Consider the following 144,179-nt stretch of genomic DNA (forward strand, 5'->3'; position numbering starts at 1 on the left):
TGCTGCTCTTGTGAGTTTCTGGCCGAGAGGTAGAGGATTCCTTAAAAAAGTGAGGGTTCTTTTTCCTTTCTCTTTCAGTCCTCCAAGTGTCCTCTTCCCATTCTTCCAGTTCCCTAAAAGAAGGAGGCTTTCCCCCCTCTCGGTCAACCTTCCTCCGCTGATGCCTGGTATGCGGAGGAGTTCGGTCACGAGGTGGGGGCATATTTTGTGCCCTCATCGCCTCCATGAGCACCGCGAGCGCTCTTGCCACTTCTTCCGAGCTGGGCCCCGTTAAAGGGGTCCTCGGCTGAGTGCGAGAGTGAGAGCGGATGGTCAAAGGTTGGCTTTGAGGCACTGATTGAGTCCTATGATCGGACTGACTTCTGTTAGACCGAGGGGGACTCGGTCTATGGTGAGAGTTATGAATTACGGGAGAAAGGGAATCCTCCCGGTACGATCCTCCCCCCGAACTAGCACCCTTCGAAGAGTTCCGGTCCGGCGAAGGTGATGGTGTAGGAGTTTTAGGCCCTTCGCCCGCTCCTTGACTTAGTCTTCTGTTCTTGCGGTTCTTAGCCATTGCTACTAAGATTTTTGCAAGATGTTTTGGATTGGCTTAAAGATTTTCTGAAAGTCTTCCCCACAGACGGCGCCAAATTGTTTCGGGTGAAAACAATGGGACCTTGCCGAAGGTCCAATGAAGTGGATGAAGACTTGTCCGGTCCAAATGATGTTGGGCCGAAGGTTTCCTGCACATCAAACACACGTAAACTGGCCTCGGGGGTGGATCCGAGGAAGACCCCTCCGATGCCGAAGTCAAACAGTGTTTAGAGAGAGAAAGCTATGCAGGAGATTTAATGCTTGAGGCTTTTGTGTGTGTCCTATAAATGATGTAATTGAAGGCTTTTATACCTTAGCATACAAAGAGAGGAGAATAATTGGGCCCCAAATAATCACGGGTTGACCATAACCATTTGGACCAATTGACTTGTTGCCGACTTGGCTTGATTGGAGGCTTGGGCCTTGACCTTGGAATATTGGATCATTTAATGACTAGGCCCAATTGGCTTAATTGGACCCAAACAATTATGATCCAGTAAAATATCTATTATCGCTTTCTTATCATCATCCCTCCCAATAATATCCTAATAGGTTTGTAATCAACATCAAACCCGAACTTTTTATGGTCACCAGCAATAGCATCTAACCTTTTCTTAATCTCCTTAACCTGGCGAGACATCTTATAGGCCTGACCCACTTGGTTCTTAGACGAAAAGAACGAACGTACCTTGTTAGAAAACTTTGCACCCTTGCTTTCTGGCCTAAGCAACTTGAGCTCCGCAAGAGTGCGAAACTCATCAAATAGATCATCAACATTGTAAACAGCAGCCTTGAGGTCCTCAATATAAGCTTGTGACACCTTAGATAGCTCGCGCGCTCTTGGACTCTGCATCAAAGAACACATTCTTAATGGTGGAGACAGTTCGATGGAGGTCTTCGAGTTGAGATTTGTAGCCCCAAATGTCACATATTTCATGGATGATTTCACTCCCGATCACTTGAATGAGCTTCTCAACTGTTGAAATTCCTAGATCAGCCATTAGGTTTTTAGTTTTCAGAAAAGTGAATTATTTGACTTAACTAACAACCAAGTGTACGTTTGGCCAACTCTGATTAATTGTTGTACGATTAAGTTGCTCTAATTATGATAACCAACTACTATTATTAGTTTAATACTACATCCGTTTCTTATTATTTGTAACAAATTCTATCGTTACAATTAAATAAATAGTAATTCATATGGTGGACGACTATATTGCTTGCGTTCTCGTTGATGAGTTAAGGTTACGGTGGAAAGTTCCTAACAGAGAATATACCTTGCCTAACAGAAAACAAATAATGGAGTAAAGTTGACAAGGTCAAAGTCATCGTATAACTATGTTTTTCTAGGAATCTGTCAACGTCATTGAAAAAAAAAATGTCAGCCAAACAAAACAATGGAACATGTTCACATCTCACATGAGTAATCCTTTGTTTATATTTATAAGATTAGTTGTCAATGTCTTATTTGTTTTGATTAATGTAAGCTGTCAGAATTATCATTAGTCATGGTAGTTAGCGACTTAGCGTGCAATAATGCGTTCATTTTTACCATTTTACAATCACTTTTTTTTTTTTTTTTTTTTTTTTTTTTTTTTTTTTTTTTTTTTTTTAAAATTTCATTAATAAAAAAATTATACAACATCTACAAAATACATTTGACTTTAAAAAAACATTAGATATTGAATCAAATAAAAATTTCCTTATAAGAGTACGATCATCGAGTAACTCTTGTATTATGAAACATCTCCCGCTCATATCGCTGGAAAATACAGCCTTGTTGGAGAGACAATGTAACGATCTTTTGTAGTCCTGAGGAACGTTTTCCTTCTGAGACATTCGACTTTATTCAAAAGCTTGATAACCCTTGCGATCTCGTATGATTTTTCGCTAATGAATTAATTTCACAACAACCCAATAGATCTAATATTATGGATTCAAACCTAAGAATATTCTCTCCGAAAAGAGGAGATAAACCTTGTATTTCGAAGGAGTTGAAAAACCTTTGTCTTTCCGAGGCGATCGAAAACCCTTTTTTTCGAAGAAGAAAATTAAGTTTCTCCCAAAAGGAGGAAGCATTGTTATAAACCTAAGGATATGACAACCAATTGTTTAACAAAGACTACTTATTAACTGTGTTAAGCCATGTTCATTTCAATTTTTTTTTTTTTTTGGCTAAACAAAAAAAATTATTTTTATTGATTCTCAGTTATATTTCTTGTTTAAATTTGATATTTACTAAATTGAAATTACTTCTTATTATTTTTATTTACTGAAATGAAATTATTTTATTATTTTCACAGATTATTTTTTTTTAAAGGTGAAGTGAACAGGTTTTGTTATGAAAACATAATTTAATAAAAATATTTGAAAAGCCAAGTTGTTTTAAGAGTAAGTAATGGAGATAATAGACAAATATCAAACAAAAATAAGGATAGCAAAAACTAAAAAATCCTAACCCTTCTCTCATCTCCCCAAAACCCTAGTTTCTATTGTTGAAATTTAGAGGGGTTTCCATCGATTTTTACCAATGAAAAATCCCAATCTTTGTTTTTATTGTGCGATTATATATATCTTTGTTTTTGTTTGTTTTTTAGGTTTATCATAACTCTTTCTTAGGAGAACATTTTTCTCTCCAAATATAAAGTTTTGTTTTTTTTCGAAAGATCGGGTTTGTCTTCTCTCTTTTGAGAGAGATGATTTTTTTTTTCTTTAATTTGCTTGATGGATTGTCGTAAAATTGTTTCATGAGAAAAGATTTATAATACATCAAAAAATTGGTTCATCTTCGGACCCCCGGTTGAAAAAGGTTATAAATCATATTGATATGAAAGAGGGTGGGAAGAATGTACAACTTGAAACAACAATCGAAGTGTTGAAATGATGTTTTTATTTGATTCAATTGTCAGGTATATATTTATTACATGAAAATCTCTTGTAAATTAATTACTGTATGACTTTTTATTTATGAATGAATCTTTACTTAAAAAAGTAATATAAATAATGTAAAAATGTATATTTGTATTAAAAAGTATCCTTCCTTACCTTATAAAAAATTTAAGAAAACTGTTATGAATAGTGCAAGACATTTATATCCATAAAAATGTTCTTTTACATATTTACCCCGAGTTTTTAGAGAGCCATGTAGGATTTACTTTAATTTTCTTAACGCGCTACGTAGGATTATAAATTTTAATTCTAACCAATAAAATAAGAGATTATTAATTTCTTTTAAAATTAAATAATTCAAATGCCATGTAAGCGAAATTGGCGAATGAGATTTTTAAGTTTAAATTAATAAAATATAAAATATTATCTTTTGATATTATGAATTTTATATAAATAAATAACAAATTTTAGTGCATACATAAAAAAAATTTAAAAATTCAAACAAATTGTGCATCGAACGGGCTTCATCTAGTATCTTATAATTGTCTCTTATATCCTTGATTTGATTTAAAAAGTTATGTTTATTTCAATATTTAAATCCATCTTTTACTCTCTCTATTTCTTTTTTATATTAATTTTCCTATTTATACCTTATTAGACATTTATATTTCTACATTGAACTTGATATATTTTTACCTGTTAATCACTAAATCAAAGTAGTTCAACTAATGTTTAGAAAATTGCACAAATACACAACATCTATCCAACACATTATTTATCGTCAATATATGCAAATAATCTTAATAAAATATTATATAAACATGCATAATCCATAAAGAATATTTGTAATAATTCTTCTCAAAGGGCTAGTTATACCTTGCGCATCGCGCGTCTTGGAATCCCTAGTATTGAGAAAACTAAGGTTGAAAGGTTACACGATATAAAGGGTAAATTAAAAATAAAATAAAATAAAGTGAAAATATATATAAATAAAAATGAGTAAATTTGTTGAAAGACCAATGATATACCAAGTGAAAAAAATCGGTTTTTAATCAGTTCGGTTCTCATTTTGGTTAGTTGGCTTCGGACAGTTAAACAGTTTTGGTTTGAAATTTGACAGTGCTCTATGCAATATATCTTTTAATAATTTTATTTTAGAATAAATTGTGAATTTTCTCTCATTCGTTTTGTATTTAGATAAAATCTCTAATATCAAAAGATAATACTTTGTAAAATCTCATCACCAACTTTGGTAATCTAAGAATATAACATTTTCTTTTTAATTAATTTAAACTGTAAAGTTTCATTCACCAATTTTGGTTGTGTGGCCATTATTTAATTCTAAAAGAATTTATAATCTTTTATTTAATTGGCTATAAATAAAATTTACTCCCTCCATCCCATAATATAAATCCTGTTATTCTATTTTGGAGATCCAAAATATTGTTCTTGTTTTTAGATAGTGTGTTTGTAGGTGATTCCCCCACCAATAGCCGTAATGGTGTACCAACACTGATGGTCGGCGACCATTGTTGGCTCCGACAGTGGTCAAGAAACGCCGACAACCACTAAAATTGTAGGTGATTCTTCCACCAACAACCAAAAGCGTTGGTAAAACGGATGTCGTTGATAAAACATACATTGATAACAGTGGCGAACCCAGGGATTTGCTCTTAAGGGTTCGGAATTTCAAAATATATAGTAAAATCAAGTATCATAATTCAAAATAAGTTGAGTGTACACAATACATGTCAATTTGAGATGATGGAGGTTCATTTTAAGGTGGCTCATCAATTAGAATTGAATTTGAGGAGGAATAAGATGATTTTTGTATGTTTTTGACACGCAATTTTAATTTCCAAAAATACTACAAAAATAAAAAAGCCAAAATATATCCATATTAACATATACTATTTCACATCGATCATTTACCCAATGCCCATTAAGTAATTTACAATTTAACAATTTTACAACTTCAATGAACAATTTCACAACTTAAATCAACCAATTTACTACCTATTTCACAACTTCAATCAACAATTTCACAACTTTCTATCAACAATAATTGGTATATAGTATATTACCAACTTCACTCAACAATTTTACAATCTATGGTCAACAATTTTCCAACTTTAATTATTAAATAGTTTGTGTTCCGAGAAATGTCCCGGGTTTTGTGCAAATACAAAATGACAAAATTACTTTAATTTAAATAGCAATTTGAAAATTTTAAATAGCAATTGAAAAAATATTAATTTTAAAAAGAAAAAATATATATATGTGTTGGAATAGAAAGAGAGATGCGGTAATATACTTGTAATTGTACTGTCTAATTGCTAAGCTGGAATTAAATCTAGAAAATTAACATCTAAGGAATCAACAACCATTAGTATGTGATTAATTTCTTATAAATTATATTGTAGTTTTTTGTGCATTATTTACTTAGAGGTTATATTATTCTAGGGAAAAATTAATTAGGAAGGTTAAATGGGGTTTTCTTTAAGTGTAACCCCTATAACCATAACAAGGTAACCTTTCTAACCCTAACCGAGCAATCCCATGCTAGTTGACCACACCGCGTGGCTAGCACATATCAAAGTTAGTGTTTGCCTTTAATTAGTATAACAATTGTGAAAAAACAAAAAAAAAAAAAATAGAAAAAAAAGGTCAGAGAGAGTATAATTGTATTAAACCAAACAGTTAAAAATTGATATGAAGTTTAGATTCCATTCTAACTAGACATTGAAATCTGACGGGGTTATAGTTTGCTTTTTTCCCAATGATATACTTCGTAATATGTTAATGTTAATCATTTAGCTTGTATAAATCTTACCTGCATATACATTTGAAAATATACATATAGTTTCTTGTCTATTAAATTCTTGTTATCAGCCTTACGAGTAAAGAGTGTACGACGAGCTGTATTTCGTCGATCTAGTAATAAGGTTCTTTAAGATGCAAGCAATTGAGAAGCACGGGTCATTTGGCTCCAATAGTCCACCAAATTGGAATGTAATACTTGAAGAAAGGGCGCGTATCAAAGAAATTATTATTCACTACGGTTTCATTGTTGATTCAATTGGGTTCTTACTTGAAGATAGTAATGGAAGAACCACTGCTAAATTGTTTGGCGGCCGAGGCGGAGCCTGTTCCAAGGTAAGTACTAAGTACAGCTACAATAATATACGCATGATTCAGAAGAATGATATACTTGGTCTTAGTCTATTGAGTTATTTTAACATATATTGAGAAAGAATATTTCCTTCAATTAGTCTCAAGTTTTCATCCTTATCATCAATCAACTTAATTAGCTTATATAAATCCATTCATTATGGTTATATGATGTGCAGATTACTCTGAAGCCTGATGAATATATAACACGAATAAGCGGCAGATGTGGGATTTATGCGCACAGCTATGATCTTGTAATCGCGTCGTTAAGAATACACACCAACTTATGTGAGGGTGGATACGGACCATACGGACTAGAAAGAGATGTTAGACATAGTTGCAGTTTTTCAACTCCAGATTCCGGAGGGGATGATGGCACTATCGTTGAAATTTATGGAAGACATGATGGCAACTATCTTCAATCAATTGGTGTTTGTTTTAATAAGGTTAGACCATTTTCCAAGTTTAATTTGCATATTTCAACTTTTTAAAGTAATCTTAGTTTGTATTTTTTTTTTATTTGTATCACTTTTGTTATCATGGACTCCTACACAATTTTTGGAGTAAAGAAAAGAGAAAAAATAAACAGAGCAATCAATTTGGTAGGAGAGATATAGAGATATATGATTTATTAGTTTAAAAGGAAAGTGATGCATCTAATTTAAGTAACTAAAAAAACGGACAAAGTAATAATCATGTATGGCTCTTATCTTAGTGGTAAGGTTTTGGTCTCATGTTTTAAAGGTCATGTGATAAAATCTCATAGCTATTTGACGGCAAAGATCCCTTTTATCTTTTCCCCTCTTTTGTAATATACTCCCTCTGTTCTCTTATAATATGGAACGCTTTGACTTATATACTATTCATGAACTCCACTTTGATCAGCTTTGATGACTTATAACTAAGAAAAAATATAGTCAGGTAGAATGTTACATTTGTCTCGATTTTTTTTATTAATATATAAAATTTATTTTGAAAAATTAAAAAATAACACATTAAATTTCACAAAAAAAATGGATTGTAACACCATAAAATCTCAAACTTTTATTATAACACCACAAAAAAATCAAAAAATTTGATTTCACCACCACCTAACGGATTCTTAAATGGAATTGCTAGCGGGGCTCACTGTCAAAACGTGTCATTCAGTGATTTGTTTAATAAAGAAAAGTTAAAAAAAAAAGAAAAAAAACCCTAAACCCTAACCCATCCCAGCCCACCACTGGAACCACCAAAGCTAGCCTCCGATAGCCCAAAGCTAGCTGCCGACATCCTAAACCCAACTGCCGCAACCCCCAGCCCAGACCCCATCAAAACTGCCGACTCCACCACTTCCTCCCTTCTCCTTCTCTGAAAACCACCTTATTCCTAGGGGTGGGCAAAAAATTCGATCTGATTGACCTGTTCCGCGATCCGACTGATCCGATCCGAAAATTCGGATACCCGATCCGATTTTTTACATTTCGGATAATTCGAATCGGATATCAGAAAATTTTTGGATCGGATTCGGATCACGAAATTTGAAAAATCGGATATCCGATCCGATCCGAAAATTACTTTTAAAAAAAACTTAAAAACAATTACAGTTAGATTCCTACGCCTATAAATAGGGGTCTTCATTCAGCTCTAAATGGAAAGAAAAATCAGAATTCTAAACCCCTAATTTTGAAAACCCTAATCTCTCTCAAACCCTCTTATTATCATACTACTTTTTCCTCTTTCAATTCTTCCCAACTACTCTTCAACCCTAATTGAATCCATTGAAGCCCTTGGAGGTACAAAGAAGGAAGAAGGTCCATAAACATCCAAGACGGAGATCTAAGTATATAAATAAGAATGGTTAGTTTCCTGAGCACTTAGATAAATCACTTTTCTTTTATTGTTTAAATAACTTTAATTGAATAAATAGTGTTGATTGATCACTTTAAACAAACTTTTAATTAATTAATTCACATAATATTGTTTTGTTAATCAAGAATAGAATTTGATAATTAAATGTTGTTTTATCACTTAAGACAAGGCGAATATTGTTTATTTTGTTCTTTTCACGAATATTGATTAAATAAGAATAACGACTTTTGCAATGTAATTCCTACGTGATTGACGCTTGTAAATAAAATCAACTAACTTAGTTTTTAGGTATCACGTTGCATATATTGTTTGGTAATGAAATTGTGAAAAAGGAAGAGCTAGTAGAGGTCGTACCAGGGCTTAGATAGCGATTCCCCTCTAAAGGGAATGTTATCTTAGTACCCTCGCTCCCGAACTCATTTCTAGTTTATGTAGAACAATTTGGGCATGGGTAAACTTACAATTTGTGCTAATTATCCCATGAACTCCACATGGGAGAAAGACATGAACGAGGTTTATGAGTTTTCCCAAAACTCATTGGCGACTCCTACTTGTTTCTTACAAAAAAGCGTGATGAGAGTATCATTTCTAATTCAAGGTCTCCCAAACAGTCAGGAATCAAATCCTAATACACCCTAACAAGTGTAAAGTCCTAGGCTTTTAAAGGGCCATGGGCATCTAAGGAAGGATCCCCTACGATGGGAACACCCTCCTTACAGTGGCAACTCCACTTGGGACTTAGAGGTTACAAGATTAGTTCTTAGTTATGATCCAAGGTTTCCAACACTAGGTTGCCTATGGGTTGTAACGAGAACTAACTTGGATAATCTCTAGTTAGAGAGCGAGACTCGAATGCATAATATCTTCCTTTTTTACAAAAGTAAAAATCAAACAAGCAACATTGCATCATGCATAATCATAGCACACTTTAACAATTGGGGATTGGCTCATTGACTAGGGGTTGCCAACACTAGGCTTCTGTTGTTACAATGAATACTACAAGAAGGGGGGGGTGAATTTTAGTATAAGAGTTTAGCCAAACTTTTTGCGGAATTAAAACTAAGTAAGCTAAAGGAATAGAAAGATAAACTGAAGGAACTAAAAGATGCAAGAGAGATTTTTACGTGGAAAACTCCTTGGCCCTAACAAGGAGAAAAACCACGACCACTTGGGATTTTGGGAAAAGAATCTTCACTAGAATAGGGAAAATGGTCCTATTAAAAACTAAAGACTCAAACTTCAAGTTTCTCAACGAACTTAAAACCCCGAGAAACAAGTCACCCAACTTGTTACTCTTCTCTTCTCTTTCTCTCTTCTCACTTCTCTCTTCTCTCTACTCTTTCTCTATTCTTTCTCTTCTCTTTCTCACTTCTCTTTCTCATACACAGAAGTTCACTCAAACTTTCCCATTCCCCAAATTACAACTCGAAAGAAAAATAAAACTCTAGTATAAGAACATAAGAACACTCTATATTACTTATGTGGAATTGACACTTGACTCGAATTAAAAGCTAGAAAACTTATGTGAGCAAGGGTGAGATTTTCCAACAGAAATTATGAGCTATTTATAGAGTAATAAACGCATTGTAAAATCATCTTTGTGCGGCAACACCATTACACCACTACTCCAACCCACTAAGAAGATCATGTCCCTTAATTTAAGGAAGCATGAACTCCTCAATGTGCAAGACCATGTCTCGAAGAAGAACATGGGAAGTAGGCCGCAAGTTTTGGAAAACATGGAGATTTTATTTTTCAAAAGATATTTTCGAAAATTAGAAATAAAAAAAAAAATCTTTTTGGTTAAGAAAAAGATAAACGTTAAAGACTTAACCACTTTCCTAAAAACTAGTATGCACAATTTTATCTTTTTAGACCAATTCCACAGAGCTTTTTCGAGTGCAATTTAATATCTTATACTTACATAAATCCTAGAATATAAAAATATATTTTAGTCTTCATGTCTCCGATGAAGCTTCTACTCTGAGGCTCCTGTTCCTTGGAAAGAACTTCTCTTCTCTGGTGAGGCTTCTTCTCTGAAGCTTCTATTCCCTGAGGGGAACCTTCTCTTCTCAAGTCTTCATTTCTGAAGCATCAGTTCCTTCACAGGAACTCTTCTTTATTAATAACTCTGTTTGTGGCTTTCCTGTTCCTCATGATATCTTTGCACGACACTTAATTCTCCTAGTCATTGCATCTGATCACACCCTTAAACAATCAAGCTCTTATTAGTCTGTAAGCAAGTGAGGTTGTGTCATCATCAAAATCATTAAGTCCAACAATATTCCCCCTTTTTGATGATGACAAACAAACCAAACTTACTTACAAGGAAACAGAGATAATCCAACTTATTTTAAAAGAAAGAAAATGCAAAAACAAATTACAATGTAGAAAGGGAACTAATGCTAAGAAAATGAAAACAATGCTGAAATAAACAACTTAAGGAAAAACTTGAAAAACTTGTTTATACATTATACCTGCTTGTAGAGATTAGGCAGCTTGTGAAGATTTCGAACAGAGACCATAGAATGATTAAGTTTTCTTGATAGTTTGCATCTTTTCCCCCTTTTGGAATTATCAAAAACCAACATACAAGCATATAGTATACCATAACACAGCACCATCAAGTGGTCTAGTGTTAAGACAAGAAGGATGCATAGAGAGAAAACATTCACAAAGCATATAGGCAGAATATACATAGACATTAATCATCCAAAATCGATTTAAAACATCGGCCAAATGTACCAAATTTGCAAGTTTACCAAAAGGAATTTTAAAAAGTGCCCAAAATATTACAGACCAAAATAAAAAATTGTTCCCAAAAGCAAATAAAATAAGAGTTTCATCAACATATAAAGGTTGCAAGGTAAAACAGGTTAGGAAGCAATGCTCTGGCCATCATCAACAACAAGATCCTCCAGCTTCTTGCTAATTTGAGACACTATGTCCTTGACAATAGACTGTCTCCCTTGTTCAGTGCTCGTGACCAGCTTCTTGACATCAACATCGATCCAGAGTGAGCACACTCTTCTTCAATTCCTCCATCTTCAACTTTGACTGCTCTTGTTCCTTCAGCACCTTAAGGAGCGTATCCTTCAACTCCTTCACATCTTCGCTGGGAACCTTTGGAGGGGAACTGAACGCTGCAAAACCTGTTCCTGCAGATGCATACTTGCCCGAAATAGGAGAGATGGTGATTTTCTACAAATCATCCTGCACCCAGTGATATCAATGCAGATAGGTGCAGGGGTCTCCTTTTTATTCATCAACCTCAAACTTTTCCTCTTCTTCCTTCCCTCTGTTTCAGTGACCTCTTCCACCTGCTTTTCCTCTTCCACTTCATTTTCCTGAATATCTTGCACCACTCCCTCAACTATCCTCGTAGCCCTCTCTTCTTCCCCCTCAAATGGTGCTCCTACTTCCTTTGGCCTTCTCTCCTTTTCCTCCTGCACAACTTCAAAACATCCATCCACAACCTTCATCTTATGGTTTTCAAGAAAAATAGGCTGCATGTATTCACTGTTTTTGATGGGCAGGGGTTCTTTATTAGTAAAGGAGTTACCAAAAATTTCAAACACATAGGTAAGTAGGTGATGAGTGGCATTTATGCCACTCTTTTATCCTTTTTCTCTAAGGATTCTCCCCTCATTTGCACTTGTTTGGCCCTTTTTCTAAGCATTTTTACTTAGTTTTGCTTCCTCTTTTCTTTCTCCTTTATCCTCCCTTTTCTTAGTCTTCCCGCTTTGTTCTTATTGTGATTTTCATGCTTATGCTTTGTAGGAACCATCGGGATTTTTAAGAGGAGGAAGCTAAGCTCAAGAGAAGCTAGAGGAAGCATGATTCAGAAGAGGTTCGGCCGAACCTCCTGAAGGTGTGGCCGAACCTGCTCAATGGTTCGGCCGAACGTTGAGGCAGGGGCAAGATGAAAATTGGCAGTTTTGCAGGAGTGGCCGAACCTACCCATGGTCCGGCCGAACCTACCCTGTAGTCCGGCCGAACCTACCCTGTAGTCCGGCCGAACCTTCCCATTTGTTCGGTCGGACCTCTCCTTTTATCAGCTGGCTCTGTACGGACTATATAAGTCCCATCTTAGAACGTTTTGAGGATTGGATTAACTTAGTTTTAATTTTTCTACATTTTAGCTTAATCTAGAGAGGGAAACACTATTAGTCTTCATTGGTAGAGAGAGAGAGTGTGGTTTTCTTCATTGATGAACTTGGATTTTGAAGAAGGAGTTTTGTTCAATCCTTTGTAGACCTTCATCTTCAATTAATGAGCAATCTCTTACTCTTTCTCTTTACCTTTGTTTTTGATTTTGCTTATTTGCTTTGATTTTTCTTCTTTGCTTATTAGTCATGTTGATGCTTATTGATTTTGTTTTGGGTGTTTTTGTCCCTTGGGAGAGTTACGTCACGAAGTCTGATCCGGCTGAGCTGTACCTGCAAAACAACGGAGACTCCGGGTGGTTGGAGCTCCGCCTCCGACGATCAAGTCAGTAACTTGAAACGGAATAAAGAGAACGGAAATTTAGGTGGGTATCTGCTCGGATTCCAAGCTCAGGTCTTTCTCTGATGTAAGAGAATAAGGGTATAATAAATGATTCAATGTGTGTCCCCAAAATGGGGAAATATCTCCCTATTTATAGGGTCGTTGGAAAATGTGCCCCTACCTAGGTCACTTGACCTAGATTCTAGTGGGCTGCGCCGTTTTACGGTGCTCCTAGGGGTTTGGGCCTTTGAAAGCCGCCATTTCAGAAACATATCTGAGGGCGCTAAGTGTCAAGAGGATGTTGAGCCACATGGACCATCCTGAGCTTGACACGTGGCAACCTCTCATTAGCCCACGTGTCAAGAGGATGTTGAGCCACATGGGCCATCCTGAGCTTGACACGTGGCAACCTCTCATTGGTCCACGTGTCTAGGGTAAAAATACCCTAAACATTTGCCCCTCACAGGTCGCACGTGCATGTCACGTGGGGCCTGTGACACGTGTCCACCTTTCATAGGTGAACAGTAACGGGTAAAATTTTGAATTTCAAATCAAAATTTTCCCCCCGCTTTTACTTTCTATAAATAGAAAGTTACCCCCCCTCCTTTTCACACCTTACGTTCATATTGACTTTTTAGAGAGAGAAAGAGAGAGATTTCTAGAGAGAGTTTCCTCTGCTCCCGCCTGCATAACAGCAAGTTTCAAGCTTCCGAGTGCTAGTAGTACATCACCCGGTTCACCGGCTGAAGCAGTTTTCAGATTTTCCAAAGTCAAAGCAAGGTAACTGCCTGTACCATTTTAGCTTTTCTCCCCTTCAATTTACATACCATTTTTTCCGCCTGTATGCCCGGCTTCTTTTAGAAAATAGAAAATATAAATGAGTTCCCAATCCACCCACTCGGCACTGCCTAGGACACTCAGCCGAACGACTGAGTCTAGAACAGGGGGTGCCTCTTCTGGACTGTCAGAACCAATATGCTCATCTCCAAATTCCTCCCTCTCTGTGTCTGTGCAGGACACAATGGCCAGAACGAAACAAACGGCCAAGCGGTCTAAAAACCGGCGCACCATGAGAGTGCTAGCCGATGAGGTTTTCCCGGAAGGGGATCCGAGGAATTGGGAGGAGAGTGGATCTGAGAGAAGAGGCTCCCTCTACCTCCGGGAGCTCTGGAGTAAGAGAAGTGGACGGCGAAGGAGCCGCCTCCTCAAATGAAGCCGGCGACGCTGAAGCCGGCCAGGGATCAAGAGCGGAATCCTCCGGCTCTGTCCAGGGAGATTTTGCGGCTGACTATCAGTAGCCGCCCAAAGTTGCTGACCATCCCAACCCCAAAAGAACCCGGATGCTGCCGAGTAACATTGCCCTTCTTAATAGCGGGTTCAGGGCTTTTAAAGAGAAACATCCATTTGGAAGGGGTTGGGAAGTTATTGTCCCTCCGGCTAATGCTGTGATGGCCTGGGGGGACGACATTGACCATGCAGATGACTACTTCATCTGCTATGAGGCGGTTATAGAAGCCGGCCTCCGGTTCCCCCTCCACCCCGGGATTAGGAAAATCCTCAAGGGGTATGATCTGGGGGTTTGGCAGCTCACCCCTAACTCGTGGGTGAACATATTAAGTTACATCGCCGCCTGCGAATTCCAAAACTTGAACCCCAGTTTCTCCGCCTTCGCTCACATGCACTACTTGAGCAAGGCTCCAGGCGGCCATGGGGCATGGTATACACTGACTACCTTGCCCCAATACTTCATGACTTTGGACAAAGTGTCCAAATGGTCCGGGTGGAAGGACAAGTTCTATTTGATTTCCTCTCCAACCCTAAGACACAACCGGACACTGCGCCGGTACAATACTGAGTCGGCTCTTCTTGGACGTAAATGCCCTCTCCCGACACTATCTACTAAAGCCCGGGAGCAAATCATGGAGCCGGGATTTTTTGAGACAACAACTGAGCCCATGGGGGATGGGACTCACATCATAGTTCCCAAGAACTGGATCCCCCATCCGGACTTCTTCAAAGATGAGTGCTTCTTGTCCGCCTGCGGACTGAGTACGATGTTTCCCAGGGGTAGAATACTTCTCATCCGGAATGATTGTCATTTTATTCTTATTGCAAACTTGCCTTGATTCTTTCTAACTTTAAAATTCTTGTTTTTGCAGAAGAAGCCCTGAGGATGGTTGACCAGGATAAGACTCCTGCTAAATCTGCGGCGCAACTGCGCAAGGAGGCGGCCCTTGTCAAAAAGGCAGCCGTCGAGGCTAAAGATACGAAGAAAGGCGGGGTAAGACCGCCTGACTTTTTGTTTGCATTTTTTTTTATATATACCGGTTGGGTATACTTATATTTTGCTTCTTTCTCAGGAGTCCGCCAAGAGAATCCCTCGATCATTCTCCAAGCTTCTCAAAGGGCAGGGAGATGATCTGAAGAAGGCTCCGGCTGCCAAAGCCGCAAGGAAGGATCCCCCCCAGAAGCAAAGTTCTGCCTAATCCGGTCGTCCAACGACTGGGGGAAAATCCCCTGCTGTTCTGAAGAAACTGAGTGAAAGCTCAGAACAGCAGAAAGCACCGGAAGCCTCTACGGCATCGATGGGTGGCGAGCCACCTAAGGTTGCAGGCGGTGCGGCAACCACTGGGGAGGAGAACAAGCCGGAGACCCATCCGGAAGTTCACGGTAAGGAACTGATAGGCTGTCGTACACCTGTCAAAAATAAATTCCTAACAAAACCAACTAACAATGTAGTAGGGTAAGTAGGGTCGAATCCACAGAGAGATGACTATTCAATCTAGCTTTCAAGGTATGGAGAAACTAAACTATGTCGCGAAATTGGGATGAAAATATAGTCTAAATTAAAAGAGGGAAAAAAAATAATTAATAAAAAAACCTAGGGCTATGGTTCACCATGTTTATAGTTCTAAATATATCAAATATCAATCACAATTCAATCAATCAATTATCTAGAGCAATTGCTAAGCCTACAGTCGGGTCTTAACGCTCTCAATTCAACATATGTAGTTCGGTCGCTAACATAATCAGAATTGCTAATTGTAGGTAAGCCTCTAAAAGTAAGATCTTTCAATTCAAACTCTTATTAACATGAATTAATCATACAATTGATCAGGTTGCAAGATTAACAATAAAACACTATCAATTAGAGAAATCAATAATCAAAATATTAAAATTATCAATCAAGATTCATAATATAAACATGGATTCCCAAACCCTAGAAATTTAACTACCCAAACATGAAATAAATAATTAAAGCTAAATCTAATAAAGAAAGCATAATTAAAATAAAGAAATAAAATTACCTCAATGAATTGAAATAATAAACCCAAGAATCATCCATGGAAGAATCCATGGAGATGCCATGAGAAACTAGGGTTCAAGAGAAAAACTAAAACAAACGTAAAAATAAAAAGTATAAAAAGGCCTAAGGGAAAAATAATATCCCTTGAGTATTTATATTATCCTAAAACTAATCTAAAAATAATTAAAGAAAAGAAGTAAGAAAATATAAATTACATAAGTTGAATTATTAGTGGACGATAGAAGATGACGTGGCCCGAAGACTTGTGACGATGTGAATGAGAAAGCTACTCGAGGCTTCAAGGCTGCTCGACCAGACCTGCGGGCGCAGGCTGGTGGCCGCGGCCTGGCAGCAGCACCTGCTGGTGTCGAGTGGTCGCGGGACAGGGGCGCAGCAATTATCCCGCGGGTGGCTGACAACATCACTTGGATTCAAACGCCTATAACTTCTGTTCTAGAAGGCTTCTTGGGGCGTGTGACCTATCATTGGAAATCTCTTTAAGTCTAGTTTCCAACGCAATTTGAATCGCATCAATCCGATTTGTAGAACTCAAGTTATGATCAAAAGAGTGGACAAAGGTTAGTTTTGCCACTTTATAAAACATCGTTTAACTTCGTTTCTAACTCAAATTCATTTCCGAAAGATGCATAGCGACCCTTGTGAATGCTATATTCATTCCTCATGCATATAAATCTCAAAATCAACATCCACAAACATGGTATCTCCAATTAATAAACTCAATTCATCGGCTTCCATCCAAATATCATCCGAATCAACTCCAAACACTACGAAAGCGTCCAAATGTCTATCAAATCACCTGAAACATTAAGAAAAACACAAACGGAGCGTAATAGTGTACAAAACAAACAACTTATGTATTTACGACCTAAAAACGACTAAAAGACCTAAAAAGCAACTATAAACTTAGCATAAACGTGCCTATAAATCCTATATAAATGTGATTTATCAGGAACGAACTGAAATACCTTGGCCACTTGATTTTATGAGAATCAAGACTAAGGTTGATTCTTCAAAAGGGTCAGTCAGCAGCCGGCAACGGATGAATGCCAGCTACGCTGCTTCTATCTCACAAAGAACTACTTTTGATGCAGAACTGACTCCTAACCCGTCGGATCTCGCAGGCTTCGCGAAGCGGATGGTGAGGACCCTCACCCGGTCTGAGAAGGCCTCCATACCTGATCTGCAGGTCGTGGACTTTGACCGGATAATGGGCTCTCTGGCTGAGGTACATGATTCCTCTATCTTGATGTCTTTAATCTTTATTTTGACTAAGTAACTCATAAACCGGCTGTTATTGACTCAGGCTATGGTGAGAGTGGACAATCTCCGGGGTCCCTTCAGGCGGAAGCAAGAAGAGGTAAATGACGCCAAACGGAGGGCCCTAGAAAACCTCAACTTTGCTGAACATTCTGATTATATGTGTAATTTAAAGATTAAAGCAATAGAGTTGAAACAGGAGGAGCTGATTCGGAGTTTGACGGCTGCAAACGATGAAGCTAACAGCCGGGCTGATGACCTTGATAAGCAGCTGAAAGATGCCAAATCTGATCTCAAGGCATTAGAAGATGCTGACAAGGAGAATGCCCAACTCCGGATTGACAATGACCGCCTGAGGCTTGAGCTCATGACCCAGCGCAACAAGCAGTCGGATGAGCTGGCCCGGGAGCAAACCCGTCTGACTGAGGAGAATGAACGGGACAACTTGGCCCGGTTGAAGATCACTTGGGGCCTCCTCTACCCAGAAATAGACTTTGAGGTCTATAAGCTGAGGTATGATTACGCCACTGAGGTGTATGATGCCCAGCAACTGGGTGATGCTCCTCTGCCTCGCTTCCAAGACTGGGCTGCTGAGCAGGGATATGAAGTCTTTGATGATGAGGAGCCGACGGATGATCATCAAGAGGGCCAAGCCAGCCAAACTCAGCCGGAGAAGACTCCGCCTCAGCCTTAGGCGAGCCTCCCACCCTTCTGCGGCAGTATGCCAATTAATGTTATTTACCGGCTTGCATGCCGTGTTTTGTTGTATCTTTTTACCAACCATGGGGTTGGGTTAACATTTTTAATTTCTTTCTTCACCGGACGTGTCCGGTTAACAATTATTCTGGCCTTTGTGCCATTTCAAATATAAATGAAGTATTCCGACTCAGTCGGAATTTATATATGTTTGTTTTGAGTTTTTTCAATTTGAATTTTTCATGTGTATGCAATTCTTTAGTATTTTGCCTAACTTAAAAAAGCATGCGGCAATTTGCAATCCGGGTGCTCTTGCCCTTGGGCGGCTGTGTGGTTGGTTTTATGTCAAGCTGATTGATTGGCTTGAAAACACTTGATACTTGGAGAAGTATGGAGTGTTTTTAGGCCAATCAATCACAATGATGATTGCCCCAAACCAAGTGCACAGCCGGCCATAAAAACGAGTGCTTTGAGCTTCTTACCCAGGCGGTTATATTCCATCTGGGGTTAACGCGTAGCCATTACACAATCCTTTAAGTGAGTGCAACTTTGGAGTAAATAACCCAAGTAAGAATTTCTATCAATGACCGACTGATGCATGTGGGCATCCGGTATCTGGAAACTTATTCGTTCTTCATAGGTTATTTCGGTCAGACGACTATGAGTTGGCCAACTTGGTCGTTCAATTTTTGCCGTCTGCATGGGTACGTAGAACCGACAAATAGTCTGTTCTCTGCGACGATTGCACCCGGAGGGGTGTCGCCGGACGCCTTTGTCCATGCTGGGACAGACGATTTTATAAAATGAGCAACCATCCGGCTATTTTAGCCTCTGGTCTTGTTTGGGACCGGTTGTATAGCCACTAAACATTTTTGTGCTTAGTTTTTAGTCAGTATTGAATTTACACTAAGTATCAAACTTAGTTTTTTAAACAAGCGGGTCAGTCTGGGTATTACCCAGGCAGATAATCAGGCAGTTTAATAAACAAAGTATCAAACTTAAATAAACAAGGGATCCGAGTAGTACCCAGGCGGTCCAACGAATATAACCTTTACTAAGTGTCAAACTCAGTTAGGTAAAGAAGAATCCGCCTGGGTATTACCCGGATGGATAATTAAACAATAACTCGATTTTGCAAACAAAGTCTGAATCTTCATTAATTGACTCACTGTTTACAAAAAGTTTACAATCTCAGAGTAGTACTTTTTTAGGTTGTCTACATTCCAAGTTCTAGGCAGACGCCTGCCGTCTGGGGTTTCCAGGCGGTAGGTGCCATCCCTTACTTCTTCATAGATCCGGTAGGGGCCTTCCCAATTTGGAGTTAGCTTTCCCAGCTCATTGGCCCTACCGGTTGCGTCCATTTTTCGTAACACTAAGTCGTCTACTTTCAAAGGACGCTTGTGTACTTTTTTGTTGTAGGCTCTAGTCATTCTCAGACGGTAAATCTCATGACGCAAGGCGGCATTGCCCCTGCGTTCTGGGAGTGAATCCAATGCCAGGCGCATTACTTCCCAGTTTGCCTCTTCATCATACAGCATGACTCTGAGAGTCGGCTCGTAATGTTCGATGGGCAAGACGGCTTCAGCACCGTAAACCATGAGAAATGGGGTTTCACCGGTTGCCCCTTTCGCGGTTGTCCGGATGGCCCATAGGACATGGATTAATTCTTCTGCCCATAAGCCACCGGCTCTTTCTATTTTCTTTTTAATGCCGTCTGAGATGAGTTTGTTGAAGGCTTCAACTTGGCCGTTTGCTTGGGGCCGGCCAACAAATGCAAAATAGCTTGAGATCCCCTGATCTCCCAACCAAGTTTTTAGCTGAGGCGTCTCAAACTGAGGACCATTATCAAACACCATAGACATAGGTACCCCATACCGGGTGATGATGTTCTTCCAAATGAAGGAAATTACGTCTGATGTCTTGATGTTTTTAACCGCCTCAGCCTCCACCCACTTGGTGAAATAATCCACAGCCACCAAGATGTAACGCTTTCCGCCTGGAGCAGGTGTGTAAGGACCTAGAATGTCCATGCCCCATTTTGCAAACGGGATTGGGCTGTGGATGGCAGTCAGATCAGTAGCCGGACGGTGAATGAGTTTACCAAACTTTTGGCACTTGTCACATTTCTTCACCAATTCCTTGGCGTCTGCCTCAAGAGTGGGCCAAAAGTAATGTCGTCTGGCTCTGACGGCTAGGGACCTGCCGCCTATATGAGAGGCGCAGAATCCCGAGTGCAAATCTTCGAGAACTTCCTTCCCCTTTTCTGGGGTGACACACTTCAACAGGGGCTTAAGAAATCCTGCCTTGAAGAGTTCTCCATTTTTCAACTCGAAGCTTGCAGCTCGCTTCTTCAGGACGGCTGCTTCCTGTGGTGAATCAGGAAGTGTGCCGTTTGAAAGATAGGCCCGGATGGCATCCATCCAGGTGGAGCTTCGGTCTAAGGTTCCAATGGGCTGTTCATGTATGCTTCTCTTTTCAAGAACTTCCCAAAAGACCGACCGAGGGGTATCACAGCAGGCGGATGAAGCCAATTTGGACAAGGCATCCGCCTGGTTGTTATCTGACCTGGGAACTTAATTCAGACGGAATTCCTCAAGTGCCCAGTCTCTTCTTTGACTGCCTGAAGATATTTGATCATAGCCGGATGAGTTACTGGCTAACGACCAACTGTGAATCAGAATAGGCGTCAATCTTTGTTGCCCCTGCTGCCTTACACATGCGGATACCGGCTAGCAGGGCTTCATATTCCGCCTCATTATTTGAGGCTTGAAACTTAAACCGCAGTGCATATTCAAATTTGTCCCCCTCTGGGGACTCATATATAATTCCTGCACCACAGCCGTTCTTTGTTGAGCTTCTTTCTACATACACTTTCCAAACCTGGTCAAAATTTTCCGGTTGCACCGGTCGGGTCATTTCAACAATGAAGTCGGCAAACGCCTAACCTTTCACTGCTTTTCTAGGTTCAAAAGTGATTTCAAGACTTTGCATTTCAATAGCCCATTTCAACATTCTTCCGGATGACTCCAAAGTAGACATTTGCCGCTTGAGGGGCTGGTCGGTGTAGATTACCACCGGATCAGCCAGGAAGTATGGCTTCAATTTCTTGAAAGCCATATACAAAGCAAGGCCAAATTTTTCTACCATGGGGTACCGGAGCTCAGCATTTTTTAAGACATGGCTAATGAAATAGACCGAAAGCTGAACACCGTCTCTCTCAGCAAGGAGAACGACACTGAGAGCATGATCTGAGACGGCTAAGTATATGTATAACACCTCCCTAGGAAATGGACTAACAAGTCTTGGCAAAGAGTGGAGGTGTTCTTTCAGCCGTTGAAAGGCCGCCTCAGCCTCATCTCCCCATTCGAACCTGGTCTTCTTCCTGATTGCTTGGAAGAAATAAAGGCATTTGTCGCCTGACCGGCTGAGGAATCTCCCCAGAGCAGCCAGGCAACCGGTTAGTCTCTGTGCTTCCTTGACAGTGCGGGGTGACTTCATGTCAATCACCGCCTGTATCTTCTCAGGGTTAGCCTCTATCCCCCTTTGATCAATCAGGAATCCGAGAAACTTCCCAGACTCAACACCAAAGACGCATTTCTTAGGATTTAACATGACCTTATGCCGCTTGAGTGTGGTGAAGGTTTCTCGGAGATCAGCAAGGTGATCCGCCTGCTGTTTGGATTTGACTATCATGTCATCAATGTATGCCTCTACATTCCTCCCAATTTGATTAACAAAGACAGTATTAATCATTCGTTGGAACGTAGCCGGCGCATTTTTTAAGCCAAACGGCATCACCGTGTCACAGAATAGCCCCTGATCAGTGACGAAGGCCGTCTTTTCTTGATCTTTCTTCCACAGGGGTATCTGATGGAAGCCGGAGTAGGCATCAATAAAACTCATCAAGGCGTGACCGGCTGTAGAGTCGACCAGACTGTCGATCTTCGGAAGCGGATAACTGTCCTTAGGACACGCCTTGTTGAGGTCTGTGTAATCAACACACATGCGCCAGGTCCCATTCGGTTTCTTAACAAGGACCACATTGGCCACCCAGTCGGGAAAATTACAAGGCCGAATGAACCTGGCATCTAGCAGCTTTTTGACTTCGGCAGCTGCCGCCTGAATTCTTTCCTCGCCGTGGTTTCTTTTCTTTTGCCGGATGGGCTTCTTTTTGGGGTCCACGGCGAGTTTGTGGACAGCGAGATCCGGGCTGACGCCTGGCATCTCTTCCACTTCAAAGGCAAAAATGTCTTTGAATTCCTTCAGCAGAAGGTGCAAGCTTGCACCCAAGGTAGCATGAGCAACCGTCCCAACCTTAACAGTACGTTCTGGACGGCTGTCATCCAGAACGATATCAATGCTTTCGCCAGCCGGTTGGGGGCGGAGCTCATCTGACCGTTCAACGGCCAGTGATTGCTATTTTTTCTCTTTTTTCACCTCCACCAGCAGAGGTGCTTTTCTTTTCTTTCTGGCTGCTGGTGGGGCAGGAGCTGGGTCAGCATCATTGACATTGTCAAGGTCTATGGGTTCCTGACCGCCTGGGGCCACGGTATCTCGGACGGCTGAGAGATAACACTCTCGGGCCGTCTTCTGATCCCCATTCAGGGAACCCACAGTGTCGTCATCCCTCTCATACTTGATGAGCATGAGAGATGGGATGATTACTGCCTTGGCTACGTTGAGAGTTGGCCGGCCAAGGATGATGTTGTAGGCAGTCAACTCCTCAACGACCAAGAATCTGACGACAATATGTCGTCCCTGGCCTTTCTCCCCCAGCCGGATGGGTAAGTCAATTCTACCGGCTGGGTAGACCATCCCACCCCCAAAACCAACCAAGGGGTGGGTGACCGGGTGCATGATGCTGACATTGTATTTCAGCTTTTGCAGGCACCGGAGGCTGATGATGTCTGATGAGCTGCCGGTGTCTATAAGGATCCGTCCAACCAGCTGGTTGGCAACCTTACATTCAATGACCACCGGGTCATCATGAGGGCGGCGGACGCTGCCCCTATCCTTCTCAGTGATCAAGACGTCTGGGAAGGAAGAGCTGGCAGACGCCTGCTCATCATCATCTTTGTCCATCTTTTGAAGATGGCTCTTGGTGCCCCGGATGGTAGAGCCACCACATGAGAACCCGCCTGCTATAGTGTAGACCGGCTCCTTGTCGGTATCCGAGCTACTAGCAGGCTGGGGGGTAGTCTTGGAGGACTGACCCTTGTTTTTCTTTTTTGCCCCGGCTGGGGACTTAGAAATGTAGGACTTCAACAACCCTTTGTCAGCCAGACGGTCCAATGCCCGCTGAAGACTGAAGCAGTCGTTGGTGTCATGGCCAACCTCCTCATGGAACTGACAAAATTTATTTTTGTTCCGTGACTGGACAGAACTCTTCATAGTATTCGGCTTCTCAATGGACAGCCGGTCCTTTACCTCCATGAGGATGGAGTTGCAGTCTTTGTTAAACTCGTACTTGGGGACGTACGGTTTAAACTCTTTCTTTTTCTTCTGGGACGGCTGGTCAGAGTCAGTAACCGCCCAGACTTCTTTTCTCTTCTTTCCCTCCTCTTTCTTTTTAGCCGGCTGAGCAGGCCGGTTGTCTTTCTGCTTGTCAAACTTCTTAGAGTCCGACTGGCCTCCAGGCGAGCAGAGGTCGGTAGCTTGAATGTAGCTTTCCGCCTCCCTCAGGGCCGCCTGCAGGGTGAAAGCCCCTTTTCTGACTAGGTCGAACTTAAAGGTCGACCCGTCTCTCAGACCTTTGAAAAAGTCTGTAAAAGCTACCTCATCATACAGCCCCTGAATCTGAATTCTGATCAGGTTGAACCGCTTGACATATGAGCACAGCCCTTCTCTCTCTCCCTGCTTAACAGTGCTCAAATCAAGGCTTGTTTTCTTAGCAAGAATGTTCATTGAGAAGTTGGAAGCAAACAGGAAGGCAAGCTTCCTGAAACTATCGATGGACCCGGCTGGCAGATTGCCAAACCATTGTTGGGAAATGCCCTTCAATGTAGCCGAGAAGCATCGACACCAAGTGACATCATCCAACCCCTGCAGATACATGAGGTTGGTGTAAGCTATGAGGTGGTCTTCCGGATTGGTGGTACCATCATAGGTACCAACCAATACATTCTTAACCTTGGCCGGCTGGGCCGCCTCGGTTATCTCCCGGGTGAACGCAGAAGGCTGTTCACCCAGGCGTAGCAGACGAAGCTGCCAGTCCAATGGCTGGACATTTGGATATGTCGCCTGACCCCCAAAGAAGGCCGGCTGCATGAAGTGAGGGGAGTACTGCCCGTAAGCCTGAGTAGGCACATACGGGACAGCTCTAATCATATGAGGGCCAGAATGGACGGTATTACCGCCTGTCTGACTCTCATGCAGGGAGGGTGCACTCCCTGCAGAAATGTTGTTGAAGCTGTATGGAAAGTTCGATGTTGAAGCCGACTCAGACAACGATTGGTTTCTCTTCCGGTTGATGATCTCCCGGGCATCAAGAGTTGATTTTTTACTTCTCACCGGCTGCTGAGTCCGGCGAGTGTTATTGGTATTCTTCCCAGGAAGGAGAATCCTTGACCAATCAATGGTCCCGGCTGCCTTCTCCTTTGGATGAGGAGTGGGCTGCCGGTTTCTGACTGACTTCCCCTTCTCTGGAGGAGTCTTCTTCGCCGACTGACCTTTACTTGGGCCATCCCGGCTTTTGGTGATCAGCTCTTTAATTTCACCCTTGAAACTTGTCATAAATCTCATGAGTTCGTCTCGAGTGACAGGGGCTGATCCAGCTGCCGTTTGGGTTTCCCCTTCCGGCTGCCTAGTGGGTCTGCTTGGACCCGCCTGGGAGGCACCCCGCTCCAGAGTCTCTCTGGGCCGGATGCGCTTGATTCTGAGAGAGCCGTCTTCGGCTGTAAAGGTTTCGACCTGAGGATCTTCATCCTCATGGTCTGTAAAGACTTCTAGGTCTTCGCCCAGACGGTTAGGGGGTGGTACAGACTCTTGAACCATCTTGGAGGTACTCTCCCCACAGACGGCGCCAAATGTTTTGGGTGTTTTTGTCCCTTGGGAGAGTTACGTCACGAAGTCTGATCCGGCTGAGCTGTACCTGCAAAACAACGGAGACTCCGGGTGGTTGGAGCTCCGCCTCCGACGATCAAGTCAGTAACTTGAAACGAAATAAAGAGAACGGAAATTTAGGTGGGTATCTGCTCGGATTCCAAGCTCAGGTCTTTCTCTGATGTAAGAGAATAAGGGTGTAATAAATGATTCAATGTGTGTCCCCAAAATGGGGAAATATCTCCCTATTTATAGGGTCGTTGGAAAATGTGCCCCTACCTAGGTCACTTGACCTAGATTCTAGTGGGCTGCGCCGTTTTACGGCGCTCCTAGGGGTTTGGGCCTTTGAAAGCCGCCATTTCAGAAACATATCTGAGGGCGCTAAGTGTCAAGAGGATGTTGAGCCACATGGACCATCCTGAGCTTGACACGTGGCAACCTCTCATTGGCCCACGTGTCAAGAGGATGTTGAGCCACATGGGCCATCCTGAGCTTGACACGTGGCAACCTCTCATTGGTCCACGTGTCTAGGGTAAAAATACCCTAAACAGATTTGATGATTGATATTGTTTTCAATATGATTTGTGAGTAGTCACCTAGCCAAGGGTGTGGGGATGGTGTAGTTGCTAATTGTTCATGCTTATAATGTTGGGTTATGTTAATGGTGATTAAAGTCTTTGCATGCTTGATATTCTTTGGTCTTTCTTGCAAGTGCACATTGTTAGTTGATCAAAGATGAGTCTTTACTAACATGTAACGGAAGTTGACTTAGTTGAGATTCATTACTATTGATAATTCTTTGTTTGCACCTTCTAATATATGGTTCTAATGTGGAAACGTAGAGGCTATGTTAGGAGAAACCAATTAACCCCGGAAGACGGTTAGATTGGACCCCTTTACTTCGGTATTCATGCACGTTTAGTTTACCATTGATATGCTACTTTATTATTGCATGATCAAGCGTCAACTTCACCTACTCATTTCCCTTGGTGCCTAGCTTTATTAATTTTAATCCATTTCGTTCTTAGTTTAACCTTCTAGTTATTCACACTTCTTGTTCCGAGATAGCTTAGACCCTAGGTAATGAATGCAGTGCTTAAGCATTTCTCCCTGTGGTTCGACCCCTCTATTTACCCTATACACGTATTAGGTCGGTAGAGCGTTATAAATTCATTTGATTTAGGTGTAGTCGCTCAACGACACGATTATTGCCTTGTCAAATTGGCGCCGTTGCCGGGGAGACGGTTTCCATTGCTATTTCATTGCTTGTTTGAGACTATCTCACCTTTATTTGCTAGTGTTTGCTACTTTTGTTACTTGTCAGTGCTTACGTTCTTCTTAGCTTTGTTGTATGAACAGAGGACGAACCCGCTCAAGATCTTTGATTCCCATCGATCCAGAGCAAGAGAGGTCTTTGTCCCTACTTCGAAGAGAAGCAAGAGCAAGGAGTAGAAATTCCCTCACTCCAACGAGAGGAGTAAGAGAATTAGAAGATACTCCACCCTCTTCACCCTCAAGTGAAGAATTAGATAGCCCTAAATCATCTTCGAGTTCAGAAATCAACCCTTTCTCAACCTATAAGTTTGAGAGTAAAGAAGGTTCTAAAATGGGAGAGAATACGCCTTTAAGTCGTCTTGGGCCCCCCGAAGATTTTAGAGCGCAAAGTGGGATTCTAACTCCTACTACTCAAGCCAACAATTTCGAGATCAAGCCTAATTTGATTGCCTTGATTGAGAGGAAACAATTCTCGGGTGGAAAGTTTGAGAGTCCTCATGAGCACCTAAAAGAGTTTGAGAAATATTGTGACACAATAAAGGCCAATGGAGTGACTCAAGAATATATTCGCCTCAAAATGTTTCCATTTTCGCTAATTGGGAGAGGTCTAGAATGGCTAGAGAAGGAGGTGCCCCCTAATTCTCTCACGACATAGGACCAAGTGACTACGGCTTTCTTGAGGAGGTTTTATAACCATAGGAAGACCGCCGAGGCTCGGTCTTTGATTCAAGGTTTTCGCCAAAAGAGTGGTGAGTCTCTAAGTGCAGCATGGGAACGATACAAAGAGCTTCAACGTCAATGCCCACACCATGGGATACCCAAGTATCAACTCATTCACACTTTCTATGGAGGTCTCACACCTCAAGGAAGAACAAGCCTAGACGCCGCGGCTGGTGGTCCAATCATGAACAAAGGAGAGCATGAAGTGGAGTGTATTATAGAGGAAGCCGCAAAGCACTATGATGATTGGTACGAAGGAGAAAGGGATGCTACTTCTAGCAAGGGTGTTTATGCATTGGAGCAAGCCAACGCAATCAACAACCTTTCTACCCAAATCTCCAAAATGACCAAGAAAATGGATGAATTGATGAAAGAAAGGTCCAACCCTCATGGTAATACCTCCCCTTCAACCAAGGGAGGCAATGGTATGGATACTTCCTCCCCCTCTTCTTACAATACAAAGCCCCAAGGATGCATGTTTTGTTCTAATTGTGAAACCTATGATCATGATACCTCTCATTGTGTCTATGCTTGTGAAGTTCAACCCCCTTCCCATGAACATGATGGTAATATGGAAAATGTCAATGCTATGAATTTTGCTCCTAGAATGGGAAATGTAGGAAACTTGAGGCCAAACTCCAATCAAATGGGGAATTGGAATCAAGGTGGAAACCATGGTTGGAACCAAAGTGGTGGTGGTTATGACAACCAATACCATGGTGGGGGAGGCCCTTCCAATTTCAATGGAAGAGGCTACTCTAACCAAAGAGGGTATGGTAATCAAAACCAACAACCTAATTCCCGATACCATGATCATCAAAATCAAAATTTTGGTGACCAAGGTAACATGGGAAATAATCAACAAAGCAATGTTCCTAACCAAGGCACCGGAGGCAATAGGGGCCAATTTGTTTCTAACTATGCCCAAACTAATAGGGCTCCGGGTTTCCATCAACCCCAACTTCCTCCACCTCAACAACCTCTTCAACTTGAAGCCCCTCCAATGGATCCCGTGATGGCTAAATTAGATGCTCTTTTAAAAATGCGTGAGGAGGATCAAAAGAAACATGAAGAGGCCCAAAAACGAACCAATGCTCATATGAAAATGCTTGAGACCCAAATTGCTCAACTTGCATCTAATTCATCCCCTTCTTCTTCTTCTTCTTCTTCTTCTCACATCCCAAGTCAAGGAGTCAACCCAAAACCTTTGTATGTCGTGACAACAAGGAGTGGGAAGGTAGTAGGGAGTGACCCTTTAATTGAGGAAGAACCCCAAGAAGAGGTGGAGTTAGAGAATGAGGGTGAAAAACCCAATGATCCATTGAGTGTTGCAAAGGAAAAACATGTTGAGGTGCCCAAGGAAAAAGAAGTCACCCCCTTGACCCTAAATCGCCAACCTAGAGAGGAGAAGCTACCCTTTCCACAACGATTTGTGAGAGCTAAACTTGATGCCCAATTTGGGAAGTTTTTGAAAGTCATTAAGAATTTGCATATCTCCGTCCCTTTTGTTGATGCTATGAAGCAAATGCCCCACTATTCCAAATTTTTGAAAGATCTTTTGAGTGGGAGAAGGGAGTGTGAGACGGTAAGTTTGACCGCCAATTGTAGTGCAATTCTTTCCAACAAACTACCTACCAAATTGAAAGATCCGGGTAACTTTTCCATCCCTTGTTCTATCAATGGCATTGAATTTGATAAAGCCTTGTGTGATTTAGGAGCAAGTGTGAGTCTCATGCCCTATTCCGTCTACCAAAAGCTTAGTGTAGGAACCCTCTCTCCCACTAACATTACTCTCCAACTAGCGGACCGTTCCGTTAAGTTCCCCATGGGCAAAGTTGAGGACATTCCCCTTAAGGTAGGAAAATTCACATTCCCCGTGGATTTCTATGTGCTAGAGATGGATGAGGATGAGAGGATTCCTATAATTTTGGGTAGGCCATTTCTAGCCACTTCTAGAGCTATCATCGATGTGAAGGAGGGGAAGATATCCTTGAAAATTGACAATGATTCTATTGACTTTGATTTGAACAATGTCATGCAACAACCCTCCTCAAGTGGTGAATGCTTTAGGGTAGATGTTCTTGATACGGTTCTTGATGAATTTTCTCGCTCCCATTTGCATGCTACTAATGATCCTCTTGAAAGTGTGTTGTTGAATGAATCAAAGATAGGTACTCACAAAGAAGACATACAATTCTATGAGGATTTGCTTGAGGAAAGCAAGAAAGAGTGCAAGGGCGCGAGCATGGAAGAAGAGGATCCTTACATTCATGACCTCTTTCAAGTTGAAGAAAGAGAAGAGAGCTCCAATGGTAAGGGAGCACCAAAGGTAGACTTGAAAGCTCTACCTTTGGGCTTGAGGTATGCATTTCTTGGTCCCGATGAGTCTTTCCCCGTGATTGTAAATTCTAACCTAACGGAGGAGCAAACCTCCCTCTTGATCAATGTTTTGAGAAAACACAAGAAAGCTTTGGGTTATACCATTGATGATATCAAAGGTATTAGTCCATCTTTATGTATGCACAAAATTGATCTAGAGGGAGATGCCAAACCCGTTAGGCAAAGGCAAAGAAAGCTTAACCCTTCCATGCAAGAGGTTGTGCGGAAGGAAGTGGCTAAGCTTCTTGATGCGGGAATTATTTACCCAATTGCTCATAGTGATTGGGTATATCCCGTGCAAGTTGTGCCTAAGAAAGGGGGCACGACGGTAGTGAAAAATGATCATGATCAACTAGTACCCACTAGACTTGTTACCGGTTGGCGCATGTGTATTGACTATCGCCAACTTAACACAAGTACATGCAAAGATCATTTTCCACTACCGTTCATTGATCAAATGTTGGAAAGGCTTACAAAGCATTCCTTCTATTGTTTCCTTGATGGTTACTCGGGATTTTTCCAAATCCCGATTGACCCTAAGGATCAAGAGAAGCCGACTTTCACATGCCCCTACGGTACTTATGCGTATCGTAGGATGCCTTTCGGGCTTTGTAATGCCCCCGCAACATTCCAACGTTGCATGATGTCCATTTTTAGTGATATGATTGAGGATGAGATAGAAGTCTTCATGGATGACTTCTCCGTTGGAGGAGCCACCTATGAAGATTGTCTATCTAATTTATCTCGTTGCTTAGAAAGGTGTGAGAGGGCTAACCTCGTGTTGAATTGGGAAAAGTGCCACTTTATGGTTGAAAGTGGGATTGTTCTTGGGCACAAAATTTCCCATGCCGGCATTGAGGTTGATAGAGCCAAGGTTGAGGTCATCGAAAAACTTCCTCCCCCCACCAACGTGAGGGAAGTGAGGTCTTTTCTTGGCCATGGCGGGTTCTATCAGCGCTTTATTAAAGATTTTTCAATGATCGCTAAGCCTCTCACATCCCTATTGCAACAAGATAAGGAGTTTTTGTTTGATGATGCTTGTCATAAGTCCTTTTGTAGGTTGAAAGAAGCCCTTTGCACCGCTCCTATTGTCCAAGGTCCGGATTGGTCTCTTTCATTTGAGCTCATGTGCGATGCAAGCGACGAGGCCATTGGATCGGTTCTTGGACAACGAAAGAATGGGAAACTTCATGTCATACATTATTTATCTAAAACTCTCAATGATTCCCAACGAAACTACACAACTACCGAGAAGGAGTTCCTAGCGGTTATCCATTCATTCGAGAAGTTTAGAACCTACCTCATTGGTTCTAAGACAATTGTGTATACCGACCACTCGGCTCTCAAATATTTGATAGGGAAGAAGGAAGCTAAACCAAGGTTGTTGAGATGGGTTTTAGTCCTCCAAGACTTCGATTATGAGATGAGAGACAAGAAGGGAGCCGAGAATGTGGTGGCGGATCACCTCTCAAGGTTGGGCGGTGCAAGGTTTGAAGATGATGGCTTGCCAATAGAGGACGCTCTAAGAGATGATGTGCTTTATGTACTTGAAGTGAAATCAGAGCCTTGGTATGCGGATATTGTGAATTACTTAGCTTGTAGTGCCATACCGCCGGATTTCACTTCGCAACAACGTCGAAAACTCAAGCACGAGGCCAAGAGATACATTTGGGATGATCCCATTCTATTGAAAAGAGGGGTCGATGGTTTGTTGAGGAGATGCGTCCCCAACGACGAGGTTCAAAGTGTTATCCATATGTGCCACTCTTCTCCTTGTGGTGGGCATATGAGTGCTCAAAAGACCGCCTCAAAGGTCCTTCAATCTATGCTCTTTTGGCCTTCTCTATTCAAGGATGCGTGGATATTTGTCAAAACTTGTGATAGATGTCAACGGATGGGGAATATTTCTAGAAGGGATGAAATGCCGCAAAACCCCATCCTTGAGCTTGAAGTTTTTGATGTGTGGGCTATAGACTTCATGGGCCCTTTCATTTCTTCAAGTGGGAACAAGTAAATTAGTGATGGGGGATCGCATTTCAAGCACCACACCTTCGTTCGACTACTTGATAAATATGGGGTGTCTCACAAGCGAGGGCTTGCGTACCACCCTCAAACGAGTGGTCAAGCGGAGGTCACCAATAGAGAGCTCAAGGTGATTTTGGAGAAGACGGTTGCTAGGACAAGGAAGGATTGGTCTTCCAAACTTATTGATTCACTATGGGCTTATAGGACCGCCTTCAAAACTCCAATAGGGACCACTCCCTACAAGCTTGTCTATGGGAAAAATTGTCATTTGCCCGTGGAGATGGAGCATCGAACGCATTGGGCAATCAAGCAAATCAACTTTGATCTCCATAGTGCGGGTGAGCAAAGGCTTCTAGAGCTACATGAGTTAGAGGAGTTGAGGATGAATGCCTACGATAGCGCAAGCATGTATAAGGCGCGAACTAAGGCTTGGCACGATGCTCAAATTGTCAAGAAGGAATTCGTCAAAGGCCAAAAAGTCCTCCTATTCAACTCTCGCTTGAAGCTTTTCCCGGGCAAACTTAGGTCAAGATGGAGTGGGCCGTACATTGTCACGAAAGTGTTTCCATATGGAGCCTACGAAATTTCCCAAGACGGCCACTCTCCTTTCAAAGTCAACGGTCACCGTCTCAAGCCCTATTATGAAGGATTCCCAAGTGATGAACCGATTTCTGTGACACTTCTTGATGTGCATTGTCAATTCGACCCTCCTTGATCAACTCAAGGAACGTCGAGCTAACGACGTTAACCAAAAGCGCTTCCGGGAGGCAACCCGAGTTTCTAACCCTTTTATACTTTTTCTTTCCATGTTGCTTCTATTTTTCCATCTACAACTTTGGATTGTTGGGATTTTTTGAGTTTTGATTGTGCTTGGGTTTTTGATATGCTTGGCATCTAGCATGCTTGTAATGTGTTTAGATGTGTGTTAAGGACTATTTTTACTTGCGTGATTCTTTATGGGAGTTTGGCCGAACCACTTCATGTTCGGCCACTGCAGCAATTTCAAGGATTTATGGCAACATTCTGCCAAAAACAAAAATATTGCATTCTGGCAGAAGGTTCGACCGAACCCCTGTGAGGTTCGACCGAACTTATACTGTAGTGCGGCCGAACTTTCCTGGGTTCGGTCACTCCTCTCTTTTTGCGATTTTGCTTGAACTTTCTGCCCGGATTTCATAAAGTTGAGTTTTGGCAATGGTTCGACCGAACCAAAGGGGAGTTCGACCGAACCTACACTGTGGTTCGACCGAACATACCCTTGGTTTGGCCGAACCTCTCTTCAGATTTGAAAAATAAAAACTGCTGCCATAAGTTCTAATTTGCTGCATTTTCGTGACCACAACTCCCATTTTCGTCACCTACCTCTTTCTTCTCCTTCTCACTCTAAACCTCCATTACACCTCCCCTTACAACCTCAAATCTCCATCAAAATCACTCCAATCTTCACCCTTTCTCACTTATTTTTCATCCTTTACTCAATTTCTACAATCTCCACCAAAAATTCCTCACAAAAAAACCCATCTTTCCATTTTCCCCAATTTCAAGGGTTTAAGTGCTTCGGTGTTTTTGGGTTTTTACTTCCTTCCAATCAATTGTGGTATGTTTGTCCTAGCTTTTGCAATTTTATTTCTTTAATTTCTTATAGTTTTACCATGTTTTACATATTTAAGTGTGAATTATGGTATTCTTGAAATTGTTAGTACTAACTTGTTTGATTCATGTGGTTCTTTGGATTGACTTGTTGCAATTGATTGGTTGTTGATAGTAGAACATGTTGTTATGATGATTATGCATGTTTGCCTTGGTTTTATTTTGATCTCAATGTCTTTGAGTGTTGATTTCATACTAGGGTATTCATGTTACCATTTTATGATTGAGAAATGCATGAGTTGGATGTTGTTGGAGATTGTTATTCATTGTTTTGGTTTTATTTTGATGGTTTGATGAATGGATATCATGAAAATTAGGGGACATCATGCCAAATTTCACCTAGACCTTGTTAGGACTAATTTAGGAATGACATAAGAATTCTTATTCAAACCTTGGTTCAAATGTATTCATGCATGCCTTGAATTGTATACTCTCATGCATACACTTTTACCTTGGCTAAGTACTTGGCTTCTTATGTCATTTCTTATCAATTTGTTCTAATGATATGCTCTTGGTGAATTTGTAGAATCAAGATGTTCGGCAAGGGAAAAGGAAAGTCAAAGAGGAAGAGGGTGGGAGAATCCTCAGCACCGCAATTCCCACCTCCTCCCGGCATCAATGATCATGGCATTATTGCTTCGGACGAGCAATTTTGGCCTATATATGCATCACTCGTCAAGCGTCCGATTAGGTCTACAAGGTTCTTTTGCCCTCAAACTTTGAGGAAGCTGGGAATATTGGATGAGGTGACAAGGTTGGCTCAAAACTTTGGATGGGGCGACTTCATTCACCTCCACGCTCACACTTACGAACGTGTGACTTTGGAATTCCTTGCCTCTCTCCGCAAGGAAGTTTTTGAGCCGGAAGATGTCGATGAGGATCCTCAACTCATGATACACTTCAGAATGTTCAACGAGGATCACTCTCTAACGGAAAGTGATCTAAATGAGATCTTCTTTTGGCACGCCACCGGCCTTGATCACCCGTCTGAAATGACCTCCTCCCATCGCATTCCTTACAACGAGCAAGAGTGGTGGAGGAGTATCACAAACAAGGATAGGTTCCAAACCAATACCTCAAAGGTCAACAACATCATTCATATAGCCTTGAGGTATTTTGTACGGCTTCTCCAATATGCCGTGTTCTTCAAAGCCAACCTCGGCTCCATGGTAAAAGACGAGGTTGCTTGCCTATTCTTGGCCGATAATCCTCAATGGCTCAAATTTCAATGCTCCTCCACCTTCATCCAACGGCTCTTGGATACTAGGGACAACCGTCTCGGTGATGAGATATTTATGGGTGGCATGATTACTATCATTACTCTTTCTTTGAAGGATGGAGCATACAAAGACCAAATTGAATTGCTCCCACCCGTGCACCAAACCCGAGAAGAGCTCACCGACAAGTTCCCTCCCTATGCTCTATCCATAAGCGCCCTCCGTCACAGCCGCTTCCTCAACTACACTACTAGCAAGCGCCGTTTCATCCTCTTGGTCGATAGGGAGATCGAATGGTGTGTCCTCCCGGACCCCGACCTCACTACGGTGGACCACTCCGCTCCTCTCAAATGGAAGATCCCTCAGCAAAACATCCCCAATGAGCTGAGGCGAACTAGAGCCCGGGGTGGAGCTCCTCAACCTCCACCGGTCCTCCATCAAGAGCAAATCATTCCCCCCCTTAGCGGGGGAGGTGAGGCATCTTCTTCTTCTTCCATTCCTCCTTTTGATTTCAATGCCCTTCGTAGTACCCTCGATGATATCCGTCGAGACAATCAAGCTTCCATTGAGCAATGGGGGTACTACGCGAGGGCAAATTATGACAATCTTGTGCAAGCGGGCATTCAAGCGCCCTATGTGAACTACCCTTACCACCCTCCTCAAGAGGGTCCGGTCAATCATTGGGGACCCTATGACCCTCAACACCCCACCCCCCCTTGCTACGCCTATTGGGAAGGTCCCATCGACCCTACCCAACGCGTTGGCACCCCCCCATACGACCCCTATCGTCCGGGTGGGTGTGATCCGGCTTATGACCCGGCATCCACATCCACCCCCGCTCCTTTTGATGGTGGTTGGGGTTCCCAAGGGTGGCCCTATGAGCACTTTAACCAACCCTTCCACCCTTTCATGGACACTCCCGGGTTTGATCCTAACAACCCCCCTCAACCTAGGGGGCGAGGAGATGATAACCAGTGATGAGGGATCTTTTCCCTCCCCCCCCCCCCCCGATCTTCTCACTTGTCACTTTTGCTCGGGACGAGCAAAAGAATAGTGTGGGGGAGGATGTCCTTTTGGTTGGTTGAAGTGTACATAGGAAGGTAGAGTGGTAGGGTAGTTGCTTGCACATAAGGAGGATAGTGAGGATAGTGGCCTTGTGGTATTGATGTGGCGTTGTGACGGTGGTGATGATGTTGGTGATGTTGTGATGGTGATGTGATGAGATGGTGATGATGTGATGATGATGATGATGTTTTATGATTATTTTTGCTGATTTCTGATGATTTTCTTTGATGATTCCTGAGTTTTTGTAGGTGGAGATGCTCCCGAGAAAAAAATCCAAATTTCCCGAAACTCCAAATCCCCTTAATCCAAACTTTTCTTTATTTATTTTTTGTAGATAGCTTTTTATTTATTTTTTTCTTCTTTTTGTTTATTTCTTTAGTCTTTTTCTTTGTTTTCTAACCTTTTCTTGTTTTGTTGTAGCTTCTTTTGTTTGGCTCATCTTTATTGAAGCTTGAAGCGGAGATGTAGGACGTTAAGGAGCAACACTAGCTCCCTTGGTAAGATTGGATATATTACCTTGTCTTATATTTCAAGCGGCATTCGGTGAGACCTTTCCTCTCTTTCTTTTTCTTTTTCTTTGAGTGCTTAGTTTAGGTCTAGTTTAGGAAGAGTTGAATGGTTCGAGGTTGATTGATTTTGGTTCCAAGGAACCTGGGATCGTTGATGTTGATATCAACGATCACTTGTATGTCGATTGGGATTTATTTGATTTACATGCCTCGATTATGAACTTTTTTTAATTTCTTCCTCCTTTTTGTGTGTTTTTCTTGTTCTCTTTTGCGTAACGAGCATGACTATGGCAAGTTGAAATATTTTTGATGTGGATTTGCTCATTCATTTGGATTCAAGAATTTGTGTGCCTTTTTGATGACATGGCTTTGAATGCTTACCTTCCTAGTTGATGAGGGTTTACACGGTTTAAGAATGCTTAAGGTTGAATTAGACACATTATAAGCTAAGGTAGCCCGATTTAGAACTCTTGATGACGTTTGAACCCCCTAGTTCACGGGAAAGTGGTAAGATGGTGTTTTTCTCCGTAGTGAATAGGATTCCCTTGGTTGGTATGCTTATTTTTATCCCGTGTGAGCGTCATTTGTTCTAGCCTTCATCACTCTTGTGAGCGGCGCTTTGGATCCTTAACTATGCATGTCTTAATCTTTGTGTTGGTATTTAGCTCCCGAGATCGTGACCAAACAACTTTAAAGGAGGAAGAGGGCATTTCTTCTCATTTTTCTTTGTTTTCTTTGTGTTTTGTTACAAATTTGGTTTTCGTTTTTACATCCACCCACTTGCTAACCAATTTGGGCCTCATTCCCCTTTCTTGATCTAGCCATATTACAAACCTATCGGCTTATGTTCTACCAACCCTTGTAGTTAGTGAAGCATTGGCTTTTGAGGTTCGAATTCGAGAGTGTTGGTTTTAGGGCAAGAAAGTTGTGAATATTGGTTCAAGTGAGATTCTGAAAGTTGTTCATGAAAGAAAATATTTGCAAAAAGTTTGTGAGGAAGGATGCAACGTATGAAGTCCAAAAGAGAAAAAAAAAAAAAAAAAAAAAAAAAAAAAAAAAAAAAAGAGAGAGAGAATATATAAAAAATTAAAAAAAATAAAAAAAAAAAAAGAGAGAAAGAGAAGTTGAAAAAAAAAAAGAAAAGGAAGAGAAAATGATGAGAGAAATGAAGTAATGTTGTGAAATTTTGTATTGAAGGTTGTAATTTGAATTTAGGTTCAATTCTTAGGTTGTTCTTGAGAAATGGCCACTCTTTTGCTTCACTTAGGATTTGCCACCAAAATTTTCAAATTAATTCCAAACCTTAACCCCTAGCCATGACATTACAACCCAAGTTAAGACCCTTGGACTTGGAGAAGTGCGGTCAAAGAACGGTGGAGGGAGATAGATTTCAACCCTATGGAAAGAGTGTGCATAGTTGAGATGTCGGGATAACCTTATGACTCCACAATAAATTTCTTTTTCCGGTTCCCTCGAGGAATCATGAGGAGCTAACTTAGGGATGATTTGAAGCTAGTGGAGAGAACGCGGACCGTCTTGGTTGGAGCTAGGGCATAGGATGAAATCATTAGTTCTCTACGCTTAGCTTAGGTTTGTCTCCTTCAACCATGAGCACCTTAGAACGTGTTCCCCCTCTTTGAGTTGAGAAAAGTAAGCATTCTTGATTCATGTCCCTATGTTAGAGTCCATTTGGAGCATTTCCCATCGTGAAGCTTGATTGATTTTCTTAACCCTTGTCATATTATGCTTGTTGTGTGTGTTGTCTTTTTTGTTTTAGTATTCCTTGCTTGAGGACAAGCAAAAGGCAAGTGTGGGGGATTTTGATGAGTGGCATTTATGCCACTCTTTTATCCTTTTTCTCTAAGGATTCTCCCCTCATTTGCACTTGTTTGGCCCTTTTTCTAAGCATTTTTACTTAGTTTTGCTTCCTCTTTTCTTCTCCTTTATCCTCCCTTTTCTTAGTCTTCCCGCTTTGTTCTTATTGTGATTTTCATGCTTATTCTTTGTAGGAACCATCGGGATTTTCAAGAGGAGGAAGCTAAGCTCAAGAGAAGCTAGAGGAAGCATGATTCAGAAGAGGTTCGACCGAACCTCCTGAAGGTGTGGCCGAACCAAGGTGTGGCCGAACCTGCTCAATGGTTCGGCCGAACGTTGAGGCAGGGGCAAGATGAAAATTGGCAGTTTTGCAGGAGTGGCCGAACCACAGGAGTTCGACCAGACCAGGATCAGGGAGGTTCGACCGAACCTACCCATGGTCCGGCCGAACCTACCCATGGTTCGGCCGAACCTACCCTGTAGTCCGGCCGAACCTACCCTGTAGTCCGGCCGAACCTTCCCATTTGTTCGGTCGGACCTCTCCTTTTATCAGCTGGCTCTGTACGGATTATATAAGTCCCATCTTAGAACGTTTTGAGGATTGGATTAACTTAGTTTTAATTTTTATACATTTTAGCTTAATCTAGAGAGGGAAACACTATTAGTCTTCATTGGTAGAGAGAGAAAGTGTGGTTTTCTTCATTGATGAACTTGGATTTTAAAGAAGGAGTTTTGTTCAATCCTTTGTAGACCTTCATCTTCAATTAATGAGCAATCTCTTACTCTTTCTCTTTACCTTTGTTTTTTATTTTGCTTATTTGCTTTGATTTTTCTTCTTTGCTTATTAGTCATGTTGATGCTTATTGATTTGATGATTGATATTGTTTTCAATATGATTTGTGAGTAGTCACCTAGCCAAGGGTGTGGGGATGGTGTAGTTGCTAATTGTTCATGCTTATAATGTTGGGGTTATGTTAATGGTGATTAAAGTCTTTGCATGCTTGATATTCTTTGGTCTTTCTTGCAAGTGCACATTGTTAGTTGATCAAAGATGAGTCTTTACTAACAAGTAACGGAAGTTGACTTAGTTGAGATTCATTACTATCGATAATTCTTTGTTTGCACCTTCTAATATATGGTTCTAATGTGGAAACATAGAGGCTATGTTAGGGGAAACCAATTAACCCCGGAAGACGGTTAGATTGGACCCCTTTACTTCGGTATTCGTGCACGTTTAGTTTACCATTGATATGCTACTTTATTATTGCATGATCAAGCGTCAACTTCACCTACTCATTTCCCTTGGTGCCTAGCTTTATTAATTTTAATCCATTTCGTTCTTAGTTTAACCTTCTAGTTATTCACACTTCTTGTTCCGAGATAGCTTAGACCCTAGGTAATGAATGCAGTGCTTAAGCATTTCTCCCTGTGGTTCGACCCCTCTATTTACCCTATACACGTATTAGGTCGGTAGAGCGTTATAAATTCATTTGATTTAGGTGTAGTCGCTCAACGACACGATTATTGCCTTGTCAGTAGGTTTCCATATCCCACCTTCCATCCCTTTGGAACACAATGGGAAAGATGTTGGATCATGATGGAAGAAAGGTTGATTTGAATCTTTTTGGCTAGGCAATAGATTAAGACTAAATCAAGCTTGTTGGCACTGTCTCTCTTTTGAGAGCGAAGGATTATGTCCTTGAAGACGAATTTTAACAGGATTTTGTCAAGAGGGGTTAGGTCATTGTGGTTTATAAAGGTTTCCTCAAGGTCACCTCCTAAAAACTCCACTATTTCATCAATATTAGCATCAGGAAGAGGGTTCCTTATCACATTGCTCTTAAAATACAGATCATAACCAGTATTAGGCACATCAAACAATTCAGCTAAATACATCGCATCAAATTCAATTTCCTTCTCATACACACAACAACGAATAGTACCTTTAGAGTACTTAAAGCTTTTGCAAAAATCCTTCATAGCATCAACATACAAGCTTCGATTAAAACACTCACTCAGCATATGCACCCAATTTTGTGACTTAAGCAAATCTAACAATTCATGAAGCTTAATAGATCTACACCAAGGTAAATTAAGTGCCAAACCTGTCACGAAGTGATCACCAATTTTCTCTTGTCTCTTCATAGTTGCTGGCTTGTCCCGGTAATTGACCCCTAGTTCCGGAGCACTTTCTTCTTCGTTTTGCATGTTATCAGACTTCCTTTTGCGAGAAGACTGAGATTCGGTAGTTGATTCGACTTTTGGTGGCTCTTGGACTTCGGTGGGAGTGTTTTCCGGTAGAATTTCCATGGTGATGTCTGGGATAGGGTTTGTGTTTGTATCGGCTTAAATTTGGGTTTTTGGAGAGGTAGACATTGGAGAGTACTTTTGATTGGAGTGATGAGAGAGAAGGTAATTTTTGTGTGGTGTAAATTTTTGTGAGGCTGACATCTTTTATGGTGGAGGTCAATTGGTGAAGTGAGGTGTCGTTTGGAAGGTGAGGTGAATTAAGTTGATTTGACCTTCATATTTATTGCTTAGGGAAACTCAAACCGTGTTTTAAGAGAGTAATGTGAGCGGGATTCTTTTGAACAAAAGATAATGATGAATATTAGATGCATTCATCCGAATTTTGTGTTTAGATAAAAAGAATTTGGAATTTTGAAAAATTAGATAAACACAATAATTTTATCTCCTGAATTTAATCAATTAAAAATCACTTACAAATACAACTTGCTACACAGAACAATTCAACAAGGCTCATGCAACCAATTTTGGACTTTCATATTCTATGCCTTTCAAATTTACATGTCTTTAGCAAATGTTACTCCTGCCCACAACCTGTCTTAACTATGTAATTAAACATATAACACTTGTGCACAGTATACAATAGTTTAAGCACGTCAGTTTGAGTTTCATACCTGAGGGAACTTGATGCATTTTTCTTAGTATAACTTAATCATCCCAAGTTCCATTCTCATCTTCTCATGCCTTTCTCTATTCAAGGGTTTGGTTAAAATATCTGCAATTTGATTGTCAGTTTAGTAGAAATCTAATTTAATCAAACCCTTTTCAACATTATCCTTAAGGAAATGATGCCTTATATGAATATGCTTTACTCTTGAATGATGGACTGGATGTTTAGATATGCAAATTGCACTAGTGTTATCACAATAGATAGTAATGCAATTAAATTTAATACCAAAGTCATGCAACTATTGTTTTATCCAAAGGACTTAAGAGCAACAAGCAGCTGCTGCTACATACTCAGCCTCTGCAGTAGACAATGCAACAGTATTTTGTTTCTTGGAACCCCAAGAGACTAGACAAGAGCCAAGGAACTGAACCATACCTGAGGTGCTTTTCCTGTTGACCAAGTCACTAGCATAGTCAGCATCTGTGAATCCTCTTAGCATAAAGTCATCACTTCTAGGATAGAATAGACACAGGTCATCTGTTCCTTTGAGGTATCTTAAAATTCTCTTAACAGCCGTTAGATGTGATTCTTTAGGATTAGACTGAAATCTAGCACACAATCCAACACTAAAAGAAATGTCAGGCCTACTGGCTGTTAGATATAGCAATGAACCAATCATACCTCTGTAAGTGGTTTGATCCACACTTGTTCCTTGTGGATCCTCATCAAGTCTTGTTGTTGTTCCCATAGGTGTGTGATTTGTCTTGACATTCTCTATGTTTTACTTCTTTAGAAGTTCCTTGACATACTTCTGTTGGTGAATCATTATTCCTTCAGCTGTTTGCTTTATTTGAAGTCCAAGGAAGAAATTTAATTCACCCATCATGCTCATCTCAAATTCACCACCCATTAGCTCAGCAAAGTACTTGCATAAACCATTGTTAGTAGCACCAAATATAATATCATCTACATAGATTTGTACAAGTAACAAATCAGTTCATCGAGATTTAAGAAAAAGAGTTTTATCTAATTTTCCTCTTTTGAAATCATTTTTCAAGAGGAACTTTGAAAGCCTTTCATACCAGGCTCTTGGAGCTTGTTTAAGCCCATAGAGAGCTTTATCAAGCTTAAAAACATGATTTGAAAATTTAGGATTTTCGAAACCTGGAGGTTGTTCAACAAACACCTCCTCATTTAAGAAACCATTAAGAAAAGCACATTTCACATCCATTTGATAGAGTTTGAAACCCATAAAAGAAGCAAAAGCTACTAGGATTCTAATAGCTTCTAATCTAGCTACGGGAGCAAAGTTTTCATCGAAATCAATACCTTCCGGTTGGTTGTAGCCCTTCACAACCAATCTGGCCTTATTCCTTACTATGGTGCCATGTTCATCAAGTTTGTTCCAAAACACCCATTTGAGCCCAATAAGTTTCTTACCCTTAGGCTTTGGCTCAAGGTGCCAGACTTTGTTCCTTTCGAACTCATTGAGTTCCTCTTGCATGGCCACTATCCAATCAGCATCTCCCAAGGCTTCTTGATGATTTCTTAGCTCTAGGATTGACAGAAATGTATGGAACGCACAGAAGTTCCTCATTTGCAATCTTGTTTGAGTTCCTTTTCCTATATCACTGATAATGAGATCAGTTGGATGGGAACCTTGATATTTGAACGGCCTAGGTTGAAATTCCCTTGCTGGAACTCCAATTTGAGGAGCTTCTGGTTCTGTTCCTTCTGATTCTTCTGCTAGTTCCTCATTCACCTGTACATCTGGTTGAGGAACTTCTTCATTCTCTTGATGATCCTCTTCTGGAGCAGGCTGCTTTTCTTTGGTTTGCTTCTGAGTCTCTTCTTCATCCTTGTCTCTTATCAATCCAATTTCAAAATCATTATCATCTTCTTGTTCCTGCACACTCACAAACTGGTTAACTTCATCAAAGATTATGTGAATGCTTTTCTCAACACACATTGAGCTTTTATTGTAAACTCTATAAGCTTTGCTATCAGAGGTATATCCTAGAAATATGGCCTCTTCACTTCTTTCATCAAATTTCCCTAGTTTTTTCTTGCCATTATTATGTACAAAGCACTTACAACCAAAGGCTCAAAGATGAGATATGTTTGGCTTCCTTCCCCTGAATAGTTCATATGGAGTCTTGTTGATGATACTTCTGATTGTTACCCTAAGGATGCAACATGTTGTATTCACGGCTTCAGCCTAGAAGTTCCTTGGCAATCCACTTGCGATCAGCATCGTTCTAGCCATTTCCTCAAGGGTTCGATTCTTCCTTTCTACAACTCCATTCTTTTGGTGAGTCCTTGGAGCTGAGAAGTTATGATTCATGCCATTTTCCCTGCAAAACTCATCGAATCTTGAGTTCTCAAATTCAGTTCCGTGATCTGATCTGAGATGGACTATGGAGTGACCACTAATTTTCTGTATTTTCTTGGCAAAAGCAACAAACTCCTTAAAAGTTTCATCTTTACTAGCAAGAAAAATAACCCAAGTGAATCTAGAATAATCATCAACAATAACCAAAACATATTTCTTGCCACTCCTGCTTTGAATTCTCGTGGGACCACACAAATCCATATGGATTAATTCCAAAGGCTTTGTAGTGCTTACCATTTTCTTCAATTTAAAAGATGAACGAACATGCTTACCTTTCACACATGCATCACAAACTTTGTTTTGTAGGAACTTGATTATAAGAAGTCCCACAACCAAGTTCCTTGACCTCAGCTTGTCTAGTAATGAAAAGCTAGCATGTCCAAAACGTTTATGCCATAGCAGGGAATCATCTTCAACAACACTATGACATGTAAGGTTGTTCCTTGGAATTAAGTTGAGGTCAACTGTATAAGTGTTCCCTCTTCTTGTTCCTTCTAGAACAACCTTTCCTGACTTGTTGTTGATGATGTTGCAAGAGTCAGAAGTAAAACTTACAGAGTTTCCCTTATCACAGAACTGTGATATAACGAGTACATTGTGCATTAAGCCCTCGACCAGGAACACATTATCAATGGAATGAGATTTTGATCTTCCAATTTTGCCTTTTCCAATGATCTCGCCCTTCTTATTATCCCCAAAGGTTATTGTTCCTCCAGGGTAGTCTTCTAGTAAGAGGAATTTAGATTTCTCACCTGCCATATGCTTTGAACAACCGCTGTCGAGATACCACGAGTTGTTCCCCCTCACTAGGACCTGCAAGAAAACTAAGCATTAGGATCAGGAACCCAGGTTTCCTTGGGTTCCTTATATGTGGATGAAATATCAGTTTTCTTGACCCACAGTTGTTTTACATTTCTTTTATCAGCTTCTTCTCTTATCCTACACTGTCCATAGAGATGTCCAGTCTTACCATAAAAAGTACATACCTTCATGCTAGGAAGCTCAACATATTTATTTTGCTTACCTTTCTCTTAGTCATGTAGCCAAGGCCTTCAGTTCGTTTTCCTTTAGCTTCAGCTATCCACTTAGGTATGACTTTTGGGTCAATACTTCTATCCTTTTTAGCATTCAGTTCCGATTCAAGTTGATCCTTTTGGGATTTTAAAGTAGAAAGCTCATTTTTCAAATTTTCAAAATCAACATTGAATTTAAGCAACTGATCGCTTGAGGAACTGCTAGAACTGATATCAGAATTCATGAGCTTATACTGAGTTAATTCAACATTTAGAAGAATACTTTCATTCTTAATTCTATCAGCTATCTCAGTTATGTGTTTGTATTTAAAATCAAGCTCTCTTAATTTGCTTCGAGACTTGGCATAGGCTATTTCCAACCAAGCACCATGTTCTTTGCAAACCTTAAGAGCTTTTTCACACTTGTTCAACTTCACACATGTATTTCTAAAGAATTTTTCTTCTTCTAGACATATATCTATTAAGACATCTTTAAAGAGAGTTTTAAGCTGTTTAGGATCTAGAAATACCTCTTTCAGAAGTTCCTCAAGGTAGGCCTTTTCATCATCTAATTTAGCCATCAGACACAGATTAGCCGTCTCCTTTTCTGGCTAGTCATCCTCTTATTCTTCACTGTCTAAGTCTCCCCAGGCTGCTATCATGGCCTTCCTCATGTCTGACTTTTGATAGTTTTCTTTGCTGAATTTTTCTCTTCCCTGTTCCTTGGCCTTTCCTTTTCCTTTATCATTTTCCCAAAGGGGACAGTCTCTGATAAAGTGATCTGTGGATCCACACTTGTGGCAGCTGAAGTTAGGTTTTGGATTTGAGGTCTTTTTCTCGAAGTTCCTTGAGGTTTGGCCTTTCTTGAACATCTTCTTAAATCTTCTCACAATTAGGGCAACCTCATCCTCTTCCACTTCTTAGTCTTCCTCCTCATCAGCCTTAAGAGCCAATCCCTTGTTCCTTATGGATTCGTTGTTGACTCCAAGGTCCAGCTCATGAGTCATGAAAGAACCTGCTAGTTGTTCAATGTTGAACTTAGTAAAGTCTTTCGTTTCCTAAAGGGCTATCACCTTTTCTCTCCATCTCTCATATTGCGGAAGAATTCTAAGAACCTTCCTAACCTGCTCATCTATAGGAATCTGTCTACCAAAAGAAACCAACTCATTTACGATGTTAGTAAACGGGTTAGCATCTCTTGAATGGTCTCCTTAGGCTGCATTTCAAATCTTTCATACTTAGACATAAGTAGATCGGTTTTTTAGCGTTTAACCTCATTGGTTCCTTCATGAGTAATCTGCAGCAAATCCTAGATTTCCTTAGCGTTCTTCCACCCCATAACACGATTGTGTTCATGAGGTCCAAGTCCGCAGTGGAACAATTTCACAGCCATAGCATTTATTTCCATTTTATCAAAATCCTCTTTCTCATATTCAGACATAGGCTTAGGGATTACCTCATTCTGAGCATTTGTTTTGGTGACTTCGAAATCACCAACCTCGATGACCCTCCAGACTTGGTAGTTCTCCGCCTTGATAAAGATCTCCACGCAGTTCTTCCATTAGGTATAGAACTTTTCATTGAACATAGGAGGCCTCTGAGTTGAGTATCCTTCCTCAAGCTTTTCATGAGTATTCATTTTCTCCAAGACCTTTCTTCTTCAGGGTTTCTTGATTTACCTAGAAGTTAGGCTCTGATACCAATTGTTGTTTTAATGAATACTACAAGAAGGGGGGGTTGAATTGTAGTATGAGAGTTTAGCCAAAATTTTTGCGGAATTAAAACTAAGTAAGCTAAAGGAATAGAAAGATAAACTGAAGGAACTAAAAGATGCAAGAGAGATTTTTACGTGGAAAACTCCTTGGCCCTAACAAGGAGAAAAACCACGACCACTTGGGATTTTGGGAAAAGAATCTTCACTAGAATAGGGCAAATGGTCCTATTACAAACTAAAGACTCAAACTTCAAGTTCCTCAACGAACTTGAAACCCCGAGGAACAAGTCACCCAACTTGTTACTCTTCTCTTCTCTTTCTCTCTTCTCACTTCTTTCTTCTCTCTTCTCTTTCTCTGTTCTTTCTCTTCTCTTTCTCACTTCTCTTTCTCATACATAGAATTTCACTCACACTTCCCCATTCCCCAAATTACAACTCGAGAGAAAAATAAAACTCTAGTATAAGAACATAAGAACACTCTATATTACTTATGTGGAATCGACACTTGAATCGAATTAAAAGCTAGAAAACTTATGTGAGCAAGGGTGAGATTTTCCAACAGAAATTATGAGCTATTTATAAAGTAATAAACGCATTGAAAAATTATCTTTGTGCAGCAACACCATTACGCCACTACTCCAACCCACTAAGAAGATCATGTCCCTTAATTTAAGGAAGCATAAACTCCTCAATGTGCAAGACCATGTCTCGAAGAAGAACATGGGAAGTAGGCCGCAAGTTTTGGAAAACATGGAGATTTTATTTTTCAAAAGATATTTTCGAAAATCAAAAATAAAATAAAATCTTTTTGGTTAAGAAAAAGATAAACGTTAAAGACTTAACCACTTTCCTAAAAACTGGCATGCACAATTTTATCTTTTAAGACCAATTCCACACAGCTTTTTCTAGTGCAATTTAATATCTTATACTTACATAAATCCTAGAATATAAAAATACATTTTAGTCTTCATGTATCTGATGAAGCTTCTACTCCAAGGCTCCTGTTCCTTGGAAGGAACTTTTCTTCTCTGAAGCTTATGTTCCCTGAGGGGAACCTTCTCTTCTCAAGTCTTCATTTCTGAAGCATCAGCTCCTTCACAGGAACTCTTCTTTATTGATAACTCTGTTTCTGGCTTTCTTATAACTCATGGTATCTTTGCACGACACTTAATTCTCCTAGTCATTGCATCTGATCACACACTTAAACAATCAAGCTCTTATTAGTCTGTAAGCAAGTGAGATTGTATCATCATCAAAATCATTAAGTCCAACAGCTTCTATCCCAAAATCAATAACAATCATCCCACCCATATCTCCAACAAAATGTTGAGAGGGCTTTGGCTCATGGGTCAACACGTTGAGTGATTTATTCGTGTATCGTCCTTTAAGATATGGTACCTTTGGACACCCAAGCCTTGACCTTAGAATAACATTGTATGCTTTGACGGTTCCTTTTATGTGCTTATGTGACTACATGAATATGTGCTTGGTTTCTAATCTAACTAATTCCAACTTGTTACCTAGAGATATAAAAAAAAATTCGCAAAAATTATGGTTCGACAAAAAGATTTTCAAAAAAAAAATTAAAAAATTGAAAAATTGTCGAACCTACCAGGTGGCACGCGCAAATGTCTAAGTTGCGCGCGCCCTACAATCGCAAGTTCAGAAGTTGCACGCGGCACCTCCGCGCAACTCTATGTCTTGCACGCGCCCACTGTTCAATGTTGACTTTGACTCGTTACGAGCAATATCATACAGAGAAAACGATATTACCGCTTCAAGGTTAATCGTTAAGTAGGTGCTAAAAAAATCTCTTTGGCTAACAACATTGTCTAACTTGGTTACCTTTACTTTGATCGTCGTTTTCGTTTTTTCAAAAAAAAATAAAATAATAAATAAACGTTCTAAGGAAGGATTCCCTACGATGGGAACACCCTCTTTACAATGTATCGTGATTAGACATCTCCTAATCATAGGTATCTTTAGCTAGTCACTCAAACATACTCCAATTCTCATTAATGGTATAAGACATAAATTGACCTTCGGACATAGATTCAACAACAACTCCCATTTCATCATTTAAACCTTCACAAAGTACTTCACAAATATCTACCTTTAAAAGACTATCACCATAATTATAACCAATATATTCATTAACCCTATGGTAATATCTCCAAAATGTTTCATTCTCATACTCGGGAAGGGAAAAAATTGTCATTTTTTTCAATGGAAGAAACCCCAAAATAAAATTAAAAAATAGTAATAAAAAATAGAGAAGAAATAAAAAAAAATATGTACAAAGACCTAGACTCATCTAATCAATACTTAGCCAATGTCAACCGAAGTCCCCGGCAACGGCGCCAAAATTTGATAGGTCGTCGTCGAACCTACCAAAGATAAAAACCTAACTTGGTCTCTCTAATGGGTAGAAAGGGCAAGTAAGGGGTCGATCCCACAAGGACTAAGAGGAGCACTAGCAAGTATCGATTTGTGATAAGCTAAGTCAAGTCTTTTTGGGTTTTGAGTTATAAAGAAAAACTACAAACAATAATAAAAAGGATCTTGGGAAGGTATCCACCAATTAAGTCATTTACAAACTACAATTTAACATACAAAACATAGCAATTTAGGGATAAATTAGGGGAAGTCATCTAAGGCACCCAACTACTCTCTTAAGTGAAAGGGATTACTTGAGTAATGAATACAACCTACTCTCGTGGTTACAAAGCATAAAAAAAAAGTGTTAAAGCATAATCACGATGACATAAACATTCCCTTGACTGTAAATTCCTATTCTCATGGCATTTCAAGTCAATCAAGCATAATGGAGCTAACTCAAGTTCATCTCTCGATCCTTCGTTGAGAAAGCTTAGATAAATAGTTCTAGCAATGGCCACTTACAAGAACTAACAATGAAACCACTTAAGCTCAACTAATTATCATCCCACATTAGCTAAATTAACACATGCGGACAAGTATTTGTGAATTCATCAATGGTTTCAACCATCCCAAGTAAAAGAACTACTCACAAATCATAATAAATTGTAAAACTAAAGGAATAATTAACAACTAAGAACATGAAATCAAACACTAATTTAACATAAACAAATAATAAAACAAGAAAATATACAAAAATAAGCAATGAAAGCAATAAAATAAGAGAGAGAGTAAGAAATTCTCATTGATATTGCAAGAAATAATCAAATCTTCAAGTCTCTTTCCTTCAATTCTTCGATCATATTCTAAACTTTCAACAAGGTTTCACACTTTCACTCTCTAGAAAATGAGAGTTTCTCTCTCTAAAAATCCTAACCTAAGCTAAAACTACACTAAGAAGATCTTCCTTTCAACAATCAGAGCTAAGGAGGTATTTATATTAGCCCAAATAAAAAGCACGGAGAAAACGAGAAAAATCCCGAAAACAGGCTAGCATGGACGTGCAAGAGAGATAAAAATGAGGCAGAAGCTACTACCAAGGCCTGCACGAACGTGCAGATTTTGGCACGGACGTGCAACAAAATGGCACGTCCGTGCAGAAACCCCTGCATGAATAACTTGACTTCGGGAGGCTGTAACTTCTTCGTTTCTAGTCGAAAATGGTCTTGTGACCAGTCGTTGGAAAGCTCTTAAGACGAAATTTAATCTCTAATATAATTTGAATCACTTCAAAAAGATGAGTAGAAAAAAAGTTATGGTCAGTTGAAATTAACCCTTGTGCAACCAACCCTTCAAGGCTTTCCAAAAGCTTTTCATTTGTCTTTAAGGCACTCATTCTTCTTGCTCCATTGCTCCATTAACTAATCTTTCCCTTCTCCTTGCTCACTCATGCTTGATCACATACATAGTGCTAAAAATAGCTACATTACATAAAAAAAAAACACAAATAACCCGTGAAGCATGAATGGTACCAAATTTGCATAAAAATAGGATAAATAATGAACTTTGATACAGAATAATAACGAAAACAAGGTTCAAAAGTACCCTAAAATCATACCAAATAGCAAGATCTTCATGGATCATAAGAGTCTGAAGTACATCTCACCCAAGATCACTTGAATATGCGGCAACGTAGATGGCTAGAGTTTCTCACAGACTACCATTTCCACAACCAGTATCACAAGGGAAAGGCAAATTTTGCTGCAAATGCCCTTAGCAGAAAGTCAAGTCATAATGTCAATGCTTTGATTCGGCCAATGAATTGTGTGAGGATATGAGGAGATTGAACCTTGAGGTTATTAACCAAGGAGAGGTAGAAGGATTGCTGAGTGCCTTGACCATCCAACCATCCATATTTGAGGAGATTAAAGAAAAGCAGTTGGAAGATGAATCTTTTCAGAAGGTTAGGGATCGAGTGACTAGTGGTGCGGAGACTGAATTCAAGATTCAAGAAGATGGGAGTTTGAGATACAAGGAGATATGGTGCTTTCCACAGAAGTGTGAGGATATAAAAATGACAATCATGGAGGAGTGTCGTAACACACCATATCCGGTTCACCCTAGGGGAGATAAGTTGTATAAGGACTTAAAGGAGTTGTATTGGTGGCCGAATATGAAGAGAGAAGTTGTTGAGTTTGTATTCAAGTGTCTAACGTGCCAGAAGGTGAAGATAGACCATAAAAGACCCATGGGAAAGGTGCAACCATTGGAAATACTAGGATGGAAATGAGATTCTATATCCATGGACTTTGTGACAGGTTTACCAAAGACTCGTAGTGGGAATGACACGATTTGGGTGATTGCATGTGGACAGACTTACTAAGTCAGCGATGTTCATTCCTATTAAGGAGACCTGGAAATAGAAGCAGCTGGCAAGTACGTAGTGTCAGATACTTATGTGAAGAATGTAGTTCGTTTTCATGGAGTCCCCAAGGACATAATGTCAGATAGAGGTTCGAGGTTTCTATCAAAGTTCTGCAAAAAGTGCAAGAAAACCTTGGAACAACCTTGATGATGAGCACTACCTTTCATCCTACAACAGATGGCTAAGCTGAGAGAACAAACCAAACCATAGAGGATATGCTGTGAGCATGTGCTTTAGATTTCCAAGGGAATTGGGAGGATCACCTACCTTTGATCGAATTCTCCTACAATAACAGTTACCATACAAGTATCAAAATGGCATCTTTTGGAGCATTGTATGGAAGGAAGAGCAGAAGCCCAGTGTGTTGGAATGATTATAGTGAACGTGTTACTTTAGGGATAGAATTTATTGAGGATATGGTGAGCAAGGTGAGACTGAGTCAGTCACGAATAAAGGTAGCACAAGATAGGCAAAATAACTATGCCGACTTGAAGAGAAGGGATGATGATTTTAGTGTTGGGGACAAGGTCTTTCTAAAGGTTTCTCCAACAAAAGGCATGATGCGATTCAGCATGAAAGGGAAGCTTAGTGCTAAGTATGTGGGGCCGTATGAAATTCTTCAACATGTGGGGAAAGTGGCTTATCAGTTGGCTTTGCCAATGGAGTTCGAGAAAATGCATGATGTGTTCCACATTTCCCAACTAAAGAAGTATGTGCCTAGTGAAACTCACGTGTTGCAACCAAAGACTATTCAACCAGATGAGTCTCTAACTTATGAAGAAATACTAGTCAAAATCCTAGATCACAAGGTGCGTAGTACTAGAAACAAAGATGTGAAGATAGTGAAGGTCCTTTGGTCTAACCAAGAATACGAAGAGGCAACTTGGGAAGCCGAGGAAGAGATGAGCAAAAAGTATCCTGAGTTATTTGACGAGGTGAGTTACGAGGGCGTAACTCTTTTCTTTTAAGGGGGGTAGAATGTGATGTAATTTCGCGCTTTTTATCTCAATTATGTTATTTATTTCTTAAGTTTGCATGATTTTGCTTATTATTATACATTATTATTGTGTTTACATGCAATAGAAGTACGTAAACTTTGGACAAGTACGAGTTCATTGCGTTTAAAGTCTAGTTTGTTAAGTATAAATGTTGAGGATCAAGCAATTTACAGCAATACAAAACACAAAGTTTGAATGGTTTTGGAAAAATTATGGTTTTTAGGTTAAGTTTCAAGGGTGAAACTTCTTTTAAGAGGGGTATATTGTAATCCCCCATATTTTCAAATTAATTACTACCTCCGGTTCAATTTACTCGCAACAAAGTAAAAGTTTTCGGAAACCAAGGCAAAAGATGAAAGCATGATTATGGAAAAATAAGGGTATATGCTTAACTATTAATCTAAACAAAAAAACAAATTCAACCTTAATTAAATTAAATAACCCGCCACCACTGATACCACCAAGCATCACCCAAACCACCCACCACCACCACCCACCATCACCGAAACCACCCAGCACTGAACCCAACACCGCCGACGCACCACCACTACCCCAAGCACCCAGCAAACACAAACCCAAAACCCACCGAACCCAGCACCCCACAAACACAGCAACCGCCGACCCACCACCATTCCACGCACCTAGCAACCTACGAACCCAGCACCCACAAACTCGGAACCCACCGAACCCATCTCCCCAAGAACCTAGCAACCCGTCAACCACCACCACCACCCCCACGCACCCAGGAAACCACCAAACCCAGTACCAATGAACCAACGAAACCTACCCACGAACCCAGCATTCACGAACCAACGAAACCAACCCACCAAACCAACGAAACCTAGCTACGACCCACGAAACCAACCTACAAAACCCGTCAATCTGTAACCACGAAACCCAACCCACGAATCAAACCCACGACGTCGCCGATCTGCAACCCCCGCTGCTCTTAACACCACGAAGCCACCATGAAAAAGGGGTTGGAGGAGGAGAGAGAAAATTAAAGGGGATTTGGGTTTAATTAATTAAGCTTAGGTTTAATTAATTAAGCTTGGGTTTAATCTAATGAAATCAGATTTGTAGTTTAATAAGGTTTTTTAAAAAAAGTAAGGGCATATTGGTCAATTACCATCCAAAAACGTACTAAAAAAGGAAAGAAACAAGTTTGTTGCGAGTAAATTGAACCACCCAAAAAAAGGAAATTGTTGCGAGTAAATTGAACCGGAGATAGTATAATATATTTATTTGTTATTCATACAAATATTTTATGTCGATTTCATTGAATAAATTATTTTTATGACAAGATTTAAGTAAACAAATATGTTTTGACTAATTTAAAAACGATTTTAACTTAATAGCCCAAAACCTCAAGTTTACTCCTAATCTAATTAGGAAACCCAAGGCCCAAATAAAACCCCAAAAACCCTCACACTTCTTCCTCTCTCACGTAAAAAAAAAAAAAAAAAAAAAAAAAAAAAAAAAAAAAAAAAAGACAAAACTTTCTCACTCATACCTCCTCTTTCACGGCTCACACAAAGGAAAAAAAAAATTGAAACCCTTCGAACTGATCACTGCTCACTACTGCCCTCACCACCCAGCTGTCGCCGCACCACCGTCGCGCCGCTGCCTAGCCGCCGCTGCTGTAGTTTGCCTCCTTCTTCCTCCCTTTTCTTTACTTCTTTTTATATTATTAATTGATTTAAAGTTTCAATCTTTATTTAATTTTGATTCTAAATTATTATTATTATTATGGTTTGATATTATACATAAGTTATACAAGATTATGATTTTTGACATGTTTAATTTATGATACAAAATTTCAGATTTTATATTATGTATAATTTAGGGTTTAAATTTTGATTTTTCGTGTTTTAGGGTTTGTAAACGTGTTAAGCAAGTTAATTATCAATAATGTGACTTCATAATGACAAAACCCACAATTTTATACTTAAAATTAATTTTCAAATTATATATCTTGTGAAATTGGAGTTTATGTTGTTTACTTGAAGGGTTTTAAGGTTTTAATGTGTAATATACTATTCTAACTATTGAATTATGAATGTAGATCTGTAAAAGTTTGAAATTTATAATTAAAATTATTTTCAGATTTAATATAATCTGATTTTTGTTAGTTTTAATGCTTCTATAAGTTTTAAACAACTATTTATGCAATATGATAAGTATAGATTATTTGAATTGCAAAAACTATTAATAAAACAAAATTTCAGCACATGTTAGTAAGTTAAACTTGCTGGAATTTTGCATTATACACTATATTTTCATGATTTTGGCATATAAACTTATAGTTAGAATATTATATTATTAACTTTGACTAATGGGAACAATTTAAAGGTATTATTTTGATGGTTTAAGATGTTTTAAAGTAGTTTGGAATTGTTGTAAATTTATTTGCTTGGGTGTTGATTTAATTCTTGTTGTTGGTTTAGGAGAGGACTTTGTAGAAGGCGACTTCTAGTTCCTAAAGTGGCCAACCGAATCGTTTATACAAGATACGTACGAGTTACAAAACCTTGCCTTTAGATGCATGTTTAGGGAGGTATCGAGAACTTAGTATCATGTATAGAGAAGACTGGGCTAAATTGTTTGGTTATACATTGTGATTTCTGTATGTTGTGCACTATTCTACATTACAAGTATTATTTATGCATTAATTATGCAAGATGCGCTTAGAGGCAAAGGTATGCAATTTGGTGAAATGATTCATTTATTACTCATTCATGATCATGGAGATTGAATGAGTAAAGGAAGAATTTAAGTCTTATAAGACGAGGTTGAGATTGTGGGGTGCTTTGTGCACTCAAGGTGTTTATACACGAGGTATTTAAAGGAATAAATAATAAATGTTGCTTATCACTAATAAATCAAGAATTGAAATTGGAAACTTGCTTTACTTGATTGAATTGATATTGGATTGATTGTATTATTTTGCATATGAGTCATCACCAAGTCTAAACTTGTAAATCACAAAAAGTGCACGATGGATAAGCAATAAAACTCTGGATTTGTGCACATCTGGAGTAGTGACAATCAGGGGTTGGGCCCGTAAGGGTGATAATCGAGTGAGTCGATCACGAGCTAGGGGGTGCTCAACTCATGAACGAAAACTAGAGCTTATGCTCTACTCGTGATCGTTACTCGTTAAGCTCGTTAAGTTAATTCTCAGCTCATGATCGTTTATTTTTTTGGTAGCTCGACTCGAGCTCAAAAATGCTCGTTACTCGTTAAGCTGCAATGGCTCGAATCAGCTCTTTAACTCAAAAACTCAATTGATCGGCTCGTAACTCACTAAGCTCGATAGCTCAACTCATCAGCAGCTCGTCTAATTTCATTTTTCTGTTTTTTTTTATATATATATAATTGTAACTTAACTATTTAATATATTAAACTAATATAAACTACTTATTTTTACATACATAATTTTTTACAAAAATACCAAATTAAATCTAACATAAAAGATGTTTTACAAATTCAAATTCTTACACAACAAACATTTAGAATAACAAACTAAGTACTACAATCATTAACAAGTTTATCACATAACCAAAGAAAATGAATACAGGGAATCATTTTTTTCTTCAATTTTTCTGGTTGCAAATTCTCCCTTCAATCTTCTCCAACATCCCACAAAAAATAATATATTTCAAATCCAAATTAATAAATAATAAACTTATATATAAGATGTAAAACTTATAAATTAAGTCCAGTACCTCAGTATTAGGAAATTGGAATAATGATTTCTTTTGGTTCTTCTTCTCCAAAGTTATTCTACAATCAAAATAATAGTATTAAGTTAAAATAATACTTGTAGTAGATACAAATTATAAATTATACATATATAAAAATTTACATTCTACAAATATATATATATATATATTATATATATATATATATATATATATATATATATATATATATATATATATATATATATATGTAGAACTTACTTCACCAATCTCCAGAACAAAGCAACATTTGCACAGTTTCCAGAGTTAGTGAAGCTCTATAAGGATCAATAACACGACTCCCTGCACTAAGTGTAGCTTCCAATGCTACAGTTGTTATGGGAACCGCTAAGATATCAGCGGCTAATTTAGAAAGCACACGATACTTCATTGATTTTTCTTTCTACCATTCCACGAGAACAAACTTTTCATTTCCTTCAATTAATAAATATCCCTCCTCAAGATATTCATCAACTTCAGATTTTTTGAATGAAATAGCAGCTTGTGTGCTTCTCACAGCTTGCAAAATTTGATACAAAGCTGATTCACCACCTAAATTTGTACTATTTCTAGCAATAGATTCCCCACTTTGTTCCATATTAGGAGGGAAATACAAATTAGCATTGTAGACACCCATTTGTGTCTCCCCAAAACCAAACCCAGTGATGAATACCTTTCGCGTCGAATCATAATCGAATGAAGTGAAAGTGTGGAAAGTCTAGTGTTGTGGTTAGTTTTTATAAAAAATCTCTCTTTCTGTCTTTGAAAACCTACTCTATTTTATGAAAATATCCAATCCAGTTTAGTTTGGTTCATAACAAGGTTCCAATAATAGTGTAGTTGGATAGGGCTCAAAAAGAGCTTTCCAACGATATATTATAAGCCCAATTCCGATGAATAATGAGGAAGTTATGGCCAAATTATTAAACTTGGCCCGGTTTGGTGTTGGATAGGACTCGAAAAGAGCTTTCCAACGATATATTATAAGCCCAATTCCGATGAATAATGAGGAAGTTATGGCCAAATTATTAAAATGGGCCCAGTTTGGTTCTTATATGCGGCCCAATGATCTAGAGGAGGGCCTATTATGAATTATCATTCCTAACGCAATAAGGATTGATTATAGTCTTCTGGAATCTTCTAGAAAGTTCTTTTGAATCCTAATGGGATTAGGATTAATAATTATGTTTTATTAGTTTTATTTGGAATAAAAGAAGTGTTTTAAGTGAAATTACAATTTTACCCTTCGTACGGACTTTTACGGCTTGATTTTATCAAAAATAGAAAACGCGTGGAAAAACCTTCTGTAACGCCAAACGTCAGGCTGTCGCCTAGCGACAGACCCTGTCGCGCGGCGACAGGTGCTGTTGTTGGCGACAGAGGCGTGTTTTATTTCTTTTCGAACTCTGATTCGTATTATCAATTCCAGACTATTTCATTATAGATAGCGTCCTTAAACCTCCGTTTTTTATGATAAAAAAATAACCAGAATTCTCTAATTCTTCTCTCTCTCTAAGCTAAAGCTTATTCTCTCTCTTTCTCTTTCTAAGCATAGCCCTTTTTTAAACAAAATTCCTCATACATTAGCACTAGACACACCTAGTCAAGTTCGAAATTGCCTTCACCCTAGATGTGAAAGGTTTGATATTTCTGAGGGTTTGGTCCCTAATCTCTATTTTAATTATTTAATTTAATTTTTTGAGTTTATCATTTTCCTTGAAGTTACTAACGCATGTATTTTGTTATTAGAAAGAGATACGAGGCATCCAAGTAAGTGTTTTAATTGTTTTAACAAAAACTTTTGTATACATCCGGTTTACACTAATATTAGTGTACATTGAGCAGTATAAGGGTAACTTTTAGCTAATTTTAGGGTAACTTTTTGCCTGTTTTTGGGTAACTTTAAACATAATACAATTTTTATATAAATAGACAACAAGAAAAGTTTTATAAAGATAATTTAATTACATTCAATCATTAATAATTGATTTTTAGTCATTTAAAATGTGATTCTTTACTAATAAAGTGTAGATAATTTTTATTTGAATTGGGTTACTTTTACGCATATTGGGGTAACTTTTATTCATTTCAGAGGTAACTTTTAATCACTTTAAGCTATCTTTATAATGGATGCACAATAATTATTGTACACCCGATTTTTTAAAAATTTTGTGTTGTTTAATTGATAATATGATATAGGAATCATGTTTAGATTGTTATTTTGATTCCTAGAATCATGTTTAGATTGTTATTTTGATTCCTAGTATCATGTTTAGATTGTTATTTTGATTCCTAATATCATGTTAGGATGCTTTTCTTAGTATGATGTTTAGGGTAAAGAATAAGTTTCTTAGTTATATCAATTATGATTTCTATGATGCTTCCTATTTTCTTTCTTAATAACATGTTAGTATCATGTTAGGGTTAAAGCTTTGATATTTATATGACATGCTAGGATTTGTTATTAATCTTGTTAGTATCATGCCTAGGATCTTGTTATTATTATGCTTTATTTTTAACATGACTGTTATTTTGATTATTATTATTATTATTATTATTATTATTATTATTATTATTATTATTATTATTATTATTATTATTATTATTATTATTATTATTATTATTCTTATTATTATTGTTATTATTATTATTATTATTATTATTATTATTATTATTATTATTATTATTATTATTATTATTATTATTATTATTATTATTATTATTATTATGTTGTTGTTTGATATTTATTGTTATTGCTTGATCACACCTTTTATGCATGTTTAAAGGAAATTTGTACTTGTAATCATGCTTAATAAGATAATTAATAATCTTGTTTAGGTTAATTTGATTATAATTCAAGTGATCGTCAATAATAGATTTATTTGTGCATTAATATTCAAGCAACATAGATTAAACAGGTTTAGGGTTAACCTAATGATTGCATGTTAGTCAGAAAGCGCACATGAATACGAGAAGAATAAAGTAGAGGCCTATTATTAGGGCAAGTTCTTTCTCTTTTAGATTGGATTTGTACCTTCATCCCCGAACTTCCAGTCTTGGTTCCAAACCTATTGGAGTTAACGATCTCATGGATCGTTAAGGGGTGTAACCTTCACCCTGTGAACGGTTTACAAGTTCCTAAAACTTGTTGGCGACTCTTTTGCTCTAGCTTCCTTCCCTTTGGAGCCACCATGCTTAAGTGTATGATCACAGTGGGGTTCAAGTTTAGGGTAATGCTTGAATTATTCCCTACAAACATATTCATTGTAAATTTCATGCAAAGCATCCCTAACCTTGACCAAATTATCTCGAACTTCTTGTGGAGGAAACAACTTGGGAAATGTAATTTCTACAGCTTACATTTTCAAACGAGGATCCAACACTGATCCTATTGCCATTAGCAAATTACATTCACCCCAATACTTATCAAACCTTTCTTTCATATTTGTTACCATGTCTAATAAAATCATCATGTGAATTTGAAGACTCATCTAATAATACTTTAACCCTATAAACCTCACCAAGAAACAAATTGGATGTTGGATATTCTGACCTAGATATATTATTAGTAGCATCATTAAACACTTTTAAAAGTTTAAGCAATTTCTCAATTTTAACCCAATCATCAACACTAGGACAATAAACATATTCTCTATCCTCTAAATCAAGTCTAGGAAATACCTCTTTGAACTTTATCGCTTAAGCAAGCATTTCATAAGTTGAGTTCCATTTAGTTTTACATTCGAGAACCAATCTTCTATGTGGGAGATTGAATTGTTGAACAAGCTTGGTAAACTTTTGTAACCGTTGGTCACTACCACGGAGATAGTCAACCATATCATGAATATTCTTGACGATTGTTTTCACTTTCTTTAACCCATGTTGAACCAGCATAATGTTCAAAATGTGAGCACAACAACGCACATGAAATAACTTGCCTCCACAAATCAACCTTTTACTCGATGAAAATGTATCCTTCAATATCTCTATGTAAGAATCATTAGCCGTTGCATGGTCCACGGAAATTGTGAAAATCTAAGAAAGGATACAAATATAACAATTAGAATCATGTATTAAAAAAAAAAAAAGCTAACATAAATTAAAGAGAAACACTTACTTTATTTTCAATTTCCCACTCCTTTAAACACTTAAAGATTAAATTTGTTATATCTCTACCTTTTCGAGGAGGAGGTATATGAACAAAGCTTATTATTCGCTTTTGAAGTTTCCAATGATGATCAACAAAGTGAGCAGTAATAAACATGTACTCAATTTTTTGGGGCCTTGAACACTGTAGGGAATATTTCAAGCATTACCCCAAACTTGAACCCCACTGTGATCATACACTTAAGCATGGTGGAATCCAAAGGGAAGGAAACAAGAGCAAAAGAGTCGCCAACAAGTTTAAGGAACTTGTAAACCGTTCACAGGGTGAAGGTTACACCCCTTAACGATCCATGAGATCATTAACTCCAATAGGTCTTGAACCATGATTGGAAGTTCGAGGATGAAGGTACAAATCCAATCTAAAAGAGAAATAACCTGCCCTAATAATAAGCCTTTACTTTATTCTTCTCGTATTCATGTGCGCTTTCTGACTAACATGTAATCATTGGGTTTACCCTAAACCTGTTTAATCTATGTTGGTTGAATATTAATGCACAAATAAAACTATTACTGGCGATCACCTAAATTATAATCATATTAACCTAAACAAAATTATTAATTATCTAATTAAGCATGATTACAAGTACCAATTCCCTTTAAACATGCATAAAAGGCGTGATCAAGCAATAACAATAAATAATAAGCAACATGATAATAATAATAATAATCATAATCGTGTTAAAGCATAATAATAACAAGATCCTAGGCATGATACTAACAATATTAATAACAAACCCTAGCATGTCACTAAACAATAAAAATCAAAGCTTTAGCCCTAACATGATACTAACATGCTATTAGGAAATAAAATAGGAAGCATTCGTTTAATCATACTTGATATTAGAAACTATTAGTTGTTACCCTAAACATGATATTAGGAAGCAATAAAACCTCCTAACATAATAATAGGAATCAAAATAACAATCTAAGCATGATTTTTATATCATAATATCAATTAAACAATTAAAGCACTTACTTGGATGCCTCGTATCTCTTTCTAATAACAAAATACACACGTTAGTAACTTCAAGGAAAATAATAAAATCAAAACAATTAAATTAAATAATTGAAATAGAGATTTGGGACCAAACCCTCAGAAATATCAAACCTTTCACATTTAGGGCGAAGGCAACTTCGAATTTGGCTAGGTGTGTCTAGTGCTAATGTATGAGGAATTTTGTTTGTAAAAGGCTAGGCTAGAGAGAGAGATAGAATCAAGAAATTTTTTATGAGAGTTGATGATTTGAAAAAGGGGAGATATGAAATCTATTTATAGAGAAAAAAGAGGGTCGAAGAATAACAAAAGTGTCCGAATTCGAATCGAAATAAAACTCGATGGACAACAATTTTTTGCGGATTTTGTTTTTATCATATCTTTTGATCCAGAAGTCCAAATAAGTAATATAATATGTCGTTGGAAATATTTTGAAGTCTACTTTCCAACCCAATTAGATTCAGATTAAAATATTCTATAGAAAAAAAGATATGGCCGAAATAGTAGGACGGTGTCAGTTTTGAGTAGAGTTTTGTATTCCATTCATATCTTTTTCGTTATAGCTCGGATTTAATATTATAATATATCATTGGAAAGATAATTTCAAGATATATCGAACCATATAAGATTTGGATAAAGATTATGAGGCACGGAAATAATATCTGAACATATTCCATTTTGTACAAAACAAGGATCTCAAAAGGAGTAGTTTTATTCAATTTCAAACTCTTTGAAACATAATTATCAATCCTAACTCCATTAGGATTTAAGATAACCTTCTAGAGTACTCTAGAAGACTATAATAAATCCTAATAGCTTTAGGAATGATAATTAATAATAGGCCCTCCTCTAGATCATTGGGTCGTATATAAAAACCAAATCGGGCCCAGTTTAGTATTTTGGCCATAACTTCTTCATTATTCATCGGAATTGAGCTTATAATATATTGTTGGAAAGTTCTTTTCAAACCCCATCCAACTACACTATTATTGGACCTATATCATTGACCAAACTAAACTAGAATGCACATTTTTTCATAAATAGGGTAAGAAAAGAAATATTTTCAAAAACAAAAAGAAGAGATATTTTAATAAAAACATCCTCATCACTAGACTTTTTACAATTTCACTTTGTTCGATAATCAAATGACGTGAAAGGTATTCATCGCTGGGTTTGGTTTTGAGGAGACACATTTGGGTGTCTACAAACACCACAAATCAGTAGTCAAAGAAATCCTATCAATACTCTTTAATAACTCTTTTAGCTTCTTCTTTTTCACCCCATAAGTTTTGAAAGCATCATTTCTAATAGTATGACGAGAGACACTTTTCCATTGTGGAATTCCTCTCTTCAACATCAAATTAAAACCTTCCTCTTCAACAACTGTAAAAAGGTTTTTTATGCATGACAATCCAATATGCAATACCCTCCCTCATCTTAAGCATGTCAAATTTTCCCTCATGAAAAGCACTAAAAAAAGTAGAATTTGGTGTTTCGACACTAAAATCAGATGGTAAAAAATTCAGTTTTGATTGTTTTCGCAAATTACCCTGCCTTGTTGCACTTTTTTTTAAGTGACGACTATAGTGAGTGGTACTACCAGACTTAAGAACTTTAAGTTTTTCAAGACAATGCTTACATTTTACAAACCATTGTTGATTAATTAATAGAGGGTCAGTAAGTTCTTTCCAAACTCAGATTGTCTTGCTCTCTTAAAAGGGCCAGTAGAAGGAACTAGATCCCGAATAATTTTATTAGTGTTTGATGGTGCAAGAATTTCCTCAACATCATTTTCCTCATCTTCTTCAGCATCCTCCTCCATTTCATCATTGATATTGACATAAAATTCCTCAACGATAGGCCTACTAACAGGGGTCCATAGAAGATGTAGGAGTAGAGTCTTTGTCGGCATTACTGGACAAATCTGCATACATTTAAAATAGAATGGATAGAATATCAATATGGTTCATATATATTTCATTATCACTAATTTAGTAGTGTTAAATATACAATTATTAATTGAGAAATTTAGGACTAAACAAACAAACAAAAAAAAAAAAAAAAAAAAGAACATACATACATTTTTAGACTAAAATCTAATTAATACATTAGTAATTGTTTTGTAACTTTGTTTCAATTGAAATTAAGGCTAGTAATAGTCAGCAAAAAGAAGGAATGATTTTATAGCTAGCAAAGTTCTGTTTCAATCATAAAACATAATATACAAACACAAAATCAAACGAACGCCCAACAAATTGTATATTATGGGTAAACGAATTCAATTTCCACACGATATGAAACTCCCAATTAATTGTATATTTTTGCTAAAAATCGCCCAAATTAATCATCTAATTCTCAAGAACATACAAAATTGTCCAACTATTTGAATAAATTTATCAATAATCTAATAAAACTATAAGAACAAGCTAAGTGAGCAACTGCAGATCTACGAGAAAAGAGTGCAATAAAACACACCTGTCATTATAAAAGCTTGTTCTTTGTCAAAATTGCCTTTAAGTTGATGTTGCTCTCTTCTTCCTTCCTCAACAATTCATATCCTCTATGATCTTTACTTAAGATTTGATAAAAAAAAATTGGAGGTATGAGTGCAGTACAGTATGTGGCGGCTTGAAGAGGAACTGAGGAGGTGGTCTAAGGTTTATCTTTTCTTTGTAACTAGCCTCCTGGCCCGTGCAATAATGCACGGATTGTTTATAGGTATGTAATATAATTTTTAATTTTATAATACTCGTATATTTTTTATTGGAAAATTAATAGTTATAAAGAAGAATAAGGGGTGAAAATTGAATGTAATTGTAGAAAATATTAAGTTGGGGGAAAGTGAATCAAACATTCATTCATGTATTGAATTAAAGCTAGTGTATTTTTTTTAATATGAGAAAGATTAAATGAGATGACATGTGGCATTGGTGGAAAAATATAATTTACATGTGGCATCATGAGGATGATGGTTTGTGTTTTTAAATACTAAGTATAGATATAGATGAGTAGTTAATGGCTAGTGGAATTGTGGAAATTAGAAAGTAGATTTCTAGAAACTACGGAGGTTAATTACTTTTTATTATTATTTTTTTTAATTTTTTTTTAAAAAATATGTATATATATATATGACTTTTTTATAAAATTTTATCGAGTTGCTCGCGAGCTTATCGAGTCGAGCAAGACCTTGCTCGACTTGTGTTTGTTAAGGTTCGAGTCAAGTCAACTCGAGTCGAATTTTGACCGAGCATTGACCGAGTCGATCTCGAGTTGCTCGCGAGCTGCTCAACTCGATTAGGTTGGGGTAAATGGGGTATTAGCCGTGCACTTTTCTAGAGGTTATCTAATCTACGAGTGTAGGGAATATTTCAAGCGTTAATCCCCCATCTTGAACCCCACTGTGATCATACACTAAAGTACGGTGGTGTCCAAAGGGAAATAAGATAGAGCAAAAGAGTCGCCAACAATTTTTTTAGGAACTTGTAAACCGTTCACGAGGTGAAGGTTACACCCCTTAACGATCCAGGAGATCGTCAACTCCAATAGGTCTTGAACCAAATAGGGTTCGGGGATGAAGGTACAAATCCAACCTAAAAGAGATTGAACCTGCCCTAATAATAGGCCTCTACTTTATTCTGATCGTATTCATGTGCGCTTTCTGACTAACATGCAATCAATAGGATTAACCCTAAACCTGTTTATCTATGTTGGTTGAATTTAATGCACAAATAAAACTATTATTGGCGATCACTTGAATTATAATCAAATTAACCCTAAACAAGATTATTAATTATCTTATTAAGCGTGATTACAAGTACAAAATTCCCTTTAAACATGCATAAAAAGATGTGATCAAGAAATAAATAATATATATCAAGCAACATAATAATAAGAATAACAATAATAATCAAAAAAATCATAATCATAAATCATAATTAAAATAATCATATCAACGTTAAAACATAATACTAGCAAGATCCTAGGCATGATACTAACAAGATTAATAACAAACCCTAGCATGTCACTAAGCATATGAAAATCAAATCTTTAACCCTAACATGATACTAACAATCATAAATATTAGAAAAAACATAAAAGGCATCATAACAATCATATTTGATATTAAAGTTACCCTAGACATGATACAAGGAATCATAATAACAACCTAAGCATGAACTCTATATCATAACATCAATAAATCAATTAAAGTACTTACTTTCATGCCTCGTACCTCTTTCTAATAAAAAAATACACACGTTAGTAACTTCAAGGAAAATAATAAACAAAACAATTAAATCAAATAATTGAAAGAGAGATTTGGGACCAAACCCTCAAAAATTAAACCTTTCACGTCTAAGGCGAAGGCAACTTCGAATATGGCTAGGTGTATCTAGATCTAATGAATGCGGAATTTTGTATGTAAAAGGCTAGTTTAAAAAAAAAAAGAGAAATAATTGATAGATTGTAGATGAATGAAAATTGGTATTGGAAATTGATGAGAATTGATGATTGTTGATGAGAATTGGTGAATGAAAACGGAGTTTTAGCACGTTATTTATAGAGAAAATCAGCCAAAAAGATAAAATATCAAAACAGAGTTCTGGCGCACATAAAATTGATTAGCGCCAACGCTGGCTATTGGCGCCAGACGCCAACATTAGCGCCAGGCGCTAATGCTAGCGCCAGGCGCTACAGCTGGCGTTTGGCGCTGATTCAGAAAATCACGCGTTTTCTTAAAATCAGATAAAAATTGTCGTACAGGAGGATAAAATCGTATCTTCCTCAAAAAAACGTTCTTTGATTTTAATTAAAACTCTGAAAAGTCAACAAAAGTCAATTTATCAATGCTAATTGAATTAGGAATGAAAAGAACCTTCTAGAAGAATCTAGAAGACTAAAACCATTCCTAATTGCATTAGGAATGATAAATCCATATTAGGCCCTCCTCTAGATCATTGGGCCGCATATAAGGCTCAAAACGGGCCCAGTTTAGTAATTTGGTCATAACTTCCTCAATATTCATCAGAATTGGGCTTATAATATATCGTTGGAAAGCTCTTGTCAAGCCCCATCCAACTACACTACTATTGGACCCATATCATGGACCAACCAAACTGGATAGGCTGTTTTCTTAAAATAAGTTTTCAAAAACAGAGAGAAAAGAAAAGAAATTAAAACTATCCGCAACACTAAACCTTTAACACTTTCACTTCATTCGATTATGATTCGACGTGAAAGGTACTCATCACCGGGTTTGGTTTTGGGGAGACACAAATGGGTGTCTACAATGAGTCTCTTATATCAAGTACTTTTTTAAAACTAGGAGTTAGATGAGATCTTATGCTAACTATGGTCACGGAGTCACGCCCGTGGTTGTTGGATGTTTTTATTGATGTTTCCAAAAGGAGGCATGGGGTTTTTCTTTTATTGATGTTCCTAATGGAGCATGAGATGGACAACCTTGTCTATTTCTTAATCCAATGAATAAAATGAAATAATTTAACTATTATTGACTAGTGAAGTCTTAGTAAACTGACAGTTGAGTTGTGTGTTAAGTCAATATTTTAATGATGCGTGATGGTTGATTATTAGTATCATGTTAGGGATTTCTTATTATACTTCACAACTTGTATGTACTCAGCTTTGCTGATTGCATGCTTCTGTGTGTCTTTCTTTGGTTATGGCCTTCGCCTTCCAATGACCCTGTGACGATCCAATTTTTACACTTGTAATATTGGGGAGCAGATTAACCACAGGTTCTTACACATGCAGTATTCGTATATAGGTGGTGGGATCTTGAGTGGAGTGTTGGTTGCTTTTTTCAATTTATTTTGCTATTTACTTTTGAAGCTATTTAAACTTGATTTCATTTTTATACTACTTCTACTGGTTTCAGTTTTGAATAAGGGCCTTAATGGTTCCAAGTTGTAAGACTTAATTTGGTTTTGTTTGTTAGTTTTAAACTTATTTATAACTGATTTAGTTTTTTCGCTGCCAATTTATTATATAGCCTTAACGTTTGAACACGTGGCGGTAGCACGTCAATAATTCTCTTGGATATTGTTCAGGGTACTGACAAGTTTAAAGAGAGAATTATTGGGATGTTACATGCAGTCTCTCATTGATAATGGCATCAATGTTAAAGTATACTAGACTGATTATATAATATTATATTAAATCTTCATGGTTGTTTTGTGACCTAGTCTTGGATTAGCTTATACTCTTAGTCTAACTAACACACACTACATTTTCCATCAACCCTATTCCAAACCCGAATTGGTATAAATTTTTCATATATATGACATATATGTACCAATTGCATGTGTATGTCAATTATGAGTCTTGTGACCAACTGAAAATGCTCATATTGTGATAAATTATGAACCATGGGCTAATTAGTTGAACTATTTAACCATGCAGGTGATTGCTTTTGATTAGTCCAGCCCAAATTCAACAGTTGTGGTGTGATTCATGGCTTGAATTGTATAGCACGCGACTATATTTGTAATCTGTTAATTGTTAGGCTTGTGTCTCCTTGATTACTTAGAAGTATGTTGACTATGCCGAAGGCTAGCAAAATCGCTAGCACGTTTTGTGTTAAACAACTAGCTAGTTTGTTAGGTCCTTTTCATATGATCATATACTGGAAGATGGTTTCAGCGAATAAAAAAACCTTTTGTGGTAAAAATAGTTGGAGAATAAAGTGTTTGTCCCACAACGCTATGGATGAATTTGTATTCATGTCGATTGAAATCTGTGTCCAATAACTTTGAATTTGAAATTTATTGCAAAACGTTTTAAAGGTTTAGAATATTGTACTTAGTCCATAAAATCAACTTTCAAGATTATGCCAAGTGCGTGGCTAAAATTATGAATTATCTTCGATCAAATCAGACCATATTGGTGATTAGTTTGGGCTATATTAGACTAAGTTTATCAATTAAAGGATTGTAGTTAACTTTGATGGGTGAATTTGAGCTTTATAACTAGATTATGTCTCATGCCATGCATAGTAATTCGACTTCATTTTATTAATAAAAGAAAAACAGTTGTATTAATAATAAGAAAATATACTTTAATTATCTCAGCTATTATCGATTTACCTACAATAATCCTAACTAAGGTTTATTTTTAAATAATCATAACTATTAGGTCAGTTTGCCTTCAATAGACCCAAAAATCGGTTACCTGCTGAAAGGCTTAACTTTTTTTTTTTTAATGTCACGTGTCAGCACATGATTGGCTTAATTTTTTAAAAATAACAAAAATAATAAAAATAGAAAAAAATAACAAAAACCATCCCAACCACCCCCTCCTTCCTCCACCCACCGTGTAACTCACCATGAAATCCTAGGCAAACCCCCAAAACCACCGGCCACCCTAGAACCACCAATTGACGAGGCCTCTCCACCCCCAAAACCACCAGCCACCCCAAAACCACCAAGCGACGGGCCTCCCAACCCCCAAAACCACAAGCCACCTACGAAATAATTTCTCCTCCTGCAGACTTGCATCACCATCGACGAGTCAACAACCCTCCCGACCCCCAAAAGACTAATCACGATCCACCCTAGACACCCACCCCTAATTGTTCACCGCTTGGTCGCCGCAACAATAGCTAAACCTACATCACTGCCAACGATGTCCATGATCTAAGGCAAGACTAGGTCGTTGAAAACTAATCTACCCTTGGTCAAAACAAAATTTATAATCTCTCAACACACCCCTATACAAAGCATAGAGTAAGTCAAGGGTCGAACCACTAGGAATGGGAAATGAATGCTAAAGTTAAAGCTAAGCTATTTCGAAGCAATAAAGTGAGGTGTGTGTATTTAAAACAATCAAACAAACAAGGTAAAATCAAATTTATCAAGCACTAGGGTTAGGATCCGCATGTACTCGAAATGGATATAGCTAATTGGGATTGGAGATGACTAAGTCAAATGCTGCGAGGGAAAATCAACTAAGCAATCAAGAGAGTAAGGTAGGCTAATCTCCTAGAGGTCAAGCTAGCGCCAACTACGAGAGACTCTAACTAGGAACCTTGCCAACCTACTCAATCGACAAAAGCAAGCCACAAATCAATTTTCCGTATCAATGCAAGCTTACAATGCATTCTAGTGTAACAATCAAAGTTAGCTACTCTTCAATTAATCACACACATGCACTTAATCAATCAACCAGTTTAATCACAACATCAACTCCATCAATTTCCCCCAATTAGCATCAATCCATCACTCATACATGCTTCACCATTCCCCTAGCAAGAGAACTACTCACAATCCATTGAAATTAAGATCAAAACTAATCTAATCAACAATTTCATCATCATCATATCAATAGAACTAATTCAAACACAAATTCAATTCAAACTTGAACAATCAACAAAGAAATTGAAATGATAAGCTAAAAATTGCATTAAAGTAAAAGAAATCCTTACAAACTTGCTTCAATTTAATGGAGAAAATACTAGAATTAACAATCTTTAATCATCAATCATCAATTAAGAACTTCTCTCTCTACAATCTAGAGTTTCTCTCTCAAAAATTCTAATTCTAATCTCTGAATTAATTCTCTAATTTCTTCTCTCTAATTATTCTCTCCCTAAAAATAGAAAGAAAATCTATATATAGTAAAACTAACTAAGAGAAGTTATTTAGATCGTCCCCAAATAAACCCATACAGGCGCGACCAACATAAGGGAGAGCACGGCCGCGCAAATCTGGGTACGGAACAGGGGCCCAGACAGGCGCGCCCGCGCCACCAGGCCGCGCTATAGTCGCGCGCGCCCGCACCTGGGAACAGGGGAGCCTTCTTCCCTATCATTCCGATGCTCCTCGTGCGTTCCACTTAATGCTCTTGATAAACACGGGACCTTGCAGTTTCTAAACTCCATGTTTGCGGGTTCAAGACTAGAAATCATGCCCCCATGGCTTGAATGCGCAGCTCAAGGACTTTAGGAACTTGCACTTCTCCATGCTTGAGCTTCAAATGGAGAACACTAGACATCCTAATCAATGTCGAACTTGGGAAGAGGCCTCGGGAAACTTGGATAACGACCTTTAACCTGAAAAATAAAGGAAACAAGCAAATAAAAGAGAAAATAACAAAATAAACCAAGAAATGCATAAAGAAAGAAATCCAACTAAGAAAATGTAAACTAAAAGAAATAAAGAGTAAAATCAAGGAAAAGCTAAGTAAAAGACCTATAGAATAATATGAAATTCACCCTAAAAAGAACCAAATGAGTGCCATAAATGACACTCATCAGTCCATTTGTGACATATAAAATATTCCCAAGTTGCACATAAAAAAAAAAATCAGAGGTAGTATAATTCTTTTGAAAAAAATATATCTTTTTATTGACACTACAATAGAATTTTACTTATAGTAACACACCACATATTATAATTAACTACTTAGTGACCTGGGAAATGCCTCGGGTTTGTTTCTCCTCTTTTTTTTTTTTAATTTTATTTTTTGGTATGGAAGATTGTGGATAGTAAATATTTTTTTTAATGTTGGTATAATACTTTTTGGCATCTAGAAAATATTTGGGAAATTCTACATGGTGGCCTTCAAGATTCAATTTATGGTTTTATGTATAGTGCCCATTTTATGGTTTTATGGCTAACCTTTATAATTAAAATGGTTAACCTTAGATTTTATTATTAAAAAAATATTTTATCAACAACAATTTTTTTTATTAAAAACAAAACCAATCACCAACCTAGCCACCACTACATCGCCGGAACCTTAACCCCACAGCCCAGCCGCCGGTCACCCGTCCCTCACACCGGTCGGCCCAATCCCACCATTTTCCTTTCCCCGAGTCGACCCTCATCCTTTCTCCCTAACCGAAAAGAACCCTGTTTTGGGTGTTTTTGTCCCTTGGGAGAGTTACGTCACGAAGTCTGATCCGGCTGAGCTGTACCTGCAAAACAACGGAGACTCCGGGTGGTTGGAGCTCCGCCTCCGATGGTCAAGTTAGTAACTTGAGAAGGAATAAAGAGAACGGAAATTTAGGTGGGGATCTGCTCGGATTCCAAGCTCAGGTCTTTCTCTGATGTGAGAGAATGCAGGTGTAATAAATGATTGAATGTGTCCCCCAAAATGGGGAAATATCTCCCTATTTATAGGGTCGTTGGAGAATGTGCCCCTACCTAGGTCACTTGACCTAGATTTTAGTGGGCTGCGCCGTTTTACGGCGCTCCTAGGGATTTGGGCCCTAGAAGGCCGCCATTGCAGAGGCATATCTGAGGGCGCTAAGTGTCAAGAGGATGTTAGGCCACGTGGGCCATCCTGAGCTCGACACGTGGCTTCCTTTCATTGGTCCACGTGTCTAGGGTATTTTTACCCTAAACATTTGCCCCTCACAGGTCGCACGTGCATATCACGTGGGGCCTGTGACACGTGTCCACCTATCAGAGGTGAACAGTAACGGGTAAAATTTTTGAATTTCAAATCAGAAATTTTCCCCCCACTTTCACTTTCTATAAATAGAAAGTTACCTCTCTCCTTTTCACACTTTACGTTCACATTGACTTTTTAGAGAGAGAAAAAGAGAGTTTCTAGAGAGAGATTTCTCTGCTCCCGTCTGCGTCACAGCAAGTTTCAAGCTTTCGAGTGCTAGCAGTTCATCACCCGGTTCACCGGCTGTAGCGGTTTTCAGATTTTTCCAAAGTAAAAGCGAGGTAACCGCCTGTACCATTTTAGCTTTCCTCCCTTTCAATTTGTATACCATTTTTTTCGCCTGTATACCCGGCTTTTTTAGAGAATATAAATGAGCTCCCAATCCACTCACTCGGCACTGCCTAGGACACTCAGCCGATCCCCAGGAACGGCTAAGTCTAGAACAGGGGGTGCCTCTTCTGGACTGTCGGAACCAATATGCTCATCTCCGAATTCCTCCCTCTCTGTGTCTGTACAGGACACAATGGACAGAACGAAACAGACGGCCAGGCGGTCTAAGAGCCGGCGCACTATGAGAGTGCCAGCCGATGAGGTTTTCCCGGAAGAGGAACAGAGGGATTGGGAGGAGAGCGGATCTGACGAAGAGGCTCCCTCTACCTCCGGAAGCTCTGGGATAAGAGAGGTAGGCGGCGAGGGAGCCGCCTCCTCTAATGAAGCCGGCGGTGCTGAGACCGCCAAGGATCAAGAGCCGAATCTTCAGGCTCCGACCAGAATGATTTTGCGGCTGACTATCAGCAGTCGCCCAAGGTTGCTGACAACCCCAACCCCAAAAAGACCCGGATGCTGCCGAGTAATATCGCCCTCCTTAATAGCAGGTTCAGGGCCTTCAAGGAGAAGCACCCCTTTGGAAGGGGTTGGGAGATTATTGTCCCTCCGGCTGATGCTGTAATGGCCTGGAGTGACGACATTGACCATGCAGATGATTACTTCATCTGCTACGAGGCGGTTATCGAAGTCGGCCTCCGGTTCCCCCTCCACCCCGGGATTAGGAAAATCCTCAAGGGGTACGATCTGGGGGTTTGGCAGCTCACCCCTAACTCGTGGGTGAATATCTTAAGTTACATCGCCGCCTGCGAGTTTCAGAACTTGAACCCCAGTTTCTCTGCCTTCGCTCACATGCACTATTTGAGCAAGGCTCCAGGCGGCCATGGGGCATGGTATACTCTAACTACCTTGCCCCAATACTTAATGACTTTGGACAAAGTGTCCAAATGGTCCGGGTGGAAGGACAAGTTTTATTTGATTTCCTCCCCCACCCTAAGACACAACCGGACACTGCGCCGGTACAATACTGAACCGGCTCTCCTTGGACGCAAATGCCCTCTCCCGGCACTATCTACTAAGGCCCGGGAGCAAATAATGGAGTCGAGATTCTTTGAAACAACAACTGAGCCCATGGGGGATGGGACTCATATTATTGTACCCAAAAACTGGATTCCCCATCCGGACTTCTTCAAGGACGAGTGCTTCTTGTCCGCTTGCGGGCTAAGTACCATGTTTCCAAGGGGTAGAATACTTCTCATCCGGAATGATTGTTATTTTACTTTAATTGCGTACTTGCCTTAATTTTCTCTAACTTTAAATTCTTGTTCTTGCAGACGAAGCCTTGAGGATGGTTGACCAGGCAAAAACACCGGCTAATTCCGCGGCGCTGCTGCGCAAAGAGGCGGCACTTGCCAAAAAGGCAGCCGTCGAGGCTAAGGATTCTAAGAAAGGCGGGGTAAGACCGCCTGACTTTATGTGTTTGCATTTTTTTTTTTTTTTTTTTACCGGTTGGGTATACTTACCCTTTGTTTATTTCTCAGGAGTCCGTCAAGAGGGTTCCACGATCCTTCTCCAAGCTACTCAAAAGGCAAGGAGATGATCTGGAGAAGACTCCGGCTGCAAAAGCCGCCAGGAAGGATCCCTCCCAGAAACAAACATCTGCCCAATCCGGTCGTCCAACGACTGGGGGAAAATCCCCTGTTGTACTGAGAAAACTGAGCGAAAGCTCAGAACGCTCACAGCAGAAAGCGCCGGATGTCTCTACGGCATCGAAGGGTGGCGAGCCACCTGAGGTTGCAAGCGGTGCGGCAACCACTGGGGAGGAGAAGAAGCCGGAGACCCATCCGGAAGCCCAAGGTAAGGAACGAACTGAAATACCTTGGCCACTTGATTTTATGAGAGTCAAGACCAAGGTTGATCCTTCAAAAGGGTCAGTCAGCAGCCGGCAATGGATGAATGCCGACTACGCTGCTTCTATCTCACAAAGCGCTACTTTTGATGCAAATCTGACTTCTGACGAGCTGGATCTTGCAATCTTTGCAAAACGGATGGTGAAGACCCTCACACGGTCTGAGAAGAACTTCATACCTGATCTGCAGGTCGTGGACTTCGACCGGATAATGGATTCTCTGGCTGAGGTAAAAAATCCCTCTACCCTGATATCTTTTATCTTTAATTTGGCTAAGTAACTCATAAACTGGCTGTTATTGTCTCAGGCTATGCTGAGAGTGGACAGTCTCCGGGGCCCCTTCAGGCGGAAGCAAGAAGAGGTAAATGACTCCAAATGGAGGGCCCTAGAAAACCTCAACTTTGCTGAACATTCTGATTATATGTGTAATTTAAAGATTAAAGCAGTAGAGTTGGAACAGGAGGAGTTGATCCGGAGTTTGATGGCTGCAAACGATGAAGCTAGCAGCCGGGCTGATGACCTTGATAAGCATCTGAAAGATGCCAAATCAGATCTCAAGGCATTAAAAGATGCTGACAAGGAGAATGCCCAACTGCGAACAGACAATAACCGCCTGAGGGTCGAGCTCATCAATCTGCGCAACAAGCAGTCGGACGAGCTGGCCCAAGAGCAGAAACGGCTGACAGAGGAGAATGAGCGGGACAACTTGGCCCGGCTGCAGATCACCTGGAACCTCCTTTACCTAGAAATAGACTTTGAGGTCTATAAGCTAAGGTATGATTACGCCAGTGCAGTGTATGATGCCTAGCAACTGGGTGATGCTCCACCGCCGCGCTTCAAAGATTGGGCTGCTGAGCAAGGATATGAAGTCTCTGATGACGAGGAGCCGGCGGCAGATGAGCATAACGAAGGCCAGACCAGCCAGACTCAGCCGGAGCAGCATCCACCTCAGCCTTAGGCGGGCCTCCCCAAATTCTGCGGCAGTATGCCATTTTATTTCTTTACCGGCTTGTATGCCGTGTTTTGTTGTATTTTTACCAACCATGGGGTTGGATTAACAATTTCTTTTTTGTTTCCTCACCGGATGTAACTCCGGTTAACACAACTTCTGGCCTTTGAGCCATATTAATGAAGTATTCCGACTCAGTCGGCTCTTTTATACCTGTTTGTGTTTCGAATTTTCAATTTGAATTTTGCGTTATGTTTGCAATTCATTAATATTTTGCCTAACTTAAAAAAGCATGCGACAATTTGTAGTCTGGGTGCTCTTGCCCCTGGACGGCTGTGTGGTTGGTTTTATTTCAAGTTGATTGATTGGCTTGAAAACACTTGATACTAGGAGTAGTCTGGGGTTAACACATAGCCATTACACAACCTTTTTCCCCAATAGGGGAAGTTAGTGCAACTTTGGAATAAATAACCTAAGTAAGAATTTCAGCCGATGACCGACTGATGCCTCAGGGCATCCGGTACTCAGTTACTCAATCGTTCTTCATAGATTATTCTGGTCAGACGACTATGAGTTGACCAATTTGGTCGTTCAATTTTTGCCGTCTGCATGGGTACGTAGAACCGACAAATAGTTTGTTCTCTGCGACGATAGCACCCGGAGGGGTGTCGCCGGACGCCTTTGTCCATGTTGGGACAGGCGGTTTTATAAAATAAGCAACCATCCGGCCATATTGGCCTTTGGTCTTGTTTGAGACCGGTTGTATAGCTACTAAGCGTTTTTGTGCTTAGTTTTTAATCGGATCATTGGCCGAGAATTATTACAACATTGGATTTACACTAAATATCGAACTTAGTTTGTTGAACGAATAGTCCGTCTGAGTATTACCCAGGCGGTCCAGCAATTATTAAATTACACTATCAAACGTAATTAAATAAATAAAGAGTCTGTCTAGGTTTTACCCAGGCGGACAAGCAGTTATAATATTCAACCAAACTAAGTATCGAACTTAGTAAGTTAAACACAGGGTCCGTCTGGGTATTACCCCGGCAGACAAACAATAAAAATGGCAAAAATAATTCTGCAAACAAAGCCTGAATTTTCATTAATTGACTTACTGTTTACAAAAATTATGCATTCTCAGGAGTAGTACTTTTTTAGATTGTCTACATTCCAAGTTCTAGGCAGGCGGCAACCGTCCGGAGTTTGCAGACAATAGGTGCCGTTCCTGACTTCTTCATAAATCCGGTAGGGGCCTTCCCAATTAGGGGTTAGCTTCCCAGCCTCATTGGCCCTTCTGGTTGCCTCCATTTTTCGTAACAAAAAGTCATCCACTTTCAGAGGACGCTTGTGCACTTTCTTGTTATAAGCTCTGGTCATTCTCAGACGGTATATCTCATGGCGCAGGGCAGCGTTGCCCCTGCGTTCCGGGAGGGAGTCCAATGCCAGCCGCATGGCCTCCCAATTTGCCTCTTCATCATAGAGCATAACTCTGAGAGTCGGCTCATAGTGCTCAATGGGCAAGACAGCTTCAGCACCGTATACCATAAGAAATGGGGTTTCTCCGGTTGCCCCTTTAGCAGTAGTCCGGATGGCCCACAGGACATGAATTAATTCTTCTGCCCATAAACCACCAGCTCTTTCAATTTTCTTCTTTATGCCGTCTGAGATGAGTTTGTTGAAGGCTTCAACTTGGCCGTTTGCTTGGGGTCGGCCGACTGATGCAAAACAATGTGAGATACCCTGATCTCCCAACCAAGTCTTGAGCTGAGGGGTCTCAAACTGAGGGCCATTATCAAACACCATAGACATAGGTACCCCAAACCGGGTGATGATGTTCTTCCAGATGAAGGAGATGACATCCTTTGTCTTGATGTTTTTAACCGGCTCAGCTTCTACCCATTTGGTGAAATAATCCACAACCACCAAAATGTAGCATTTTCCGCCTGGAGTAGGCGTATAAGGACCCAAGATATCCATGCCCCATTTGGCAAATGGGATTGGGCTGTGGATTGTCGTCAGATCAGTAGCCGGGCGGCGAATTAGTGGGCCAAACCTTTGGCACTTGTCGCATCTTTTGACTAACTCTTTGGCGTCTGCTTCAAGAGTAGGCCAAAAGTAATGTCGCCTGGCTCTAACGGCTAAGGACCTGCCGCCTATATGAGAGGCGCAGTATCCAGCATGCAATTCTTCGAGAATTTCTTTCCCCTTCTCTGGGGTAACACACTTCAATAAAGGTTTGAGGAAACCCGCCTTGAAGAGTTCTCCATTTCTCAACTCAAAGTTTTCTGCTCGCTTTTTCAAGACGGCTGCCTCCTTTGATGAATCAGGGAGCTTGCCGTCTGCTAAATATGCTCGGATGTCATCCATCCAGGTAGAGCTTCGGTCTAAGATTCCAATGGGCTCTTCATGTATGCTTCTCTTTTCAAGAACTTTCCAAAAGACCGACCGAGGAGTGTCACAGCAGGCGGATGAAGCCAATTTGGACAACGCATCCGCCTGGTTGTTATCTAACCTAGGCACTTGATTCAGACGGAATTCCTCAAGTGCCCAGTCTCTTCTTTGACTACCTGAAAGTATTTGATCATAGCCGTATGGGTTGCCTCATATGTTCCCTCATACTGGCTGACGACCAACTGTGAATCAGAATGGGCATCAATTTTAGTTGCCCCTGCTGCCTTACACATGCGGATTCCGGCTAGCAGGGCTTCATATTCCGCCTCGTTATTTGAGGCTTGAAACTTAAACCGCAGTGCATATTCAAATTTGTCCCCCTCGGGGGACTCATATATAATTCCTGCACCGCAGCCGTTCTTCGTTGAGCTTCCGTCTACATACACTTTCCAAACCTGGTCAATATTATCCGGTTGCACCGGTCGTGTCATTTCAACAATGAAGTCGGCAAACGCCTGACCTTTCACTGCCTTTCTAGGTTCAAAAGTGATTTCAAGACTTTGCATTTCAATAGTCCATTTCAACATTATACCGGATGATTCCAAAGTAGACATTGGCCGCTTAAGGGGCTGGTCGGTGTAGATTACCACCGGATGAGCCAGGAAATACGGTTTCAATTTCTTGAAAGCCATATACAGGGCAAGGCCAAATTAATCTACCATTGGGTACCGGAGCTCAGCATTTTTTAAGACATGGCTAATGAAATAGACCGGAAGCTGAACACCGTCTCTCTCAGCAAGGAGAACGGCACTGAGGGCATGATCTGAGACGGCTAGGTACATGTATAACACTTCTCTAGGCAGTGGACTAACAAGCCTTGGCAAAGAGTGTAAGTGCTCTTTCAGCCGTTGAAAAGCCGCCTCAGCATCATCCCCCCACTCAAACCTGGTCTTCTTCCTGATTGCTTGGAAGAAGTAAAGACATTTGTCACTTGAACGGCTGAGGAATCTCCCCAGGGCGGCCAGGCAACCGGTTAGTCTCTGTGCTTCCTTGACAATGCGGGGTGACTTCATGTCAATAACCGCCTGTATCTTCTCAGGGTTAGCCTCTATCCCCCTTTGATCAATCAGGAATCCGAGAAACTTCCCAGACTCAACACCAAACACGCATTTCTTAGGATTTAACATAACCTTATGCCGCCTGAGTGTGGTGAAGGTTTCTCGAAGATCAGCAAGGTGATCCGCCTGCTGTTTGGATTTGACTATCATGTCATCAATGTATGCCTCTACATTCCTCCCAATTTGATTAATAAAGATCATATTAATCATCCGTTGGAACGTAGCCGGAGCATTTTTCAAACCAAACGGCATCACCGTGTAACAAAATAGCCCCTGATCAGTGACGAAGGCCGTCTTTTCTTGATCTTTCTTCCACAGGGGTATCTGATGGAAGCCGGAATAGGCATCCATAAAACTCATCAAGGCATGCCCGGCTGTTGAATCGACCAGACTGTCGATCTTAGGAAGCGGATAACTGTCCTTGGGACACGCCTTGTTGAGATCTGTGTAATCAACACACATCCGCCAGGTACCATTCGGCTTCTTTACAAGCACAACATTCGCCACCCAGTCGAGGAAATTACATGGCCGAATGAACCCAGCATCCAACAGCTTTTTTACTTCGGCAGCTGCCGCCTGACTTCTTTCCTCGCCGTGATTTCTTTTCTTTTGCTGGATGGGCTTCTTTTTAGGGTCCACGGCGAGTTTGTGGACAGCAATATCCGGGCTGACGCCTGACATCTCTTCCACTTCAAAGGCAAAAATGTCTTTGAATTCTTTCAGCAGAAGGTGCAAGTCTGCACCTAACTTAGCAAAGGCAACCGTCCCAACCTTCACAGTACGCTCCGGACGGCTGTCGTCCAGAGGTATGTCAATATGTTCACCAGCCGGTTGGAGACGGAGCTCATCTGACCGTTCACCGGTCAGTGATTGCTATTTTTTCTCGTTCTTCACCTCCACCAGCATAGGTGTCTTTCTTTTCTTTCCGGCTGCTGGTGGGACTGGTGATGGATTGGCCTCCTTGACATTGTCAAGGTTTATTGGCTCCTGGCCGCCTGGGGCCACGGTGTCTTTGACGGCTGAGAGATAGCACTCCCGGGCCGTCTTCTGATCCCCATTCAAGGAGCCAACAGAGCCATCATCCCTCTCATACTTGATGAGCATGAGGGAAGGGATGATTACAGCCTTGGATTCGTTGAGGGCTGGCAGGCCCAAGATAATGTTGTAGGCGGTCAGCTCCTCAACGACCAAAAACTTGACGACCAAATGTCGCCCTTTTCCTTTCTCACCCAGCCGGATGGGTAGATCGACTCTTCCGACTGGGTAAACCATCCCCCCCCAAAGCCAACTAAGGGGTGGGTAACCGGATGCAAGCTGCTGTCATTATATTTCAGCATCTGCAAGCACCGGAGGCTGATGATGTCTGATGAGCTGCCGGTATCAATAAGGATCCGCCCAACCAGTTGGTTAGCAACCTTACATTCAATGACGACCGGGTCATCATGTGGGCGGCGAACACTACCCCTATCCTTCTCGGTGATAAGAACATCCGGGAAGGAGGAGCTTGCAGATGCCTGCCCATCATCATCTTTGTCCATCTTTCGAAGATGGCTCTTGGTGCCCCGGATGGTAGGGCCACCGCATGAGAACCCGCCTGCTATTGTGTAGACCGGCTCCTTGTCGGTATCCGAGCTACTAGCAGGCTGGGGGGTAGTCTTAGAGGACTGGCCCTTATTCTTCTTCTTAGCCCCGGCTGGGGACTTAGAAATATAGGACTTCAGCATTCCCTTGTCAGCCAGACGGTCCAACGTCCGTTGAAGGCTGAAGTAGTCGTTGGTGTCATGGCCAACTTCCTCATGGTATTGGCAAAATTTATTTTTGTTCCTTTATTGAATGGAACTTTTCATTGGATTCGGCTTCTCTAGGGACAGTCGGTCCTTAATCTCCATGAGGATGGAGTTGCAGTCCTTGTTAAACTCGTACTTTGGGACATACGGTTTAAATTCTTTCTTCTTCTTCTGGGACGGCTGGTCAGAATCACTTACCGCCCAGATTTCTTTTCTCTTCTTGCTCTCTTCTTTCTTTTTAGCCGGCTGAGCAGGCCGGTTGTCTTTCTGCTTGTCGGACTTCTTAGAGTCCGACTGGCTGCCAGGCGAGAAGAGGTCGGTAGCTTGAATGTAGCTTTCCGCCTCCCTCAGGGCCGCCTGTAGGGTGAAAGCCCCTTTTCTGACTAGGTCGAACTTAAAGGTCGACCCGTCTCTCAGACCCTTGAAAAATTCTGTAAAAGCTATCTCATCAGATAGTCCTTGAATCTGAATTCTGATCAGATTGAACCGCGTGACATATGAGCGCAGCCCTTCTCTCTCTCCCTGCTTAACAGTGCTCAAATCAAGGCTTGTTTTCTTAGCAGAGATGTTCATTGAGAAGTTGGAAGCGAACAGGAAGGCGAGCTTCCTGAAACTATCGATGGACCCGGCTGGTAGATTACCAAACCATTGTTGGGCAATGCCCTTCAATGTAGCCGGGAAGCACCGACACCAAGTGGCATCATCCAACCCCTGCAGATACATGAGGTTGGTGTAAGCCATGAGATGGTCTTCCGGATTGGTGGTACCATCATAGGTACCAACCAATACATTCTTAACCTTGGCCGGCTGGGCCGCCTCGGTTATCTCCCGGGTGAACGCAGAAGGTTGTTCACCCAGGCGCAGCAGACGAAGCTGCCAGTCCAATGGCGGGACATTTGGATATGCCGCCTGACCTCCAAAGAGAGCCGGCTGCATGAAGTGAGGAGGATACTGGCCGTAAACCTAAGTAGGCACATACGGTACAGCTCCAATCATGTGGGGGCCAGAATGGACGGTATTACCGCCTGTCTGGCTCTCATGCAAGGAGGGTGCACTCCCTGCAGAAATGTGGTTGAAGCTGTCTGGAAAGTTCGACGTTGAAGCCGACTCAGACAACGATTGGTTTCTCTTCCGGTTGATGATCTCTCGGGCATCAAGAGTTGATTTTTTTGCTTCCCACCGGCTGCTGAGTCCCGCGGGTGTTGTTGTTGTTCCTCGTAGGAAGGAGAATTTTTTACCAATCAATGGTCTCGACTGCCTTCTCCTTTGGATGAGGAGTGGGCTGCCGGTCTTTGACTGACTTCCCCTTCTATGGAGGAGTCTTCTTCGCCGAATGACCTTTACTTGGGCTAGCATAGCTTTGGGTGATCAGCTCTTTAATTTCACCCTTGAAACTTGTCATGAATCTCATGAGTTCGTCTCGGGTGATAGGGGCTGATCCAGCGGCCGTTTGGGTTTCCCCTTCCAGCTGCCCAGAGGGTCGGCTCGTACCCGCCTGGGAGGCACCCCGCTCCAGAGTGTCTCTAGGCCGGATGCGCTTGATTCTGAGAGAGCCGTCTTCGGCTGTAAAGGTTTCGACCTGAGGATCTTCATCCTCATGGTCTGTAAAGACTTCTGGGTCTTCGCCCAGACGGTTAGGGGGTGGCACAGACTCTTGTACCATCTTCGAGGTACTCTCCCCACAGACGGCGCCAAATGTTTTGGGTGTTTTTGTCCCTTGGGAGAGTTACGTCACGAAGTCTGATCCGGCTGAGTTGTACCTGCAAAACAACGGAGACTCTGGGTGGTTGGAGCTCCGCCTCCGACGGTCAAGTTAGTAACTTGAGAAGGAATAAAGAGAACGGAAATTTAGGTGGGGATCTGCTCGGATTCCAAGCTCAGGTCTTTCTCTGATGTGAGAGAATGCAGGTGTAATAAATGATTGAATGTGTCCCCCAAAATGGGGAAATATTTTCCTATTTATAGGGTCGTTGGAGAATGTGCCCCTACCTAGGTCACTTGACCTAGATTTTAGTGGGTTGCGCCGTTTTACGGCGCTCCAAGGGATTTGGGCCCTTGAAGGCCGCCATTGCAGAGGCATATCTGAGGGCGTCAAGTGTCAAGAGGATGTTAGGTCACGTGGGCCATCCTGAGCTCGACACGTGGCTTGCTCTCATTGGTCCACGTGTCTAGGGTATTTTTACCCTAAACAAACCCCCTCCCCTTCCTCCACCGCGCATGACCCAGTCAGCCCCCACCTTCTCTTCTCTTATTATGACCTCCATGAAGCCTTTATATCCCCTCGCCAGCCAGCCAGTTCCTCTCCTTTCCCAGTGGCGACTCCACCGGTACCCAACCCTCATCTTCCTTCGTCGGCGTCCCCTAAACCTCTGCACCTCTTTAAGGTTTTGGCGATTTGTTTGGGATTGATGGTGAGGGGAGAGGAGGGCTAGGGGAAGATCGGGGTTAGAGGAAAATAGAGGTCGGTGCAGGATTTGTTCGTCTGCGAATATGGTGGTGGCTGGATTGGTGGTTAGGCAGCGGATATGTTGGTGGTGGTTTTTTTTTATTTAATTATTTTAAAATATAATTTAATTAGTTTTTAAACCATAAAACCTTAAGCTAACCATTTTAATAATAAAAGTTAACCATAAAACCAAAAAAAAGGACACTACACTTAATTTTGCAAAACTTGAGTGCCACTTGAGAGAGTTGGAAAAAGGTTTGTCTTCCACTTAGAAAAATTGAAATCTGAAGGCCACCATGTAGAATTTTCCAAAATATTTTTAACTTTAAAAGAAAAACTTTCAATAAATAAATTACATCAAATACATATTGGTTACAAATTAAGTGGGTCAAAGCAATTTAACAAAACTATTGTAATTATTCATCATTCTAATTAATAAGCCCAAAATAAATACAATCAGTTACAAAACTTAATTTGGGTGATGAATTTTTGTTTTGTTTTTTTTTTTTTTTTTTTTTTTTTTTTTTTTTTTGTAACAACTTATTCAATTGATTCATTATACAATCAATAATATAATACAATTAATTTAACATACGTACAATTTATTATTGTACACATATTTAACATGTACATGTAATCGTTTATGTGGAAAATTGATGACGTGGCTAAATAAGAAGAAAAAAAGTGACACGTGACGATATAACACTCCTTACCTTTGAGTTTTACTAGTAATATTGATATGAATATCCAATTAACAATAGAATTTACACCTATGTAAATAACCACATAATTATAATTATAAATATGGTCATGCATGTATCATTAATTGTTTTTAGTACTCTACCATTCATTTACCATTAAAGCTTCTGAACGAGATATTATTCATATTCGGTTGTAATAATTTTGTGTATGCATGCGATTTTGTTAATAAAATTAAAGAAGTCAAAACTACTAAATTAAGAACACAATAAAAACGGTACAATACAAGGAATCTTGAAGTGAATTCGGATCAATGTAAGCAAGATTTTAGAACTTTATGGGTTTTACAAATCTTCGGTAACCCATTTACCAACCACATATTACAAATTGTCCAATTAGGCCAATAATATAATATGTTGATTTTACGTGTTAAAAATAATTAATTTTAGCTTTTTATTTATTTTATTAATTTTTATTCGACGTATACTTCTTTTCACAAAATCATACTCCTCTGCTATTTTAGTGTCCCATTGAAACTTGGCACATATGTCGACTTAAAACTTTGATAAACATTATCTTAATTAAATATTTTTTTATGTATAATTCACAAACATTGGTTGTAGTAGACCAAGTGAATATAGTACAACTTACAAAAACTAAAAATAATAATAAACGTGAAAAAAAGAATAATAGGTAGTGTTTCTAATCAGCTTTTGTATCTAACATTTTAAAAATATATATTTTTGTTAATTTGCTTTGACCCATTTAATAGGTAGTGTTTCTAATCAGATTATATATATATTTTTCTATAGAACCCTGGTTATATAGGAACCAATCTCTGCCGTAGAATTAAGTTATTTTGAACAGTTAAGATTAAAACAATAACCCTCTTCAGACTCACCGTCCAAAACTTTCTCTCTCCTCGAACTTCCAAACCTCTTTACTTTCTCTCTCCTCAAACCCCAAAATTGAACACAAATTGCTGCAAAATTGAAGTGTTTTTGTTTAGATGATGAGTCTATTTTATATATTTTTTTATTCCCGTCCCACAGTCATATTTGTGCTTAATTGAGCTCTATGCAGCTATTTTTATTACTAATATACGTTTTGTAGTGTTTTTGTAGAGTTGGTATTATTTTGTAGGAATTTGTAGATTTATGATAATTCCCGAGCTTATTGAGCCACTACGAAGACATTGGAGCCAGATCGTATTTTGTGACCGTATATTTAAAGCCCAGGACCGAGATAAAGAAATTTAGTTCGGTGATTCAAGGCTCGATATATGAGGAGGTCCGGGATTTTACAAGATTATACAAGTTATTATTACGGACCAAGCAAGTGAAGAAACTAAGGCTAATAAACTCTAAAAGCCCAAGTCAAAACCTACAAGGCCCGGTAAATAAATGGGTTCGATCTCCTTGCGCCCTACTCCAACTGACCCCGTATTTGCTCCAAATTCACGCGGCTTTTGTATTTGGGGATTTATTCTTTGTTGGTTAATGGGATCTTTGGGGTTATTTTCCTATATAAAGGAATAGTAGTTACGTAGGATGGTAGGTTAGCTTTTTCATTGTTTAGTTTTAGATTAGTTTTAGTTAGTTTTATTTGTTTTGTGTTTCATTAGTTTAGTTTTAGTTTTATTAATTTGTTATTAGTTTTGGTTTAGTCTTCTTTTCTCTTTCTCTCTCCAACTTTTCTCTCTCTCTCCCCTCTCTTAATATTACTTTCTCTCTTGTTTCTCTCTCTACAACTCTTGGTTTAATTCCATCCTTTATTTAATCTCTTTCCTCGATCATGTCTTGTTTAATTGCTTTATTTAGTTTATATTTAATTATGTGTGAGTAGTTTTCTTCTAGGGTTTATGGGGATCCATAATTAATATGAAGGGATAATTTGTTATTATTGATTATTGGTATTGCATGATAATTTCTTATTGAATTGTTTTAATTCTTTGCAATTAGATTATGAATCGAGCAGATGTAATTTGATTGTGAATGTTTAGCAATATTGAATTGATGAATCGAGCAGATGTTAATTTAATATTAAAGGCTATTTTTAATAGGAACTTAGATCTAGTAAATTGCGAGAGCCTGTTAGATCTATGTTGATTAATAAATTGCGAGAGGTTGTTGATCATGTTATTTGTGCAATGTTCATTATTAGTTATTATTGATCATGTTATTTGTGCAATGTTGATTATTAGTTATTATGTTTTATCCCGGAATATTAATTATTGGTGAACCTGTGACCCTAGACATTCTTATTATTGTTTTTCTCCCTAAACTTATTCTTCGTAGTATAGATTTTATTCCCAAAAAATATTGGTTACTTAGATAATTTAGATTATAATAATTAATTAGGAGTAAAAAGACTTGTTTCCCTGTGGAGTTCGACCCTACTTCCCTATCTACTTTAGTTAGAGGACTTAGGTATTTACTTTTGATTAGGGGTTACGACTTTACCCTGTCATTAGATTTCGCATGAATTTTGCATAAACAACCTAAATTGTTCAAATCAGGTAAATTTTTTTTTTTTTTAATTATTTTGCTAAAATTTTGCATGAGTTCAAGTCGATTTTTGCTATTTTTTTGATTTTTTTCTTCGGAATTGCATCTATTTCTGCGTGATTTAGATTTCTTCACCAACACAGATGGAACAATACTTGTTCAAAATGTTGTAAAATATAATGCAACTGTCGAACAATATGAGTCACTAGAAAGGATATAGCAAGCGTAAGAGGTACAACTACGTCAACTAGACTGCCTAAACCATAGTATGACTCATGATTACATTATTTTATATCCAAAAAATTTTGTAGCAAATGGTACGTGTATGACTATATAAGTAGACAATTTAAATAAGGTGTACAAACAAATTCCAAGAAAGAAGGATTGTCCTTCATTTATTCAATCAAAAATTTGGTGGACAACTAACACATAGTTATAAGCATCAAATTTGCACAAAAAACATGTCATTCAAGCTGTGGGGGAGATATACATGTCATCTATACTTAAGACGCCAAGAAGAAAAGACCAAACCTCTTCTCTACTGCTAGGATTAATAACCAGCATCAAGAATTCAAAATTATTGACAAATACTACACTTGGAGATGACATTTCAACAAGTCCATTCAACTTTAAAAGGTTTTTATATATCAAGTGCAATAATATTATATTCCAAAAGACACCATATTATCAACTAGTTTCTTTCAATCAGTGCATGAAAATAAAAATCACTAACAATTAAGAAGACAACAAAAAGATATCACTAATTAAGAACATGCTGAAATAAGAGTTTAGAACATACTATATAATAATTTATAACATATTATTCATTATAAATTACTAAATAAAAATATAGAACATACTAAACTAATCTATAATTCAAAGATTCATTAATCGAATAAAAATCGCAAAAACGAACAAAACTCGCATAGAAAATCGAACAAAAAATCAGGAAAAAAATTGATGATATTCGAACATGAATTGCAATTATCGAACAAAAAATCAAAAAGAAATCGAATATAAATCACAAAAACGAACAAAACTGCACAAGAAATGGAAGCAAAATCGCATATAATAGGTTAAAAATTGATGAAATTCGAACAAAATTTCACATAAAATCGCAAAAAAATGATGAAAGAAACACAATTAACAAATAAATTCAGTAAAAGAAAGAATTAAATAACAAACCTTAATTTCTTAGACTAAACCCTAATTTTTTGAAGGAATTTGCAGCCAGAAAGAGAGTTGTACCATACGATAGTAAGAAAGGGGAAAGAAAACGTGAATTAGGAGAAAGGGGAAAGTGCAGCGAAAATTACTAAAATGCCATTACTAACCACTTCATTTTGAGCAGTCAGATCAAATCTAATCACACGGTCCAGATTGATTCTTATATAAGATTGGGTTCCTTGTTTGATACGTAGTATTATTTTTTGTTTTTAGTTTTTTTTTTTTTGAAGACAAAAAATTAAAAACAGGAAACAAGAAAAGAGTTTCCACTTTTCTGTTGTTAGTTTTTCAAAATTATCATGACTTTAACAAATTTAACTAATTTTTGATTCATTATATGGCATATATCATATGATTTTGAAAAACAAAAAACCAAAAAACAGAAAACCACATCGATGCCAAACGAAAATGTTAATATATATATTAGTGAAAGTTATACTCTTTTATTTTACACATGTAAGTTATTATACTGTTGTTTTTATGGGAGAATTAGCTTATATTGGCCAATCATCCATTAATTTGAACCCGTGATCACATTTTTTGGCTGCATGGTGAGCCCCAAGTGACCCAAACCCAATTCTTGATGGATGGTATAACATGAAAAAATCAATTGAGAAATAATATCGATAGCAACTTCATTCGAGAATATACATTGATAATTTGGGAAACCGCAAATCTTGATGGATGGTAAAACATTAAAAAAAAAAACCACTCGAAAAACAACACCGATAACAAAATCAGTCGAGAAAATACATTGATAAGTTGGGAAACCGCGCCCATCACGCGCGGGTCTACAACTAGTATTAATTAATATTCGAACATAGTCCAATATTTTTACAATTGTGAAAATATAACAAATTACTTGTCAATAACTAAACGAGTTTTTTTTTTTGTCCCTAATTTTACTCGTAGTATACTACCTCTGGGTTTTTTTAGTTGACACTTTTTAACTTTAGCACTATTCACACACTTTCCTTTGACTGTGTTTTGTGATTTATACGTAATGAAAAATATAGTCATGTGGGGCCTTATTAGATTCGTCACGTTGTATAATTTCAAAATATCAACTTTTTATAATATTTGGAAATTGGTAATTAAAAATATTAACGGTTGAATTTGTGCATTGGCAAACGTGACTAATAAACGTGCCAATTAAAAAGAAACGAATGAAGTATATTTTAAAACCATGCAGTGGGCCAGGCCATTAATCTATCCCTGCAGGGTTTAAGCACCTGAATAGCACCTTAAGAGGGCCTTCACAACGAAGAACAGGAACAAAAAAAAAAAACCAGTCCGCAGACGCCCTGGCCAATAAGTTTTCCCGTTACTTGTATTTACATGCACATGTTATTCTCTCTCCTCTAATTTCGAAAATTCATCTAAATATTTCGTCATAAGTTCTATTTAAATGTAAATTTTGTTAGAATCATGCTCTTTGAATATCTAATTATTGTTATATATTTATGAATATTAATATTTGAATTTGAGTAATTTGCGATCAATATTTTCTAAACTAGATATAAGCCCGTGCGATGCACGGTTCTAGTAAATCTTTTTATTAATTTAAGATTTTTTTATATGAAGATCATTCATTAGATATTTGGATAAAATTCCTAATATCATTAGATAATATTTTTTTTTTAAATTTTAACACTAAAGTTATCTTTCGTGGGTTTATTTATTTTACGTGCCGCTTAAATTTAAAATCCCAAACCTTATTATTTAATTTTTCTTAGGTGACAATTTAATTTTTTTAATAAAAAATAAATGACAAATCATTTTATTTATCGGTTAAATAAGTCCTTTGCAAATGCGTTTTTTTATAAATATACTCGTTTTGTTTCAAAATGTTAGTCTTATCTAGAATCTTTTAACTATTAAAAAAATTAGAGGGAATCTTCTAAATTTCTCTCTATAAGGAAAAACATAGTGATATGAGATTTAGTTTTATTCGTTTCGATGAATACATTATTAATATCTAATTTTTAAAATATTTGCTAAGAAGAGATTAAAGATATTTACGATCAAATATTTACATCCATATATGTAAAAAAGATAATTATCATTTTTTAAATAATTTAAATTTTAATTGTTCACTATTCTTTATTTTTACCTAGGTGGCAAATTCTTAAATCTTATTCGTCACTTTTTCTTAGGTGGCGAGTGAATTTTTTAATTCTAAAATAAATTATTAATCTAAAATTTCATTGGTCAAAATAATACCTTTTTTTATGTGGCGCGCCGAATACTCCTGAAAAATGCCTACTTTATTTATATAGATTAGATTAGATTTGTTATATGGTTGAATAATTATGTCATTTTGTGTGTGAGAGTAATATTCTTTGATTCATAAAATGGATTGTTTTCTTGGAACTTTTTTGGTTTATATATTGACGAATTAATGAATTATGGTTGAAGTTAGCTATTTTTGCAATAAAAAGGTATAATGTAAGGGGGTGTTAATAATGTTGCACGTAAATGAATACGAGGACAGGATACGAAAAAATTAAAATTTCAAAAAACGGGTAACAAATAAAAATAATCCATAGAACACAAATTATAGTACCTTTTAAAACGAAAAAAAAAGAAAGTGATTTCTACACCTACTGGACAGCCGGACTGCCATCTACATTTCTACAGTGACTTAAAATAAATCATACGTAGTATGAAGAGCAAAAATTAACTGTATCGTACACCCATGAGTATTTTGTACTCATGTTAATAATTGTTTTTCATTTAATCATATGAAAAGCAAAAATTAACCTTGATTTAAGGCCTATTCACATAGACTGAACTCAGCTGAGCTGAACTGAACTGAACTGAGTTAAACTGAACTGAGCAGAACTGAATTGAACTGAAATGAATATTTTATAAGAGAAGGAAATTAAGAGCTGAATTGAACTGAATTGAGTTGAGCTGAGCTGAACTGAATTGAACTGAAAATAAACGTATGAGAACATACTTTTAATTGGGTGTACTGGTGTTTATACTCCGTAACAAATTTTAGCAATAAATCACATTATTCACATAAATAACCAACAAAAATAAAAATAAAAATAAAAATAAAAAAACAAAAAGAGAGAATAGAAAACAGAAGGTTTGAAAAAAGAGAAAACGCAAGAAGTAGAAGCAGGAGAAAGATAGAAGAATAAAGAGATATTAACCGGTCGAAGGTCGAAGGTCGAAGGTCGAAGCCTCGAAGTGGTCGCCGGTGTCGAAGTGGTCGCCGGTGGCCTCCGTTCACCGTAGAAGATTGAATCAAGTCGCACCTCCAAGGGAATCGCCGTTCGCAATTGTTCGGGTCTTTGAGAATTGAGGGAAATCGAAATATTAGGTTAGTAATTCACTGATTTTGGGTTTATTTTTTTCAGAAATATATGGCCTAAAATTCTAAGGAAACGTGAGAAAATGGTCCAAGCCGTCCCCATTACGTACCCGAGCAAGAGGCTAGCCGTCCCCAAATTGGGTAGCCGTACCACTTTCGAAGGGACGCCTTGGGGACGTTTTCAAGTCGTACCCGAAATTGGTTTAATGTACTGTAATTGATTAATGCGGAAGGAATAGTTATTTCAGTATTGATTTTTTTCATTAATTATTATCAGTCATAGATGAACTTGCTCCATTAATCAACATTTCCTCCCTTTTTCTGTACTTCACAGACACACAATATTGGAAGCTTTCGGTCTAACCCGCTAAAGCTATGGGTAATTTCTTCACATTTTGTATTGTATTTAAATTCAAGGGATATTTAATTTATCGTTTCAATTTCTGATTTTGTTTGCTAATTATTTCAATTTTTAAATTTTGATTTCTTTCGTTGTTTCAAATTCCTTCAGAAATGATGGCTTCGCGTAAGGAGAAGCGAAAAGCTGCTAGACAAGAAAAGAAACAACATAAACATCAATCTCTGCTTCAACATCAGGTTCATACTTTTTTTTTTTTTTTTAATTTTTTTTTATTTATATTTTTTATTTTTTTTTTGGGTCAGGGTTTAGTATTTCTAAGGTTTTTGGGGTTTTTTTTATTTGTGTTTTCTGCAGTTTTCTCTTATTTGACTATGTATTTATTGGATACTGTAGAAATTTAGCAAGTCTAAAAGGAACTCAAACAATTTGAGAAATGGTAGTGTGAAAGAGGGTATGATTTCTTCGGTTGAGAATGTGAGTACAGAAGGAAAGAATAGGAAGTTATCTATGATGGAGAGTGATAGTGACGGCGGTAATGCTAAGCCTGCTGTTAAGAGTAGGATGTCCAAGTATCAAAAGAAGGTTAGTAAAAAGAGGACAGGGTTTGAGGAGTTTTTGGAAATGGATATGAAGTCAGGGCCGTCGATGGAGGAGGACTTGGAAATGGAACGGAAGTTGGCTAAAAGACTGAAATTGAAAAATGGGAAATTGAATGACGGTGGTGATGGACTTGATTTCTTATTTGAAGGTATCCCGTCTCTTCATGATTCATCTAAGAAAGTATATGATAGACAAGATGACAGTGAATCAGAAAGTTTACTAGAAGATGATGATAGGAACAGAAAGAAAAAGAGAAAGATAATGGAAAAATCGGGGCGAGAATTTGGTGTTGTTAAAGATGATTCTCCTCATATGCAAACCAAGAAGAGCAATTTATTTGCATCTGGTGATGGGGATGAGGCAAATGACAGCAGCGAAACAGAAATTGTTGAAAGGACTGAAAAGAAAAAAAGCAAGAGGAGAAAGAGGGAGAGAAAGAATGCAGAGCAAAAAAGTGGTTCTGATGATGCTAGTGATATGAAACAAGCCGAAAACATGTCACTTGATTCAGATGAAGAGGGTGAGGAAACTACAGTGTTAGAAACGGATACTGGTTTACAGAGCATTGGCAAATATGTTGCACCTCATTTGAGATCTAGATCTGGTGATGATTTACAAGAGTATGTACAAATTCGAAGACGAGTACGAGGTAATAATTAATATTTTCTTCAGTGATACGTTTCTTTCCATTCTTTACAATGCTGAATTTTCTCCCCTTTGGTTTAGGTCTGCTGAACAGGATGTCTGAGTCTAATGTGGAGTCTATTACTGGAGAAATTTTCTCAATATTTCAGGTATACCAGTAAATTGTAGCTAAAATCTTGGTGTTTTATTTATTTATTTTAATTTTTATTTTACATTTACTATATAATATCTAACGCTCTTTAGGCTCATGTGTGTCAAATAGCCTGACCTAGTGCTATACATACTTCATTTCGCCAGCTGCTTAACAATAGAACTTCTGTGGGAAAACACTTGATAATTAAAACCTTATTTTATCTTATTTTATTTTGATGTTCATCCTCCCCATGCTCACTGCTATTTGTGCCTTAGATAATTAGATGTTATATTCTTTATGATTCTTTTAGTGTCGAACACAATTCTATCCCAAAATATCTGTCTGGTTATTTCTTAAAAAAACAAGGCCTGGTTATCGTTTGCCTTTTGTTCAACTTACTGTTTTTCTTAATTACTCTATAGTCTGTCAGTCGTGCTGTTGCATCACAAATGGTCAGTGAAGAGGTTTTGGCTTCATGTGCTGGCGGTCCACGAGGAAATGAACAGTAAGATTCTGACATTTTTTCCAATAAAAAATTTGCTTCTAACATTAACGTCACTTGTATGCTGTTATTCTGTGAGAATGTTTTCCTTATTGATATTTAAATGATTACAGGGGGTGTAGTCAATTGTCATAATCGTATTTATCTCATAGATTTTCTGTCTCCACCAATGTCCTCTTCCATCTCATCATCAGCATCTTTCTCATCCGATTGCCATGACTCTATGATACTATGAGATGTTTGGGAGCATTTAGCACCATTGTAATTCATTTATCACACTAGGTTTAGGTGACGATTCAGGGGTATTGGGCATTCCTACCCTCATTATTCTGATGCTAAGTTGCTTAGGATATGATCAAAAGCTTCAGTGCTCTAACAAGTACCGACGCTCCATGTGAATATCCACTATCAAACATAAAGTCATCATTTTCATCATCACAAAAATTATCTAATGATGAGAACACTCCATCATTTCTTGTTGGCTGTATGGCTATGCTAAGGAGCCTTTGTGTTCACTATTAGGTTCATTTCATAGAACTGAATTAAATAAATGGTAATCTTGCAAAATTACTATGTCTGGGAGAGGTCATATAACAAGAATAGAAAGGTTTGAGAGGGATGTAGGAAACACAAGCTATTAGGTTGTCACTCACAAGACATATCCAGCCTTCTGCTTTCTTTTCTTGCCCTCAGAAGGTTGAAACTCAAATCTCTAGGTCCTTTTTTCTTTAATTGGTGGGTGGCCAGGTGGGTGAATTAGTGATGCTGGATTTCTATCCTTTCACCTGTCCAATCTTTCTCTGTTCTTTGCATATGATGGTCATTGGGTGGCCCTGGCCAGGTGGGTGAATTAGTGATGCTGGATTTCTATCCTTTCACCTGTCCAATCTTTCTCTGTTCTTTGCATATGATGGTCATTGGGTGGCCACTGGCCAGGTGGGTGAATTAGTGATGCTGTATTTCTATCCCTTCACCTGTCCAATCTTTCTCTGTTCTTTGCATATGATGGTCATGCCTTTGATCTTGTATTCTTCCAGAGATCTTAGTTCTGTTGCTTTGTGTTCACATAGCAGCTTTAATGTTCCCTTGGGTTGTTTTAATTGTCACTCTTATTGTGCTCTCTCAGATGAAATGTGCTTTCTTCCTTTTTTTTTTCCCTTTAATATATCTATTTCAGTTTGAAATTTTGTTTCTATGCGGTATGTTATCTATGTCTTTGAGCTAGGAGTTTGCCAATAAATTAATATTTGGATTTTTTTTTTTTAATTCTATTTTATAGTATACGCTAATAGGGTTAAGGCTTGGGTTTTATGGTGTTTCTTCCTTGCATTATACCTCCAAGTTACAACATTGTTGAAAGCATTTTGCTTAGTTGCTCTTTTTATTTAGCATTTGAAGTGTGTTTTCTTATCACATGAACATAAAGGGGGATAAAGTTGTTTAATATGTTGTTAAGTCAACTTTGCTTCTTTAGACTCTTAAATATAGTTGCATGTATGCCAAGATTTGACTCAGTGTTGTCTACTTCTTGTCCTTTGTTATTTATGTTTGAGTTAATCGCTCATGCATATAACTGATTCAAGAATTACATATATGACATGAAGGTATGCAGCAGTATTTGCAGCATTTCTAGCTGGTATGTCATCTATGATTGGAATAGACTTTGGTGCGAGGTTCATGGCATCCCTTGCAAAATCTTTTGAGGTACTAGCTTTGTATCTTTGCTTTAAAAAATCAGAATTTGTTTTATTAAGTATCTAGCTTTTACTCCCATTGTTTCTTTTTATTCTTTATGCTTTGAATTTTACTTCTGGTGCACATCTTTGACCATGGATATATATATATATATATATTTATTTATTTAATATTATGAAATTTTATTTCAAGTCAAATATATCAAGATCTCACATGATATCGTTTTGATGTTTATATTGAGTTTTTATTGCCAAAGTTTTTTTAAAGTTTGCCATAAACGTCAAAACGTAAAGAATTTAAAGGAATGGAGGGAGTTGTTTACAAATTTGGTATAGTATCATGGATATAATATTGTTCAATGTGCCTATCTCTTGTTTGCACTGCTAATTTTCTGCCGCATGCTGACTATATTAAATCTAATTAATGTCTTCATAATAGGATGAATACTCCAAGGAAGATAATCTATCCCTCAGAAATTTGTCACTGCTCCTTTCCTACTTGTGCATATTTGGAGTGTGCTCGAGGTAAGATTTATGCTACTAATTCTTATGTGTTCATTAAGTTTGTGTGTTGGTTTAAGGAATCAAATGATTTTGTGTTTATATCGCGATACTTCTGTAGCTGTGTAGTTGCTAACTGGTCAAAATTATAAGCTCATTGATGTTGTCAATCTGTGTTGCGTGGATAGTTGGATACTATGGATGCCAGGTGACAACATTTGATTGAGGGTAGCATTATAAAAGCGTTTTTATTTTCCTGTAGTTCTTACTATCATTCTATTGTTATGCTCTGAATTCAATAAATTTGTTTTATTTTACAATTTTGTTTACAATTGCAAGAATGGTTATGGTGTCTTGGGAACGGATATAATTTTTTGATCGGTGACCATGTTGCGGTTGTCGCACAAATTTGATTTAAAAGTCTTTTTAGGATATCACTACCTTTTAAAAAGTATGAGAGAGATCCTATGAATAGTGTGAGGACATTTATACCCCTTAAAATGTTGGTTTACATACTTACCCCTATTTATAAGTTTAAAAGCTCTTTTTTTTTCTTACATGATAATGTTTGTTACATATTTGCCCCCATTTATAAGTTTAAGAAGCTTTTTTTTTTTTTTTTTTTTTCTTCTTATTAATACATTTCCCAAATAAGTACTCCTAAGTAGTAGTATATCAGCCTTAAAAAAAAAAAAGATATTATATCAAACATTTAGATATCTAAAACATTTAATTCGGGGTGATTCAGGGTAGGAACATTTGATTCGGATGTCTCGGATTTTTGAAATACCCTGTACTAAACTGGACATTTCCTATCGGTCAAACCTTGTACAATACAGCCTAACTGAAAAAATTAAACAATACAGCTATTTTGTACCATTCATGGAGCACTTGCAAATCCACTATTTGTTGTGATTGGGAAGTGAAGGCAGTGTATATTACCATGCCAGTTAACTCGGTTCTGTGTTGGGAAGAAATGATGAAATTTTTATTAGTAGATAGTCTTATAGTTTACAATTTGTGTGGCTTACGTATGAAAATTATGTAACTTGCATTTGATGTTGTCTCATTAGGTCCTTACAAACGCTCATGATCCTATTTTATTTTAACTTTGCTTTTGTTCTATTTAATGATTTTCCTTTCTATCTTATATAAGAAATTCTGCTTTGTATGCTCTGCTTCAGTCAGGCTTTAGCTTTGCACTTGTGTCTTTCCTACAAACTATTAGCATTAGCTTCTTTAATTTTTTGTATATAGTTTGGCTAGTCAATGAAGAGTAGATCACTTTGAATGTCCTCCTAACTGTTGAGGACATTGGTCATTACTTGAATTGCTCATATGTTATCTACTTGGAGTTGTTATACTTTGCTATTATGATACTAATATTGCTTTTGTTAACTAACTCTGACTTTTGAATCCACCTTGCAGTGACTTGATTTATGATTTTCTGATCAAGCTAAGCAAACAGCTGGCAGAGATTGACGTTTCTATTATATTAACGATTTTACAATGTGAGGACTTTCTTTCCTTTCATGATTATTCAAAGTGATGTTTAAATTCTAGCTTGTCTCTATCTCTTCTAGTCTTTTAATTCCTCCTGCAGTTAGTGGAGATTGATTTATACTTCATTTTTTTTTTTAAGACGAAACACTTAGAAATTTACACTATTCACACATTATACAATATCTTTTTTTTTTTTTTATTTTTTATTTTTATTTTTGGTGATTTTCAGTTAAGTAAAAAAAAAAAAAAGGTCATGTGGGGGGTCTTGTTAGATTTGTCTTAATTCTTAATACGAGTATTAATTGTTTATAATCATATAATATAATCTTTATTTATTGATGAGTAAGGATATTAATGGTTGAATATGCATTGGTAATAGTAAAAATGAAGTGTTTGATTAAAAAAAACGGAGGAAGTAGTTTTTTAGTATATTTATAAAATCTCTTTTGACTTCCGATTCAAACTTCCCTTGCAGTTTCTTACTTGTCATTCTTTATAATATATGTAACCTGCTGCTAATTTCCGTTTAAAATGTTATTCTCTTTAGAACATATCATAAAGCTGACAAACTAATCATACTTCGGTTTAATTAACAGGTTGTGGAATGAAGTTGCGGGGGGATGATCCTACTTCCATGAAAGACTTCATCTCAAGTGTCCAAAGTAGAGTGAATGAGTTAAAGGCTACATCAGAAGATGTGGAGATGGTTACATATAGCAAGAGGGTATGATTTTGTGACACTCTGAGATTATTCATGGATCTATTTTTTTCTTCCCCTTGCACATGCTCTTGGCATCATGTGATAATACAATTTATATGTTGCAGATGGAATTTATGCTTGAGACTATATGTGACATCAAGAATAACAAGAAGCGTGTTAAGGAGGATTCTTCACCACGCACGAGCATCAAGAAATGGCTGCAAAAGGTTTTATCCCTGTTCAATTTTACAGTTTCAATCTACTTATATATTCTTCTCTCTCTCTCTCTTTTTTCCCCTTTTTTTTTTTTTTTTTTTTTTCTTTTTTCTTTTCTTTTTTTTTTTTTCACTTGTTATACTAATTGTTGTTTGTTGGCATATGAAATACTAGTACTATATGCACGCAATGTGTGTATGCCAATAATACACTTGGGTGCACATAGAGATAGGTGCATTCAAGGGTGGTTTTTTGCTCATTTAATATTTTTCTTCTTATTTAAAGATTTTAAAATGAGCTAAAAATATCAAGGGAGTATATAATTTTTTTTTTTTTTTTTTTTTTTTTTTTTTTTTTTTTTTTTTATGTGGGTGAAGATTTGAAAGCAATGTAATTTTGTTTTTCTCCGAGGAGATATAATAAGCAATATTAGCAATATTATTTGACTTTGGGGGTATTGTGGCCTTTGTGGGTAGTTCAAAAGTCGGGACACCAACTGTTTATTCCTTCCTTTTCCCCTTGGCTTATATAAAAAGATGTAAGATTTATTTTCAGGATTATTTGTTTTCATTTTGACCACCCGCAATTGTAAGCTATTTCTTCTAGTAAGCATACAGTAGTTTAACCTTATTTTTTAGAGTTAACTAGTGTGTAAGCAAAGTCAAAGGCATGTTTACTTGACAAAACTATTCATTTTACACATTTCAAAGTTGTTTACTACAAAAGGGAAAAAAAATGTTAAGCTTGTGTTATTTCATTGCGCTTTTAAAGTTAGACAATCAACTAAATTAGAGGATATGTGATTTGTGAGAGAAATTTTATAAAGCAATTTTGTAGTTGATATTGTAGTCTGGTAAGGGTGTGCAGAAATGGACCTGGACCGGAAAACGACGACGGGTTGATTCCGGTCCTCACAAATTGGGGATTCCGGTCCGGTCCGAGTAAAAAACCGGAATATTCCGGTCCGGACTGGAATGGACCGGAAAGTGTATTTTGTAATTTTTTGGGTGAAAATTTTAAATTTTATGTTTAAATATCTAAAAAATTTAGATACAAAACTTGTAATTTATAAATTCTAGGTACAAAATAGGAAAGAACGCAAACAAAAACTAGATGTTAAAAATGTATGTATATATTAAAATACTAAAATGAAAAAAAAATAAAAAATTATGTAACCGGTCCATTCCGGTCCAAAACCGGACCGGAACAGAATAAACAGGTCTGGACAAGAATCCGGACCAGTTGATTACGGTCTGGTACCGGTCCCCAAAAAAATTCGATTATGGGTTCCGGTCCGGTTTTGGACCGGTGCACAGCCTACTCTGGAAAGCCTTGATTTTGTATGAGAGTGGAAAGTAGATTCTTTCTGCTAAGCACTTTTTCCAAAAGAAAGTGGTAGAAAATTTGCCTAGTTCTCATCATTTTTTTTATATTCAATATTTTAGATCATTAAGATGTGCTCCAATTATGGTGATCTTTAGGTAAAAGTGAATACTGATATTTATGCTTAATTAATTAATTCTAGTTTTTCGGCAATGAATGTAGCAAGAAGTCACATAATTGGGGTGGTCTTTTGGATCTCATAAAGGTGCAATATTAGGACCCTCCCAATATGGATAGCAAGGGGCAGTTCCATCACCACGCCATCTAGGGACGGGTCCTAGTTGGACCGGGAAATAAGGGCAGTTGAAATAGGTATTGACAAACTCGGACTTGCATCTGAGGATCCCCTTCTGCTACTATTCTCGCTCATATTAAGAAGCCGATCTTCACTCGACCCAACCCATGGGATTCCCACTATGCTTCTTTTCAACTTATACTAGATGATCCCCTTTGTGGAGGGAGGTACAAATATTCCTCCTCATCCCCCCCCCCCCCCCCACCCCCCCATTCCCTCTTCTATGCATGGTGCTAATTCGTTTGATTTTGCTCTTCAATCCCAACTTGGCTTGATAGCTAGAGCCCTAGCTTCGGCTTTTAGTTATAAAGGGATTGTTGATAGCTATAATAATTGAATAATCAAATCTATGATATGCATATGTTTGTCATTGTAACATCAAGTCATATTTTAACTATCCCTATTTCTTGGTGGAACAAGGATTTGTTCGTCCGTAGGTTGGGGTGGTGATGGCAGCACCCCTTGCAATTCATACTAGGAGGGTCCCAATGTTGCCCGTCTTGAGATCAAAGGACCACTTTCGAGACCTATGACTATAGGAGACCGGGGGTTGTGACTTGTGAGTATGCTTATGACCTTACCAAACTTCAACCTAAATTTTGAGAAGTGGGGCCTTCTGGGTAAGCCAGTTCTTGATGGTTGGTTTCACATATGTGAGGGAAAGACGGTAAATAAGAGACTCAAAGAGGAAACATTTAGGATGATTGAATAGCTTTTGACCCTGCCTATCTTACTTTTATCCTCCTTTTAAGCATGTCAAATGTTGGTTTTCTCCCCTCCATCCCCATGCACTTCTGTAAATATAGCTTGGGAGAGAGAAGGGGGTTGAGGGGGTAGCTTTGGAGAAAGATTTAAGGGTTTGTGCTTTATATTTGTCTAGCTCTCTTAACCTTATTGCTTTTGTGATTAAACTTGATTGTGATTTTGCTGTTCTGAAAATGCTGATGGTAATGACATGATGATGAGAGTATTTCTTGCTCCTGCCTGCAAAATCCAAATTGACAAAATCTGCCTAGATTTCTTAGTGTAGCTTGTTTCTTGTCCTCTCGTTTTCATTCTTGTATGCCGTTGATTCTAGTTCTACTTCCTTACTTTTACACACTTTCTTGTATGTTAACATTTTTCTAAAAAAAAAGAGATAGAGAAAGAAGAAGAAAAATTTGAAAGTATTAGACTCCATTATTCGTCAGTGCTTCAAATGCTCATCTATAATATTAACATTCTGCAACTGATTTGTGTGGGACATGTGTGGCAAAGTATTTAGGATAAAATTTGTTTTCATCACCATGAACTACAGTCTTATTTGTTTGTTAAAAACTCTTTCTGTTACTTGCAGCTTAGAGTCGATGACATCACACTCAGGGGAGTCAAATGGAGTAAGCTGCTTGATCCCAAGAAGAAAGGGCAATGGTGGTTTTCTGGGGACCTATCTTCTCAAACAGAAGATGTTCGTAAAGTTGCTGGTAAGGTGGACAAAGAGGTTAATGAGGCCCAAAAAATGCTGAACCTGGCAGCCAAACAAAGAATGAATACAGATACCAGAAGGGCAATTTTTCTTGTTATAATGAGTGGAGAAGATTATATTGATGCATTTGAGCAACTGTTGAGCTTGAATCTGCAAGGAAAGCAGGTCTGGGCTTAGATTTCTGCTTGCACCACAAATATATTTGAAGTTTATTTGTCAATCATTATTCTTGTGCTTGGCATCAGTATTGAATTTCAGTTCTTTTACATGTTGCAGGACAGAGAGATCATGCGTGTTCTTGTTGAGTGCTGTTTGCAGGAGAAGTCCTTTAACAAGTATTATACAGCTCTTGCTTCTAAGCTTTGCAGTCATGACAAAAACCACAAGTTTACTCTTCAGGTTTGACTTTAAAATTTTTTCTTGGAATATATGTCTTATATGCCAACTATAAGCTTTGGCAGATGGGTTCACAGCTAGTAAAGAGGGTGAATAGGGCAGTACCAACATTAGTATTATAGGGTTTGATTCCCATCTGTCCAGTTATCTTCAAAAAGTTTTCCCTCCCATTTCTGGCTCCCACATGTGCCTTGGTAAAGCCAAAAAGTCCATAGATTAATCACAATTTGACAGATTCACGGCAACATGTTATTGACAAGAGTTTAATTTCTAATATGAATACTAATTAGTTTATATTGTACTAAATTATCTAATTTCTTGCATGGACTAATAAAGATAAGCGAATCCGTATAATATCGACAGGAACGCAATATGACATTACCCGTTTGGCAGTCCTAATTTTACCTTTATTTATTAAAAAATTCTGTTGCTTTAATTGTTTGTTTGGCGAACAGTTTGTAGAGGACACCATAAAGCTTGAATGTGAATAAAAGAAGTAATTTATTTCAAATTTGTGGTGCAAGTTTATGGTGAAAGCTACTGGTATAAGACTTAGGTGTCCAATGGATACGCACTCCTTTTTTTTTTTCGTGCATCACTTCCCATAATTGGCCTTATTTGTTTATTTATTCATTCATTTATTTTTTAGTGCATTGCCTCCCATAATCTGCCTATTTTTGTTTGTTTATTTTTTCACTTCCCTGTTTGGAAATCTTCTATTTGTTTTATTTTCATATATGCCTCTCTCCTCTAATTGTCCAGACTTTTAACAATAAATAAAAAGATGTGTGAAACAAAGAACACAAGTATCTCTTAACTTTTATTTTTCCTAATATGCAGTATTGCCTTTGGGACCATTTGAAAGAGCTGGAGTCCATGCCTTTGATGAGATCAATGCACCTAGCTAAATTTGAGGCTGAAATGTTTGCAAGCTTCACTCTTTCCCTTGCCGTTTTGAAAGTCGTTGATCTGATTGATGCCACCCAGCTTACTGCAAAGAGGATAATGCATTTCCGGATGCTCTTTGAGGCACTTTTCGAGTACCCAGATAATGTTGTGTGGAATGTTTTTACACGAGTCACCATTACACCTGAGCTGGAAGAACTCCGAAATGGTCTGGAGTTATTTATCAGAGAGTATGTTGTAAGCACAAATAAAACTGCTGCTAAAAAGTTCAAGCTTACCAAGAAAGCGCTTAACAACTCCGAAGGTGTTCTGATGTAGATCTAATCACAGGCCGCAAATTAAAATAGGAAATGACAGTTAACTTGCTAGCTAACCCAACGGGTTAAAGTTTTGGTTAGTTGAGTGATTACAGATGAGATGATTTCGCCGTTAAATTTAGATAGGAAGGACGTTTAGAATGAAATTTTGTTTGTGTATTTATCACTTGTTAAATTATCCAGTAAAATAATTTATGTGATGATTTTATTGTCATTTCATGGAAATATTAAATATACTGATATAAAACCTGATTAAGTCCTAAAATATCTGAGATGATTTGATTAATACTCTGTATTCTTCTTGAGAGATGTCTATAATAAATAGAAAACAAAATCATGACAGATATGCATTGCTAAATTAGTCAATTGTTAATTATATCAGGACCTAAATTCTTAACAATTCAATTAAAAAAAAAAAAAACGTCCTAACAATTTCGCCAACCTCTTAATTAATCAAATCGTGATTCAATTTTGCTTAACTGACGAACTTTAATTTGCCAATATGATGATCGGAAAGTCAGCTTCTATTACCTTGTTTTTGGTGATAGTTTTGGTGTGTATGCCCTACGGTGAGTTTAATTGTCAATCTTTTTTTTATTTTACTATTTTACTATGGTTTCAATATTTGTCATGCTTTAAAATTCATTTTCATAATTTTAGTTTTCTTACATAATTTGTTTTACTGTGGTTAATGGTGTCAATATTTGTAATGCTCCAAAATTCATTTTCAATTTGAAATTTATTGAAGAATGTAGGACAACTGGACAAACAATCAGACCATCTTTTGTGTCATTAAAATGATCATTACAGGCTATCTATATTGTTAAATCTAGTGGTGTTAAAACCTAATCTGAACGACCTGATCCGAAACCGACCCAAAAAAATATCAGATTTAGATTTCGTTTGCATTGACACAGTAATTTAACATGACTCAATTTTAAAATTAAATTTGACTTGACCTCATCGAACCCGACCCGAACACTATAATTGACACCTTCAGGCTGCATATAAATTCTAAATTCACGTTATAAATTTATACTTTGTATAAGTTTCAATTTAATAACAAAATCACTAGTCAATTAGTATTATTATTTATTGGAAAAATTCTAAGAAATCAGCTTTTACAACACCTTTTTAGTGAAAAAACATCTTATAAAAATTTTCTTATGAAAACACACCTAAAACCATATATATATATATATATATATATATATATATATATATATATATATATATATATATATATATATATATATATATATATATATATATATATATATATATATATATATATATATATATATATATATATATATATATATATATATATATATATATATATATATATTTGTGAAATAAAACCTAAATCCGGTTTTAGGCATTGACCCTCATGTAAGGGTCATGTGCTCAACCCCTCCCTCCTCAAAACCACCAAAATCATAGCCTCCTAGCCAACCCAGTCGCCAACACCACACACACACACACACACACACACACACACACACACACACACACACACACATATATATATATATATATATATATATTTGTGAAATAAAACCTAAATCCGGTTTTAGGCATTGACCCTCATGTAAGGGTCATGTGCTCAACCCCTCCCTCCTCAAAACCACCAAAATCATAGCCTCCTAGCCAACCCAGTCGCCACACCACTATCTAGCCGCCACTAACACCACCTCTCAACCTCCGTCGACACCACCCCCACCAACCTAGCTACCATCACCGCCTACCCAATTCACTCTAAACCCAACCCCTTTTTATTTCTTTTTCCCCTTTTCCCCCTCCAATTAGACTTTCTCACTCCTCTATTCTTCATAGCTATCCTCGAATTTTGTCAATTGAATGTGAAAAATCCATTGTTTTGATCAAATTGTGGAAAAGAACAACCTCGATTAATCTAATTTTGAAGTAGGTAAGATGTTAAAGTTAAAAAAATTGATTCATTGTTGTTAATTTTGTTGGATTTTTTAATTTACCTTAGGTCTAGGGTTCTTAATTGGGGAAAAAAGGGGGAGAAACTATAACTTACCTTCTTCTCTCTTCTCTATTGATTTTTGGTGGAGGGTATGCTTTTTCCGGGTGGATTTGGGTGGGACATGGGTGGTATTGGAGGTGGGTGAGGATTTTTGCGGACGAGTTTTTAAGTGATTTGGGTGGACGGTGATGGTGGCTAGGTTGATCGGTGGTGGTGTCGGCGACTGAGTGGTGGTTATAGTGGCGGCTAGGTGGTGTTGTTGGCGGCCGGGGTTGGCTAAGCTTGATTTTGGTGGTTTTGTGGAGGGAGGGGTTCGGTTGAGCACGTGACCCTCACATGAGAGTCAATGTCGGAAAATAGGGTCAATGCCCTGAAACCAGCCTAAGGTGTTACCTTGCAAAAAAAAAAAAAAAAAAAAAAAAAAAAATCTGGTTTTAAGTGTGCTTTCACAAGAAAATTTTTATAAGGTACGGTATCTTATTGATAAATCACATTTATATAGGATTTATAGGCACGTTTATGCTAAGTTTATAGTTGCTTTTTAGGTCTTTTAGTCGCTTTTTAGGTCGTAAATACATAAGTTGTTTGTTTTGTACTCTATTACGCTCCGTTTGTGTTTTTCTTAATGTTTCAGGTGATTTGATAGACATTTGGACGCTTTCGTAGTGTTTGGAGTTGATTCGGATGATATTTGGATGGAAGCCGATGAATTGAGTTTATTAATTGGAGATCCCATGTTTGTGGATGTTGATTTTGAGATTTATATGCATGAGGAATGAATATAGCATTCACAAGGGTCGCTATGCATCTTTCGGAAATGAATTTGAGTTAGAAACGAAGTTAAACGATATTTTATAAAGTGGCAAAACTGACCTTTGTCCACTCTTTTGATCATAACTTGAGTTTTACAAATCGAATTGATGCGATTCAAATTGCGTTGGAAACTAGACTTAAAGAGCTTTCCAATGATAGGTCACACGCCCCAAGAAGCCTTCTAGAACAGAAGTTATAGGCGTTTGATTCCAAGTGATGCTGTCAGCCACCCGCGGGATAATTGCTGCGCCCCTGTCCCGCGACCACTCGACACCAGCAGGTGCTGCTGCCAGGCCGCGGCCACCAGCCTGCGCCCGCAGGTCTGGTCGAGCAGCCTTGAAGCCTCGAGTAGTTTTTTCATTCACATCGTCACAAGTCTTCGGGCCACGTCGTCTTCTATCGTCCACTAATAATTCAACTTATGTAATTTATATTTTCTTACTTCTTTTCTTTAACTATTTTTAGATTAGTTTTAGGATAATATAAATACTCAAGGGATATTATTTTTCCTTTATGCCTTTTATTACTTTTTATTTTTACGTTCGTTTTAGTTTTTCTCTTGAACCCTAGTTTCTCATGGCATCTCCATGGATTCTTCCATGGATGATTCTTGGGTTTATTATTTCAATTCATTGAGGTAATTTTATTTCTTTATTTTAATTATGCTTTCTTTATTAGATTTAGCTTTAATTATTTATTTCATGTTTGGGTAGTTAAATTTCTAGGGTTTGGGAATCCATGTTTATATTATGAATCTTGATTGATAATTTTAATATTTTGATTATTGATTTCTCTAATTGATAGTGTTTTATTGTTAATCTTGCAACCTGATCAATTGTTTGATTAATTTTTGTTAATAAGAGTTTGAATCGAAAGATCTTACTTTTAGAGGCTTACCTACAATTAGCAATTCTGATTATGTTAGCGACCGAACTACATATGTTGAATTGAGAGCGTTAAGACCCGACCGTAGGCTTAGCAATTGCTCTAGATAATTGATTGATTGAATTGTTATTGATATTTGATAGATTTAGAACTATAAGCATGGTGAACCACAACCCTAGGTCTTTTTATCAATTGTTTTATTCCTATTTTAATTTTGACTACTTCCCTATCCCAATTTCGTGACATAGTTTAGTTTTTCCATTTCTTAGAGGTTAGATTGAATACCATCTCCCTGTGGATTCGACCCTACTTACCCTACTACATTGTTAGTTGGTTTTGTTAGGAATTTATTTTTGACAGGTGTACGACAACCTATCACTTATCACAAAAACAGGTGTTTTAAAAGGCGATTTTTGACAATTTTTCCTTTTTATTTAATAGTTTATAATTCTTAATCATTTCTTTTTTAACTAGCATCTTATATTATTATTGCCTTTAGCAATTGATGATAATGATTATGTTATATTTATTTAAACAGGTGGCATTGGTAGAGAAGTTTCACCATTGATCCATACAATAACGAGCGGGGAAGAACAAACATGCCCACATATTTGCGTAGCAATGAAACAATGTATACAAGAAGATTGCAACAGTAAATGTCCTGGATGCCCTAATGGTGGACACTGTATGGATAGACAATGTTGTTGTTTAACAAAGCTCAACTAAAAACATTCAAATTCTTGTCAAAGAAAAAAAAAATCAAATTTAATTCACTAGCCAAATAAAAGATCATGTCATCATTCTCAATTTCTTTCTTATTCGATCTCATGTTTTTCCTTTCACACCCATTTCTTAATGAATCCCTTTTTATTTTTTTATTATTATTTATTACTTCCGCTAGCTTTATATTATTTGCAATGATTTGACATAAAATATGAGAAAAATGTCTAATCGTTGCAAATAATATAAAACAAAGATTGTACATTGTATTATGTTCCAACGTAAATTTTACGTTTGGTTTATATTGAATTTATTAACGAATAATAAAAGTGAGGATATTCTCTTTTTAATATGTAATGAATAAATTGAGTCTTGGAAGATTCAACACAATTTTTTGATTTATACAAAAGTAAAGTGCTGATATTGTCAAGACAAAAAAAGTCACTCATTTTGATGGGCGTTAGAACGGTCGCACATTCCACACTCAATCAAACACATTTATTAACAAACACCTTACAAACCAAGCATAATGACAAGTAAGAGTTCGGTCTACAAGGAACGGGATATGGTTGCCAAAGATCTTAACACTTAAGCTAATTCGAAGTCAATGGTGAATTGGGGTTCGTAAAAAAGACAAACAAACTATGGTTCTAAATCAATGGATTAAGGACACTAGGGAATGAGATCCACTCAACCAAAGCAAATAGACAAACGAGGAGTGAAATAGATAAGATATAGCAAGGACTATATGTAAGATCAACCTCATGCAATTAGGAAACAACTCACACTACTAAACTTAGATCCCTCATTAGTTTAGCAATAGAAGATACATAATCAAATTGCAATAAGTAATGACATGCTTCATTCACATTTCCATGTCAAACTAAGCATATCATGCTATCAAGCTCCTAATTCAAGGGTAGCTAATCCTATCACGAGGAACTAACAAGCAATCTCATACAATCAATTTAATTGCAATACAAACATCAATGCTACTCCCACATTTCCATAATTAACCTTAAAGGTTGAGCTTCACCCAACCCCTAGCAAAAAGACTACTCACAACTCATATTCATCAACATGCAAACAAGTATTAGGGTTCTAACTACTTCAATAATTGGGGAAAAATGGTTAACAATCGAATTCACTATCATCCAACAAGGAATTATCAAGAACTAAAAGGATTCAAGTAACATGCAAATACCAAATAAAATCTGAAATTAAGTAGAAAAAGGTTGAAGAAATTACTAATTGAAGCTTCAAATGTTGAATACAAATTGCCAAACCTTGAGAATAATTCTTGAATTTCACTAATACAATAATTTGATTTGATGAAAACTAAGCTAAATTAATTAAAAGGAATGTTTCAAACTAAGAGAGATTTCTGAAAACTAGGCTACTGTTCTCTTTTTCTAAATGAGCTAAAGGGGAAGTATTTATACTCCCCGAAACACATAGGGAAATCCGTCAAAAGAAAACGGATTCCCAGCGAGGAGCGCCCGCTCCACAATGAGGAGCGCCCGCTCCTAAGCCAGGAGCGCCCGCTCCTAAGCCAGGAGCGCCCGCTCCTTTCTGCTGCACGCCTTCTCCAGATGCTTCAATGAAAAGTCAGATTTGAAAGTGTCAAGGAGGAGCGCCCGCTCCTCACATGGTGCACGCCCGCTCCCCTGCTCCACAGCATAGGCAGAATTCAACTTCAAAGGGAGGAGCGCCCGCTCCTGGTCAGGAGCACGCCCGCTCCTAACAGACTCTGAACTTGGGCAGATTGTTGCTGAAGTCGAGGAGCGCCCGCTCCAGGAGAGGTGCACGCCCGCTCCCCTGGAGCGCCCTCTCCATTATCTAATTTCCTTGCCTTGAACACAAACCATGCATTGAATGCCTGCCAAATTGAGTCAATAAACCTGCAAAACATAGACAAACACAATCCAAGAGGGGACAAGGCCGAGACAAAACATTTTCATTCAAAAACGGGTTAGAAAGAGGGGAAATGAATGCAAAATCAGGTCTAGATTGACACAATAAGTGGTCAAATAAACCACTTATCACACTTCCAAGGTGATATTATTATATTAATGATGATATTATCTTTTTATTTATTTATTTTTTTTTGTTTTGAGGAAATACTGCCTATAATTTATGAGAATCTAAATATGTTAAGTTTTAGTATTTCAACTAGTTAAAATTATGTGTAATGCACGGTTTTTACTTAATCTAATTATGAACTACAATGTTAATTTAACAATAACTTTATAAAACAAGAAAAACCAATGTTTTTAATTGAAACAAATCCTTGAATTTCTTTTCAAAAAAATTAACTTGAATTTTATATTATAGTGATATCAAAACTTATTGATCATTTAATTAAACATTTGAAAAAAAAACCCCCGCAAATTTAATGATTATAATAAGGTTTTATATAAGAATGAGATTTATGTTATTTATAACCCATGAAATGTACTTAAATACAATATATCCCGTATGTCCCTATTTTATTGGCATGTTTTGACCGGCACAATTTTTTTATAGCATACTTAATTTGATCGGTAAAAAGTTTATACAAATTTAATTGACTTATTTTTTGTGACAATTTTTTTTTTTTTAAAAATAAAAAATTCTATATGTGTAGTTATTTAATTATAGTGTTATTATTATAAAAAAATCAATAAATATATAATAAAATCTAAAGTGTCAATTCTGGTTGGAGCAAAAACACTTAAATAAAAATAGGAAAATTTGAATTTTAACACCACAAAAACGCCAAAAAAATGGTTTTTAAACACTACAAAAAAAAAAAACATTTATGTTAGCACTATTTAAAAAATTAAAATTTTGAAATTACCATCAGACAATGATTTCCGTCACAGAAAATGTTCGTGGGGCCCACTTTTATGTTTTACCTCCAAATTTCAACCTTGTATTTACGATTTTACTTCCTTCATTGATTACTCACCCACCTTCTGCATTCAATTCAATTGAATATTTTCATCTACTCAAAAAATCTTCAATAATAATCAAATCTAATCTAAATTGTGTGGTTGAGGAGTGAATTTGAGAGGAGAGCATTCAAAGTTGTACGAAAACAACAAGTCAGCCATTTGCGTCATCCATCTTCCTCGAAGAAAAAGTCAAAAGTTGCTGTGATACTGACAAAGACTGGCGGAAGATTCCTAATTAGGTATTTTTTAAAATCCTTTTAATGCCTTTTGGGTTGTAATTGATGGCAAACTTGCAAATTGATGTTAGAATTTGGGGCAATTTTGGAAATAGGGCATAAACCTCAAAAAACTGAAAATTTGACTGTGCGAATTAGGGTTTGCAGTTTTTTTACTAATTAACTTAACTAGCTGATTACGTTGTTAGTGTATTGTGTGTTGGACTTGTTGATTTTGCTGCATTTTAAATTATAACTAGCTGCTTAATATGTTGTTTTTTTTGGTTGTTATTCAACGATATTTGAACTTGTGTGGGGTGCTGTGAAATTGGAGAAATAATAAGCTTAGTTTGATAAGTTTAAGATGCTATTGTAATTGTTAATTGGATATTAACTTGTACTCTTTTTTACTGGCTTACTAGTTGGTAGATAATGGAAAACAACAGTGGTGACACAAATGATCTTTATCTTATAGTGGGGGGAGGGTTTGTCCCCAAAAGAGTCAGCAAAAATAGGCAGTTGCTTGTGTGGTGTGTGTGTGTAGGGTGGGGGGGGGGGGGGGGTGGTGTTATTGGAGGAGGGAGGTGAAGGTGTCTAAGTTGGATGTTAATTTGATAAGGGAGGTTGCTGTCCATGGTTATATGAAGTATACCATGCTTCTGCCTATGTCTTATAACCTTTGGTATAGGGAAAAGGGTAAAACTTAACACAGGTTAGAGGAAAATAGATAACATTGTGGATATAAGGGGGCTCTTAGAGTCAGTTAATGATGATGGTTTTGTGGAAGTGTTTGTTGTAGCAGGAGAGCTTATTGGGCCTAACACTGAGTAGGCCTAATATACTCATGTTAAATCCAACATTAAGGAAAATAAGAGTGTAGCTATGTGTAGACACCTAATTGTGTCTCCATAAAAACCAAACCCAGTGATGAGTACCTTTCGCGTCACTTAAATATCGAACTAAATGAAAGTGTGGAAAGTCTTGTGATGTGGTTGTTTATAAATAAAATATCTTTCTTTCTTTTCTTTCTGTTTTTAAAAATGTACTTTGTTTATGGAAAATGTCCAGTACAATTTAGTTTGGTCCATAATAAAGGTCCAATAATAGTGCATTTGGATTAGGTTCGAAAAGAGCTTTTCGACAATATATTATAAGCCCAATTCCGATGAATAATGAGGAAGTTATGGCCAAAATACTAAGTTGGGCCTGAAATGGTTTTATGGCTCAATGATCTAGCGGAGGGCCCATTAATTAATATTCCTAAAGTTATTAGGATTGATTTTAATCTTCAAGAATAGTCTAGAAGGTTGTTTTGAGTTCTAATGAGATTAGGAATACTAATTATATTTTTTTTATGAAAATAAAGAATTCTATTCGGAATAAAACAAGTGTTTTAAAGAGATTAAAATCTGGTTTTCAAAGATAAGTACGGACGTCATTAGTCGAATTTAATTAGATTAAGGATTCCATACAAGTTTTTAGCAAGCACGTGAAGTAGCGCGGAATGACATAACCGGCACTGAACGACAAACCTGTCGCATCGCGCTGGACTCTATCGTCCTACGACAGAGGCAGTTTTACTCCTAATGGGATTCGGTCTTTTTCTGATCGTTTTTGGGCTATTTTCTCTATAAATTAGGTCATATTTCCCCATTTATAATCATTCACAATTATCAACAACATTCTATTCTCTTCTCTCTCAAGATAATAGATTTTCTTTCTCCCTTTTATAACGCTCTTCTACACCATTTACAGAATACAATATTCCTCATTCACGAGACTTAGACACACCTAGCCAAGCTCGAAGTTGCATTCGCCCTAGACGTGAAAGATTGATAATTTCTGAGGGTTTGGTCCCAAATCCCTATTTCAATTATTTAAATTAATTGTTTGATTTAATATTTTCCTTGAAGCTACTAACGTGTGTATTTTGTTATTAGAAAGAGATACGAGGCAACCAAGTAAGTTGTTTCAATTGCTCCATTTCTACAGAAGGCATGTTTATATTATTTTAATTCCTAGTATAATGTTAGGATGCTTTTATTTCTTTCTAGTATCATGTTTAGGTTGCTTCCTATTCTTTCTAATATCATGTTAGGGATAAAGCTTTGATCTTCATTGTTTAGTGACATGCTAGGGTTTGTTATTAATCTTGTTAGTATCATGCCTAGGATCTTGCTAATATTATTATGCTTTGAGATTGAGAATATTATGATGATGATTGTTATTGTTGCTTGATATATTATTATTGTTATTTCTTGATCACGCCCTCTCTTGCAGAAATAAAGGGAATTTGTACTTGTAATTAATCACGCTTAATAAGATAATTAATAATCTTGTTTAGGCTAATATGATTATAATTCAAGTGATCGCCAATAATAGATTTGTTTGTGCATTTATATTCAACCAACATAGATTAAATAGGTTTAGGATTAATATATTGATTGTATGTTAGTCAGAAAGTGCACATAATATGAGTAGAATAAAGTATAGGCCTATTTTTAGGGCAAGTTCAATATCTTTTAGGTTGATTTGTACCTTCATCTCCGAATATCCAGTCATGGTTTCAAACCACTATGGAATTAGCGATCTCATGGATCATGAAGGGGTGTAACCTTCCCCTGTGAATGGTTTACAAGTTCCTAAAACTTATTGGCGACTCTTTTGCTCTAGCTTCCTTCCCTTTGGACTCTACCATGCTTAAGTGCATGATCATAGTGGGGCTCAAGTGTGAAATGCTTGAAATATTCCCTATAGTCTTTGGCGACTCCACTGAGGAGAATTTCTATTTTAATTCCTAAAATTTATTTTGGCAATAATTTAGATTGAGTGGATGAGACTCGAAACGTTCTTAGTATTCATGTGCGTAATTTTAATTGACATTTTTGGCATAAGCATAAAAAAGGTCCGCATTGGATAGACCATCCGTAATGCGTAAAAAACATAGGATTCTTTACACTTAGGAAATTTGGGAAATATCTTTCACATCTAGGATCAAAATAACGCTACGAAAAACTAGAAAATTCAATGAATAGAAAGCTGCTGAGGCATGTAGGAACCGGCGCTGAGAAAACAGAGTCTGTCACAGTGCGATGGCTCTATCGATGTGTAACAAAAATGTCGTGTGGCGACAGAGTCATCGTCTCACGACTGACTCTGTTGTCTCGCGCTACGTTATTTTAATACCGAGCCAGAAATCTACCTTATTGTTTCGACCAGTTCTAGTACTGTTTGCTCGATTGTACTACTTGATTGAGTTTTTTTTTCACTTTTTTGAACCTATATGTGTTCTTCATATGGCCATAACCCTATGGGAATTCACGCTCCATCTACCCAATCGAACACTCATGGCAACAAAGGGTACATCCGAGTTTGTGAATTCACCAAACCGTGGAAGAAAGTTTGTGAATTCACCAAACCGTAAGGATTCTGCACGGTGCATCCAGATTCATTACCATGGACCCTATTTGACCAACCCTTATCCTTGAACTTTAGAGAGATAGAGCCATGGTTAGGTTGCAAACTCATTGCATCATATTGTGCTTACTTGACTACTTGTGCATCTCTTGTTTGTGCCTATTTACTCTAATAGTTTGTTAGGCTTGTGTTTGAGTTTAAATAAATTAATTAATGAATAAATGACTTTGCTTAATTAATTAATGACTAAAGGTTAGGGTGGTGATGGCAGCACCCCTTGCAATTCATATTAGGAGGGTCCCAATGTTGCCCGTCTTGAGATCAAAGGACCACTTCCGAGACCTATAACTATAGGAGACAAGGGGTTGTGACTTGTGAGTATGCTTATGACCTTACCAATCTTCACCCTAAACTTTTGAGAAGTGGGGCCTTCCGGGTAAGCCAGTTCTTGATGGTTGGTCTCACATCTGTGAGGGAAAGACGGTAAATAAGAGACTCGAAGAGGAAACATTTAGGATGATTGAATAGCTTTTGACCCTGCCTATCTTACTTTTATCCTCCTGTTAAGCGTGTCAAATGTTGGTTTTCTCCCCTCTATCCCCATGCACTTTTGTAAATATAGCTTGGGAGAGAGGAGGGGGGGGGGGTGGTTGAGGGGGTAGCTTTGGAGAAAGAATTAAGGGCTTGTGCATTATTTTTGTCTAGATCTCTTAACCTTATTGATTTTGTGATTAAACTTGATTGTGATTTTGCTGTTATGAAAATGGTGATGGTAATGACATGATGATGAGAGTATTTCTTGCTCCTGCCTGCAAAATCCAGATTGACAAAATCTGCCTAGATTTCTTAGTGTAGCTTGTTGTTTCTTGTCCTCTCGTTTTCATTCTTGTATGTCGTTGATTCTAGTTCTACTTCCTTACTTTTACATACTCTCTTGTATGTTAATATTTTTCTAAAAAAAATAAAAAAGGAGATAGAGAAAGCTATTTAAAAGGGTATTTTAGTAATTCAACTTACTATTTAAATCTTGGAGCCAAAATGATATTTGAATTTTGGCGCCAAAAGTATTTTGAAAACTAATCATTATTTAGGATAATATTTATTATCCATTTATCCTATTTTAAAAACCGGATTATTTATATTTCAGATATTTTAATTAAGGCAAAAGCTACATTTTATTATTATTTTAATAAGTCCGAAAATCCCAATTAATTAGCTAATAATTTCGGATTTTCCTATGTGAAAATCTGATTTTTATTTAGTTAAATTATTTGGTGAATATTTGGTATTTTATTATTTAATTATTTATTACAATAAATATTATTTACACAATTATTTTTATTCCTTTAAACTAGCAAAATATATTCCTAAATACTAAATAGGAAGGCCGAAAATATGAGCTTAGGAAAGATCAATAATTTCGGCCATCCCATAAAGATTTTGGGAAAATATTTTGGTAATTTGTATTTTTAATTATCTCCCTAAAATCTCCTATTTTCCATAATTCTAATTCTCCATCTTCTTGATATCCAATTATTATATTTTCTTGCCATTCTTCTTAATTATTCCCCAAGCAATCCCAATTTCCTTAATATTTTTCATGACATGCATACCTTCCATATTCAATTATACACAACCCCTTCAAATATCAAAACTTTCCTTAAATCTTTGCTCACTTCGCCAAGTAATCTCTTAAACCCTAATTACCATAATTCTTCATACATTTTTCTACCATAATTCATGCTCATACTAGCCTATAAATACCCCTTCATACCTCTCACATTCTTCACACCAATTCTCTTCTTTTCTTCTCCTCAATTTTACACAAATCATCCCGTTCATCTTTGAAGTCAATTTTCGGGCACTCCTGGTCAGTTTTTGGGGTAGTTACGTTTGACAAAAAGCTGTTCCTCTCGAAAAATCCTTGAGGTTAGGCTCAAGAATCACCCAATTCGGAGCTATATCGAAGGAGTTATAGCCTCTGAAAGTTCTGCCTATTATTTCCTACGCAAATCCAATTCTTTTCTTCTCCTTTTCTTTAATTCAATTATTATTATTATTATTATTATTATGGGAGATTAATATGAAATTATTATGAGTAGTTTTAATTATATAAAATCAGATTTTAATAATGTTCATGTTGAATTAATTTAAGAGGTTCATGTACATATAGTTGGGAGGGTTTAATTTAATTATTTGTGATTATTTTTTAACCTTATATTGATTAAGGTTATATTTATTTGTAGGGTGTTTTTGATCAAACTACTTGAGATTTCTTTTGAAGTGTTGTTGGCTAAGTGAAGATCAAGGTACGTTAGGTGGCTAGATACCTTGAAAGTGATCGATTTAAATAACATGTTTGAATGATTTTATGATGAATTGAATTAAATTGAATTGAATTATGGTTTATGAATTAAAAGTATGTTTAAAGGATTGGTTTTAATAATTAAATTGGAGTATTGATTTTTATGACATGTTTTGATTAATTAATTTATTATTCATGTTTAAAAAGGATTGATTTTATAAGCATGTCGAATTTATTAAAAGAAGTTTGAATTATTATTACTAAAGGTTGAATTATTGGATTTAAAAGAGGATTTATTGAATCATGGATTTATTATTATTTATGCTTTATAAGCATGTTGGTAATCCCACTATGCGGATTTGGTTTATTGATAAGGCCTTGGACTTTGCATGACCGGGTCTTTCCTCAAGAATAGCCTTGTAACATAAGGAGACTAGCTTGGGGGGTGTGCACACTTGGGAGAGGAATTGGTTTTAATATGAGGAATTGGTTTTTAAATAATTGGAATTGGTTTTATTGATTTTTGATATTGGAATTATTGAGAATTGGTTTTAAACCATGAGTGTGGAATTATTGGATTATTTGTTGGAAATTGGTTTTAAAGCATGTTTGCGAATAAATTGAGTTTAATTAACTTGCATTTACCGTACTTAGCATATTTTGCTAACCCGTACTTCTTATTTGTTTTGGTTCGCCCTGTTTACCGTAATGGTAAGCAATGTTGCTTATTTTCAGGTTGGAGTCAATAAATGATGCATTGGAGTCCCGGGATTGGTTTTCACTAAATTAGGAATTTGGTCTTGTATATATTTTGAGTACTCATAACATTGGTTACTATTATGGTTATTATTAATAAAGAAGAGTATTTGAGTTTCCGCTGCAAAGTATTGTTATTTTTAGTAAGTTGAGTAGCCTTGCGTAATCACGCGGCGACAATACGCCTAAGTCTCTCTCTACGGTATAATTATACGTATTATACTAGTATTTCCGTAGAGGGAGATTTGGGGGTGTTACAAAGTGGTATCAGATTTTGACAAAGTGGTATCAGTTTTCAAGGTCCTAAAAAGATTAAAATTGGAATAGTAATTAAAATTGTGGGTAGACTTAAGAGAGCATATAGGATATATAAAGTTTCGCATTTGTGTGTGAGTCTAAAGCCTTACTTTTACTTAAAATAAAAACTATTTTCTTATTTGTGGAAAGATGAAGGAGAAAAGGATTCTTGAGTTCTCTACGGAGGCCTATAATGGGTACGACTCTCTGTTCTAGGAAAGACTCGCCTCAACGTCGTAGGTAACTTTCCTGGGAGACGTGGGCTCGACCGTTCTTTAATCTCGATTCAAGTACATATTTATTATTTTCGAAAATAAAAAGAATTGAAATTATTTGAAACTTGAGTATGCGATTATGTGTGCATTAAAGTTGGTGTTAAAACACCTTAGAGTGTGGTCTAGAGGTCTGAATTTTTGAGTTATTACCCATGGTTGGGTAATCTTGAGTTATGTTTGGTTGAGTTATGAATTGCTTATTGCAAATGGATTTTGAATTGGATTGTTTGTGTGATTTGACACTTAATTAATTGTTTTGCAGGTGTGTTGATATGTCCAATTTATATATCGTTTTACCCCCGTCCCGCGGTCATATTTAGTAGTGTTTTTGGCTCTTTAGGGCCACTTTTATTACTAATTTGTGTTTTCTAGTGTTTTCGTAGTTTTAGTTGTATTTTACAGGAAATTGCACTTTTGGAGCATTTTCTCGGGTTTTTATGGATCAACTACGGAAGCTAGAAGGACACGACCACTCTTGAAGCCCAGGATCGGTTAGAGCCGATGATTAAAGGCTCGGTATGAGATACCGGGGCTATTGGATCGATTAATCAAGATCCGATGAGAAAACGTAGATTGGGCCGAGGAATTGAGCCCAATCGAAATCCAAGCCTCGAAAAAGAAGACCGGTCCCGATCGGGCAAGCATACGCCCGATCGGGCGGCTGCGCGCATAAGGATCCTCAAGGAAGAGGCACGCCCGATCGGGTGAGCGTAAGCTCGATCGGGCGCGGCACACCAGCAGCGGGCAAGGCAAAAAGGCGGGCCCGATCGGGCGGCCCTTCGCCCGATCGGGCGCGTGTTTTTCTGAGAGCTGATTAGATTAGTTTAAATTTTTGTTTTGAGGAATTTTTAAGTACGAATTATGTACGTAATTTTGGATTACCTTCTTCTTTAGATTTTCTCTCTCTACTTAGGAATTTTTAAGTACGAATTATGTACGTAATTTTTAAGTACGAATTAAGTACGAATTATGTCCGTACCACCTCTTGGTAGGAGCAAGCATTACCGTTATCTTAGCCAATCTTTGATCTCTGAATCTTCAAAACATTCTAGCCCAAAAGCTCAATTCCACATTGCTAAAAGGCCCAGAACTCGTTCTCAAACTGCAAAAAAAAAGAGCCCAAAACCCCAAAGCTTCTTCAAGCCAACCTTGTGGGGATGTAAGTCCAACAAAAAGCCCAAGTTACACTCCTACCCCAAACAGAAATATAAGTTAATCTGGGTCAAGCTCATCAGGCCTTATTCCAAGCTATAGTGGCTATAACCCAACTCTCATGGCCGAACCAAGCAATAGAAGTGATGATCCGGATTATGATCCTATTGAAGATGGTTATGCCCATAGTGTTATTTGATTGTTTTTGAACTATGTTTTTGTTTCATGTTTCAATAATTGTCCTAAGTGACAAAGTTGTATTTTCAGTAATTATTAATGAAATAAAATGAATTATTTGAAATTTCTCTATGTTATTAAGTGAATTAAATGCTTGTATGAGTAGAACTTGTTTGATTTCCAAGTGTAATGATCATACCCAGAAATTATGTCTCCAAGAATGAGGGAACATTTAAGGAGTAAGCGCACTGGTTCCAAAGTTAGAAAGGTCCTTAAGCAGTTGACCCAAATTACTGAGAACATCACGAAGGTGGTGAACAGGGAACACCGAAATCCTGAGCTTGATGCCTATAGTGAAGTCTTTAAGAGGGTAGCTGCAGCTAAACCACCTGTTTACTTGGGAAAAGAGGACCTAACCAGCCTTGAAAACTAGATTAGGGAGTTTGACAAGCTGTTTGATGCTATCAATTGCCCAAGTGAGCTGAGGGTGAACAATGGGGTTTACTACTTGAGGGAGGAAGCTGACTTATGGTGGGCCCAAAGAAAGGATGAGCTGCTGAAAAGACCAAACTTTGGGTGGGATGAGTTTAAGGAAGCCTTGAGAGAGAAGTTTTACCCTCCTACCTTAGAAAGCAGAAGTGTATGGAGTTTACCAACCTAAGAATGGGAAACATGTCAATCAGTGAATACTGCAACAAGTTCATTGAGTTAATGAGGTTTGCCCCGGAAGTAGTCCCTACTGAAACCATTAAGGCTCAAAGATTTGAGCAAGGCCTAACCTTGACCCTCCAAGGGAAGCTAGGGGGAGTGACTTTTGAGACCCTAGATGAAGTCTATGGCCGTGAAACCCATCTGTACGAAATTAAGGGGAGGGAGATGGAGCAGGTGGGAGAGAAAAGGAAGAACCCAGACTCTTTTCACGGGGGTGAAAAGAGGCACAAGCCTAATGGAAATTACCAAGGGAATTCTGGAGATAGGAAGGACAACAAGGGGAACTTTGGGAAGGGGAATGGGGGACAGTCATCCAACCATAAAGGGAATGGGAACCAAATAGGTGAGAAGCCCAAGAGGAAGTATTTCTGCAAGAGGTGTGAGAAAGACCACCCAGGGAAGGACTGTGAGGGAAACCCGGTAACTTGTCGTTACTGTTAGAAGTTGGGACATCGTGAGTATGAGTGTTTCAAGAAGGAAGCTGATGTTAAGTCTGGGAAGGTGAAAGAGTCTAGTGCACCTAGTAAACCACCTCAGTCTAGTCGACCTACAACCAAGGCTGGAACCAGTAGCGATACGGGAGGTGCCCCAAAGGGTCGTGTGTTCGTGATGAATAGTCGGCAGGCTGAGTCTGCTAATGATGTGGTAATTGGTGTTTTCTTTATAAGTTCTTTTCCTGTGAAAGTCTTGTTTGATTCAGGGGCATCACATTCTTTTATTTCTAAGAAAGTAGTTGGGAGTCTCAGGTTAGAGAGTCCTGAGTCAGTTTCTCTAGATGTGTCTATTCCGTCTGGGGAAGTGAGGAGTTGTTCAAGATTGTTTTTGAGTGTGCCTATTTCCATCCTTGGGGGTGAGTTTCTGCTGATTTGATCGAGTTTGACTTGAATGACTTTGATGTGATTCTGGGTATGGATTGGTTGGGAAATTATGAAGCAAAAATTGATTGTGCGGCTGAAAAGGTCACCTTGACTAGCCCAAGTAAGACCAAAGTAGTGTATAAAAAGGAAGGGAAAAGCTCGGGGTTGAGAATTGTGTCTGCAATGCAACTACAGAAGCTGGTTAAGAAGGGTTGTCCTTTGTTTTTGTGTAGTGTTCAAGAGGTTGAAAGTGAGGAAAAGAAAGGTGAAGAGGGTATTCCTGTTGTAGAAGAGTTTCCAGATGTGTTTTCGGATGAGATTCCTGGTATGCCACCAGTGAGGGATGTTGAGTTCACTATCGATCTAGTGCCTGGAACTGGACCCATTTCTAAGGCTCCATATAGGATGGCTCCAGCTGAGTTGAGGGAGTTGAAGACCTAGTTGGATGATTTGTTGGAGAAAGGTTATATTGGGGAGCTCCAGTATTGTTTGTGAAGAAGAAAGATGGAAGTATGAGGTTGTGTATAGATTTTCGAGAGTTAAACAAGGTGACAGTGAAGAATAAGTATCCGTTACCAAGGATCGATGATTTGTTTGACCAGTTGAAAGGAGCAGGGGTATTCTTAAAGATAGATTTGAGATCGGGTTATCACCAGCTAAGAATTGCGAAGCAAGATATTGCAAAGAGTGCTTTCAGGACCCGTTATGGTCATTATGAGTTCACAGTTATGCCATTTGGTTTGACCAATGCACTTGCAGTGTTCATTGACTTGATGCATAGGATTTTCAGGCCATACTTGGACAAGTTTGTAGTGGTGTTTATTAATGATATTTTGATATATTCAAAGGATGAAGGAGAGCATAAGGAGCATTTGAGACAAGTGTTGTCATGTTTAAGAGAGCATCAGTAATATGCCAAGTTGTCTAAGTGTGGGTTTTGGTTGGAGAAAGTAGCATTTTTGGGCCATGTTATTTCCAAGGACGGAGTTTCAGTGGACCCAAGCAAGATTCGAGCTGTGAGTGATTGGCCAACCCCAAAGAATGTGTCGGATGTAAGGAGTTTCTTGGGTTTAGCAGGCTATTACAGAAGGTTTGTGAAGGATTTTTCAAGTATCGCGAAGCCCATGACAAGTTTGATGAAGAAGGAGCATAAGTTCTCATGGAACCAAGAGTGTGAGGAGGCATTTAAGATCTTGAAAGAAAGGTTAACCACAACACCTGTGCTGGCTTTGCCAGATGGGAGTGATCTATATGACGTGTATAGTAATGCATCGAGGTTGGGATTGGGATGTGTGTTGATGCAGAATCGAAGGGTGATTGCGTATGCCTCGAGACAGTTGAAGGTTCACGAAGGGAATTACCCAACCCATGATTTGGAGTTAGCTGCAATTGTGTTTGCCTTGAAGATCTGGAGACATTACTTGTATGAGGTGACTTGTAGGATTTTCACGGATCATAAGAGTTTGAAGTACATTTTCACCCAGACGCACTTGAATGGGAGACAGAGACGATGGTTGGAGTATACGAGTAATTATACATTGGATATTAAATATCATAAAGGAAAGGCTAATGTGGTGGCAGATGCTTTGAGCGGAAAGTCAGAACATACGATGAATGTGATGGTAGTCCCAGATCAGTTGTGTGTGGAATTTCATAAGTTGAACTTGGAGGTGATGGAACATGGTGGAGTGGCAAGGATGTTGAATGCCTTGGTGGTTCAACCATCCATTTATGATGAGATAAGGGATAGCCAATTGGAAGATGAGAAGTTGAAAGCAATAAAGAAGAAGATTGATGAAGGACAAGTGTTGGATTTCACCATTGGGGATGAGGGAAGTATTCGTTTTAAGGGAAGATGGTGTATACCGCAGAATCGTGGTGATTTGAAGCAAAGATTGATGGAAGAAGCCTATAATTCTCCCTATTCAATGCATCCTGGAGGGGATAAGTTGTATAAGGACATGAAGAAGACATTTTGGTGGCCCAATATGAAGAGAGAAATGGCTGAATTTGTGGCTAAGTGTTTGACATGCCAGAAGGTGAAGATTGAGCATCGCAGGCCTCAAGGAAAGGTCCAATCCTTGGAGGTGCCCAAATGGAAATGGGATTCGATTTCTATGGATTTTGTGGGAGCTTTGCCAAAGACCAAGGCAGGAAATGACACTATTTGGGTGATAGTGGACAGGTTGACGAAGTCAGCAGCATTCATACCCATGAGAAGTACTTGGACCATGGATCAGTTAGGAAGAGCTTATGTGAAGTTTGTGGTGAAGTACCATGGGGTACCCACGGATATCATTTCGGATAGAGATTCAAGATTTTTGTCTAACTTTTGGCAAAGTTTGCAAAAGGCGATGGGAACTAAGTTGTTAATGAGCACATCATTTCATCTTGCGACAGATGGTCAGACAGAAAGAACGATTCAGACAATAGAGGACATGTTAAGAGCTTGTGTGATGGAGTATCAAGGGTCTTGGGAAGACCACTTGGATTTGATAGAGTTCTCTTATAACAACAGTTACCATGCAAGCATTGGGATGGCACCGTTTGAAGCTTTGTATGGTCAAAAGTGTAGAAGTCCTGTATGTTGGAATGATATAAGTGAGACTATGGTTCTTGGACCAGAGATGATTGAGGATATGGTGAAGCAAGTTAAGTTGATCCAAGAAAAGATTAAGCGGCCCAAGATCGACAGAAGAGTTATGCTGATCTGAAAAGGAGTACGACGTAGGAGAAAAGGTTTTGTTGAAAATTTCACCCATGAAAGGTGTGATGAGGTTCGGGAAGAAAGGGAAATTAAGCCCAAAGTACATAGGGCCTTATGAGATCATTCAGAAAGTGGGAAAAGTGGCTTATAAGTTGGATTTGCCTAACGAGCTTGAAAGGGTTCACAATGTGTTCCATGTGAGCCAAATCCGAAAGTATATTCTTGACGTGACACATGTGTTACAACCACAAACCATTGAGATGGATGAGAATTTTACTTATGAGGAAAGACTAGTAAAGATTCTTGACTCTAAGGTCAAGAGCACAAGGAACAAAGATGTGAGCATTGTGAAAGTATTGTGGTCAAATCAGAAAACTGAAGAGGCTACATGGGAAGCTGAGGCTGATATGAGGAAACGTTACCCAGAACTGCTTGCCTAAGGTTAGTGGTTGAGTTACGGGGGCGTAACTCCTTTTAAGGGGGGTAGAGGGCGATAGAGTTTCGCGCGTCTACTTTTCGAGTCATTTTTAGTGATTTCGAGTCTTATTTAAGTTTAGTTGGAGTCTTGAGTCAAGTTAGGATGTGCATGAACCAATAATTTCAAAATGATTTTCGTTTCTTTTGGCTAAGTTTCGGGTCGAAACTTATTTTAAGGGGGGTAGACTGTAATACCCCGTATTTTCATACGTATTTTCCTAATTAATTATTATTTTCTAAAAAGGGTATTTTAGTAATTCAACTTACTATTTAAATCTTGGAGCCAAAATGATATTTGAATTTTGGCACCAAAAGTATTTTGAAAACTAATCATTATTTTGGATAAGATTTATTATCCATTTATCCTATTTTAAAAACCGGATTATTTATATTTCAGATATTTTAATTAAGGTAAAAGCTATATTTTATTATTATTTTAATAATTCCGAAAATCCCAATTAATTAGCTAATAATTTCGGATTTTCCTATGTGAAAATATGATTTTTATTTAGTTAAATTATTTGGTGAATATTTGGTATTTTATTATTTAATTATTTATTACAATAAATATTATTTACACAATTATTTTTATTCCTTTAAACTAGCAAAATATATTCCTAAATACTAAATAGGAAGGCCGAAAATATGAGCTTAGGAAAGATCAATAATTTCGGCCATCCCATAAAGATTTTGGGAAAATATTTTGGAAATTTGTATTTTCAATTATCTCCCTAAAATCTCATATTTTCCATAATTCTAATTCTCCATCTTTTTGATATCCAATTATTATATTTTCTTGCCATTCTTCTTAATTATTCCCCAAGCAATCCCAATTTCCTTAATATTTTTCATGACATACATACCTTCCATATTCAATTATACACAATCCCTTCAAATATCAAAACTTTCCTTAAATCTTTGCTCACTTCTCCAAGTAATTTCTTAAACCCTAATTACCATAATTCTTCCTACATTTTTCTACCATAATTCATGCTCATACTAGCCTATAAATACCCCTTCATACCTCTCACATTCTTCACACCAATTCTCTTCTTTTCTTCTCCTCAATTTTACACAAATCATCCCGTTCATCTTTGAAGCCAATTTTCGGGAACTCCTGGTCAGTTTTTGGGGTAGTTACGTTTCACAAAAAAGTTGTTCCTCTCAAAAAATCCTTGATGTTAGGCTCAAGAATCACCCAATTCGGAGCTATATCAAAGGAGTTATAGCCTCTGAAAGTTCTGCCTATTATTTCCTACGCAAATCCAATTCTTTTCTTCTCCTTTTCTTTAATTCAATTATTATTATTATTATTATTATTATTATTATTATTATTATGGGAGATTAATATGAAATTATTATAAGTAGTTTTAATTATATAAAATCAGATTTTAATAATGTTCATGTTGAATTAATTTAAGAGGTTCATGTACATATAGTTGGGAGGGCTTAATTTAATTATTTGTGATTATTTGTTAACCTTATATTGATTAAGGTTATATTTATTTGTAGGGTGTTTTTGATCAAACTACTTGAGAGTTATTTTGAAGTGTTGTTGGCTAAGTGAAGATCAAGGTACGTTAGGTGGCTAGATACCTTGAAAGTGATCGATTTAAATAACATGTTTGAATGATTTTATGATGAATTGAATTAAATTGAATTGAATTATGGTTTATGAATTAAAAGTTTGTTTAAAGGATTGGTTTTAATAATTAAATTGGAGTATTGATTTTTATAACATGTTTTGATTAATTAATTTATTATTCATGTTTAAAAAGGATTGATTTTATAAGCATGTCGAATTTATTAAAAGAAGTTTGAATTATTATTATTAAAGGTTGAATTATTGGATTTAAAAGAGGATTTATTGAATCATGGATTTATAATTATTTATGCTTTATAAGCATGTTGGTAATCCCACTATGCGGATTTGGTTTATTGATAAGGCCTTGGACTTTGCATGACCGGGTCTTTCCTCAAGAATAGCCGTGTAACATAAGGAGACTAGCTTTAGGGGTGTGCACACTTGGGAGAGGAATTGGTTTTAATATGAGGAATTGATTTTTAAATAATTGGAATTGGTTTTATTGATTTTTGATATTGGAATTATTGAGAATTGGTTTTAAACCATGAGTTTGGAATTATTGGATTATTTATTGGAAATTGCTTTTAAAGCATGTTTGCGAATAAATTGAGTTTAATTATCTTGCACTTACCGTACTTAGCATATTTTGCTAACCCGTACTTCTTATTTGTTTTGGTTCGCCCTGTTTACCGTAATGGTAAGCAGTGTTGCTTATTTTCAGGTTGGAGTCAATAAATGATGCATTGGAGTCCCGGGATTGGTTTTCACTAAATTAGGAATTTGGTCTTGTATCTATTTTGAGTACTCATATCATTGGTTACTATTATGGTTATTATTAATAAAGAAGAGTATTTGAGTTTCCGCTGCAAAGTATTGTTATTTTTAGTAAGTTGAGTAGCCTTGCGTAATCACGCGGCGGTAATACGCCTAAGTCTCTCTCTATGGTATAATTATACGTATTATACTAGTATTTCCGTAGAGGGAGATTTGGGGGTGTTACAAAAACCACAAGTTTACTCTTCAGGTTTGACTTTAAACATTTTTCTTGGAATATATGTCTTATATGCCATCTATAAGCTTTGGCAGATGGGTTCACAACTAGTAAAGAGAGTGAATAGGGCAGTACCAACAATAGTATATCTTACATATCATTATAGGGTTTGATCCCCATCTGTCCAGTTATCTTCAAAAAGTTTTCCCTCCCATTTCTGGCTCCCATATGTGCCTTGCTAAAGCCAAAAAGTCCATAGATTAATCACAATTTGACAAATTCACGTCAACATGTTATTGACAAGAGTTTAATTTCTAATATGAATACTAATTAGTTTATATTGTACTAAATTATCTAATTTCTTGCATGGATTAATAAAGATAAGCGAATCTGTATAATATCGACAGGAACACAATATGACATGACCCGTTTGGAAGAACTAATTTTACCTTTATTTATGAAAAAATTCTGTTGCTTTAATTTTTTGTTTGGCGAACAGTTTTTAGAGGACACCATAAAGCTTGAACGTGAATAAAAGAAGTAATTTGTTTCAAATTTGCGGTGCTAGTTTATGGTGAAATCTACTGGTATAAGACTTGGGTGTCCAATGGATACGCACTCCGTTTTTTTTTTTCATGCACTTGGTTTAAAAAAGCGCGCCTAGGCGCGCTTCACTCCTAGTCTCTGGGAAATGGGATTTAGCTAGGTGAGGCTCAGTCACCTACGGAAGGCGCGTGCCTCGTGCGCCTCAAAGTGCCTTTGGTAAGGCCCGCCTTTGATCCTCAAGGAAAATAACTAAGATTTAAGTTATAAATTGAAGAATGATGGACATATTTTCAAATTCAGACTACCTTAGCTCTCAATATATCGTTACTTAAGTTATTATGAATCTTTTCAATTGGTATTAAGTACTATCAATATAAAAAATAATTTGAAATAAATATATAAATACATGCGCCTTGCATACAAAAGGCGCACGCCTTCGCCTTGCGCCTAGGCTGCAAAGACTATTTGCGCCTTGGTGCGCCGCCTTGCGCTTTTTAAAACTAAGAATCGTGCATCACATCCCACAATTGGCCATATTTGTTTATTTATTCATTCATTTATTTTTTAGTGCATTGCCTCCCATAATCCGCCTTTTTTTGTTTGTTTATTTATTCACTTCCCTGTTTGGAAATCTTCTATTTATTTTATTTTGGGAAATTCTCACTGGTGAACTCCAATTTATTAAATTTACTAGTGGTGAACGTTCTTAAAATTAATTATCATTGGTAAACCTTAATTAGAATGACTAAATCATTGGTAACCTTAATCACCATATACTCTGATTATTTAACCATGGTGAACACTTAAAATGTTTTTTCTTTTTTTTTTTTAAAAAAAACCTGGAATTCCTAATCTTCCCTCATTTACTTACCTCAACCAACTATGTCTAATCAGGTAATAAACCCATCGTCTTCCATATTTCATCTTCTTCCTATTTTAATTCTGAGATCAATTACAGACAAAGGTTGCGAATTAATCCCTGTAAAAAATTCTAGGGTTACAAAATTCGCTTTAGAGCTTAATTATTTAGAGGTGAGAGATAATATTGGAGCGAATTTTAGGGCAATCTGAAGGTAATTGGGGGAAATCAAGTGCGACGCAATTGCGCTAGTGTAGGGCAATAATCTGGATTGTTAGTCATCGTAGTGGAGTAAAAGTGCAATCTTTGCTGCACATTAATAAAATAGAGCATCAATCGAAGTGAGGTATGCATTTTTATGCTTTCATTTGTAGTATGCCCCCCTTTTTTTTTGTTTCGAATGGATGATGACTGTATGCTTGTTTATTGTGCTTGGTTATTGAGAAATCGATGTTGTTTACAGTGAAGTACGTTTTTTTCCTTGGTTTAGATGTGTAAATTGTATGCAATTGTTGTCAAAGTTGTTGTTTTGTTCGATTGTTATCATGTATGACTCTTATACAAGTGCTGTGGTTTGTCTTTGTGATTGATGCAGAATGGGTGATAATATAGGCTTAAGGTTTCAATATAGGGGAATTGATGTGATTATTTTGGTTGAGGATGTTGATAAAGTTAATCTAATAGACCTAATTGTAGAGTATTGGAAAAGGCAAAGGAAAACAAAGTTGAAACTCCTCAAAACCCCACATTCTATTATGTGTACAAGATGAAGCATGTGAAACTTGCAAATGACAATGATTTGATGAAAATGTTTGCAAACTTGCCAGAAAAAAGAGATATACATGTGGGTTGGGGATGGGTTAAAAGACACTAAAGTTGTAGCAGCTGCTAGGTCTTTAGTTAAGGGAAAGCATCAAATTGATGCATCTGAGGTTGGTAAGGAGAAAGTGGTACCACCAGAAGTTCCCAGGCCTTTATTAATTGAACCTCAAAAGAAACTAACACCTATGAAGAGAAAGAACAGAGAGGTGGTAGAAGCAGAAGTTGTAAGTAAGGAAGAATTTGATAATCATTTGAGTGAATTGGGCAAGCAACATAATCAGGTTCAACCTAAAGTGCTTACTTATGATCCTGATGAAACATGGGTTGAAAGGGAGCAGAGATTGGAAGAGGAGGGTGTTGATGTAGGTAGATCTAGAGGGAGGGGAAGGGGGAGAGGGAGGGGAAGGAATACTGTGAGAGGGAGGGGTAGTGTGAGAGGGAGAGGCAGTATGAGAGGGAGAGGGAGGGGAAGAGGGGGAGGGAGTTCATTAGAGGATTAGTTCAATATTTCCCCAACCTCTTGGGAAGTTGAACAAACTGAGCAACCTATTACATCCCAAGAACTAGATCCTCAATACATAGCCCCTGAAGACTTTATCATACAAGATACACAACCTAACCCATCTTCCCAACACATTTCACCTCCTTTGCAAAATGTAGGAGTATTTGATGTTAGTAACAACTCAGGGGTGAATGAATCTTCTAAGTCATCAAGGGTGTCAACTTATTTTCAAAGGAGGGTGCCTAGAACTAGTGCCAAAGGGTATTATGATTAGTAGTAGTACTAGTGGTGGTGAGAGTGTTGTCAACACTGTGCATCAGTTGGATAAGGGAATAGCTAGGGGTGGCAGTGAAAATGTCAGACCTGAAGTGAGTTTGGGTGAAGACACTGTTGATACAACTTTGACAGTGTATGAGGCACATGATGATGATGGGTAAAGTTTAAATGAGCATTTTGAAGATGGTGGTGAAGTTGAGGATAGTGAGAGTTTAAGTGAATAGGATGACCAATCAAAGGATGAATATGGGCCTAAGGTTAAGGATTCCTTTGATCCTTTTGAGGAAGCAGAATTTGAGTGTGTGGATGAGTAGGATAATTATTTTAGTAAGATATATAACAATGGGGAAGTATACAAGGATGAGGGGTTTGGTAAGATAGTTTTGAAGGAATGGCAGCTCTTTGTTGACAAACAACACCTCAGAGATATTGTTAGGGATTACTGTATACTGTGTGGGTTTGCTATTGTTGTTGATTATGCTAGCACCAAAAGATATGCTGCAAGATGCTCTGACATACACTGTAATTGGAGGCTGCATGCATCAATTCTTCCAGACATCACTACATGGGAAATCAAGAAGATTAGTAATGCAGAACATACATGCCAAGGACTTGAGATGAGGAATCCAATAATGGTGAATGTGAGGTGGGCTAGAAGAGTGTTGATGGATGATATTAGGGCTAACAATGACGTCCCAACCAAGTCCCTAAATGAGTTTTTGTGGAAGAGATTTGGGGTTGACATGGCACAGAGCACATTATATAGAGTTAGGTCAAAAGCTTTAGAAGAAATACATGGTGGTCATGATGAGTCATACAAACACTTGCCACTGTATTGTGATGTTATTAGAGAAACCAACCCAAACTCTGTTGCTCATGTTGTTGGACTAGACCTGAACCTGAGAGGCCTCAACAGTTTAACAACATTTTCATTGCTTTCCAAGCTGCATTAGATGGGTTGAAAGCAGGATGCAGAAACTTGATTGGAGTAGATTGGGCCCACCTTAAGGGCAATTATGGTGGTGTGTTGCTTTCTATAGTAGCCATGGATGGAAATAATGAGATATTTCCAATTGCATGGGAAATTGTGGGTCCAGAGAATGCTGATAGATGGAAATTCTTCCTTTGGCATTTGAAGAATGCTCTACAGGATTCTGGAAGGGGAGATGGATGGTGCATACAATCTGACAGACAAAAGGTGACATCAATTCTTCATTTTGAATGCTTTTCTTTGTGATTATCATACTAACAAATTTGCTACATTTATGTGTTTAGGGTATTGATCCAGCCTTGTTTGAAATTTGGCCAAAGGTGGGTAGGAGATACTGCTGCAAGCATCTAGTAAAAAATTTCAAGGGCCAATTCCCTGGCTTGCTAATGTTCCAGCTATTCTAGAAAGCTGTTGGGGCATACAACCCATTCACTTTCAAGAAAGCTATGAAATCTTTACAGAAGGCCAATCCTTTGGCATTGGTGTGGCTTGCAGAAGTTGGCCCACAGTCAACTTGGACAAAGCATGCTTTCAATCCAGCCATCAAGAATGATATCAACAAATTCAACTTTGTTGAAAGTTTCAATTCTACTTTGGGAGTAGATAGATGCAGACCAGTATTGACCTTGCTTAAAGGTAACAATATTACTCAAGCTCTTATGTGTGGGTTGTGATTTTGGAAAATAGAAGTACAATGCTAACTGTATGTCTAACCTTGAATGTAGGTATAAGAAGGTTAACTATGGTAAGAATGGCTACCAGAAGGGAAGCTTGTGAAACCTGGAGAGATGATTTCTGCCCTAACATAATGAGAAGAATCCAAGTTATAAGGCTTGAGTCTAGGTCTTGTAAGTGCCTATAATCTGGTGATGGATTGTTTGAAGTGTTAGATGGAAGATCTGTTCTGTGTAATGCATGGCAATTATCTGGATTGCCTTGCAAACATGCTATGAGGGCAATTCTGTACTCACATGATGACCCTAGGAACTACATTAGTGAGTGGTACTCAGTCCAAAGGTACAAGCTCACTTATGCACACATCATCAAAGTGATACCAGATCCAGAGCAATAGCCTGACAGCACAGATGAAGAGATTGGCCCACCACAAAAGAAGAGAGGGAAAGGGAGGCCTGCTAGGAACAGAAGGAGAGAAGAAGGTGAGCAAGATAAGGGGAAAAGGTCTAAGACTGTCAAATGCAGGAAATGCCAACAATTTGGACACAATTCCCAAACCTATCAAGGTGGTCTAACTAAGAAAGAGAAAGCCAAATCTGGAGTAGCCCCAAAGCAAGCACCACAGCTTGCCCCACAGCCTGCCCCAAAGCCAGCCCCTAAAAAAGCCTCAAAGCCAAAGAAAGTGATAAGTCAAAGCCAACCAGACCCTGCTACACTGGCATCTCCATCACAACCAGTATGACAATCACCAAGAACCAGGGCAAAAAAAGGAGTTTCAGCATCACAACCTTGTTAGATTATGCATGTCAGAGATGAATTGTAATGAATGGCTATTTTTTGAGTGATCAAATTAGTAAATCAAACAATGTATGCCATTTAAGGTTGCCAAATCTGTTTTTTGGTTCTTTTTTAACAATAAATTTGGTTTAAGTTTATGACAATGAATTTGTCCTGTGATTAATGATTCAACACCCTCTGCTTTTGTTCAATAATTTTCTCTGTCATTTTGCTTCAATATGAATATCCCAACACAATAATATAAGCATAAATTTGGATAACACAATTATATAAGCATAAATTTGGATAACACAATAAATGGTGATTAAGGTTACCAATGATTTAGTCATTCTAATTAAGGTTCACCAATGATAATTAATTTTAAGAACGTTCACCACTTGTAAATTTAATAAATTGGAGTTCACCAGTGAGAATTTCCCTTTTATTTTATTGTCATCTATGCCTCTCTCCTCTAATGGTCCAGACTTTTAACAATAAATAAAAAGATGTGTGAAACAAAGAACACAAGTATCTCTTAACTTTTTTTTTTCCCTAATATTATGCAGTATTGCCTTTGGGACCATTTGAAAGAGCTGGAGTCCATGCCTTTGATGAGATCAATGCACCTAGATAAATTTGAGGCTGAAATGTTTGTAAGCTTCACTCTTTCCCTTGCCGTTTTGAAAGTCGTTGATCTAATTGATGCCACCCAGCTCACTGCAAAGAGGATAATGCATTTCCGGATGCTCTTTGAGGCACTTTTCGAGTACCCAGATAATGTTGTGTGGAATGTTTTTACACGAGTCACCATTACTCCTGAGCTGGAAGAACTCCGAAATGGTCTGGAGTTATTTATCAGAGAGTATGTTGTAAGCACAAATAAAACTGCTGCTAAAAAGTTCAAGCTTATTAAGAAAGCGCTTAACAACGCCGAAGGTGTTCTGATGTAGATCTAATCACAGGTCGCAAGTTAAAATAGGAAATGACAGTTAACTTGCTAGATAACCCAACGGGTTAAAGTTTTGGTTTGTTGAGTGATTATAGTTGAGATTATTTCACCGTTAAATTTAGATAGGAAGGACGTTAGAATGAAATTTTGTTTGTGTATTTTATCACTTGTTAAATTATCCAATAAAATAATTTTTGTGATGATTTTATTGTCATTTCATGGCTTTGGAAATTTTTCCTAAGCGTATTTGACCTTACCTTGTAGATTAATACAAATACTTTATAATTTGGACAAGTCCTAATGAAGGTCCAATAACCGAAAAAACCCCGAGGGTAAAAAAAAAATACTACCTAAAAAATTAGGGTTGCTATACGACCTTGTATATAGCCCCTTACATTTTTAATAGAGTCCTTTCTCAAAATAATGTTGCTTTTTTTTTTTTAATCTAATTCCCAAAATACAACCACTTTTTAAAAAAATTTTCCATTATACTGTCCACTTCAGCAAATATACAAAATTTGTTTTTTTTTTTATTATTTTTTTTTTTTTTATTATGGTTCAAGTGAAAACCGCTGCTTGAAGTGGCGGTTTTCATCTGAACTATTAAAAAAAAAATCCAAGTTAAAGGCTTTGAGCATCTTCAGCACCTGCATTTCTCAACCTCATCTTTCCTCTTTTTCCATAGTAAATCTTCTTTGACATATGCATGAATCCAATTAAAATACGTAGTATATAATTTAACATTCCAACCTAAAATTGAAATTGTAGTAAGTATCACACTAAACTCACATACAATTTTCTCAATGAAAACCATCCCTCAAAACATCACTTCTCAATCAAACTCCATTTATTTCCAAATTCATCTCTCACAACTTTCTCCCAATTCTAATTTCATTCATCAAACTTACAATTCTGATAATTATTTGACAATTTTAATAATTAAATTGAAAAAAATAAAGTTAGAGCAACTAACAAACCATTCCCCAACAAAATTATGATAAACTAAAACAGTAGCAGAATTGTCGCCGGAGCGGCTCGATGGTGGAGGTTAGTCGGCGGCGGATTACTCCTGCCATGGTGATTGAGGCGTTCTCCTTGACATACTAGAACTCTAGAAGGTTGGTTGGCTGTAGAGATTTAGAGCGAAGAAAGGAAACTTGTTTCGCTTCAAATTTATACCAAGTATAAACCACTACTTTAAGTAGCGGTTTCAAAGTGAAAACCGGTTTTGCAATAAAACCGTAAATAAAAAAATTCACACTAAACCGGTGACGTGGACGGTATAGTGGGAAATTTTTAAAAAGTAGCTGTATTTTGGGAATTAGATAAAAAAGAAACATTATTTAGGGAAAGAGCCCTTTGCTACATTTTGATCGGTGGTGACTAATCCTTTAATATTTTATACAATTAAAATTACATTAATATGTAAATAATATTCCCTCTGTTTCATATTGATCCACTCACTTAATTTAGCTAATTTTGTCTTACTACGTACAAAAGATCATATGTAAGAAAAACAATTTGAAATGGATGGAGTAATACTTGGTCAAAATAAGTATAAACATAATGAAAAATTCAAATTTTTTTTGTTTGTTTGTTTAGAGAGTGATGAATGGCATTTATGCCACGATTAAGGTTCACTTTGATGGTCATTTTCCCACATTTGCGGCTTGTTTGCATCCTTTTCTTTGCACTTAGTTCCCTTTCCCTTTATGCATCTTCTTTCCTAGATTTTGCCCCTTTTTCCTACTATTTACTTTGATTTCCATGCTTATTCTTTGTAGGAAACATCGGGGTTTTCAAGAGGAGGAAGCTAAGCTCAAGGAAAGCTGAAGGAAGCAAGATTTAGAAGAGGTTCGGCCGAACCTCCTGAAGGTGTGGCTGAACCAGGGTGTGGCCGAACCTGCTCAGTGGTTCGGCCGAACGTCGAGGCAGAGTCAAGAAGCAATTTGGCAATTTTGCAGGAGTGGTCGAACCTCAGAAGTTTGACCAGACCAGGATCAGGGAGGTTCGACCGAACCTACCCATGGTTCGGCCGAACCTACCCTGTAGTCCGGCCGAACCTTCCCAGTGTTTGGTCGGACCACTCCTCTATTTCAGCTGGTTCTGTACGGACTATATAAGTCCATTTTAGAACGTTTTGAATTAATTAGATTAACTTAGTTTTAATTTTCTGCACAATTTTTAGCTTAATCTAGAGAGAGAAACACTATTAGTCTTCATTTGGTAGAGAGAGAAAGTGTGGATTTCTACATTGATAAACTTGGATTTTGAAGAAGAAGCTTGTTTAATCTTTTGTAGATCTTCAACTTCAATTAATGAGCAATCTCTTACTCTTTCTCTTTACTTTTGCATTTAATTTTGCTTGTTTAATTTGATTTTCCTTCTTTGCTTATTAATCATGTTGATGCTTATTGATTTGGTGATTGATATTGTTTTCAACATGATTTGTGAGTAGTCACTTAGCCAAGGGTGTGGGGATGGTGTAGTTGCTAATTGTTCATGCTTGTAATATTGGGATTAAGTTAAGTGTGATTAAAATCTTTGTATGCTTGATATTCTTTAATCTTCTTGCAAGTGCACATTGTTAGTTGATTAAAGGTGAATCTTTGCTAACAAGGAACGGAAGTTGACTTAGTTAAGATTCATTACTATCGATTGTTCTTTGATTGCACCTCCCAATATATGGTTCTAGGAGAAATTGATTAACCCCGGAAGGCGGTTAGATTGAACCTTATATCGATATTCATGCATGTTTAGTTCACTATTGATTTGCTTTTATGTTATTGCATGATCAAGCGGCATCTACATCTACCCATCTCCCTTGGTGTTTAGTTATATTGATTTTAACTGGTTTTATCTTTAGTTTAATCTCTTAGTCATTCCTAACCTTTGTCCCGAGATAGCTTAACGTCTAGTGATGAATGCGGTGTTTATGTGCTTCTCCCTGTGGTTCGACTCCTCTTCTTGCCATATACTTGTATTAGGATAAGTCGAGTGTTAAAAATTGTATTTGATTTAGGTGTAGTTGTCTAACGACAGAATTATTCCTCTATCAAATTGGCGTCGTTGCCGGGGAGACGGCTTCCATTGCTATTTCATTGCTTGTTTGAGACTATCTCATCTTTTATTTGTTAGTGTTTGCTACTTTTGTTACTTGTCAGTGCTTACGTTATTCTTAGCTTTGTTGTATGAACAGAGGACGAACCCGCTCAAGATCTTTGATTCCCATCGATCCAGAGATAGAGAGGTCTTTATCCCTACATCGAAGAGAATAAAGAGCAAGGAGTAGAAATTCTCACACCCCGACGAGAGAAGTAAGAGAATTAGAAGATACTCCACCCTCTTCACCCTCAAATGAAGAATTAGATAGCCCTAACTCATCATCGAGTCCGGAAATCAACCCTTTCTCAACCTATAAGTTCGAGAGTGAAGAAGGTCCTAAAATGGGAGAGAATACGCCTTTGAGTCGTCTTGGGGCCCCCGAAGCCTTTAGAGCGCAAAGTGGGATCCTAACTCCTACTACTCAAGCCAACAATTTCGAGATCAAGCCTAATTTGATTGCTTTGATTGAGAGGAAAAAATTCTCGGGTGGAAAGTTTGAGAGTCCTCATGAGCACTTAAAAGAGTTTGAGAAATATTGTGACACAATAAAGGCCAATGGAGTGACTCAAGAATATATTCGCCTCAAGATGTTTCCATTTTCACTAATTGGGAGAGGTCTATAATGGCTAGAGAAGGAGGTGCCCCCTAATTCTCTCACAACATGTGACCAAGTGACTACGGCTTTCTTGAGGAGGTTTTATAACCATAGGAAGACCGCCGAGGCTCGGTCTTTGATTCAAGGTTTTCGCCAAAAGAGTGGTGAGTCTCTAAGTGCGGCATGGGAACGATACAAAGAGCTTCAACGTCAATGCCCACACCATGGGATACCCAAGTATCAACTCATTTACACTTTCTATGGAGGTCTCACACCTCAAGGAAGAACAAGCCTAGATGCCGTGGCTGGCGGTCCAATCATGAACAAAGGAGAGGATGAAGTGGAGTGTATTATAGAGGAGGCCGCAAAGCACTATGATGATTGGTATGAAGGAGAATGGGATGCTACTTCTAGTAAGGGTGTTTATGCATTGGAGCAAGCCAACGCAATCAACAACCTCTCTACCCAAATCTCCAAAATGACCAAGCAAATGGATGAATTGATGAAAGAAAGGTCCAATCCTCATGGTAATACCTCCCCTTCAACCAAGGGAGGCAATGGTATGGATACTTCCTCCTCCTCTTCTTACAATACAATGCCCCAAGGATGCATGTTTTGTTCTAATTGTGAAACATATGATCATGATACATCCCATTGTGTATATGCTTGTGAAGTTCAACCCCTTTCCCATGAACATGATGATAATATGGAAAATGTCAATGCTATGAATTTTGCTCCTAGAATGGGGAATGTAGGGAACTTGAGGCCAAACTCCAATCAAAATGGAGAATTGGACTCAAGGTGGAAACCGTGGTTGGAACCAAAGTGGTGGTGGTTATGATAACCAATACCATGGTGGGGGAGGCCCTTCCAATTTCAATGGAAGAGGCTACTCTAACCAAAGGAGGTGTGGTAATCAAAACCAACAACCTAATTCCCGATACCATGACCATCAAAATCAAAATTTTGGTGATCAAGGTAACATGGGAAATAATCAACAAAGCAATGTTCCTAACCAAGGCACTGGAGGCAATAGGGGTCAATATGTTTCTAACTATGCCCAAACTAATAGGCCTCCGGGTTTCCATCAAACCCAACTTCCTCCACCTCAACAACCTCTTCAACTTGAAGCCCCTCCAAATGATCTCGTGATGGCTAAATTGGATGCTCTATTGAAAATGCGTGAGGAGGATCAAAAGAAACATGAAGAGGCCCAAAAACGCACCAATGCTCACATGAAAATGCTTGAGACCCAAATTGCTCAACTTGCATCTAATTCATCCCCCTCTTCTTCTTCTTCTTCTTCTTCTTCTCACATTCCAAGTCAAGGAGTCAACCCAAAACCTTTGTGTGCCGTGACAACTAGGAGTGGGAAGGTAGTAGGGAGTGACCCTTTAGTTGAGGAAGAACCCCAAGAAGAGGTTTAGTTAGATAATGAGGGTGAAAAAACCAATGAGCCATTGAGTTTTGAAAAGGGAAAAAATATTGAGGTGCCAAAGGATAAAGAAGCCACCTCCTTGCCCCTAAATCGCCAACCTAGAGAGGAGAAGCTACCCTTTCCACAACGATTTGTGAGAGTTAAACTTTATGCCCAATTTGGGAAGTTTTTGGAAGTCATTAAGAATTTGCATATTTCCGTCCCTTTTGTTGATGCTATGAAGCAAATGCCCCACTATTCCAAATTCTTTCCAACAAACTTCCTACCAAATTAAAAGATCCGGGTAACTTTTCCATCCCTTGTTCTATCAATGACATTGAATTTGATAAAGCCTTGTGTGATTTAGGAGCAAGTGTGAGTCTCATGCCTTATTCCGTCTACCAAAAGCTTAGTGTAGGAACCTTCTCCCCCACTAACATTACTCTCCAACTAGCGGACTGTTCCGTCAAGTTCCCCATGGGCAAGGTTGAGGACATTCCCCTTAGGGTAGGAAAGTTCACATTCACCGTGGATTTCTGTGTGCTAGAGATGGATGAGGATGAGAGGATTCCTATAATTTTGGGTAGACCATTTCTAGATACTTCTAGAGCTATCATCGATATGAAGGAGGGTAAAATATCCTTGAAAATTGACAATGATTCCATTGAGTTTGATTTGAATAATGCCATGCAACAACCCTCCTCAAGTGGTGAATGCTTTAGACTAGATGTTCTTGATACCGTGCTTAATGAATTTTCTCGCTCCCACTTGCATGCTACTAATGATCCTCTCGAAAGCGTGTTGTTGAATGAATCAAAGATAGCTACTCACAAAGAAGACATACAATTCTATGAGGATTTGCTTGAGGAAAGCAAGAAGGAGTGCAAGGATGTGAGCATGGAAGAAGAGGCTCCTTAGATTCATGACCTCTTTCAAGTTGAAGAAAGAGAAGAGAGCCCCAATGGTAAGGGAGCAACAAAGGTAGAATTGAAACCTCTACCTTTGGGCTTAAGGCATGCATTTCTTGGTCCCGATGAGTCTTTCCCCGTGATTTTCAATTCTAACCTAACGGAGGAGCAAACCTCCCTCTTAATCAATGTTTTGAGAAAACACAAGAAAGCTTTGGGTTATACCATTGATGATATCAAAGGTATAAGTCCATCTTTATGTATGCACAAAATTGATCTAGAGGGAGATTCCAAACCCGTTAGACAAAGGAAAAGAAAGCTTAACCCTTCCATGCAAGAGGTTGTGCGGAAGGAAGTGGCTAAGCTTCTTGATGCGGGAATTATTTACCCAATTGCTCATAGTGATTGGGTATCTCTCGTGCAAGTTGTGCCTAAGAAAGGAGGCATGACGGTAGTGAAAAATGATCATGATCAACTAGTGCCTACTAGGCTTGCTACCGGTTGGCGCATGTGTATTGACTATCGCCAACTTATCACAAGTACATGCAAAGATCATTTTCCACTATCGTTCATTGATCAAATGTTGGAAAGGCTTACAAAGCATTCCTTCTATTGTTTCCTCGATGGTTACTCGGGATTTTTCCAAATCCCGATTGACCCCAAGGATCAAGAGAAGACGACTTTCACTTGCCCCTACGGTACTTATGCATATCGTAGGATGCCTTTCGGGCTTTGTAATGCCCCCGCAACATTCCAACATTGCATGATGTCCATTTTTTAGTGATATGATTGAGGATGAGATAGAGGTCTTCATGGATGACTTCTCTGTTGGAGGAGCCACCTATGAAGACTGTCTATCTAATTTATCTCGTTGCTTAGAAAGATGTGAGAGGGCTAACCTCGTGTTGAATTGGGAAAAGTGCCACTTTATGGTGGAAAGTGGGATTGTTATTAGGCACAAAATTTCCCATGCCAGCATTGAGGTAGATAGAGCCAAGGTAGAGGTCATTGAAAAACTTCCTCCCCCCACCAACGTGAGAGAAGTGAGATCCTTTCTTGGCCATGCCGGGTTCTATCGGCGCTTTATAAAAGATTTTTCAATGATTGCTAAGCCTCTCACATCCCTATTGCAACAAGATAAGGAGTTTGTGTTTGATGATGTTTGTCAAGAGTCTTTTTGTAGGTTGAAAGAAGCCCTTTGCACCGCTCCTATTGTCCAAGGCCCGGGTCTCTTCCATTTGAGCTCATGTGCGATGCAAGCGACGAGGCCATTGGATCGGTTCTTGGACAACGAAAGGATGGTAAACTTTATGTCATACATTATTTGTCTAAAACTCTCAATGATGCCTAACGAAACTACACAACTACCGAGAAGGAGTTCCTAGAGGTTATTCACTCATTTGAGAAGTTTAGAACCTACCTCATTGGTTCTAGAACAATTGTGTATACCGACCACTCGGCTCTCAAATATATGATAGGAAAAAAGGAAGCTAAACCGAGGTTGTTGAGATGGGTTTTAGTCCTCCAAGACTTCGATTATGAGATGAGAGATAAGAAGGGAGCCGAGAATGTGGTGGCGGATCACCTTTCAAGGTTGGGCGGTGCAAGGTTTGAAGATGATGGTTTGCTAATAGAGGATGCTCTTAGGGATGATGTGCTATATGTCCTTGAAGTGAAGTCGGAGCCATGGTATGCGGATATTGTGAATTACTTGGCTTGTAGTGCCGTACCACCGGATTTCACTTCAATTCACAACAACGTCGAAAACTCAAGCATGAGGCCAAGAGATACATTTGGGATGATCCCATTTTATTGAAGAGAGGGGTCGATGGTTTGTTGAGGAGATGTGTAGGGAATATTTCAAGCATTATTCCTAGCTTGAACCCCACTGTGATCATACACTAAAGTACGGTGGCGTCCAAAAGGAAATAAGATAGATCAAAAGAGTCGCAAACAAGTTTTCGGAACTTGTAAACCGTTCACGAGGTGAAGGTTACACCTCATAACGATCCAAGAGATCGTTAACTCCAATAGGTCTGGAACCATGACTGGTAGTTCGGGGATGATGGTACAAATTCAACCTAAAAGAGATTGAACTTGCCCTAATAATAGGCCTCTACTTTATTCTGATCGTATTCATGTGCACTTTCTAACTAACATGCAATCAATAGAATTAACCCTAAACCTGTTTATCTATATTGGTTGAATATAATGCACAAATAAAACTATTATTGGTGATCACTTGAATTATAATCAAATTAACCCTAACAAGATTATTAATTATCTTATTAAGCGTAATTACAAGTACCAATTTCCTTTAAATATGCATAAAAGACGTGATCAAGAAATAAAAATAAATAATCAAGCAACATAATAATTAATAATAATAATTACAATCATAATAATAATCACCATTATAAAAATATAATTAAAACAATCATGTTAAAGCATGAGAATAGCAAGATCCTAGGCATGATTCTAACAAGATTAATAACAAACCCTAGCATGTCACTAAACAATAAAAATCAAAGCTTTAGCCCTAACATGATACTAACAACCATAAATATTAGGAAGAACATAAAAGGCATCATACTTTTAATCATACTTGATATTAAAGTTACCCTAGACATGATACTAGGAATTTATTGTTGTCACCCTAAACATCAAGTTAAGTAAAACATCCTAAGCATGATTTCTACATATTAACATCAATTAAATCCATTAAAGCACTTACTTGGATGCCTCGTACCTCTTTCTAATAACAAAATACACACGTCAGTAACTTCAAGGAAAATAATAATTAAAACAATTAAATTAAATAATTGAAAGAGAGATTTGGGACCAAACCCTCAGAAATTAAAACCTTTCACGTCTAGGGCGAAGACAACTTCGAATTTGGCTAGGTGTGTCTAGGTCTTGTGAAAGCGGAATTTTGTGTTTGAGAAAAGGCTAGTTTAGGAAAGAGAGAGAGAGAATATATCAAGAATTTCTTGATAAGAGTTGGTGAATCAAAACGGAGTTTTTAGAAGGCTATTTATAGAGAAAATCAGCCAAAAAAGATAGAAAATCGAAACAGAGTTCTGACGCGCAAAAAAAAGGTTAGCTCCACACGCTGACATTAGTGCCAGGCGCTAATGACTGGCGTTTGGCGCTGATTAAATTTCTGACGCGTTTTCTAAAATCAGATAGAAATTAAGCGTACAGGAGGATAAAATCGTATTTTCCTAAAAAACATTCTTTTATTTTGATTAAAACTCTAAAAAGTCAACAAAAGTCAATTTGTCAATGCTAATTGAATTAGGAATGAAAAGAACCTTCTAGAAGAATCTAGAAGAATAAAACCATTCCTAATTGCATTAGGAATGATAAATCCATATTAGGCCCTCCTCTAGATCAATGGGCCGCATATAAGGCTCAAACCGGGCCCAGTTTAGTAATTTGGCCATAATTCCTCATTATTCATCGAAATTGGGCTTATAATATATCGTTGGAAAGCTCTTTTCAAGCCCTATCCAACTACACTACTATTGGACCCATATCATGGACCAACCAAACATGATTGGCTGTTTTCTTAAAATAGGTTTTCAAAAACAGAGAGAAAAGAAAAGAAATTAAAACTATCCGCAACACTAGACTTTCCACACTTTCACTTCATTCGATTACCATTCGACGTGAAAGGTACTCATCACCGGGTTTGGTTTTGGGGAGACAGAAATGGGAGTCTACAGAAGCCCCCACTTTGACTTAGTTTGGAGAAACACAAGTTTCGAAAACAAAAGTCAAAGTATCGATAGGGATGGAGAATGATTCAGAACCTTTGACAAGGGAATAATCGTGTCGTTGAGCAACTACACCTAAGTCAAATTAATTTATAACGCTCTACCAACCTAATACGTGTATAGGGTAAATAGAGGGGTCGAACCACAGGGAGACATGCATAAACACCGCATTCACTACTTAAGACTTTAAGCTATCTCGGGACAAGAAGTATGAATAACTAAGAGATTAAACTAAGGATTAAGAATGATTAAAGATCAATATAACTAAACACCAAGGGAAGTGGGTAGATGTAGATGTCACTTGATCATGCAATAACACAGAAGCAAAGCAATGGTAAACTAAGCATGCAAGAATATCGAAATAAAGCTCGATCTAACCGCCTTCTGGGGTTAATCGATTTCTCCTAACATAGCCTCTATGTTTCCACATTAGAACCATATATTAGAAGGTGCAAACAAAGAATTATCGATAGTAATGAATCTCAACTAAGTCAACTTCCGTTACTTGTTAGTAAAGATTCATCTTTGATCAACTAACAATGTGCACTTGCAAGAAAGACCAAAGAATATCAAGTATACAAAGACTTTAATCACCATTAACATAACCCCAACATCATAAGCATGAATCAATTAACAACTACACCATCCCCACACCCTTGGCTAGGTGACTACTCACAAATCATATTGAAGACAATATCAATCATCAAATCAATAAGCATCAACATGATCAATAAGCAAAGAAGGAAAATAAAAATAAGCAAACAAAACTAGATACAAAAATAAAGAAAGAGAGTAAGAGATTGCTCATTAATTGAAGATGAAGATTTACAAAGATTCAATCAAGCTCCTTCTTCAATATCCAAGTTCATCAATGGAAATCCACACTTTCTCTCTCTACTAATGAAGTTTCTCTCTCTAGATTAAGCTAAAAATGTAGAAAATGTAGAAAATTAAAACTAAGTTAATCCACCAAAACGTTCTAAAAAGGGACTTATATAGTCCGTACAGAGTCAACTGAGAAAAGGAGAGGTCCGACCGAACAAATGGGAAGGTTCGGCCGGACTACAGGGTAGGTTCGGCCGAACCATGGGTAGGTTCGGTCGAACCTCCCTGATCCTGGTCTGGTCGAACTCTTGTGGTTCGGCCACTCTTGCAAAACTGCCAATTTTCATCTTGCCCCTGCCTCGAAGTTCGGCCGAACCACTGAGCAGGTTCGGCCACACCTTGGTTCGGCCACACCATCAGGAGGTTCGGCCGAACCTCTTCTGAATCATGCTTCCTCTAGCTTCCTTTGAGCTTAGCTTCCTCCTCTTGAAAATCTCGATGGTTCCTACAAAGCATAAGCATGAAAAGCACAATAAGAGCAAAGCGGGAAGACTAAGAAAAGGGAGGATAAAGGAGAAAGAAAAGAGAAAGCAAAGCTAAGTAAAAATGCTTAGAAAGAGGGCCAAACAAGTGCAAACGAGGGGAGAATCCTTAGAGAAAAAGGATAAAAGAGTGGCATAAATGCCACTCATCAACCTTAGATACCATAGAAATTTAATTTATAATGATTCTGCACAATGTTGCATGGCTAGACAGCGAGGCTCTGGTTCACGGTCCCGAGACGTTAGACGGGAGCATGAGCCTGTAGAGGACGATGCTAATCCGTCCACTTCGCTCGGCTGACTCCCTGAGTGGGATGAGCGGACCTTGTACTTCTCTCCAGTCCATCATATCTCTGAGAGGCTAAGACGGGGCGTCACAGTTGGGAGGACGTTGTCACGGTTCTGTTTGCGTCGATTTGGGTGACTTGTACAAGATGTACATTGCCAAAGACGATGAGACGAGACTTCTATGGGAGTCTTGCGGACTGACTGCACTGTTTGAGACCTCAGAGGCCATGATTGCCTCTAGCGGGGGTCACCATGTAGTCCGTGCTCTGGTGGAGTTCTTTTGGGACACCACCAAAACTTTTCACTTCCTTTGAAGTGAGATGATTGTCACTCCGACCGACTTCAGTCTCATTACGGGACTGGAGTTTAGCTTTGTGGTGCTGCCATTTGACACGAGATCAGTGTCTTTTCTCCCGAGGTCGATGAGCTGTTAGGTCCGATTAATGTTCGGGCTCGAGCTGAGGTAGATTTGACTCAGTTCAGTGCTAGGGGGATTCGCCGCTTGACTCTAGCAGCGGCTTTGATGATGGTGCGACTACCCGAGAGCAGCGGGTGCGCATCTTTGCACTTATCTTGCTGTCAGGGACGTTCTCTCCTGACAAGGGTAGTAGGGCGCTGCTTTACTACCTTCCTGTTGTCCGTGATCTACACCGGATCGGGACTTACGATTGGGCCAGCTTGGCCTATGCTGATTTCATCCGAGCGTCGCGGGACTCGTGTCGACATCGGTCCTTCACGGGGAACGTTGCTCTATCCGGCTTTTGGAGGGTCGTAGAGGTATACTTTATTTCCTGTAAAGTTTAGCTCTAAATTTTTATTAGCACTCGCTGATAACTTTTGCTTCTTGTGGATCTCGTTCTACGAGTACTTTCCCTCAACTGCGCCGGTGAGACCGTCGCCGCGCAGGTTTCCAGTAAGTGCTTCCTGGGGCAGCCGCCGTTTGGGAATGTCCATTGCTTATGTCCGAGATTGGATCATCTCGGTATGGTTCTTTACATATTTGAACATTTTGTGATACCTTCGATAGATTCATGTCTGACAGGCATTCTTTGCAGGAGTCTGATGTGCTGTACCGACCGTGGGTCGACTTGGCAGTCCCTGGGCTAGCCGCGCAGTATTCTGCTGTGCGTCGCTAATTGTTGGGGACTTATGGAGTGGTTGCGTATCTTGGAGAGAGGGTTGCTATTCAGCATTCCTCAGATACCTTTGTCGTTCCTGTTCCTTCACCGCGTCATATGTTTAATGCCGCGTGGTTGGTGAGCATGTCAGAGGGAGTTGGTACCCCTTGGCGATCTTACACGATCCCTGGGCGGTGCTGTGAGGAAGAGCTACTGTCGTTGTTAGCTCTAGTTCCTGTACTTGCTGAGGATGTGGCGGTATGATTTTCTGCTTTTACTTTAAGTAGCCCCCAAGTAATACTTTACTGATTTTGATTTGCTTTGTCAGGGTGGTCCTGCTGAGTTTGTGCCACCTCGTATGTCTATCCACTATCAGGGGACATATGGGTCGATTGAGGAGATGATTCCTCCGGCTTCTAAGGGCAAGCGCTTTGTGGAGCGGTCGATTCATCGTCACCAGACTCGGGTAAGCTTGTTTATTTGCAACTTTTTGTCCATATATGTTATGCATGTTTACTGACTTTATTTTC

The 144,179-nt window shown here is 38.1% G+C and overlaps 2 protein-coding genes, 2 non-coding genes and 1 pseudogene across 4 annotated transcripts; 2 read left to right on the forward strand and 3 right to left on the reverse strand.

Annotated features, from left to right (window-relative positions):
- LOC145570306 (disease resistance protein RGA2-like) overlaps positions 1-1,837 on the reverse strand; it is a 13,867-nt pseudogene extending 12,030 nt beyond the window's left edge.
- A 4,029-nt stretch (positions 1,838-5,866) lies between these two features.
- Positions 5,867-54,278, forward strand: LOC145584302 (protein GOS9-like). Its single transcript, XM_081641173.1, has 3 exons — positions 5,867-6,621; positions 6,816-7,082; positions 54,235-54,278. Exons 1-3 carry the CDS (start codon positions 6,421-6,423, stop codon positions 54,247-54,249), a joined length of 483 nt encoding a protein of 160 aa, XP_081497299.1. The 5' UTR covers positions 5,867-6,420; the 3' UTR covers positions 54,250-54,278.
- Positions 27,283-27,388, reverse strand: LOC145607706 (small nucleolar RNA R71). Its single transcript, XR_014105613.1, has one exon. It is a non-coding gene; the product is annotated as a small nucleolar RNA R71 (small nucleolar RNA).
- Positions 54,279-89,506: 35,228 nt separating the features above from the next.
- LOC145597237 (uncharacterized) lies at positions 89,507-101,606 on the forward strand. Its single transcript, XM_081653387.1, has 14 exons — positions 89,507-89,798; positions 90,124-90,168; positions 90,301-90,386; positions 90,544-91,399; positions 91,477-91,544; positions 91,951-92,033; positions 93,635-93,734; positions 94,164-94,249; positions 95,654-95,736; positions 96,325-96,452; positions 96,554-96,655; positions 99,659-99,952; positions 100,064-100,186; positions 101,024-101,606. The coding sequence occupies exons 2-14, from the start codon at positions 90,165-90,167 to the stop codon at positions 101,405-101,407; spliced, it is 2,397 nt and encodes a 798-aa protein (XP_081509513.1). The 5' UTR covers positions 89,507-89,798; positions 90,124-90,164; the 3' UTR covers positions 101,408-101,606.
- A 33,291-nt stretch (positions 101,607-134,897) lies between these two features.
- On the reverse strand, positions 134,898-135,003 carry LOC145608002 (small nucleolar RNA R71). The gene has a single exon (XR_014105695.1). It is a non-coding gene; the product is annotated as a small nucleolar RNA R71 (small nucleolar RNA).
- Between the last annotated feature and the right edge of the window lie 9,176 nt (positions 135,004-144,179).

Source organism: Chenopodium album, chromosome 2 (assembly GCF_948465745.1).
Source record: "Chenopodium album chromosome 2, dcCheAlbu1.1, whole genome shotgun sequence".
NCBI lineage: Eukaryota > Viridiplantae > Streptophyta > Magnoliopsida > Caryophyllales > Amaranthaceae > Chenopodium > Chenopodium album.

What these genes read in the sequence shown, in the direction of transcription:
- LOC145584302 (XM_081641173.1), top strand. Translation starts at nt 6,421, where the DNA reads ATGCAAGCAATTGAGAAGCACGGGTCATTTGGCTCCAATAGTCCACCA. An exon ending in GAGGCGGAGCCTGTTCCAAG is followed by an intron (nt 6,622 to 6,815) that starts GTAAGTACTAAG and finishes TATGATGTGCAG; the next exon opens with ATTACTCTGAAGCCTGATGA.
- LOC145597237 (XM_081653387.1), top strand. An exon ending in GGTCCACGAGGAAATGAACA is followed by an intron (nt 92,034 to 93,634) that starts GTAAGATTCTGA and finishes TATGACATGAAG; the next exon opens with GTATGCAGCAGTATTTGCAG. An exon ending in CCCTTGCAAAATCTTTTGAG is followed by an intron (nt 93,735 to 94,163) that starts GTACTAGCTTTG and finishes TCTTCATAATAG; the next exon opens with GATGAATACTCCAAGGAAGA.